The sequence below is a fragment of the Anoplopoma fimbria genome, chromosome 2 (assembly GCF_027596085.1).
Source record: "Anoplopoma fimbria isolate UVic2021 breed Golden Eagle Sablefish chromosome 2, Afim_UVic_2022, whole genome shotgun sequence".
NCBI lineage: Eukaryota > Metazoa > Chordata > Actinopteri > Perciformes > Anoplopomatidae > Anoplopoma > Anoplopoma fimbria.
The window spans coordinates 20,598,124-20,720,019 of NC_072450.1; the positions used below are offsets into that span (position 1 = coordinate 20,598,124).

The following is a 121,896-nucleotide window of genomic DNA, read 5'->3' on the forward strand; positions in this document are numbered from 1 at the left end:
TAATAAAAAAAAAGTCATAGTATAGTATGTCGAAATAAATGAAAAAAGTCATAGTATAGTATGTCGAAAAAAACAAAAAAAAAATAAAAAAATAAATGAAAAAAAAAAAGTCATAGTATAGTATGTTGAAATAAATGAAAAAAAGTCATAGTATAGTATGTGAAAAATAAAAAGTCATAGTATAGTATGTCGAAATAAAAAAAAAAAAGTCATAGTATAGTATGTCGAAATAAATGAAAAAAGTCATAGTATAGTATGTCGAAATAAATGAAAAAAGTCATAGTATAGTATGTCGAAATGAATGAAAAAGTCATAGTATAGTATGTTGAAAAAAAAAAGTCATAGTATAGTATGTCGAAATAAATTAAAGAAGTCATAGTATAGTATGTTGAAAAAATAAAAAAAAAGTCATAGTATAGTATGTTGAAAAATAAAAAGTCATAGTATAGTATGTCGAAAGAAATTTAAAAAGTCATAGTATAGTATGTCGAAATAAATGAAAAAAGTCATAGTATAGTATGTCAATTAAATTAAAAAAGTCATAGTATAGTATGTCGAAAAAAATTAAAAAAAATCATAGTATAGTATGTCGAAATAAATAAAAAAGTCATAGTATAGTATGTGAAATAAAAAAAAAATTCATAGTATAGTATGTCGAAATAAATTCAAAAAGTCATAGTATAGTATGTCGAAAAATAAAAAGTCATAGTATAGTATGTCGAAATAAATGAAAAAAGTCATAGTATAGTATGTCGAAATAAATAAAAAAGTCATAGTATAGTATGTCAATTAAATAAAAAAGTCATAGTATAGTATCAAAATAAATTTAAAAAGTGTAGTATAGTAAAAAATAAAAAAGTCATAGTATAGTATGTCGAAAAAATGAAAAAAGTCATAGTATAGTATGTCGAAATAAATGAAAAAAGTCATAGTATAGTATGTTGAAAAATAAAAAGTCATGCTATAGTATGTCGAAATAAATAAAAAAAAGTCATAGTATAGTATGTATGAAAAAAATGAAAAAAGTCATAGTATAGTATGTAAATAAATGAAAAAAAAAAGTCATAGTATAGTATGTCGAAATAAATAAAAAAGTCATAGTATAGTATGTGAAAAAAAAAAAAGTCATAGTATAGTATGTCAAAATAAATGAAAAAAAGTCATAGTATAGTATGTCGAAAAATAAAAAGTCATAGTATAGTATGTCAAAATAAATAAAAAGTCATAGTATAGTATGTCGAAATAAATAAAAAAAGTCATAGTATAGTATGTCGAAATAAATGAAAAAAGTCATAGTATAGTATGTCGAAATAAATAAAAAAGTCATAGTATAGTATGTGAAATAAATTAAAAAAAGTCATAGTATAGTATGTGAAATAAATTAAAAAAAAAAAGTCATAGTATAGTATGTCGAAATAAATTAAAAAAGTAATAGTATAGTATGTTGAAAAATAAAAAGTCATAGTATAGTATGTCGAAATAAATGAAAAAAGTCATAGTATAGTATGTCAATTAAATGAAAAAAGTCATAGTATAGTATGTCGAAATAAATTAAAAAAGTCATAGTATAGTATGTCAATTAAATTAAAAAAGTCATAGTATAGTATGTCAAAATAAATTTAAAAAGTCATAGTATAGTATGTTGAAAAATAAAAAGTCATAGTATAGTTTGTCGAAATAAATTAAAGAAGTCATAGTATAGTATGTCGAAAAAAAAAAGTCATAGCATATTATGTTAAAAAATAAAAAGTCATAGTATAGTATGTCGAAATAAATTTAAAAAGTCATATTATAGTATGTCGAAAAAAGAAAATCATAGTATAGTTTGTCGAAATAAATGGAAAAAAGTCATAGCATAGTATGTCGAAATGAATGATAAAAGTCATATTATATAATGTCAAAATAAATGAAAAAAAGTCATAGTATAGTAGGTCGAAATACACTTATAAAAGTCATAGTATAGTATGTCGAAATAAATGAAAACAATTCATATTGTAATATGTCGAAAAAATTCATGGTATAATATGTCCAAACATTTTTTATAGAAACTGGATGTCGAAAAATAAATAAAAAGTCATAGTATAGTATGTTGAAATGTTTGAAAAGTATACTGTAAGATAGCACTTCTTCTTCGAAAATGGTTTCTTCAACAAAAAAAAATGAATCTTGAAATGATTGTGGTTGCCAAAGCATCAACATTGAGTGTTTTCACATGTGGAGGATACCTGCCAATGACGTTAACAGGCGAGGCAGACTGCCTTCTTTCATGATAATGAATATGTAGTTTTTTTCTTCTCAATTTTTCTATGCAGAAACAAACAGAACAAACAGAACAAAAACTGAAATAAAGCAACATCCTGACCTGACACGCCATAAATTACCGAGCTGGAGTCGATCCCAGGAGAGAGGTTGTAAATCCAGAAACAGTGTTTAAACAAGAATAAACAACGCTAAACTACAACCACCACAAGATATAATTACACCAACTCACGTCTGTTGGAGCCAAAAGTGAGAAAAGGTCACAAGAGCACAGTTTACCAAGATAACTGCAAGAGTTTCAGGATTTTTGTTAAATTCTTTAATCTGCCATAAATGAAATACATGATGCAAGCAATTAGTGGTTGATAGTAACTAACTAAATCTAGTGCTGTTTTTAAATACAATTTTGAGGTACTTGTAGTATTTCCATTCCAGGTGACTCCATACCTCAACTAAAGATCAAAGGAAAATATTGAACATTTTACTGCACTACATTTATTAACTGTAACTGTAATAAACGGATAAAATGATTTACATAGTACTGCAAACAGGCCATTCTGCCTAATGAGTACTTTTACTTTTGGTACTTTAAGTATAATTTGATGACATTACTTTTGTTGTTTTACTTGAGTTAAACCTTGAATGCATGACTTTTAACTTAACTTTTAGTACTTCTACTCTATGGATATTTTTTCTTTTACTTTAGCAAAAGATCCAAGTACTTCTTCCACCACTGCATTCAAGTGAAGATTAACAGTATCTAAGTGTTGATAGGTTTAGATCTGACAGTGATAGTTTACTGTACTGAGTGAAGCTCTCTTAGCTATCTCAGTCAAATCTTAAAAACAATCTGAAGGCGCTGGGATGCAGCTCTTGAGATTTTTTCTCATGGGGTTCTCTGTGTTCCAAACCAATTTCATCCTCAATGAGAAAAAACCCTCTCCTGGTAATAGCAGTGGTCCCTTTTCATCAGCAATGCAATACTTGTACAATGAAAATTGATGTCCTTGCCTAAAAGTCAAACGTGTGGACTTTTAAATGTCTTGGCAATATACTAAAATCTGACTGTTTTTTCCCCCCCTGAAGTTACCTAAAGGAAGTGGAGTGGACTCTCTCTCCCTCTGTGTGAGGCCGGGCCCCTAATGACAGAAGCAGAAGTTGCTCTGCATACTTTCACTGGTAGAGTCATTAAAGGACCAACACAACCCCCCAGTGCTCTCTGCCTAACCTCTGTCTCCTCTCTGTCCTGTTTCTCCATCTCAGATACAAGAGTCCTTTCTGTTTAACCAGCAGTATACTGACACACTGTTTGACTACAGGTTAAAGGATAGGTTCACATTTTCTTTCAAATCTATCTTAAAACGATACTCACATTGCCATTTGTGTATTGAAAAGTTATTAGTGGCACAAAGTCCACAGTCCTCGTTGTGTGTAAAAGTTAGGGACAAATCGAGAGTTGGACAAATCAAGTGATCATCTTCCAAAGTCTAGTATCTTTTTTTCCTATTCAAAAAATATTGGCCTCAACTTAACCTTGTAAAAATATTTTTTCAAACAATGACGACTGTGGATTGTGTCTCCGATCCCTTTATGGGAAGGGATCACTTCACTGCTAGAGAGCAGGAACAATTAAAGCAACCAAAAAGACTTTCAATTTACTTGGGACTATAATACACAGAGAGAATTAAAAGAATGCATGGCAGCAACTCATGATTATTTACATTATTGATTAATGCAGCAATTATATTAACTGACTAATTGTTTAATCTAGAAAATGTTAGATAATGGTGAAAAATTCCAAGTATAATTTCCCAGAGCCCAGGGTGACATCATAAAATGTTGTGTTATGATCTGACAGATGGTCAAAAAAACAAATATATAAATATGTTACTCAAAATGATTCAGAGAAAAGCAGCAAATCATCACAAAGGAGAAGCAGGATGTTTTGTGTTTTGCTTGCTGAATAACTTAAAAGATTACTCCATTAGAAAATGGTTGTCTGTTAATTTCTGCTGATTGACTAATTGATTTATCAGCTAATCATTTCAAATCTAAAGTCCTTTAATTTATAGAGATTCAACATTTTTCACTTCACAACAGCTAAATTTCTGTCTTTTCTGTTAGATATTCCATGTTTTAAGCATAATAAAACATAAAACTTTTATCATCTGCTTTGTGCGTGTCCAGTGTGCTCTGAATCAAAGTAACACTTATGTTTCAGAACATAGCCAAACAAACAAGGCTGTATTTAAGCATCTTATAATTATACTGGGACGTATTACTCACAGTCAACGTGTCTCAACGGAGGAAATGTATCGGAGTTTCAATATGTGACACTTTGTGTCTGGAAGAAAAGTGCTACTTTAAAGTATAAGTAGATACATCACAGAGGAAGTCTGGAACACAAACAGGCTGGAGGTTGACAGACTGTTCTTCGACATCTGATTATTAAAATGTTTCAGGTTAAACACTGTTTTTGACTGTAGGGTTGAACAACAGTTGTAGCTAAACATGTTAACCTGAAGGCTGTAGGGATTTTACTTGTACACAAACATTCAACATGTATTCATAGTAATTTGTTACGCGTTATCTTTGACTAGTAAGTGCATTACAACTCATTTTAGGTTGAGGGTAAAAGTAAAGGCATAAGAACAGCATTTACTGAGCAACATTGCTTCATACAATCATGTACAGTTGAGTTTGTGTCACCTTGCGTGTGTAAGTCGCACAGATGCTATGTCTATTAACTTTCCTATAGCTCTGTTTTGGTTGCTACCAACTCCGGAGGGAAATATGTGGCTTTTTAGCTGCTAAATTCTCCATTATGTTCAAGAGCAAGTCACTAACTGTATTAAGTTATTTGTGCATGAGATGATAATGATGATAAATCACAATAAGATGATCATGAAATCTCCACTAATGACACAATTATGATAATAATCTGGGCTGGTTTTATCATGTTCACCTTACACATAACTGATTAGGCATTTATGCCAAAACCTGTGCATATATAACAGATCTATGGTGATCAACTAGAAGATTCACAGTCACAAAGACAAGCAGGAGAGAGTAAAAATCTGCTTGATGTAAGACCAAACCTATTGTCATTACGCCAAACCTGTCCAAAGTGCAAACCTATTGTCACTTACTACTCACTGTATACTACTACAAATATACCGTACGTTAACATGGCTACAAGCAGAGGAAGAGTAAATGTGTTTTCCCACTGGCACATTACAGAGAGCATGTGTAAAGGTTATAGCACCTCCTTTATGTTCCCAGCTCAGTAAAGCATGAAGACATGCAGAATTAAGGGCTAGATTAGAAACATGTGGGGCTGACCTGGAAGACGGATGATATGTGTTCAACAAGGTCGTCCATTTTCCTCTTGGACCGTTGTTTAGAGACCTCTGGAGACCCCAGTTCTAAAGGTCTGGAGGAGCATGAAATTTGATTCTGTGGAGGTAAAGCAGAACATTTTCCCTCAGAATCTTTTGTCTTCACTTAATTTTAACCCTTAATTTGATCATTGCAGCTTTAAAAAGGACTTAAATCACAACTCTGTTTCATGTCTGCAAAAAAAAGACAAATTTTCTGTAAAATTTTTAAGCTGAAAACTGATCTGTTGAACAGTCTCACAAATCCCACTCTCATCCCACTGCCACAGCTCTAAAACTAACACAGGGATGTTGTAGCTGCTAGTTTTATGCTTTTGACATTGTAATGTTTCAGTTCCAGGTGATGTTTGAATTCAAGACTTTAAACTTAAGGTTTACTTGATTCAAGGTAGAAGTCAACAACATTGCAAGCAGTTAATAGAGGCAAACAAATCCAAAAAGTGAGCAGGCAGGAACAAAAGACTACACAACAGACTGACAGTGAAAGTGAAGGTGTTGGTGGGCAGGTTTATATATGCTGATAATGGGGAATGAGAGACAGGTGTGCTGGCAGGTAGAGATCAGGTGACTGAGGACTACAGCTGAACAGGCACGTAATGACATTAAGTCATGAAGTATTGATTGGTTTTGGTCTTCACTTTGGAATCGTTGACATTAACACTAATAAATAATATGATTTAGATTAATCCCTTAAATATATTTTCCTGTTTTCTTTATTGTTTCATATGCTTAATGCAAAATCTTCTCGAAATACCTTTGGCATGAATGAACTGAAATGTTCAAGAACACTGGATTTCCGTTCTTTACAGAGAATAAAATTCATGTGGAATAACAATAGGAAGAATTACAGACTTTGATCCAGAACATGAAGGAGATTTATGTGAAGATAATCAGTTATTCCTGCTTTTGGTCCCATGATAAAATACAGGAAACTCGACAGCTGGAAGAAACGCACAAGATAATGAGTTTTCATGAGTCATTTAAAACCTGGCTTGATTCAGCTGTAGCTTTACAGGAGAAGAGTGGAAGATATGTTGCAAAAGGAACTGTTCCCCAATCAGATGACTCACTCGTAGACAGAACATAAAGTTATTGTGAGAGTCAGACAAGAAAGACAGGAAAGTGCTTTGAGAAAATATAAAAAACCTGACTCACAAAACTCTGTACACGATCAATCTGTGCAGCTTTATGTCCATCAAAGTGTCTCTCTGTCTGGCTTACCTCCTGTCTTAATTGTCATCTCTCTTTTGATATATCAATAAACAATTATATACTGAGTCACTGTTAGTGAAATAAAATATTTGAGCTTTTATGCTGATCTGAAAAAAAGCCTTTCTTGGTCAGATGATATTTGATCTATGTGTTGTTTGTGGACAGATATAATCTTCGCCACATTAAACATTTATGATGTTTTTAGCCATGTAGGGCAGTTAGTCTGTCAGCTGTTGGATGGATTGCAATGAGACTTTGGCAGGACATCCATGTTTCCCAGACAATGAATCCAAAAGATTTTTGGCAACCCCCTTCTTTTTCATCTAGAGCCATAAACACATAAAAAGTTTTAACTTATTTTCTGAAATATTCAACATCTAATAGATGAATTTCCCTGAAACTTTGTATTGACAGAAAGAGGAAGAAGTCCTTTGACTGTTGTGGTCACCTGACCTTTTCCTCTAGAGCCACCATCAGGTCACATTTTCAACTTGTCCAAATATTTGGTTTAACCAAATAACTGCTAAACTAGCAGCCAAAGCAACAGCTCTTTGTTTGTGATGATTGGCGATATTAGTATGGTAGCAATATAGCAAGATAGTAAACGTTACATATGTTTTAAAGCAGCATGCTAACACTGTCATTTTGAGGGAATTGGCATACCGGTGTTAGTATTCAGCCCAAAGCTTCATCCAGATAATTAAAAAGTAAAAAATGTTCATTCCCTTTGTTCACCTACTTCTTTATTTATATAACTGTGCTGAACCCAGTCACCAAGTTACACAGCTCATTATCATTGCATGAAAGAACAGTAATTATACTATAGAGGAATTCAGCGTTGCATAATGAGGAAAATGGTTGCAGGTTGTAAAACAGAGTAAAAACCTGAACCAGCCAAGAACAACAGAAGACAGAGCTCTGTACGTACAGAGTAACCCAGAGAACCTTCACTGAAACTTAATATTGCTTCTCCAATGTACATCTGCCCTTTGTGCTAATCAAACCTCCCCATCAACGCCATGTCAAAATGTTATCTAAAGTGGAAACCACAATATAAAAGGGAAAGTGTGGAGTTGGGTAGAATTTTTTAGAGACAACACAAAACAAATGCTGTAGTGCTTCACAATAATCACTTAAAAAAGCAACTAAATGAGACATGTTTTTATGTGATTACTTGATGGATTAGAAACATGTTTGGAACCTTAAACAACAAAAAAACAATGTTGCAATATTTATGTTGAATTAAATATGAGTTGAGATAAAAAAAAGAAATCTTAATTATCTGGATTAATTACATGAAAAGATCTTAGTAGATGAACATGTAATATATTAATACAACATCATTGATAACAAGAAGCCATTTTCATTACTGTATTGAAAACTCCCTTCACAACTAAACCTCTTTGGTAAAATAACTGGAGAGTGCAACACAAAAGCTCTCAGCGACCTCAGAGGGAAAGAGATTGTGCAATCCCCTCTGGTTCATGTTTTTCTGAGATGTATGACATCACTTTCTAGGAGCTCATTACATTACATTACAGTCATTTAGCAGACACTTTTATCCAAAGCGACTTACAATCAGGAGTATATTACATATCATTCAACCATTCACACACTGATGACAGGCTACCATGCAAGGTGCCACTATCAGACTCTAACTAACATTCATGCAACATCCAGTCCACACCGATGGCAAGCCTTCGGGAGCAACTTGGGGTTAAGTGTCTTGCCCAAGGACACATCGACTGCTGAAGCCGGGTATCAAACCACCGACCTTCTGATTGGAGAACTACCTTGCTCTCCACTACGCCATAGCCGCCCTCAGCTCCTTAACACACTCAATACTTATCAAACCAGCCATAATCAGAGTGGAAAACTCATACTCCCTGTGACAGTGATTATTATTCACTCTCACAACACAAACAAGAACTTAATCTCAAGTGCTCAGGTTTCCAAAAAGTAATTTGATATGTTTTGGAAACCTGGTAATGTTTAACTCTGGTGCTTGGCTTTCATCTGTTGACGTGCGACATATTTTTTCTATGATAAGATGTCACACAATTTTCTGCTTGTGATTACTGTGTAAAACCTGCTTTGAATTAGTGATCTTTTGGAAAATTGTAGACCATAATATTGGCTTGTTGATCTGCGTGAGTGTTACATACTGGCTGCAGAGATTACGTTTATAGTTTGTCCTCTTTGAATCAACATCTGCTTGCAATCTGAGAAACAATGTTGGCTACTGGATGGAGACAGTGTGTGTTTTTTAGATTCAGACAAAAAAAAGTTCTAACAAAAGCTGATCTACTGGGAAATTAACACAGTTTTATCATTTTATGTATGTCATGTATGTGGTTTTATGGAAGAAAAGGTAATTTGAGGGAAACATTTTTCATGCAGACAAAAAAACTTTAAACCCAAGTAAATGTAATAATACATAATACTTTCAGTTGAAGTACTTTAGTTTGGCATGCGAGAAAGTTATAAACTCTGACATGAGAGGATGTGGCCTCCTTCCCGTCTCTTTTATTCCCACCTCTTTCACATAATCTATCTTCCAACTAAGAGTTTGAGCCAAAACATGCAGTCATCCTGTAGTTATTGAGCCATTTTAGTTGTTCATTCATTTAGCCATAACTTTTTTTCTGAATAACATTACATTAAGTCTGCCATAGTGTTTATTATATATTATTTGTAATTCATCCAACTCATTCTGTGTTTTTCATTTTCAAAAGATCGTTAAAACAGAGTCACTATTGTTTGGATAATTGTCAGTGTGTAATGAGGATTGATCTGTGTCTGCTGTATGGTCATTATAAAAACAAATTAATCCATGTCTCTTTGTTTATAATTTGAACAGTCCATAATTCATTCAAAAGTCCAAGGCCTTTCTGAGTAAAGCCAAACACTAAAGACTTTCCTTTGCAGCCATTTATACTCCGCAAGCAGGAAACCCTGAGACTGGGAAAACCATCAGGGCCAAATGCTCCAACAAGCACACACACATTCTTGTCTATCCACATCAGCAACTTCAGATACCATGTGTGAACAACCAATACTTCTGATCCTCATTAACCAATGAGAAGAAGGTATGGTCAAACTTTAAAACGCTCTGTTCAGATGTGTTCATGCCGCTTCTTTGCACCAGAAAGCCAAAATCATTTAGCTAATCTTGCTGTATTTTTTCCTTTTTCTGTCTTTATGCAGGTCGTAATCTGCAACACAAGATCTGTAAGTGAATTTATAGATTGTTTTCATATAATTAATATAATTCAATGTTTTGTAAGAGTCTAAACTCCAGCTTCCATCGAGGTCACAAATAGCACTGCTGCTCTCTGGTGGCCGCTTTGTTTTGATCTCCTCACACCAAAGAGATCTGAAAAATATTACATAACATGTCAGGTTGTGATTATTTTATTGTCAGTACTTGTCTTCAATGCTGGTGTGTTTAATTCAGCATCATACTTTATTAACATAATTATTATTTTCTATTATAATCTAGATAGAGAGAGTCAGTATGTAGTGCTCTCTGTTTTGCTGTTGATCTCAACAACTGACATTTTGTGCAGTAAGAAAAGTTTTAGCGTCTTCTTTATTCACTGGTAAAAGTAAATCAATTAAATTTAATCTTTCTGCAACAGGGTGAATTTAGGTAGGGTTCCTATCAAAATCTACTCCTTCATTTGGCCAGTAGGTGTCACTGTTCAGTTGTAGATGTCCATCAACACCACTGACACCATCTCACCAACACCTAATAAATGACAAATGAGAGTTCATATGAGATTCACCAGTCAAGAAAAAAGATCTCTCCCAGCAGAGCTCAAACAAAGAGCTGTGGTGAAAAAACAAAAAGTCGCAGCGAGTGAATCCTCACAGCCAGCCAGCTGTTCTGTCAAGAGACCGGATCCACATTAAAACGTGATGGCTTTTAAAGGTTAGTACGCCCAACTTTAAAGGTCAAAACTGGCATAACCTATGAGTGCAAATGTTTCCAGAGGAAGAGATGTCTTTGTTGCTTTAAACATTCAACAAAACCCTTTCACTCTGTCAGTTAATGGAATCAATCTTTCTTTTCTAAAAATGGCTGCAATAATCAGTCTAATAAGCAGCTCTGGGTAAATAAGAAACGACTGTGAACGGTCACTTCCTGGAGTAAAACACATGTAGAGTTACTCCTTCATGTGTGCGTTCTTGTGAGAACAAATGTTACCGTATATTATCCGTGTGTGTGTGTGTGTGTGTGTGTTTCTCCAGGTGTGAACTTGCCATCCACTCCTGGTAATGGATGTAATTAACTAGTCACTGTAGCATAAAGTCTTTACATACTATAAGTAATAGTCATGTTCGAGAAAATCACTGGGTAATGGGCAATTCTCCTCCCAGCAGGGACACTTAATGCCCCATCTAGCTTTTCTTAATTACCCACTTAAAGCTTATGCCGCAGATTTCTTTTTCCTTATTGTCTTCTGCTTTAGCTTGTCGGTATGAGGTCCATTCAGCAGTCATATCCTGTAATGTTTACGGCACAGAAAAATGATCAGAGAGAAAGAGCAGCACAATGTGCAAACCACATGCCAACAAATAAAGCTTTTTCTACGGTGTTGAAATGAACTGTAGCTGTATATAAAAGTGTGTTAGCACTTCACTGGGCCTAAGAAGTGAGAATTTATGTCAGATAAAAAATTGCAAACCAACATTTTAGCAATATTAAATGACCAGGACATTAATATTTTGATGGGGACAAGTGTATAGCATAGACATTTCTAATAAAATGCAGCCTGGAATTTTAGTTGTTTTCCACCGAAAAGAGCAACCCATGGTGGCCAAAAACAACCAGAGAGCGGTGAGAAGGAACCAAAACAGTAGAGTTGTGGGCTGGACAGTTCTTGTGCTTACGTATCTAACATAGAATCTACTTCACTTTACAAAGGGAAAAAAATGTGTCCAATCTGCTAAATACATTAAACACATCATCATATCACAAATGCTCCTCTTTTCGTTCCAGCAATCCAATACTCAACATCCAAACAAAATGTGGACTTCAATAAGAACATCAGACACCACTGAACCAATATATTGGAAACGACAGCATAGTTCATTCGGATTCATATACAGCAATATCGTCTACATTCATCTGAAAACCTGTGTGACAACCGACAAGTCTACCAAATCAAACAACAACATACGTTGTTTGTCAATGCCCTCTGAACATAGACGCGTTTTCTGATTTGAGATCAGCAGGACGACATAATGTGTCTGTGCTTCCAAAACCATCACAAACCACTTGAAATATGTGCTTTATGATGTGACAAGACTATAGTTAAGGTTTGGGGAAAGGTTCTTTGACAGGTTGTGGTTTGGGTTAAAATAACTACAGCTTTTCAGTTAAAGACCTTAATTGTGATGGTAACAATAGGTTAGGATAGGTTATGAAATGATAGTGATCATGCTTAAAAACAAACAACAGCAGTTGGAAACAGGAAATAAACGTTCCTCTTCAGTGTAAGCATCTGATGTTTTGTTGTTCCATCTATACTGTAACAATAGTGGGCCAAGGTCAGAACCCTGTGGAGTCCCTGATTTACTCTTTAAGAAATATTATTTCATTGTAAGATTATAGATTATTATTCTCGTTATATACATATTTAATGATTACAATATTAGATATGCAACATGTGAAGTATTCCACATAAAACCTCAGCATACCATAGTTATTTCAGCCGAGAGAAGACGTGGATGAGCTATATATATATATCATTTGTCTGGTGAAATTGAAATCTGTGGTGAAGCGAGGCCAATAAAGGTAATAACAGAGCACAGGAGTGTCTGAGGGACTGAGGAGATCCCACATGTTGTTGGCAGCTTGTTACCAGCTGTGAAGCGAAGTGTGGTCCCTGTCTGTCAATGATAATAGATGAGCTGGGACTTCCTGGGCAGGAGCTGGTCTGCAGAAGGGCCGAGGTGTTCAGGGGTTAGATAGACTGGACGGATGCACCTGTGTAGCTGATTGAAGTGGGAGGAGAGGAGCAGCTGGCAGACAAGGGTTCACGGTCAGATGGTCAGAGGCTGTAATGATGAAGCTCTACATGTCAGCTTGAGCATTTCAAGCTTGACAAGATGTGGGTGGCACTCCTTCAAACAACTGGGAAGACAGATGTACAGTAACTAAAGGTGGGTGCAGTACAGTAAGTGTTACAGTAAGCCACTGTAGTTTCAGTGCTGTTTTAAAATCTACTTAGATGATTAACAACATTTTCTGATTATCAAACTATTCATTCATCAAAACCTTGTGCCCTGTGTGGGAGCATTGGTGTTTCTCTACTCAGAAATTCAAGTTTTGTCTTTATTTTGTCACCTATCTGTTTGTGTTTTGAAGAGGATTCTTTTGGTTCCCAAACTTTACACTTTGCTTCCTTTCATTTCTAGAGAGTAATTTAGTTGGGAGTAAGTTCCACAAATTCTACCTTTGGCTTCAACTACTTGCTTCTGATTTGTCCTTCACTTTTGTGACATATTGTAATCTCTTTGTCACATGTTTGAATTCACACACCTAAGTGTTTAAATATTTAGTAGTTGATACAGTCTTTTTTTCTTTCTTTCCACAGCAATAATACAAACCCAACATAACATTCATGTTGTTGTTGTTGTTATTTCACTGACCACTAACTTGTAGGTAGGTAATGCTTTTTTTGGGGGGGTGGGGATTTATTTGGTGCTTCATAGCAAAGAGAGTTAGAGAAAGAGAGAGAGAGATGGGAAGAAGTGTTGAACACCCCAAAAGTATGAAACTATATGAAGATAAAGGTGTTCAGTACAAGTTCAAACCAAACCCAACCAAATTTCAAACTGAGCGACAATACTGAATCACCAGTGTCTAAACAAATCATTCGTTTTTAGCATCCTTTTTATGGTGTAAATTTGGTTAAAAGTTTACTGAAAAAAACGACTGAAATGACTGAACCTCCTGAGTGAAAGACAGAATCAGTACCAAACACTGTGGCAGTATGAGCAGTGATGTACAGACTGAAGTGCATTTTAATGGTGATGTGACTTTGAAGTACCCTAAATGACAACATGCATTTGTTAAGTTTGTCCTTACATTTATTTAGGTTTTCCCTCTAATCCATCATCCATCCTCGTCTGTAAATGTGTCAGTTTCTACTTGTTGGTTTGAAACACCTCTTGCCTGTCTGTCTGTCTGTCTGTCTGTCTGTCTGTCTGTCTGTCTGTCTGTCTGTCTGTCTGTCTGTCTTTCTATCCTCCCTGTGGGCCGTTAGCTATGCTGTGCGTCTGTCACAGTCCCAGCAGTGTGTTGCAGACACAGAAGAGAGAGAGAGAAGAGGCCATCTGGACTGGGTCACACTGTATCAGCGACCACACGAGACGCAGCCAGAACTCCTCTCCAAACCATAATAACCGTCCGGGTGGGAAGAAAATAACGGCAGCGTCTATGGGAACGTTTCTCCTCTCTACTTACAGTGGCGCTCTTTCTTTCTGTACAACCCCTCCTCCCTCTCTCCCACCTCTCTCTGGATCTCCCTCTTTCTTCACACCTCTTGAGATAGCTATGCTTACATGAGTTGATAAATCCTTTTTTGTGTCTCCCCCCCACAATTTATTCACGCTTTGTCTTTGCACTACTGGCTTTGCTTCATTCAAGAGGAAAGCAGTGTATCTGGAGAGAGCGAACATTTGGGAAAGAGCCTTTTGTTGCTGATTTGAAAGAGCCAGCTTCCAGGCTGACAATTGGCAGCATACCGATAGGGGACAAACAGCAGTCTGTGCACATTCACCAACACACAATTTCCTAGCAGATACACATGCTGTAACCCTCATCACACACACACACACACACACACACACACACACACACACACACACACACACACACACACACACACACACACACACACACACACACACACACACACACACACACACACACATACAGGGACAGATCAACTTTGCTCCTGCTTAGTTTAAGTGTCTGTCATGGAGGACAACAAAACTTCACCAGTGGCGACACAAAACCTACAATTCACCTTTTTAAATGAGCATTTCCATAACAGTGGAACAGTTGCCGGTACAATAGAGTACACTTCTTTTCCCACTCTGGCATTGTGGCGGTGTCTGCCTGCTATGAATGCTGTGTTGTGTTTTGCGTCTGACACTCTTGACCTGCATTTTTTTGGACCAGCATCCCTTCTGCCCCTCTTTCAGTTCATGGAGTAAATCCCCACAGTGAACACCTCGCTGTGTCCCTTCCTCCCTCAGTGTGTACGATAATGAACTCTCATAACAGAGTAAGTGGCCCTCTTTTAGACACTTTCCATCCATCCTTGCCATGCAACCCAGAGACACAGCGTGCGGTAGAGAGAGAGAGAGAGAGAGAGAGAGAGAGAGAGAGAGAGAGAGAGAGGATGAAGTAGAGACTCCCAGTAATATCATGGGGACAGAGATTGAAGCCGTAGGACTGGAATGTGCTGCCCTGCTTTTCGTCTTGATAATGGACGAGGTAAAGACACAACTGGCCCCATCTCTAGCAGATGAAGAAGGAAAATGTCTCTCTTCTGGCCTGCCCTGACCAGCCTGACATTGAGCCACCTCTGGATAGAGCAAGAGTCTATTATCTTGGAGATTACTTCCAAAGCTTTTTCATTTTGTCCTTGTGCCTGTGGATCAGCCATGCACTATAAGGCCTGATTGAGTGCCCTGCAGCAATGCTACCACAAGTCTGACCTGAATGCAGTGTCGACATCGGCCTAAACCATCCACAGCCTCTTATTCTCACTCACTCTGACCTCTCTGACCTCCATTCTCTCCTCTATTTTATCTCCTTCACAGAAGCTCCTTCATCCCCACTCTCACCCCCTCACACTGCCAATGCCCTTTAGCCTCTTAGTCTCGTTTTTTCTACACCTGAACACACCTCTTTTCATTGAAGCAGATCTCCACATCATCAGATACGTTTGTCTTTTTGATCAAATGGCTTCCAGAAGAGACCAAAGGCTCTAAAAAAACCTAAAAATCAAAATAAATGTTTTCAATAAGCCAGTTAATTATGCACTGTTTAGAGTTGTTTTCATATTTGCCATTGTGGTTGAAAACAGTTTATTTTATGTTTTTCATATTTGTAAATTGTAACGTAGAGTATATTAAGTTGCCTATAATGACATATGCACTGCTCTGAATAAATTAACTGTTTTATTACCTATCTCAACCTCACCTTGAGGAAGGTATTTTGACTGTCACCCATCAGCGTTAACAAACACAGTTTTTCTTCATGAAACTGTTCGTCAACAGCAGGGAATGTTTTGACTTTGTGTTTGCTGCAAAATCTATGTAATTTACAGTTTTCTCTATTTCTGACACAACTCATATCATTCAATATACTTATTTACCCTTCTTGTCCTTAATTTTATTTTTCTTTCTTTTCTCTCATTTCCTTCCTTTTCCCTTCATTGTCTCTTCTTTCTTTTCACCTTTCTTTAAAGCGTCTCATTTCCTTTTCTCTTACATTTCCTTCTAATTATTTTCTATCAGACCCTTTATCGTTTCCTTTCCTTCTCATTTCATTTCCTTGCATTTCACTACATTTCCTTTTCCAGAATTCTCTCTTCCACTCTGTTGGCCCAGTTTTTCAGGCCACTTCAGGTTCATGTGTCAGGTAATCAAATACCACGACTACTTAACAAGGATCCTGACTGCCCTGTCATTACAGACAAGTATGAAAACTGAGACAATAATTAATCTGTATGGCTTCTTGGCTTTTGTTTTGTTGGCTTTTCATTTTTCTAATTGATTTTAAGAGGGTTTTACAACTCAGCAGTCAAAGGAGCCAAAATTAGTTTGGTCATTTCTTCTCAGTCTGTGGTCAGGGCCAATTGATTCTACTACAAGGTTATATTCCCTGGACCATATTGATCAATTAATCATGATTGATTTCCAATTGTCAGAGGCCACAGTTTGTAAGGATCTCCTTTATTACCTTAGAGACTGATAGAATGACCTTTGCTGGCCTTGAATATACCATCAGGAATAAAGATTTGTTACACTATACACACTCACACACACATATAAGTACATACATATTTATGTAATATTGGATAATAAATGTTTCATCAGTTTTATGACTGAGAAAATCTTGTTTTAAAATGAATGAGCTTGTAAATTGACACTGATGGCCATTTTTATCAAGATCCTCTGAGAGTAAGATTGAATTTGATGTGGCTGAAAAAAGATGAGTGAATGATGGGCTGTGACAGTGACAGTGTAATTGGTCCCTGGCGCGCCGTTAAAGCAGCATACATTGAATTGAATATCCCTGACACCTCATTAAAAGAGAGACGTCAATGTATTTGTATTTCATATTCTGAGAAGTCAAACGAAATTCTCCAATGTTTTTATTTGATAAATGGCACTTGGGGGTCTGAGCACCTCGTAAAATATACCAGACTCTGTGCAGCGCTTGACGACGAGGCTCCTCCTCTTCTTTGATTAGTTCCTGAGTGGTTCAGATGAAGGGCAGAAGGTGAATTGATCTTAGCGGTGTACTGTTCATAGGCAGCAGCTAAGCCATTTGATGGAAGTCAGGAGGGGACAGCCAGTCCGTCGGCAGAGACGCATGAGACTGAATGACATTACTCTAAAGTGGGGGAGGGGAGAGAAGGGAGAGAGAAAGGGGAGAACAGATCCATTGCTCAGCCATGGTTTGACCTTCAGCAGTCCTTCTACAGACAATAACAACGTGACGGCCACGCCTCCCTCTGCTCCTTCAACGCTGTGCTCTCTCCTTACATCTTCTTTACACACAAGCTCTTATCATTTTCAATTATGGTGCTTATGACCATGTGCGAGCGAAGCCCACAACTAAATCAGTTTTTCTCCATTTGAAAGCCTTGTATGGCAAGCCGTCTCCCTAGCAATAACAGTTATATTATACTAAACTGCAAAAGCAAATAAGTTCAAGGAAATTCATTTTTTTATCAACATTATTATTCTGTTTTTAAGGAAAAGTTTGACTTATAAGGGAATATGCTCGTTTATTTTACTTTTAACTCTTTTTATTTTTTGCAGAGAGTTAAAAGAAGAATTCAACCCAACTCTCATGTCTGTGTGGTACATGTGAAGCTCAGCTGCAAATTAGCTTAGCTTTACTTAACATGCTTTGATATCAAGTAATCTTACTGTAAAGTAAAGATGCTCCGTCCTTCTGTCTGTTGGTTCTTCGCATATCTTGAGAACCGCTTATCTGATCTATTTCACAATGGGCAGGTGAAGTGCTGGGGTTCCAAGGATGTGCAGTCTTGAATTTGATGCAATTTGGACATGCGACATGTTTGATAATAATAAACTTTGAATAACCATGCACACAGCATTCTGTGTAGTAGCTGTAGCTTAACTTCAGGGCTCTGCAGACTGAATCCAGAATGTCTACATCGGCTCACTGACTGTTGTTCACTTTGGCTTCTGGATATAGCCTGCTAACGTTACATAAATACAGCATTACATTACAACCAAGCTTTTCCTAACTTCCTTTTATCAAACCAGCGCGCACGGATGCCTTCAGACTCAATTTTTGTCTTACTAGTTTATAACACTATGTTACCATCCAAATAACTCTGCTCAACTGGGCTCGGGATGGTGCCAAGGCATCTCCCCTCTGCTTTGTTAGAAATCAAAGAACAAAATGAACGACCAAGTATCATTTTAACAGTAGAATGCTCACATCATGGATTCACTGAAGTATGCTCAAACAACAGCCGGGTAGGATCAAGGCCCCCTGTAGCAGCTCTCACATCTCCAAGGACGATCTCAGCAAATTTACAGAGAGAGGTTATTTGGGTAAACAGACCACATATTGGGAATCTAATCGGTTACTTTCACTTATGAAAATATATTGAAACTTAATCAAGTGACATATAAACAGCTTTTGTTAACAGTACTCAAAACCTTCTTTATTTAAACCTTTTTACTTTTACTATAAAAAGTGAAACTATTGAAACTGTAATGACGCAGTAATTCCTGCATTCCAATTATTATTTCAGGTGAAAAGTGAAAGAGAGGCATTATAATAATAATAATTAATCATATTGTAATTATTATATATTTTTGAGTAAAATACTGAATCTGCAATGTGACCAGTAACATTTCTTTGTCAATATTTAGTTTCTTCTGAAATAGAAGTATGCAGTAAGTTATACTGTACATTTTTTATTTTTATTATTATTTTTATTCTTATTTCTGTTCTATCTTTGTTTTGTTGTGTAGTATGTGTATTTATTGTCTGTGTCTGTGTAGTTGAGCTGCTGCAACACTCGAATTTCCCCCATGGGGATCAATAAAGGAATATAATAATTTCATTTGGGGGCCTTTTGGAAGTTATTTTGGGTACAATGACTTAGAAAAGTAACATGATTCAATAATTTTAATGTCTAAACATCAAACAATAAAGTAAAGAATCTCCATCTGTCTGTCTTTTCTTTTATACATCTCGAAGAACTGCTCATCTGATCTACTTCACACTAGTTGGGTGCACAAATGGAGACCCAAGGATATGTAGCATCGAAGTTGATGCAATATGGAAACATAACACATCCAATTTTAGTAAACTAACTAATAAATAAGCGATTGCGATCTATGCAGACACGTGGGCGGGGCTTCTGGGTTCTGTGGATATAACATGGATTTTGTCAAAAACACTGCAAGCAGCTCTTACACTTATCGGTCTAATGACAGATTAACCTTATAGGGCTGTATTTCTGAGGTTCCGGTCCATCAGCAGATATCAAGGCTAAGACATACTCTTCCATGAGCTTCTCATTTATCTCAATAAGCAACTTGAGATGCAAAACTGCAACTGGAATTGAGATACAACAAGTACAACTGAATTGTTTTACAAGTAGCCATGTTACAGGGTAATTTAAATCAATAAAAATCGTATTCATCGTCAGACTATAGCCGGTGGGATATTACATGTTGGCAAATCATTTCTTCCTCTTTTTCCGACTGTTCATCTGCATTGAACCAAATACTGCTCAAACTTGATTGGTCGATACTATTTGGATAACAAACGGAAACCAGAACGCTTCCGATGCAAAAAACTTGTCCCGTTTGCCTACAGATTCCACATGTTAATGCAAAATCTGTTTGTAGAGATTACCGAGGGCCAAGCAATCGGCCTGCTCCAAACAGGTATATACTGTATGTTTCAAACAGCTACATGCTTTTCGTTGGTCCAACATGTCCACACATAGGGCTCAGAATGCAAACTTTGATCACATTCTTACATGCAAGTGGTAAAAAGAGGTATCACTTCCTGTACCAAAAAAAATAAAAAAAATCTGAGCATCAACCTGGCAGCATTTCCCAAATGGTAAAGCAAAGTTGTGGTGTTGAAACTTGATGGAGATGATTAGGACAGAGGGATGAAACAATATAAAATTGGAATTTGGAGATTGAATAAAACACAGAGAGAGAGAGAGAGAAGAGAGAGAGAGAGAGAGAGAGAGAGAGAGAGAGAGAGAGAGAGAGAGAGAGAGAGACACACACACACACACACACAAACACTTGTTTCATTCCTTAAGTATATTCAAATCAATGCACAGCTCGACGGTGAAGCAATGGAGACTAATTGAAGACTAGGTAATTATGAATGCTCATACATCCTGAACAGCAGCAGACAATCCCTGGATGCGTCTCCAGCCGTGGAATTGACTCTGGAAGTTAAGTGTCTCCATTCAGAACCTGAGTGAAAAGCCAGAAGAGGAAAGACTCCCTCATTCAGCCTTATTGCCATGTGCTTGACAGGCATTATCTCTCCGGAAACTACATATGGCACCTTCAGCTATTGATATGCTAATTTGAAAAACACTACAGGGGTGGCAAACATTAGTATATTTCTCATATTGAAGCTGGGAGGCTGGAGGATTGTGTGATATGGTAGTTAGAAAACTGTGCCTAGGCCTGAGGAATAGTGATGTGATCTAAATCAGCGGACAACAAACTCACCTCTCCAGTACGTCAAATTCAATTTCACCAAAGCGGTCCACGTATTTCCATAATTGCATTGTCTGACAAGGAAAGAGAGGGACGGAGAAACAAGAAGCAGCAGTACATGATGAGAAGGAGAGGAAGGGTGAGCTCAAAGGGAGAGTTTGAGATTTGAGGGACACACGGTCCTTCAGAGATGAATTCATCTCTTCTTAAATTGTGTGACAGCATTTCAACACAGTGCTAAATGAGAACACAATAATCACCTGTACAGTTTGCTGTCACATTATTTGTACTCAAATTACTTTAATCATTCTGCATTTTTGTGGGAAATATAATTGCTTCGGGCATTTGAATGTGGATGCAGGACCTGCTGCTCTTTGTTCTGCGTTGTGGAAGCATATGCAATTATGCACGCTGAGAATTAACAAGTAGAGTCGAGTGAGGAAGCTTTGAATTACCATCTCCATATGAACAGTTCTGCCAGTGTTATGCATCATGAATTATTCAAAGTTATTTGATTTGAATGAAGGTGGAGGTCTTCAATATGATTGTAACTGATGTGAGGGGAGGGAAAATTGCTCTATGTAGCACAACTCAACATATTCACAATACTCATTATTGAGAATCGCTCCACTTTTTTGAATGCACCCATGACCACTCCTGAACACACACATACACCCACCCACACAAAGACAGCTGTAATGTACTGTATGTGTGATTTATTGCATTCATGCTTACAGGTCTGTATATGCCATCATGTAATTACTCACAACAGCTGAGGTTTCAGTGCAGTAAAGGAACTGAGAGGGTACCTTGTGTGTTTGTGTTGCCAAACAGATGCGTGTGACAGAGAAGGAGGGAGAGCAGACAAATAGGTGCAGTGGCCCTATGCTTCAAACTACGACTACTAAGTACCAATCCAGATTTAGTTTAGGATGTGACAGGGACGACGTTTCAGTTTCCAAGTGTCTGTTCAAATGAAACATCAGTCTTCACAAGAAGTTAGGTTTAGGCAACAAAACCACTGAGTTGAGATTAGGAGAGTGTGGTCGTTGTTAGCTTAACTGACTAACGATTCACGTGACTAATAACTTAGGTGACACAATGTCAACGTTTACTATTAGTTTCGTAAAGCGCACAAACAACGGTTTCTTGTACGACAGTCCTGTGTTTGTTCGAACATTATGGACGTCATTGGTGTGCATGCTAATATAAATTAAAAGAATGATTCCTAATTTTTGTTTTTACAATAGAGTTGCAAAGTAAGAGAAGTTATTTCAGGCACCTTTGATTCCATAAATAAAAGTGCCATTTATTTTTTTCGGAAATACATTGTTACTGAACAACTTAGAAAATGTCTGCTTCTTTGATAAAAAAAAACTGAAGGTACAAACCTGCGTCCATACAATCTATGGCTCCCATGTTGCATTTCAGAAAGAAACATCAAAGCCTAAAATTCAGTTAAACGCTCCACTACCACATGACGTCGAATTATTCTCATCAAATCAAATGTTTTGAATTTGTTATCGCTCTCATTCCTTTGACTGGCTTCTTATCTCTGGTAATGGTGCCACTAGCTGAGGCTCTTGGGTATTGAAGTAATTAGACGTGTCCAGCTCGCTAAAAGAAAGAAAAAAGAGGGAAAATGCAATTCAATGCAAAACAAAAGCCCATATAGGAATTACCAGATTAATGGAAAAAAAGCAGGCCTTGGCTTGATGGCTTGCTCAATCTTTATGGACCTCCACTCACACTGATTTCCCTGTTGTCTTCAGTTGGTCATGGTACCACCATAAAAAGGAGTTAAATGCTTTTGCCTCCTCAAACAATTGTCTTCGACTTTGTTCCTCGGGCCACAACTGACCAGCGTCAAGTTAAAGCAGGGATGAGAGGGACCAATGAAACAGATGTTTAACCTTGCAAGGCTTTTTTTTACCATTACACTATCTTTAGCTAAAGGGACATTGTGGTGGCAGATTGCAGCCAGCTGAGTACCCCTGCGCTCTTTCCAAGACTGTGACAATGTGAGCCGATGAGTGCAAAACAGTGCTAACGCCGTTAGCCTTGCTACGAGGCCATCCTTACCATCATATCACTATTTTAGGAGCAATGGAAGTCAGACGTCGGCTGGTGGTACCAGGGTTCGCAGTCTGTTGCTCTCGCTAGAGCTAGTGTTTGGTTTAGAAAAAGGAAATAAAGAGAACAAAAAAAGGGTGTACTCTGTCATTTTCTCCTCAGTTTCCATCACTTCACATTAGGATGCGATATAAAACATCAGCAGCAGCTGCTCAAATGCAACAAATAGGATCATATAACACGGTGATGAACCCTAAATTCCAATCTCTGATGCTGAAGTTTTAGCCGCTCCACTATCAGGAGACCACTGCTGTGTCGGACCAAACCAATGTCACAGTATTGGTCTAAACCACATTAGCACCAAATCGATAACAACACAGGGTCGGTTTATGTTGCAGCTCTGAAGAGCCGTCTACAGGTTACAGGTATAGAAGGTTAAGTCAGCGGATGCAGGATGGGGGCAGGGGGACGCCGAGGATTTTCCCCAAGGGATGTTGACAAATCCACAGATATTGATTGGATGCAGGAGCATCTGGACACATACGTCCCAACTGATCCCCTCAAAGCTTGTTGAGACAGTGTAACCTGCTGAAGAAGAAGCTGGAGGGGGGTTATGACAAAGACATATGTACTGCAAAGAGAGCGAGTGTCTCTCTGACAGCCCTGTTGCTACTTGGTTTACTGTACACAGCAGTATGCAGCATTGGATGACTGATTGTCTGTGAGGGTTTATGGTTGTTGCAACAGTCTATGGTTGCAACTGAGCCCCCTATGTGTGTGTGTGTGTGTGTGTCCATCTAGTCAGTACAGGTCTACTTGTATTGACATGGTAAAGAAACTGCAACCTCGTCAGCAATACTGGGCAAGATAGTCAATCACCGTCCACACAACTTGTATACTCACATCCTCTGGGGTCCAGTACACACACACACGCACACACACACACACACACACACACACACACACACACACACACACACACACACACACACACACACACACACACACACACACACACACACACACACTGTACACTACAGTACCTGCTCAGCATCAAACAGCAGACGGACACAGTTAGAGACATTGAGCATTTAGCAGTTAAAGAGCACGTATTTCCCTCAGGAGTTAAAAAAAGGGTGAAAATTTGACTTGCCTTCAACTCCAAATTAATGATAATGTTGCTCCGTACCTGCTAGATTTGTAAATAAGCAACTGATTGCTAACACGTTCATAGCATCAACTTAAAAGGTGATGGTATGTCAATGATGTGTTCACAACTTGTTTCTGCTGCCTTCAAGTGGTCAAAAAATCAGTTACAGCAGGTAAAAACGTTATTTATTTTCTTCTGACTTCATTGAAAAACATTTTGTAGAAAACAATTGAAATGGTTAACTACTAATGAATATAGATGAATGGGCATAAAGCATTGTTGTTGCACCAAATATTGAAAAAAAAGGTTGAAATTGTATCGGTATGGACAATATGTTCTCCTACATATAACGTTACTTATGTGTCTGAAAGAGAACAGAAATAATGCAACATTTTAAGTATCTTCTGAAATATATCAACAGTCCTCAATCATGTCTATAAATAAATATCTTACAATTAGGAAAAGGCTATGGACACTTGACTAAGAGCATTTTTCATTTGTTTTGTTTTTATTATTTGTATGTACCTTTTATAAAGCTTCAAAATAATATGAAAAATGTGTAGGCTGTATTGTTGGTGTCTTGTAAACCCATGAGGGTTGGGCACGTTTTGCGCATGACACGAAAATAAAAAAATATCTATCTATCTATCTATGGTAGAATTGAGGTGAACTTTTGCTGCAGTGACTACAAATGACCATCGGGTGGCAATGCTTTTCTTTCCTGTGGACTGAGATAATCTTGGTGTTTCCCAGCGTGCGTGTGCATGTGTGTCATCCTCCATACATTACCAAGCATGCAGACCAACAGCACCGAGCCTTTAGGCTGAGACAACAAAGGAAAAGGCCATCGTAAAGAGTCCCCGTAATGTCTGCAAAAAATGGACAAAGGCCAGTCAGGTGCAAAGATTCATAACAAGATGGAGTCGTAAAAAATATTTTTATGCAAAAAATATTTTTACGCAAAAAATACAATAATAAATTTGTTCAATTTCATATAAAAATGACCATAAAGTAAACAGCATATAAACCTAGAGGTGTGTGTTATTCTTGTACTCTCTTATTATCGTTATGAGCTGTGATCCAGTTAGTGTTACACTCTTTATACTAATAGATCCCTCTGGTGAGCTCATGGTATTTTATGGTCACCTATTGATCGTGCGATTAGCAGCCCAGCGGGGTCCACCCACTTCATGTCCAGTTGAGAGTAATGGTTATTGAGTGAGCTGTCAATGGTTAAGAAGGACCAGAGGAACATGGTGGAGGTGGGTGAGGGTAGCAGCAGTGACCACCTTGACCTTCACCTCGCCTCCACACCAGCCCACTGATTTGATAAGACAAACCAACAACCATGGTGACCTCCACCTGTGACCCCACCACCCACCCATCCCTCCGCGCTCTTGACTCTTCATCACATGACATTTGGAAATTGGCCCTGTGTTTCAGCACAGAAGTAGGTCCATCCATTAAGACGACTATCCTTCATCCTGCGGGTGATGATGCAATTTGAGAGCAATGCAATCATTCCACATGATCCAATCTTGGAGTACATCAACAGGATTAAAGTGGACCCTCAGGCCAGTCCTCATTTTTATATATTTCTGTTGTCAATAAAACAAGCTCAGCAGCTTCATATTTGTATGTTTGCGGTCATAAAGCTTAAATCAAAGACCTTGTATACATGACATTATTTATTTCTTCTTTAGTTTCAGGTCTAAGACTTGACCTGAGAGGGTTAAAAACTATGAGTTCTAATGCTATACCTCACTTCCATAGCAGATACCTTACAAAAAGATCTGAAAAATAGGAATTTAAAGTAATCAATAGAGAGCTTCCACTGTTTGCTCAATCGACTAAAAATATCTAAATATAAACCTAGCAAATCTAATACATGTGGTCACATTTGATAGAGGATTAAGGATCTGTATGTTGGATGCTTGTTTCACAGGATTTCGCAGATGAACTCTCCCGGGACTCCTGAGAGGGCAGGAGATTAATGGAGGGTAACTTTGAGAGGATTATAGTGACCGCAGAGGTTTGGAGCAAGAAGAATATCAGAGCAGTGAACATTAGTGACCACATATTGAGCCAAGAAATAAAACAACGCTGGCTCCTTCAGATTGTGTTACCACAAGCTAAAACTGTTGATACACACACATCCAGACAATTAATCTCACTACAGTACATAAATTGAAGCTTTTAGTTGAACCAGAGGCAACAGAGTTAAAATGAGACAAACTACAGACAACAGATAATGTTCATACAAAAATAGCTTAAGTTTAACCTATCAATCGTTAATTTATTTTGTATGTATTTAAAAGCATTTTAATCTTGTTGCTTAATGCGTTGGGGCTAATTTTAATTTGAAATAACACAATAATGTAAGCTCAAAGGCCCACTTATTAGCTTTTGGAGCTTTCAAACATATCTAATGGTCTTCATTCAGAGCTTTCAGGAAACATAGCTATACTACAAGTGAATTAAATCACTTCCTGGCTGTGTTCAGACACCTTTGGACACAATTAGGACACTTCATGAATAGGATCATCACACCCACCTCCACCCACCAATCATCTCTATCCAGTATCTTCCTTTTCAACTGCCCAGGGGACAGCTGGGCAAACACTGACCCGTATCTGGCCCTTTCTCTGTGACCCCTTAAGCTGACCTCACCCCCAACAGTTCCCCATTTAGGCCCCCCTGCTCCCTGCGCTGGCCCCTTAGTTCAAGCGACCAACCTCACCAGCCGAGCAACTGGACCTGATGCCCACCCAGGTCTGCGGCCCCTCAGCGGGTGAGACGTGTGAGACTCAGGAATTCACAACACTTAAGAGTTTTGGCAAATACAGAAGGTTGCTTCCACACAAGGAGCAGGGTCAGCTAACCAGACATCGCTGCCAATGTCTTTCTTTTTTTCTTTCTTTACAACATGCACATATCTGAATATGTAAACTTTTATTCCTTTGTTTTCTTGTTAGCACCGTTTTCTGCAGTGGTCCGATGAGAGATGGATAGATAAAGCACAACTGAACATAGGCATCTTTTCTTTCTCTTGTTCTCTGTTTTAAACTCTCTCTCTTTCGTTCTCTCTCTCTCTCTCTCTCTCTCTCTCTCTCTCTCTCACACACACACACACACACACACACACACACACACACACACACACACACACACACACACACACACACACACACACACACAAAACGCCCTCGCCTCATCTATCCCCCAGTGACTGCACTCCATAACCCTTCCGAGGCTCAGGCAGCCAGGTTTATATAATCTGCAAAGTACAATGTTAAATTCCTACAGTAATAAACTGAATTCTCATTCACATGACAAAAACAAAAATCTCTACACTTCAGGAACTGTTTCTTTGTTCAGCATTATTGATGTGCTTGGAAAAACATCCTTTAAGTAGTAAAGGCAGATCAGTTAAATTTGGCTGAAAACACCTGTTGTCTCTGTGTCATTGTGCGAACTGATGGAGAATAAAAAGCTCACAGTGCTCTGGCTTTGTTTACACAAAGGTGTCAGCTTTGCTAAATGTGAATGCTAATGATAAATATAATTCATGATGTTACATTTTAACAACACTAACAAAAAGACAATAACTTCAAGGCTGATGGTCCCACTGGGTGATGCATTCAGGTCTACAGCAACAGGCAGCCTCTAAATTTAGTCTCTTGTTTGTTGGAGAGCTTGTACATCCTTGCATGTAACAAGTAACAACTGAACAGAAAGTGTTTTTCCCTGGTTATCTGACCTGTCTTGAAATGACTCAATAGCAATTACATCGGTAAAGGAAAGTTACTTTAACAATTAACCATAATTAATTCAAAGCGTTCAAATTGAAAGCTCTCTCAATTATCTCCTAATTATTTCTGAAAGATTCCTGTAAAGGAGGCCTAAGAGTTTTTCCAATAGCTTTTATTTAAGTGTCTTTCAAGGAAATTATTAGGAAACTATGGACCCATAAAACCGATTATAAGTGCAACTGATTATTTGACTTATTTAACTACAAATCTTTTAGAGAGGTGCATGTGGAATTCATGATTCAACAACAGTTGCTATCCAAAAACAACAAGCATTACATTACATTACATTACAGTCATTTAGCAGACGCTTTTATCCAAAGCGACTTACAATAAGTCAAGCAAATCAAAACAAAACATGTTCTCACAATCAATAAAACAGTCTTGTAGTCTTGCAATCTTGTAGCCAGAGAAACAAATGATAACACAATAAAAATAGAATATTTGCAATGAGACTCATTTGATAATTTGAACGTGATATATTCATTTTAGTGGGCAAACATCCAACTGTAGAGTAAAAACGAATTGATCTGGACTAAATTTGGTTAACTTTCCTAATTTATCAATTTACATATTCAGTTCGTCGACTTGATTTCCATCCAAGTGATATTCCTCATGACTACCTTGAATCGTTTAACAATCAGTTCAACATAAGTTTCATTCCTCCCTTGTGAGACTTTCTGCTCTGATGCTCTGCCAGCAGTCAGCCACAACCAGCATGCCAACAACCAGCTGCTCTGAGGCCAGATCTGTTGCTCTAAACAAACACAAGTCTCTATTGTAGCAGCGGTAGTACTAGAGAAATATTTTTTTTGCATGTGACCCATCTTCAGCTCACCTTCTGTATCTCCATCATTCCTCCCAGTTTATGCTGGGAGGTAGATTTCTGCTCCCAGCATAGCAACTGCTAGAGTCACTCCTCCAGTCCCCGGTGTGTGGCCACGCCCTGGGGTCTAATTAATACAACACACTGTGCATCCATATGGCTCTGTGTGATTAAACAGATAGAGAGAGGAGGGGAGATAAAGGGAGAGAAAGACAGCACAGGATGGGGGGTGGGGGGTGCAGGAGGGGTCCACTATAACATGTTTCCTTCATTGATGGATAAGAATATATTGCTGCATTAGCTGTTTACCCTCTGCCTGCAACAACTGTACTCCGTTCAGGGCAATGAAACAGGAAGCCGACCTTGGCACAAAGCAGCGTGATTAAACCCTGAAAAATCAATACGTAAAATGTTGGAGTCAATCAAAGAGACAACGAATACCATCTTTTTTTCATGTCATTCGCCATGAAGCAACGCTTACTCAAGGCCAGATACAAGTGTTGGAACAAAGCCCTGACCCTTCTTGTTGGAACAAAGCCCTGTTTGCAGACCACAATCCCCCAGTGGGTTTCCTCCTGAGTAAGGATTAGAGATAGGTGAGGGCTGGGGGTAAGGGAGAGGGACAGGCCTGGGGCAACAATCAGCAGGATAAAGTGTAGACCAGCAGAGGAAGAAAAAGCAGAACGAGTGACTGATCTCTTAAGTCGGGACCAGTAACTTAAACCGTTCTCTGCCTCACCTTCCACCATCCTTTCCTTTTTTCTCTCAAAAAATCACATCATAAATCATATTTTCTCTCTCACCTCAGCAGTTATGCTTTTATTTAATCTCCTTATTCTGCTTCCACCACAGTATGTATTATTAGCTAATTAGCTCTAAATACGGACCGCTGAGGCTGATGGGAATGTAGTTTTCGGGTATCTGGTGATGGACCAAAAATATTTGTATATTTTGACCCAATGTTTGCCAAAGTTTTTACAATTCATCCTCTGAGGATCATGAATGTTTGAACCAAATGTCATAGCAATCAATCTAATAATAGTTGGGACATTTAATTAAAAATCAAGTGGTCACAGATCATTTTTCATGGGTACTTTCTACAAAGACATAGTCTCTCGCTAAACTGTTGACAGAATGTTCTTGGCTGTCCCGATGTGAAATCAAAAAGTAACTGAGGGCCCTCTCGTGGCTTTCTTTAATTGATACTGCAATTCAGCACTTTGTTGAGGGAATATCCCACAATTCATGGTGCTCCAATGTTAAAAAATGCTGGCAAGGGAAATGAAAATAACGTCAGTCCTGCGAGCACCGAAAATAAAATTCCATTCACCTCAGCAGGAATCTCTATGCATGTATCTGCACGGCTAGATGCCACTAGAGGTGAGAAAATGTATTTTTTTTTTAAACTTCAAAGCAGCACGCATCATATTCCCCCTTTTTTTTGTTTTTTCATCCTCACACCTATTGCCATTTGTTGCTACTTTCAGAATCCTTCAATCCTTTCTTTCCACCAAAGACACTCAACATCTCCATCCCTCGCTCTCTTTGTCCCACCCTCCATTCTTTCTTTGTCCTGCTCCACACACCACTGCCGTCGTGCGCACAGGGGATTCATGTCTCTGCCGCTCCTCCTTCCCCCATGCTCTAACCCCCCCACATTTCTTTCTTGAGGGCGTGTGGGTGCACTGTATGTGTTAACCGGCGGTGTTTGAGTGGCAAATGAAGAGAAACTTGTTGTGTGGGGGGGTCTGTCTCATGGATGATGACTGCATATCTCTTCATGTGAGTGTGAGCCGTACACTACTGCCATCGAAAGGGCCACCCAATTTATCTCTCAAATACATATAAATGTGTTTTAAGGGCAGCTACACAGCATGCATGGTCGGCTCCTGCAGAACGATTCCCCGGGCACCCATTGCAATCACATCAGCCCTCCTTTTTTCAGAAACAGTCACTCCATTAATGCTTTCAGTGCCACGTCTCCTGTGGCCTCAGCATGTTAATGCCCACATTCTCCATCAGTCACCCTCCAACACATGACACTCCATCTTAAACCGGAGCCATGGGGAAGAGAGAAGTGGCAGAAATGATACTGTATTTTTAAACAACGCCAATCGCACAAGTGGTTATAACCACATACCAACGCCATGAACCAATAAGATTGCTTGATATTAGCATTCCCGTTTTCAAATCTCTCTCTTTCTCATGAATCAAACAAAATACACATGTAATGTAAAAGCTTGTAGTGACAAACCCGCAGAGAATTATCACAAGACTTTGCTGTTTCCCTCACCTCTACAGAGAATTTCAGTATCTCTCAGCTGATTGTTAAGTGTTTTACAGCGGACAACTTTTCTGTTTTGGTTCATTCTCACCATTCTCATCAGCATCGTTTTCAGGAAGACTCGCCCTTACTCTGCCTCTAATGAGTTACAGGCTACTAAACGGTAATGTTAGCCTAACTATGATGCTAATCAGCATTTCGCATGAAACAGACCCGAGAGGAGAGACTCAGCAGCTCACGTCTTTGTTCCCGTAGTCCAAAGGAAGAAAAGCAGAGTCCAAAGAGAGAGGATATTTGGACTTACAAATGGTAGGTGGCCAGAAACACGACCACAAATGATCATAATGCTCAGTAACAGCTGGACGTGCTTAAAAGCAACTGTTAACAAGTTTTTCATATTAACCTAAACAAATTATAATAGGTCAGTGTTGTGTTCACAACTTGTTTCTGCTGCCTCCAAGTGGCCAACAAAAATCAGTTAATGCAGGTTTAATTTCAGACCTGATTGATTGCACCTGTTGAAGACTAGAAGATTTTAATAATACAGTTCTCAAAGTATACTTGTAGCAACCACTGGGGTCAGAAATCACACACTGAGTGAATACTCTGCCTCGCCAGCAACAACACACTATATGGATCGCCAATTATAGAATGTAAATAAATGAAGAGCAATTTCTAAAAGAAATTCTGATCATAGACCATATTTAAAGTAAGTTAGATACAATTAACAAGATTATAATTTCAAGTTGATTTCAATGATACGACTTTAACCTAAATTTACTTTTTTTTGTATCTTTTGTAAAACTTTTAAATGTAAGTGAATAATTGAATATTTTAGGAAAGACTGCCCACACATACATATCTAATAGTCACACACACACACACACACACACACACACACACACGCACACACACACACACACACACACACACACACACACACACACACACACACACACACACACACACACACAGAGGATAGCACTTCAAAAAGAAACAGGAGCTGACAAGACGGTTTTGATTATTTGCGACGTGAGAGCAGAGATGTCACCTGGGAAGTGTGTTACGGCTGGGAAATCTGGAAACAGTAAAAACGGAGAGGAAAAAAAAACAGAGAACATCAGAGGTAGGCGGGTATGAAAGTTGGCTGGTGTGACCTCTGGCCTCCCTCCCTCTTAGCTACTCCCTTAGAGCTGCTAAAAGGCGTGCGGTGTGAGAAGCCAGGAGACAGCTGCAGCCCCCCTTCTCCTCCTCTGGGCTCTCTCTGGGAAACTGGGGTCCCCCCTTCTCAACTCACTTTAAACGCTGTGGGGTCAGGAGGAGCCGGGGCCCAGTTGAGGTGGTCCAGCCGGGGATTGAGTTTCACTGCTTTACACGGCCAGTCTGGACTGTTTTGTGTGTCTGTGAGTGGGGAAGAAAGGGGAGCTGCTGTTGTCTCTTTAATAAAACCACAAATAAAGAAAGCTGTAATGATCACACACACCTTCCCTCTGCCACTGCAATCTTCCACACACCTTTCATCCCACACAAATGCACATATTTACACATCAAAGCATGGTCATATACAAACATGGTCAATGTTACACAGCAGCAACAGTTGCTATATTGGAAAGGAGAGAAAACCTTAACATGCAGCGCTGAAGTCTGTCGAGAATAATACAGTAAACCCAGTGAAATATAACAAAAAGCAGTTTTTTTAATCAGATTTTTTAAGAAACAGCTTTCTTCATTACCCCTAAAAAGAAACACAGTCCTAAACTGAAACAGAGGTCAGCTTTGAAATGTGGGTGTCTTAGGAGTTGTGGAGATGCTACAGATCCATAGCTTTGGCCATCGTTTCTATTGATTATGATAACAGAGCACTCTGCAAGTTAATTGCTGAGATCTGTGATCCGTGAATGCAGCCACATCTGCAAAGGCATCCCGTAAGTCAAATTACTTGGAAACTGGGAAATAAGATGTGATGGATGATGGATGTTTATTCTGAAAAAATGGGCAATCATTTAACGAAGATTAAGAAAAAACGTTCAATCTTAATTTTAAGTGCTCAGAATTTTATTTACACATCGGTGAAACGTCTGATCCGAAGCTTCAGAATAGGTACTAAATGGACCTTGTAGTGAGTTTGTTTTGTCAAATAATTTTACCCTTCATCTCCTCTTCCTAATACATTTGGCCAACCTGTAGGTTTGTTTAAACCCTGTATGATCATCTGACTCTCATGTTTCATTATTCACTGGACTTCTTTATAGGGAGGTAGCTGTATTCCTAGATCATTACCAAAAGGAACGATGGCCAAAAATGAAAAAAAATAAACGGGTATTATCCTCAAATGCCTCAACCAAAAGAGAGACAACCAGAGAGGGGAGGTTGATCCGTATTGGACTCCCCCTTTGTCTTGAAGTTCAATCATGCATTGGGATTCACAGTGATTAGAAGTCCGGCACCAACCTTCATCGACCCGGAGCTCTGGGCTTCAAACTCAATACTCATTGTCTGTCCAGCAGGCCATGAGTTAACGTGCTGAACAGAAGAACAGGACGCTAAAGTCGGGAGGGAGAGGAGAAGCCCGCGTCAGATTGATCGACTGCATCTCAGCGGACTGCAGGAAGCGAGCAAACACATCTGTGCTGTAAATAACGCTTCTTTATTCCCCAATGCTCAGGAACACCCTCCCTCCCACACACACACACACACACACACACACACACACACACACACACACACACACACACACACACACACACACACACAATAAAGACAGTCTCTGGATTTATTATGTCTAGAGCTAGTTTATTATCACTGTTATTGTTTTTTTTCTTCAGTTTTGCACAATGAAAACCTAAAACAATACAAACCACTAAAATGGTCTATTTTGCCTTTTTACACACACACACACACACACATACACACACACATACAGTACACACTGTATATGTGGATATGTATACAGATTTATAAGTTCAACACCTTGGTCTAGAGAGTGTAAAAACACAACTTTGTGGAAACATACAGTAGTGATCCCTGACAATACTCTGAGATAAATGTTGACCTGAATTAAACTGTGGGAGAAACAGTAACAGCAGACAGAGGCAGTGACCTCAGCAGACGGACCCTTAAAGACAGACAGACAGACAGGTAGACAGACAGACACAGTGACTGACAGGCGGATGTGTGATCATGGGCTTGCTGTACAGATTTGTGCTCCCTTTGTTCCATCCAACTGGTCGATCAGCGAATCGAACGCAGGTTACAATACAAATGAGGCTTGTTTTGTCATTAACAAGTATATACACGGCTGATAATGCATATGGTTTTTGGTTTCAGGTTGGCACCACATTTGAACCCTGTAGGAGTTAAAAATGATAATAAAACTGCATAGATAGAAGTTTGACATAAATGAACTGTAGTACCAGTAAAAGCAACTCTACTGAGAATAAAATGGCTGACATCCTTTCCCTTCTCTTGCCCGTTGTTGCGGTCACAAATTCTACTGGAAAATAAGACAGCGATTCTTAAAGTATAAAATCAAGTGAATGTGTCTCAGGAACAGAGAAGACTTACAAAGAGTAACAGGGTCCTTCAATGAGACACAGTTTTTTTTGCCAAAGATAGATTCACATTGGAGATTTTTGCAGTTTTGCTTTGGCTATCCTCATTGGTTTGAAGTCGGCAGCTGTAGATTAAAAAAAAAGATATACACGGCCTTGTACAACATTTCTAATCACCTCCTACAAACTGTAAATGTTGGAAGGTTTCAATCAGCTTCTTTCTGATTAAAACTGATCTGACATTTCTTTCTGTTTAATGCATGAGTCAAATTCTTGATGAAAGTCGGCAACACTGGGCAAGAGACGGTAAGATATTCTTACTCCTACATGCTTTCAAATAGCAACAATATATTGGTATCATTTTCCCTTTAAGACTAAATACTCTTGTCTGCAGTGCTGCAGGAGTGAAGCTAAGACTGTGAATCACAAACATAAATGTGGTGCTCTTTATAGGAAGATTTTACAATGCGTGTTTGCTTAAACGAAGATGTTTTTACTGACAAGCTGTTATTGACTTTTGTGTTTGACGCTAACATCCAAAGACAGGTGTTGGGGGGTCGATCACCTGCGGAGTCGAATCCACTCAGGAGCTTTTTTTTCTTATTTCAGTGGCCAAATTACGTATGACCGAACGGCTTCAGAGCGCGTTGGCAACATCAATACAGATCAGACATTCTCCTCAGGCAAAGATGGTTTGTGGAGGAAAATGAAAACAACTTGTCACTTCTAAAAGGTAACAGGACTGACAGGACCTCACCCCGAGTCACTCATGTGAGGATGACTGGTGGGAACAGGATGAGGATGAAGGTGATCATCAGGCATCAGCGAGGGAAAGACAGATTTGTCAATGGAAAAAGGTCACAGCCTATTTCCATCAATACACACCATCAAAACAGATTGACCGACAATGTGAAACGGGACCATCAATAGCACCATATTGAGATCACAACATTATTTTGCCATTATTTGGCTAAATATCACAGTGCTACCATCACAAGTCCATTAAGGATTAACTAACACTTAAATAATACGTTAGCTTTTTGTTTCTCATGCAGATCTACTGTAGGTTTCTCTCTGCCTACTACCTTTGAACACATCGGGTTCAGTCTGCTTTCTCGACAGAGATATATAAAATATAATACTGATCTCAAACATTAAAGTACATTTACATTAAATCACCATTTGACAAGAGTATAAATCACCTGGAAAATCTTAAACTCAGCATTATTTGACATGTACAGTCGTCGGGGTCTCAGGGCAGAACACCGTAGAGATAAATGCATTGGAAATGTAATCAATTTAATTCGATTTAATCATATCGAATGATCCCAAAGATCGACACCATATAATGTCAGGATATTTCAGGCAGAGGCTAGTAGCATCTGGCTTTGGATTTTTGGAGAAACCAGAGTGAGAATATTCCAGGTTACCCAAAACATCCTTCCCATTGAGATCAATCGTTGACTTACAGCATTGTACTGACATCCATAACAGACACTATACAGAGAGACAATGTCAATCTAGCCAGTCCAATCTTGTCCTTCAGACCTTTTCTGGTTACCTGTGTTCAGTTAATGCATAAGACAGAACTGCACGGACACATGTAGTCTTTACAGTGAGAGCCATATACTGTCAATGTAAAATATATCCTGCACATGCCCAGTCAAGGACGCCTTCTTTGTAAGAACCTGAGGAGAATGAATAGATTACATTACAGCTGCAACCAATGATTATTTACATTTGTTATCAATGTAAATAATTATTATTTTCTCAGTGAATCGATTATTAGTTTGGCCTATTAAATGTCAGAAAAATGTGAGAAATCACCGTTTCTAAAGCAACACATAACTTTTGTTGTTTGTTTTTTGGGTCTGAAATCCCTTAAACTTTAAAATTTAGAAGTGTGAAATAGGTAATTCTTGGCATTTGTGCTTGAAAAATGACTTAAATATTTAATTGATTTTTCTACCGATTGGTTGAATAATTGTTTTAGCACTAGAATGAACAGAACCACCGAAGGTTTTTAGTTATCACGAGACACATAACCATAGAAGTCGATCACTTCTAAGGTAATCCAGGTGGATTTATGAAGGATTAAAGGATTTAACAATAATCTTCCACTGAGAAAAAACTAAAAGTTTCCTTGTGAATGTGATTTCCCTGAAGTTGTCACAGATTATTTTCCCACAGTAGTTATAACCACGTTAATGCATAATCTCTACGTCCTTGTTTTCATCACCTTTTAGGACACAAAAAAAGATGTTGAACTATTTTCTGAGTAATTGCCCCTTTATGTTTCTAGCACAGTGGCCAAACAGGGGACACAATCTGCCAACAGTTTCTCTTATTTACTTAAATGGCCAACAAAGAAGGCATCCTTTACAGCAAATGTGTCTGAACTGGGCACAAACCGGATTTTAAAGATAGGCCAAGTACGGCCTCCTGATGCACATTTAAGAGGATCAGAGAGTCCCTGAGCACACACTCTCCCTGTCCAAAGGTCAGGATTCTAGACCAAAAGAAAAAAAGGAGGCTGGCTAACTGACAGGAGCAGAGTTTGGTGATATAGCACATCCCAAAGCTGCAAAATATATCAGACAAAGGCCCCTTTTTTTCACTAACTGTGTTAGCTAAGGGATCATCTGGTCCCTTCAGCTGATGGAGTTACAGCACCAGTCAGCGAGAAGAGCTTTGAGGGCTCTGTTATATCACACAGATTCTTATATTATACAACAAAACGACAACCTGACCTATCAAAGTCTAATCACGTAAACATGATTATCACTGCACCACATCACCAGTGAATCAGGTTAAACAGCATGGCACTAAAACCTGTCACATCCACGGGTGAGATGTGGGCAATTTTCTGCAGGAGATTAACCCTAAATTACACCGATGGACAGATGAAGGAAGAGAAGAAGGAAGGAAGGAAGGAAGGAAGGAAGGAAGGAAGGAAGGAAGGAAGGAAGGAAGGAAGGAAGGAAGGAAGGAAGGAAGGAAGGAAGGAAGGGAAAATCACCACTTGTTTCCTCAGTGAAATTACTCTCTACAATACACTATTTGAGGCTGTAGCAGCCCGGAGAGAAAATATCACATTGGTAGTTGATAAATATACAAGCAGGACACATTTAGGTTCAAGCATTTGTTCTGCTATTTTGACAAGTACCATTATTGTAACATGATATTGACACCAAAGCGTACAATTAAATATAACAAATGGATGCAAGGAGAAAATTTGCAACTAAATAAGCATAAACAAATACATTTAAAAGGCGTAAAATGACAGTACCTAAGATGATCACTAGAATGGAAACTGTGTATAAAGCAGGTCTGCAGAACACACAAAGATGGCAGGTGATTCTCTGCTGTGGGGACAGAAACAACTCTCACATGGACTTTTGTGGACAATCAGAAGATACAATACTGTGAATAGAGCCGAAATAATTGAAATATGCATTTTGAAAACAATTTTCCAATATCCTACATTTTCACTGGTCCTTATGCTGCATTCAAGCAATGTCAGCACAATGGGAAAAACTAGAAAACCTGCAGTTATTCCGACTTCCGCAGTGTTCATGTGTAAGCCCTGACTCATTACATGCTCTGCTGCATCTCAGTAAACTAGAGAATTGTTATCTGTGCTAACCCAAAGTGGAGAAAGCTGGCAAGCGTGCCTAACAAACATACCAAACTATCTGAGAGTTTGTCTTGCATAACCAGACCTTATCCAATACCACACATTATCATTTTCTTTTACAGGGGGAAAAAAGACGATCTGACTTGTTTGTATTTCTTTAAGTTAAGCACACGATGCAGCGTCGTTTCCCTCGCAAAATATAAAGAGCAGATATAAATGAGACTTATACCCACAGTCTACATCCGAACGGATGGAACAAAGTAAACTATAAAACCTTTTGAATAAATAACTCACTAGTTCAAATTTATTTAAAGTTGATTTTCTGAAAAAGTGACAATTAACGCTCAGGTTTGGGAGCTAGAAAGGCAAATCAATAAATTGTATGCATGTTAGAGTTGTTACTGCCACCCACTTGCAGTTTTCTCAGTTGACTTTTTCATGGATAATCTTTCAACAGAGTACATAAAGTCAAACACCAGTGAGAAAAAAATAAAGTTAAAAGCTTGTGATATGAAAAAATAATAATAATCTGATAACCAAAGTTACCCATTCACATCCACTAAAAATAAGTATGAACTTAAACCGTTTTAATAGATAAAGGTCCTAAAAAGTTCTCCCTCCATGTTTGTGTACTGTCCCTTTCTGTCCGTCCAGCATGTAGCGACAATTGCAATATATACATTTATATCTGTGTGTGTATCCCTCGACTCCATTGTTCGTACTCTGTATGTTTCCTTTAATAAGACCTGAGATCAAGGCCAAAAACAGGGTTGAGGTAGGTAACCATAATGCATCAGAGCAAGTCCTGATCAGTATGTGACAACACAGAGCAGAGAGCCAGAGAGAGAAGCCCTGTGATAGTAGAGGCACCCAACAACATTTATCTCCCTCAGATAGCTCTCTATCTGATGTTGTCAACATCCAGCAATATAATAAACATGGTGTTCCTGAAGCACTTTAACTAGTCAGTGTTGACAGGAGGGAGAAGGCTGAGCAGCAGTTGTGGTTTTTGGAAGAGAGTAACAATAGCCAAACATGATCAGCAACTATAATGTCTCCTGGGCACCGTAAGTCTGAAAGGCTACTACTTTGTTTTATAAAGGAGGCAGATAATGTGGCATGGAAATAAAATCACTAAGAGCACTGCAGCAAAAAAAATAAATCCAGAATGAGGTTAGAAATACACTGCAGCCAATTTAAATCAAAGGAATAGATGAACATTTTGGGAAACACTGTTTTGCATTTTGAGAAGATCAACACCACCCAGTTTCCATGCTATGCTAGGCTCACTGTGTGCTAACTGTAGCTTCATATTCCCCGTAAAGACATGAGAATGAATTCAATCTTCTTATCTAACCAAGAAAATATACACATTTCCCAACATGTCAAACAAAGTATGAGGATGGAGCTGGGAGGCTATTAACTTAGCTTAACACAGATAGAGAAACAGCTTGTCAAAGTTCACAATACCGGCACCTCTATAGCGCACTAGTTATGTATGTAACGTCTCATTTGTTTTATTTGTCATCAAACAGTAATGTGAATACAGCACTTTGTGATTTTAGTGGAAGTAATGTGCTGTAATGGACATGCTAAGCTAGGCTAGCTATAATGTAGCTTAATAGATAACACAGATACACAACAGTGGTATCATCTATCTCTCAGCTAAATAGTCAAAAAGCGTCCATCCCAAAATTTCAAACTATTCCTTTCAGTCATTGCACTTGGGATATTTTAATAAGATTTGTGCTTAATTTTCTTCTTGTTTAACAAACATCAAATACGTATGAAAACATTCATTCAATCAATAAAACAAATCTGCACACACACAAATACATACACACAGAATTCAATCAAAGCTAATTTTAGACACGTATATGATTTTCCTCTTGTCCAATTGAACATTATGTGTCACGTCTTGTTGAGCGGTAAATAGTCCTGAAAATATAATTAGAAATGCAGTGTAACTCTAACGCTCTATTCATTCAACTGAAAAAAAAAAAGAAGATCTTCTGTATTTAAACAAAATACTTAAAATGGACCAGCATAATTCATCGTCCTAACAAACTGTAATTCATACAACGTGTTATCAGTCTGTCAATTTGCATGAGGTACTGACATTGTATCTACAAACACCATATTCATCAACAAAGGGAAGCCAGGATTTCACAGAGGGGGGGGGGGAAGAGGGTTTTTCATTATGCAATAAACAGACAAACAACAACAACAACAGCGACAACATTAACATTGTTATCTTGAGGTAGAACATTAACATCAGCATTTGGAAGTGCTTTATGTTGGATACTCATTTTTTGTTCGTTTTGCTTCGACAAGAAGAAGAAGAGAGACGATTCCTGACATCTGAGGTAGTGCGGCACCTGATCCTGTAATTTTCAAACCAATCAGTTCCTCCGCATGTAGTTGTGAGAGTAGGGGAAGCTAAAGTCCCTAAAAGCTTCCCGCAAGACATTCATTCCGGCTGAGGTAGGTTTTTGTTGAATCGTAACGTTCAAACAGCCAAGTCTAGTGCCTGTATGAAGGCCGAGAACTCATAAAAAATTTCGATATCACTGAAATAAAGTCCTGAGACAGAACACATCGAATCCCTGGACGAAGGCTGAGGTCTTCTGTGAGCGAGGAGGTGGAATCATTGGTAGGTGAGAGCAGGCAGCAAGAGTCTTTGACATCCACAGAAAAGTAGAGATAAGACCAATAACTTATAACCACTTTGACTTATAACTGATATATATATTTATAAACTTAAAAAATAAAATCCTCATTGTATTAGAAGGACATTCTGGGGACTCTATTCTGTGTGCTGCCCAACACCAGAACATTAACAAAAGACCAAATTGTAAAAAAAAAAAAAAAAAAAGAACATTTAACTGGCCTGCCTGGTTAGAGACAGCCGTCCGTCAGAAGAGAGCTCTCCCAAACCTCCAGCCAAAAATACTCCGATAAACAGTCCTAGATTCTCCAGAACTTCTTAACTTACCAATAAAAAAATCTTTGCACAAAAGGAAAAACTACTTTGAAAGGAAAGACTTGTCAACCTGAGTGAGAGAAGAGTCTAAGTTGACACTGTGGACGTGTGAATTGGCCTTCATACACGTTTAGCCTTGGTCCTACCGACCCGCTCCGGCTGCAGGAGGCTCCTGGAACTGCGTCTCTCTCTCCACAGAAAACTCATCCAGCGGTATCGTAGACAGCTGGGTGTCGCTCAGCACGTAGGAGTCGGTCTGAAAGCACATGCATAATTAAACGGGGTTACATAGAGTGTGCATTTAAATCATTCATTGGACATTTTGGCCTTGAGATAGAGGCAGATAGAAGAGATAGACAGGAAACATATGACATACACAGAGGTCCCTGGACAGAAATCTGCAGTTATACATGGCAGGTTCCCAAGCCACTAGGATTTGGTTTAGGTTAGGTTTTTGTGTAAAGAACAATGTTGCAGTTGGGGCTTTAGTTTATTCTCTAAAGTTACCACTTTTCCTCAATGTAGTTTCTTCATGTCTTCATCAGACTATTATGTAGGCATCATAAACTGTAGCTGCAGCTCACACCTTTACATTATGTAGAACATCTTTAATCATGTTCTTGTGTTGTTGTTTTCTACTTTACTGATATGTTGTGAATTATTTCCTTTCTTCTTTTTTGCCATATTATTTGGGTAATTATAAATAAAAGAAGGAGACACATTTAAAAGCTACATTTAAAAAAAAGAAAGCCATGAAAAACAAATATATCAACTATTGCTGAAAAAGTGACTCAAATGTATTAAAATCTTAATATATAATGCTTGATATTTTAAATGCTCTGCAAAGCTGCAAAACACAGTTTCCAGCTTCTCATTTACACTGTTAGTTTTTCTGATGGAATAAATAAGTCTGTGGAGCTGTTTTTTATGCTTATTAAAAATAAATTGGGTATAATTGAGAATTAAGTATTAAATACATTTTTATTACAGCAAGAGTATGATTTTTGCAGGTTCCGGCATCAACTAATTTTTTTTCAAAAAGACGGACTAGCTAGCACTTTATTTGGAGTCAAATTATAAGTGAGCTCACCTGTGATGTTGTTAATAATCTCTGAACAGTAAACCTTCTCGTATCTCTAAAATATCATTATCTACGTATAACCATTTGTTTAAATACATGTCACAGTTAACACATAATGGCTTCCTGTTCACTTCATTTTTTATAACCAGGACTCACCAGGCATGTATTTTGTGTCGGTTGAGTGAAAAGTCTCTCCAGCTCGTTGCTGTTGGCCACTTTCTTCCCCGCTGCGCTGCCATTGACCTCCATCTCTCTCCTGGCAGCACCGTTCAACCCAGAGGCCCCCTGGGAAGAGGAAGAGGATTCCAACACTGCGCTGTGCCCCGCCTGGGGGTTGGCCTGAACCGTCTTACACATCATTAACCTGGGGATTACATGAACACACTCGCACATAAAACTCCTGTCAGCTGCACACACACGATAACCACATGACAATTACCTTCAACAACGATTATTGGCAAGTTATTCCATCGGGATCCTTTTGTTGCTGTTGAGCGTTTACACATCTTGTTGGTACTGACCTACTGCGGTAGCTGAAGACGAGGAAGAGCACACAAAAGATGATGCAAGTGACTCCGATGTGAATACCGATTATGATGCCTGTCGTGGATGTTTTGCTCTGTTCGTCTGTCACACAGTCGCATGGGGCGTCCAACACTGAGAAGATACAGAGAAACTCTCAGTCAAACAAGAAAAGTTTACGCAAACAAGGCTACTGTTGGAAAGCTGAAGCTCAGGCTGGGACAGTTGATGAAGTCTAAACTACGGCTCCAACACTTTGAATGGTTTTCGGTAAGTCCCAAACGTTCCAGGCATGTTTACCTGATACCAATATTTCAGGGGTTTTCAAATTGTATTTTTAAAAAGCTTTAATTGTACAATGGGTCAAGCAGGTTATTTGTTAAATCATTTAAATCATACTATATTACCACTAGTTCTAACATGTGGATTTCATAGATGGTTTTGTCAGATAATCACCAGATTTCTCCACCACCTCCCGAAGTGAAACAAATCGCAGGGTGGCGTTGCCTTCTCCGTGTTGGTTGTATGCGAGAAGCTTTATCTCATAGACCAGTATTGGATCTGGAGAAAAAGACAGAGAAAGATGTTCAGATAATGAATGAAGCCTACCCCTCTTGAGGTAGGATTGATTTTTAGTCCTATTTCAATCTTCAGCACAGTTCCACAGAGAGATTGATAGATGCATGTTTACAAGCCCAAATCACATCATCAATTTGGCTTTATTGAGGAAGATTACAACGACAATCAATATTATAGAAACAGCTCCGTCAGTTAAAAAAGTGAATCATTTTTGCTTTGACACAATAAGTTGTAGTCCTAAGAAACTACATGTCTCACCCAGCTGAACGATGTTGTACTGGGTGACGTTGCGAGGGAATGTGATGGGACCAGTGAACAGCGGTGTGTGGGCTCTTCTGTAAAACAGTCTGAAGCCTTGATGTTGGCCCATCTTGGAAGAAGGTTCCCACGTTGCTTGTATAACACTGCTGTTCACCACCTTGGTGTAGAGGGAAGGAGGTGCTGGCACTGCAACATAAAATAGAGACTGTCAACCAAAGTGGTATAACAATATGATAGTAGCCGCACTTACAGCTTTTATTCTGCAGTTTGAGTAATGACACATTATATGCAGCAATGTTTACAGTAAAATCATAATTTCTGCAATTTAAAAACAACAATTCTTGCATGTTTTCACTCTCAGCAAGCACTGGAAAGCTCCACTGCAAACCTCCATAGGTGTCTATTATCGGTGTAAGAGATGCTTTGTGGGTGAGTGTGTTTGTGGATGAGTTCTGCTTCCAGCTCACCCTCCCCATGAGTGCTCTCAGTGACACTGTCCGATGGTTTGCTGGCCCCGTGGGATGTGTAGGCCTTGACGTAGAAGGTGTAACGGGTGGAGGGCTCCAGGTCCCTGATGATTTGCTGCAGCGTCATCTTACTGACGGCCTCCTCATACTCCATCTCTTCTGGGTCTGAATAAGGAAACATGGAGGCGGTAAAGGAGGATGTACAATGAAATTACCGGAAAGATAAGCAGGAGCAGACATTAAAGTGATGGAATATGGGATCAAGAGAGGAAACAATAAAAACAAACTGTTTCTGCCATTATTTTATGATTATTGCCCATTTCAGTTGTTTTATTAGAGCTGCTCTGTTAGGTTATAGCTAATCTAGTTTGAACTGAATGGTGATGGTTGGCTGAATTGCAGGGGTGGAGTGAGGAGATGGAGGTGGTAAAAGGAGGAGTTGCAAAGGACGTGTTAAAGCCTTTTTATCACCCTCAATCCGGAGACAACCAACCATAACCAATATCCACCTCCAGCCCTCAACCAATTGGGACATACCATCTTGGAAGGGTAATTACAGCAGATCCTATTGGTTGGCCCCTGAGGCCCTTAATTATCCATCTGATAAAAACTGCAGAGGAGTAAAGCAGCTGGCTCTACGAGACCCTCGCCACACAGAAAAACGAAAATCACACACACACACACACACACCAATACTTACCCAAAGCCGTAAACAAACACACTGCATGCGCGTAAACAAGGAAGCACATGTACATGTATGGACACACACATGGAGCATCCTACCAACAGTATTCACATATGGATCCCAAGGTAAAATTTTGTTTTTTGGTAATCCTTATTTTATCCATCTGTATAGTGGAGTGTGGGGACTTGTACTGTATCACTGAACACACTTTTAGTGGTTTGTTGGGAGGGATGCATTACCCTTCTGCTTTTTTTTTTCTAATACTGTATGCAGCTTTAGACAAAAGCATCTGCCAAATAAAAGTATTGGAAATGTGATGGGGAAACACTAAAAACGGTGCATTTATCACAGATTCCATAATCTGCAACCGACACTGTTAATAGGTGTGTGTATATTTGTTTGTGGCACGTTTAACCAAATTTCCAAGATGCAAACTGCAGCTTTTTTGACATGCTCAAATTTTATGGTGGCATATTTTTATGTAATCTATTTCATATAACTACTAAAATCTTGAGAGCACACCAACCTGAAGTCCTGCGGATGTGGAGCACATAACCGATGATGTCCTGGGTATTTTGATCGGGCTCCCTCCAGGACACCTGGATGTTGGTGGGTGAGAGGGCCTCGGCCTGCACATGGGTGGGCTCCCCTGGCAGCCCATCAGCCCCAAGCACAGTGAGTCGAGCACTGGCCTGTGTGGAGCCAGCGCTGTTCTCAGCGATGCACTGGTAGATAGCCTCATCATCCAGGGTAATACCATATATCGTCAGTGTGCTGGGAGATGAGCAGGACAGGAGAGACACAACAGGAAGGAAAGAAAGAAAGAAAGAAAGAAAGAAAGAAAGAAAGAAAGAAAGAAAGAAAGAAAAAAGGAAATTATGAATTAGTTTCTCTGACAAATGTATATACTGTATACTGTATATGGAGAATACGATTTGACCGGATATGACTGTATGTGAGAAATCTAAAGTGCAAATCCAAAAGGTCAATTGTACTGTTTAAAAGTTCTTTATTTAAAGTACTCGTCATGCAATTTGTATAAACAACAGCTTGTGTAAAAGTTTTAATGGTACATTGCACCAAAGTAGCAGTGAGAAGTTCTCATTGTGTCACAGTGTTACATTACTGTCGCAGTTAAATTATTATAATTGTTGTCAAAACAGATTTTGACCAGCACCTAATGCTTACCAGAACCAAGGTAAAACATGTTATTTATAATTATATGTCTTATAGTATTGTTTTATTGTGTTTTGTATATAGTATTACAGTACACATTTGTGTAAATTTTGTTTTGTACTTTTGTTTTTTATCTTGTGCATCTGACTGCAGAGTGTCATGGATGTAAGGAAATGCCATCTTGAATCACTCAAGGTTAAGTACGTGTTTTGGTAGTTTATGTCAAATAGGCCACTCACCAGAATTTTGCAACCGATTATAGAAAAAAGAATACAATAATTATAATGAGTAACTGATTTGAGACTCATTAAAATATGTTATGTACCTATTCTAGTGTATATAAGTTGAAATGTGAAGGTAAACTTTTGAAAAACGGTTATATGCAAAATGGAAACATGCAAAACAGTGGAAATATGTGGGTAGTAATACCCTATACCATTAGATTTCACAAAAATTCTGGATAATTAAAATTATAAGCCTCAAGTTTCAGGAGATACGAGTTTTGTGTGCTTTATAAATGATCACATAATGACACTATTCTCAAATTAGTCAAAATCATTTTTACTAGTTTTTGAAATATTCTGCTGACAAACATCAAAAATAATTCCTCTTTATTACAAGTAACTGCTTTATCTACTGCTAGTAGAGCATCAAATTGTATAAGCAACTTGTGACTTGGCACCCATAAATGAATTACCTGCACTGCATTCAGCAAATATGATAAATGTGACAGTATGTCGAGAGCACATGCTTCTGAGTTTGGTTGTGTGTGTTTGAGTGAGTTAAAGATAGAGCCACACATCACACACTACAGACAGCACCAGTACGTACTAAAGATAATCACTCATGCAGTGCGTACTTTCACATTGAATAGTCTTCTGCTGGAGCTCTTTTTGGAGGACACATCTATTTCATTATTTTAAAAAGATGTAATTTGCCTGCATCAGTGGAACCTTTCTGTCCCTTGCTCCATCCATCCATATATACTCACCTCATCACTATACCTATAGACACACACAAAAACACTCACAGACACACATACAACCTCCCACACTCAATGCCTTCACTCTATATTCGTTCTTTCATCCGTCGCTCCTCACTATCGTACCTCCACCACTCTGCTCTTTGTCTATCTGCTGTATCTCTGCTTCTTCTTCCCTCCCACCTGACCTGTCTTCTGCTATAGATTAAATATAAGAATTGTCTGTATGTGTGTTCATGTTGAGTAGGTGTTATGGTAGAGAATACATTATCCACTCTTATTTGTCCTAAGGCAAAAATAAAAATAAAACATTTAACATGCTATAGAAATGAGACCCTGTGGTGCAAAACAGTTCTCCATGACATTTTCATACCAAGGCCATTTTTGCTGTATTGAGGTATTTAAAGAATAATATGTGTTTGAGAAACACTAAAAAAACATGCATATTATGAAATCCTTGGGAATAGGTAAGGGCTTGAGTCGTAGCTTTGTCTTTACTTCAAGCCCTTGGTCATGGCATTTTAACAGATCAGAGGCATATTTCAAATAAAGGGGAGAAACCCCTCTGGCTTCTGGTTCTCTTGCTTTGAATGCCACAGTAGTTCCAAATATCCTACAGCATCCTGCCTAATCTGTCACTTGCAGTTTGTAAAAACCTGTAGAACAGATTCTCATCTTTCCTTGATTGACAGGTTGGATCCTCTGTGTATTAAATCTAAATTAACGGCGAAATGTCGGCACCATCCCGTAAGGAAAACCATGCCATTCATAGAAAGGACAACATGTCAGCGGTGTGCGGTGTACGTGGTCTGTCACCAGCGGGCTTCTGGATCTGTGTAATGGGACATGAGGAAAGTGGCCTTTCAGCTCTGGACAGACAGCGCTGAAGTCATACCGGCCTCAGAGTGGTTTGTGAGGATGGATTTTTAAGAATAGAGGGGTTGCTCTTCTGGGTCAGCAGGCAGTATGGAGAAGTAAATCATTCCATTTCCTTTTCGAAATTGATGTACTGGGATACAACTACTGTACTTCTTTAATCTGGGTCAGAATAGGCTGCGAGGTGGAAGACTCTCCGGTCCTCCAGGTGGATTCAATCTGGATAATTATCAGGTCAAAGAGGCCCTCTCCGAGCCAATCTCACCTCTGACCCCGGAGGTGGCAGCAGTCGCCAGCCCTCAGCTCGCTACTCAACCATCACATTTCTGACAGCCTTTCATATCAGCGATGGATGGAGTGTATGCAGACAGGCAGCCCTGACCAGACGCCACAGACGCAGCAAAGAGGCCCCCAGGGACGCACACTGCCCCGATGCCACCGGGCCTGGATGGGCCTCCTGAGTGTGTGAGGGGAATGCAGGGAAATTTCACAAGACTTTGCTTGTTTCGGAAGGTACAGTAGCATCCGACCGCATGTATTCTTACCCACATACACATGCATGAGCACACACACGTATACATGTCTAGCCGCCTACACACAGACTGATCTTGCTGAACTTATGAAATTCCACACCTGCTGTCAAAACTTCCTTTCCAAATTCCAGGATGAAAGCTTTAGTGGTAGAGTATCAGAATATATCAAATATTTTGAGATTGATAGTGTTTTCTTTTTGGCTATGACTTAATCTAAAATTGTTCTCCACAAGATTCTGTGTTTTGGTTTCACTTTGGTGTCTTTTGGTGAGAAGATACTTTGGTGTTTTTTGGACATTTTCTAGAAATAATTAGTCAAATAAGGATTAGAGTGTCTCTGTTTGAAGTAGGTGTTACTTTGTCAATACTTTTTATTAAATGAAAAAAATGGAAGAATTCTGCAAAAATATGGTACTTATAAAATGATTTGTCTGGACAACCATTGCATTTACTAGAGAGATCAAAAAATGACCCGCAGTTCAACAGACCTCTCTTTTAACCTACCTTAAAATACTTTTTTGAATAAATAGTTTCGACATTTAGTTTTAGAACACATTAACATTCAACAGCAGAGCTGAGCCATCAAAGACTCATACAATGCGTGAGGAAAAAAGAAGGATGGAAAGTCTGAGTCAGAGAGAAAGAGGAAGTATTTGTCCTGATTTTGGGCTGTTGCTTGTCTTACATGAGCTCCAAAGCCAAGCTGTCTTGTCCTGACAGGTTGACACCATCATTTACTCATCAGTTCAAGGTCATTGCACAGATTGATAGATAAGGTCGTGGGCCAGGGGAGTGGTTGACAGTGGGGCTTTGGGTCTGTTGTTTGGCTGTGTTTGCTCTCCGTTGTCTCTGAGCAGCACCCCATCAGATACCAGCGTGGCCATTCTAGATCCATCAAGAGGGAAAGGGGGGAAAAAATATGGGGACAAAGCGAGAACAGGAGGAAGAGGTGGGGATGGTGGAGGGGAGGAGCAATGAGCTGTCTGTGGCCTGAGAGGAGGGAAGGGCCAAGGGATATGACTGATTACAGGCTGGGTCAGAGTTCAAGGCCAATGCCCAGGCCCAGCTCTGTAATGGGAGAAGAAGGGGGATGTGGGGCACAGAGAGGGGCCGCAAACAAGAAAGGCAGGTCTGGCTGAAAGAAAGAGAAGAAAAAAAGAAAAAAAAAGCAAACCCTTTGAAAGGATTCTGCAACGAGATGTCCAGGTTTGTGTGGTTGCCTGTTCCTTCAGATGTCGGCCATTAATTATAACACACCACGGCGCTCACACTCTCACGCACACACTCTCACGCACACACTTGAAGAATGTTCGTTTCTTTACTATACAACTTTAATTCTCTCTACACCAATGTAAAAAAGGATCCTTGTTGTCTAAATTATTTAGAGAAAGAGAGTAAACTACAAAAAATTCTCATGGGATTTTTCTCTCCTATCTTCATTCGCCACAAGGCAGAATTAAATTTTTTCGTCATCATCAGTTACAGTATCAATTTTAAAATAACACGGGTTGGATTTGAACTTCACGTTAATTAGTCTGCCTGCTGTGAGATCACAGGTTGTACGTGTCAGCTTTAGAGACTTAAGAGTCAGGCCAGTCTTTATACATAATTACAACAACTCTCACAGAGGCTTCAAATAGCTAAATAGCATGCTTTACAGGAGCCTTGTCAGCAAAGGCCAATAATGAACGGGGTAGCAACAATGTGTGTGTTTTTGTTCGAGCATGTGTGCAGGTGTGTGTATGAAGGCCAGTTGAGACACACAGATTCACCCTGAGTATCAACGTCTGTTTACAGAAGCAGCTAATCAGCTCCTCTCTAACGTCACTGCATCTCATGCAGCACTTCACGACGCTGTGTCTTCCTCGTGTGTGTTTGTGTGTAACATGGGCGTGCAGACGAGGTGTAGAGAGAGCGCAACACGTTTTTGAATTTTCATGTTTGATTATGCATGTGCACAAAATGAATGATGGCATGCACCGTGGGGGTACTTGTGCACATACGGGGCTCAGTTGCTTTTTGATTAATGTGTGTGCATGCGTGTGTGTGAATGAAATGTACAATCGATTCCCCTTCCTCTCTTGTCCGATTTGCTTTTGAAGGTCAGCGTCATGAGGGATGGCTGAGGGGAGAAACCTCAGCGTGTGTATATTTATACGCAAATATACACACAGTCTTTCCCACCACAAACACGAATTTAAATATCTTTGCTATGCTGCACTGTACATACAAGCTTCCTGAATCTGACCATGATCATGTATGTGTGTGTGTGTGTATATATATATATATAACAAAATTGTTGTGCAGCCCAGAGCTGTTGAATATCATTTGCATATCATTATTTTGTTTTGGCTTGTTTCAGGAGGTAAATTGTGCCCTATGTCACTTCATTTTCCCTCTAATCGGGACTGCCACTTCACTAGAAAACCCGCAACATGGTTTTTTTCAGACTCAGGTCAAACTATGAATTCTTCAAACATTCCTCTGCTAAAATGTATATACAGCTGAAGTTCATGGATTGGGTATAGCTCGGTGGGAGAACATGTTGGCCTTTAATCATAGGGCGTCTACCCCCACCTCCTCCAATGTATGTGCATGAGATGTAAGTCAGGTAATGGACAATCAGACAGAAGTGTCAGCTATGTCAACATACTCTGTTGTAATCTGAATAGCAGTACGAAATTTGTATTTTGTGGAAAATGCAATTCCACCAAATTATGTTTTTAAAGAGGAAATGTTTAAATGTAAAACCAATATCCACCAAGTCTCAGACCTTAGTATGTGCAGGGAGTTGAACCGGCAACCCTCAGGCTCCCTAGCCAAGTCCCCACTGCCTGAGCCACTGCCAGCCACTTTAAAACAAAATAATCTGTTCACTGGCCGTGCAAATTGTGAACATATTTAGTTTCTTCTGATGCTGGCAACTAGAAAAGTATAATTTTTTTTAGGTTATGTTTAGTAAACTGAAATCACTTGTTTCAGCTTAGTGAAAAGATTGTGGTTTTGGTTCAATATTGATAACATTAATGCATCTCGTGCTGTAAATTGACCTTTTCAATATCAAAACCTGTGTCAAGTCAAGTCCTGTGGCCGACTTCGCTCATCTCCTTGTAACTCATCACATTTCCAGGATTGGAAAAAAAACGTGTGAGTAGAGGTGAGATGATAATTTGATAATAAATTGTGATTTTTTTCAATCAAAAATTCCAAACTGATTGGCTGGTACTGGCTTTGCAAATGTAAATATTAGTTTTCACTGTACTTTGATTACAGTAAACAATCAATTCAGGTTTTGGACTGCTAGTTGGACAAAAAAAACTTGTTAGCACTTGTTACAAGTGAAAACAATCCAGAGAGCAGTATCTGGCAGAACTAATACGTTGTATATACATCTTTTGTAAGACAAAGGGTTATATAATATTAAAGCAATATTAAATAAGAGACTGTGATAACATACTATACTGTAATATGTTCTTACTCACCTCACAGTTAATCTACACAGTGTAATAAGAGGCACATCAAGCTGCTCTGTTCTATAAATGGCTGACTGCATTTCCTGGTCAACTAGCTGAGTTTATGAGATAATTAGCTAATGGGAGATCTCAAGCTGCGGCCTGCCTCCTTAACCAATCACAGAGCAGGATTTGTGATGCATGATATCCACATTATAGCAGGTCTACAGCATACGCTTATGGTCGTAAATGAAAAATGCTGTGATTCTCTGACTCCCGCTCTATCTTTCGCCCTCTCTCTCCTCATTTGCTCTTCCTGCAGACTCATCATTTCTCTTTTGAACACCCATTCATTTTTCTCCTTTTTTTTCTACGTCCAAGAGCGGCCTCTCATTTATTTCTTCCCTCTCCTCTTTCCTCCTTTGTTAGTCCCTCGCTCCATCTCTCTGACAAACATAGACTGGTGGAGGCAAGTGGGAGTGGAGAAGTGTGTGCGACCGATGGAGGGGTCTGCTCCCTTCACTCACTGCTACGGAGTGCAAGTATTGATTTGGGTGCAAATTTAACATATTTACTTCATATTTCTCTTTTTATGAAATATTAGAACATGCACGCATTGTTGGCTGCCAGGGTCAACTGGAAAAACCTAACTTTCCGTGCGCAGAAGTATTTAACAGAATATACTCGAAAACACATTTGCTGGATGGACAGAGTATAGCGGTTCACAATCACACACCCAGCAGTACTAACTGCAGGTTGGACAACTATGATTGATCCTTTTTAAGTAATGCCTTGAAACCATGTGATGGAAAACTGTTGATCGTGACATGATACAAGCCATCATTGTGTAAAACTCCTATGCAACTTCTCAGAGCAGAGCAGCAAATGAGGTCCAATGTGTAATTACTCCTTTATATTATGTCTAAGATAGCACTCCACTGACAGAAACAGTTCTATAACAAAGAAATCAGGCACTGCAACCTGCAGCCTTTACACTGTGAGGTGCTGAGAACGGTAACTAACAGAGCTGGTTGCTGTGTCCTCCTCCTCATGACATTCCTGGAGACTGCCATGGGAAAGCCTCCAACATCCAGTCAATGCGCTGCTTGCATATAAAGGCACAAATAAATTGAGGCTCATGTCTTGGCAGGCGTTAGTTCCAGCAGCTGCCGAGTTAGAAGCAACAGAAACGCAGCGAAATTGAACATTTGATGATGCCAATGATCAGATCAAGGCTGTCGTTTAATACTGAAATCCATATTTCTCCTGTGCGCTGGGTCCAACATTGTTAGCTCACAGTGAGTGCCTGGGAGTCAGGGTTGGGAGGGGATGTGTTCATCACAGTTTGCATTATGTGACGCTCACACATGGCTCTTTTTCAGATTATTTGGGTAATAATAAATCACTGGACCACTTTCTGTTGAATCTCCCTTTTTAAAATTGTGTATAAGGCTATCACAGCAGGTTTACAAATGCTTTATAGTTCAGCTATAAAACTATTAATAAGAGAAACTTGTAGACAGGCAGTGTTTATCCTATGTGTTTGATCCTATTTTAAATGTTGATAATCCTTTAATTAATACTTGTGGGTTTCACACTTTTTAGTAAGCCATCAAGTGTACAGTGGCACATGTTAATACGCTCTTAAAACAGATTCTGATCCAGATAAATTGGTCGATTAGAGTGTCTTGCTATTGAAATTAAGAACTAAAAAGACGAGTGTCTTGTTAGAGGATAGAATCCAGCCACAAGAAATCTTTCAGACCCTTGCAGCCCAAAAGCTAATCTTATTGATGGCTTATAAATGATCTATTAAGTATAAATACATTATTTATTATCCATTAATAAATACTTACAAAGCTTTTATATAAAGTGTGGCTCATTAGAAAGTTGTACCAAACTCCCTCTGGGTAGGAAGTCTCCATCTTGTTGCATGTGTACATGTAGAATATTTACATGGACAATAGATTGGAGCATCAGAAATAAGTACTGCAAGTCTCAAAAAATGATGCTAAGAAAATTGGAAAGAAAAAAGCAGACGTCTCCTTATCTAAACAACACTACGGATTAGGGTGTTATCAGGAAAAGTTATTTTTTACCTGTTGTTGTTCCTGAGTTTGACGTGTCCCCAGGGCTCCAGGATCTGCCCGTTCTTCAGCCAGGTGAGCTGGGGCTCGGGATCACCCTGAGCCTGGCAGGTGAAGACCGCGTCGGTGCCGATGGGCCGAGCGATGGACTGCGGAGATTGAACAAACTTTGCTGGAGCTGAAAGAGGAGGGAGATAGCGTGTCAGATAACATGGCCTCGGTTTACGACCAAAATGACGGTGTCAGAAAAATCAATGCCGGATAAAAAAACTGGAAGATTTGAGCAGAATCCAGAGGCGCAAAGTGCAAAAATTTTTTTTACAGAAGGTACAAAAAAAAAGAAGCAATGTACTGCATCATAGGTGTATTGTATAATTACTGTTGAAAATCTATAAATCAGGGTCAATTAGTGGAATTTAAAGAGACACCAGATCAATGCATACACAGGGAAATAAAAAGAGAGAGGAGCAGAAAAATGGAAGGAAGAGAGCAAGACAATCAACAACAGCATTACTTTGGGACTAATGTGCTTTAAAACAAACAACACATTTACATGAAAATAAAGTGATGCAGTTTATAGTTTCATTATATCCTGTCTCGTCCCATGCTACAGGCTTCCAGCTATGGTCAATTAGTGGTAATAACTTATTCATATGAAATGATTATTTCAAAGAAGGTGCTTTCTTTAAATTACAGAGTAATTACAGTTGCATCTGCTGGAGTTTAATTTCTTTAATCAACGTCTGGAGGACCCTCCTAGCTTGCTGCCCCCGCGACCCGGCCCCGGATAAGCGGAAGGAAATGGATGGATGGATGGATGTTTTTATTTGAGCTGACAGACAGAGAGGTATTGCACCATCTCCTCTGCACTCATTATTGTCCCAGTGGTTATCGGTGATTTGATAACCTGAATTATTTATGCCCATATTAACTAAGACATTTTTTATGGTAATTATAATATCTTAGAGACATCACTAGAGGGTAGAAAGCTGGAATACTAGGTGTATCGTATTGCGTGTTATAAAAAAAACCCTCAGCTTTCCTACATTAATTTAACTCATCATTACCTGGTGGGTCTTAGCAACTGGAGTCAAGTTGTAAAAAGACACCTTTAAAACAGAGACTGGTTGGAACCTGTATCAGTGAGAGACTCTTGTTCACAAAGAACCTAAAACAATCCTTGAGTGTTTCTCAGCTTCAAGCCCATTCATTCCTGCAAAGACTTGAATCTTTAAACCAGGTCAGAAATATGAAGTGTAAGGACATTATTGATACTTGATCAATAATGTCTGCTGGGCACTGTAGTTGTTAGCAAAAGTTATTAAATCAAGACAAAATAGTGCATTTGTTAGGGACTATTTTCAGCTGCGAATTTGGGGCATTAGTGAGTATTTACTGTATTATCTTTACTGTTTGTTTGACTAAAAACAAACAAGGGTGTCCATGTACACGGAAATGAAGGAACATTTTTACTAACAATAGTTTTTGGACAACAATGAAGATCTATGGTCCAGAGGAAGAAGTTTGATCAGAATTTGGATACACAGACAATACTTTTCAAGGGATTTAGAAACAATGAGAAAACGACTGAATTGAAATGCAATGGCCACATGTCTAGCACTTCAAATACCCCCCCCCAGGCACCCATAGGCACTTGAATGGAGGCTGCTGACAGCGTGCAATGGTCCTTTCATTTTTACCTCCCTCTTTCAGCTTCATTCTCTCTTTCACTCTCACTCAATGTGTTCTTTGAGGGCTTTCTTAAAGGTGAAGGTCGGAGGGAGCTCGGGAAGATATTGATTTGCACCTGTAAGGATGTGAGTTAGAGCATCAGCACCATCCATCCATCTTGCTCTTGTTTGCCCCTTTGGGCTGTCACACTTTGACTCCTCCTCAAGTCTTTGTTTCTCTTGTCTGTCTTTTTGTACCCCGAAGGAGCCAAATTGAACCCTAATTGATTTACTGTATCAGTGCATTTGTTTGATGTGTGACAGCTTCATTCATTTAGGGCTGAAATTCTTGACCTCTGTACTCCTTTTCTGAATTAATAGCCACTGACATCCTCTCATGAGGACATACAGGGAATTTAGTTTTTTTCTTACAGTGAAATCGGTGTAAACTGAATTATTTTGAGTTAAATGTACACCTTTGTTTCCACAAATCACTGACCAAACCCAAAGACATTGACACATAATTAACACCCATATATTTTCCTCTGTTCCTGCAAGGGTAGGGGCTTGTCTCAGACTTGACAGGCAGATAAAATGAAATATTGATCAGGATCAATACTGCTATGGGCTGAAGCAAAGTGTGGTCTATCTGATCAATATGTGAGTGAGGCAGAAGCTGGATGTTTCCTGCGACAATTAATGCACTGGGAGCCACCCACACCTGGCTGCATCCCATTGGTCAAAACCATGCATCTCTGAGCTTCCATCAAACGCTTTCATGTACTGGATAACACTCGTGTGATGAAAAATGGAAAAAGAGAATAATATAACAAAACAAAATAACTGATTAAAAAAACACTTTCAAAGGACAACTTTAAAGGAAAATACCAGTTGAGCATGTTACAGCCCATTGACTATAACTATATATGTAATAAATATAAATTACTAAACATTACAGCATTTACTGACATTTTATATAATTATGTTCTAGTATTAAAATATCCTACATTCTTATATTAAAGTCTCTCTAGACTGCAGTTTTGCCTTGTTGTGACATTGAGAGCCACAAAGCGATCAGCATGTTATATAGAGTTAATCTGATTTTGAAATTGGGCTTTGAAAAAATTAAAAGTACCTGTGGGATTTACATTTGCATCATAAATGCAAATACAGTTGACTGTCTGCTTGTTACATTTTATTGAGGAAATTGTATTTTTTGCCCAGTGAAAATTTACTCAAAAGTGCTATTGAGATCAGAGCCTGCCATTTAATGTTAAGTTTGAAGCAACAACCAGCTTTTCTTTTCTTTTTTTATTAGATGTGCCTGTACAGAGATACAAGAAAACACCACCAAACTAAAAGATGCAAACACAAATAGCCAACTGTGTATAATTTGTCACGCTGTGGCAGATTTGGATTTTAGAAAGGTGTGGGAATGTAAAAGGAAGTGTCCCTGTGGACGCTGTGCTCAGTGTCTCCAAACTAAACACATTATTTGTTCACCCTATCTCTAAAAAGCAGTTTGCCATCAAAGATGTAATCACTTGTTCCACCACAAATATACTATACTGTACATGACTTCTTGTCCGTGTGGATGGGCCAACATTGCTTGTGCTTTTCTTAACCAATATTAATGGCACACGGCACTGGATTAATTATTACATTTTATCATTTATATTTTCATCTCCGCCTGGTTGCCATAGTTGAGGGTTTGAATGATTCTGTGATTGGTTAGTTGGATGAGCTGTCCTCACTATGAAGGGATCACTCACTCTTTCTCCTTTGCTAGTACTGTTTTTTAACGCATGGTGGGCAGGCGGTGAAATTATCATATGCTAGTCAGGGTGCCTGCACAGATGTCCACCCACAGAATTCACAAGCTTTACCTTATCACCTGAGCACAGCTGTATTATTGTGCTTTGAGTTTCCCTCCACCACTCCCACGTAACCTTTTGAAAATAGCACATTCCTTTTATCTAGAACTCACCTTGGACCACCAGACGTCCCTGAGCAGTCCTACGAACACGGGTGCCTGGTTTGTTAGCAGCACACACGTAGACCCCTGAGTGCTGCACACCCACATCTGAGATCATCAGGTTCCCTGTGCCGAGGACCTGGATTCCCTCCACACCGATGGGACGGCCATCTACTCGGAGAAAAGTGAGAGAGTTAAGAAGGAATGGGAAAGAATTCATGGAGGGCAGCTCCACCGGTCGTGCACATGTGCAGTATGTGTTCATGTAAAGTGGGGATGAATGTGGCGAATGTTCTAGAGTTAAGGTCAGCGCCGGTTTGAAAGACTAATTAAATGTATTGCACATTTACAGACACAATTTGACAGTGCTATTTCTGTGGACCACATTTAGTATAAAAGTGCTATTTCTGGACCTGCCGGAGGTCAAGGATGCAGCTCTCACAGTGAAGTATGTGATGTCTTATGACGAAGCTGCCAGTGCAACAGACACAAGGGTAATAAAGAGAAGAAGGTCACTAGTTTGTGATTGCTGCGTGTGCAGTGTTCATGCTGAAATTAGTTGTCTTAAATGGGAGCTCGTTGTCAGAGTGACATCCTAAAGAGTACATTCATCATCAGTTTGCAATTAATGTTTTTACTGTAAGTGCAGCTCCTCTAATGGATGTTCGGTTAATTAAAGCTTTAACACTTTTCTTCATGCTTTTGTCCAACAAAGCCTTGGAGAACATTTGCTTTTAAACCGTTACAAAGGAGATGTTCCAGCCTATAACTGCAACTCCTAATCTCCTATCTGCTTACACAATCCATAGCTGCCTAGTCTCTGCTCTTGCTGTACTTACATGATAAGGTCACACTTTCCTCTGCTCCCTATCTGCAGTCTCTACCCCAACAATGACTCCAGTCTGCTTCTGATATTAGCTATGGGGCAAAGGGGGCATTTCAGTCCCATCCATGACTTATATCTGTAGCCTGTAAGCCTGTTTGGTCCAGATTTGAAGTTTTAAAACCAAAAAGGCAGCCAGGGAGGCAGGAGATGGGCACCATGATGGACACATTCAGAGAAAGGAGCTCCAGCCAGAGATATAAACCATAGGGTCACTAGTCAGAAGTGTTTTCTTAGGTGTACTTTCATATCTTTAATGCAAGTTATTAAGGCAAGTTTAAACTATCTTTCTTTCAACAGCTTGTACTACTGCCTGTGTCAAAATGATCCAAACGTAGCAACATAAAAGAAAAATATAAAGGGATTAACAAATAAAAAAATAAATCTGACAAATTAACAACAAAGATAATACAGTATTGCTATAAAATCTGTGTAAAGCTAATGTGAGAATATGAGTTTTGGTCTTTGTTGAGATACTGTATGTTTACTTGTCCTACACTTCAAAAGGCAATCACCACAGCAAACACACAGTCCCTTCTGGATTTTACCAACCAGATGATTAAAAAAGCCTTTGTCTGAAGGCCTAATCTTTCTCACAGCTTTCCGGGTGAAGTCACCAATTCACAAACCGGCCATTAAAAGCATTACAAGTAATCAGATGTAAAATGTAATCTGGTGGTGATGGATTATGAAGAGGACAATATTTGTAATTAATCATGACAAATTATTGAGATGAAATAAATCACTCCAACTTGCCTGTCAAGTGGTTTTGCTCTGTGTCTGTCATTGTGATGCGTTTTATTGCTTTTCTGCATTTTTCCATTATCATTAACTAACTTCTCAGTCCAGCGAGCTTTAGTCTCAACAAAAGCAGTCTTGTTCTTTTCTTGCCTTTTTCTACTATATTTTGTTCTCTCTCTCTTGCCCCCCTGCGCCCATCAGTTTCTCTCCATCAGGCACTAATTAACTTAGTGTCAGAAAAGAAAGAGCACAGCAGCTAGCAGGCTGTGGTGCTGTTGAATGAATTGCAGTAAACAAACTCTGGAATTAAGGAGTGACTGATGTGAAACTATCAGATTAATTATGCATTTTAGCCTCCCTACTGTAATCTAATACACACAAATCCTATCATGTTAGCATTTCATTCTAGCGACATTGTGTAAGGCAATACCCTCAATTAGATTATGCCCAACTGCTTGGGAGGGGCTGCAATTTACATTTAGAACAGCAAATCAGATTGAATAATACGTAAAGAAAACAGATACCTGATTGAAGAAATGGTTACGACAGACTTTGAGTGATAGTCAAGAAAAAATACACAATCAGGGCGGGAAGGGGGAAATTAATCGTATCTGTTTCAGCACCTCAGAGCAAATACTCAGAGGCTCGCCGATGCTTCAACGGAGGTTCAACTTTATGAGGAGATGAAGCATGCATTTATCAACACAGAGTCGAACATCATGTTTAGCCTCAAGGCCTAATGTTGAATCCCACTGCCTCATGCATACACAATAGATGCTCCACTGTATTCTGTTCACACATGTACATTACACAATGTGTGACGGATCAAAGCTGTGCTGCAAAGAACATGCAAGCACACCATGACAAAAAGCACACAAAACACTCAGATTTCAAATGCGTGGATGCATACTGCGATCGTACTTCGGCTCAGTGACACCTAATTCCTCAAATGCGCAGAATAAAAATTCCAACTACATACATGTACCTTCTGGGCCTTTTTATTTTTTATATGAACAGGAATTGTTCTCACCTAGTCTGCTCCAAGACACAATGGGCCGAGGGTATCCGGTAGCAATACACTCCAAGATGGCGGTTTGGTGAACCGTGAGGGTGAGGTTTTCTGGACCGACCACTATCATAGGCTCTTTGTAAACAGATGACTGAGAGCCTGGGGGGAAAAAGCAGGGGAGAGGGGAGAATAAGATGGGAACGAGCATGATGGATGGCATCCTTTAATTGGATTTCTCCAGATTGCATTAGCTCAATATGCTGCTATCCCTTGAATCGGGCAGAGGAAAAATAGGTTTCAATCTTGGAGATATGCTGGTCTAGATAGCCTGCTCATGGTATGTACAGTACAAGTCAAAAGTTTGGACACACCTTCTCATTCAATGGTTTTTCTTTATTTTTATTTGTTTCTACATTGTAGATTAATATTGAAGACATCCAAACTATGAAGGGACACATTTGGAATTATGTGGTAAACAAACAAATGCTCAACAAACCAGAATATGTTTTATATTTTAGATTCTTCGTAGTAGTTGAATGAGAAGGTGTGTCCAAACTTTTGACTGGTACTGTAGATGTGTAATGGATTAAATATATAACAACCTGAAACAGTGAGGAGTGCTTCAGTGCTGTGTTTCACTCCTGCACTGTTATGGGCCACACAGCAGAACTTTCCACTGTCCTCCTCACGCACTCCTGTAATCTGTAGAACACCTGTAGGCAGAAGAGTGTACCTGCCAGAGACAAAAAAAAGACATTAGACAGAAGGAGACGAATACGATGAGACCTGGTAAATGACCGATAAAGTGCTGCCATCTCTAATAAGTGTAATGGCGCGATGTGGTTTGGTCCAACCTGTCGTCCTGGGTGTCCACCGGACGTCTGTCTTTTTCCCAGCTGATGACAGGCTCTGGCAGACCGTGGATCTGGCACTGGAATCTAGCAACACCGGTCTCCTCAGCGTGCACAGACTCTGGTTGGACATGGAAGTCTGCCATGGCTGTAGAGGGAGGGAGGGAGGGAGAGGGGGATATTAGGTCATATCATCACAACACAGCTGCAGAACAACAAGCCTGGCTGCTTACAGGAAAGAAGTATTTATGTAAGATCCATACATCCTCACAATTTTATTTCATAAAAACAATCTATCTATGAAATTAACAACGGAGAATAGAGAATACCCCTGACACATTCATGTTGTCCTTTACCATCTAATTATTATGTCTGCAAGGGTAAAAGTAAAATAGATACACACGATGTGTAAAGTGCCAATGTCACCTACATGCATTCATTAACACATATTTAAAAAAAACCTCAAGATCAGAGATGATGAGTCATATGGTGTGAATACGGACTTGCTGAAAATTACTAAAATGAATGTAGAATTGCTGTAACAGTGCTGGAAATAAAGTGCAGATTGGTCTCTTTACTCATCAAAGCATTAGACAGATTTCTATACAGGGAAAAGAAGATGAGAGGGAACAATACTGTCGACTGAGAAGTTCACCTCTCTTTTTCTCTGGAGAGAAATAGTTTCTGACATCAATGCCAATGGTGTTCAATTAACAAGCTACCCTGGAACTACAGGAGCTGAGATTTGAAGGTCATAACATTAAAATACCTTTTATTTTTAATTTAAGAAAGTTACTTGGAGATGGCAGGAAACAGGAAGAGATGTAGAGTATATTTATTACAAATAAAACAATATAACTACTTTCAATTGGATAATTAGATTAATGCTGTTTGGATCCAAACATCCTATATTTCTTAGAAAGCTTTCTTAAAACCTTCCCTACAAATGTCATCATGAAGAAAAACAGTCAAGTTACAGGAGCATGTCTGCCATTTCACATATAGATACATATACTGTATCTGAGTCATCCACTGCTGAAGGTGATCTCTACATATATAAGGAACAGACTATGTATGTAAATATGGATTTTTCTGCTCAATGTTGACATTTAGTATAAAGGCCAGGATTTTTTTTAAATGAATGCTTACACAGACACACACACACACACACACACACACACACACACACACACACACACACACACACACACACACACACACACACACACACACACACACACACACACACACACACACACACACACACGTCGTTATATACCAAAACCAGTATCAATAACCCTACAGAGAGCCTCACTCGGCTGCATTCACATATCTACTGCCGGTGCCAGCAGAACAAAAGCGGCATCGAAGGTGGAGCCAGCAACAAACTCAATTAGAGAGAGGCCCTCTTCTTCCACAGTTCTCCCACCTTCTTCAACACAAGTGTACTCATTTAAATGTCAGCCATAATTAACTTGGACACAGGAGGACTTATCTGAACACTGTTAGCATAACAAGAGGGACAGACCCCTTATTATTTCATAACCTTCCCAGCCTGTAGCCTGCATTAATTCATTACTGAGAGGAAGAGCAGGAATAAAGCGGCAACTACTCAGGAGGCTTGTTTATGACTGAGACAGGCTTGGTTGTTGTCTGCTTGTCTTTCCCCCAATTTCTTTTTATCCACCTGTTTGTGTCCCCTTGTCTCTATTTTGCAAAGCAGAGTGATTTCAGTCTGTTTACAGGCTTATCTACTGTTTCTGCATGTAATCTTTTCTATCATGCCATTCTTATTTGGAAAGGGTTGATGGTACGGTTTAAAAGGTCTACATTTTAATACATATATTACATATATTTTTGTTAATGGACAAGACACAGAGAGAGAGAAAGGAGGGGATACTTTATATGTGGCGGTACTTAAGACCAATGTGGCTGCGTCAGTGGTCCAGATTATTCCATTTCAAAGCTTAATGAGAAGCGTGGCATTCTCCAACACGACTTGACCTTCGATCTCTAATTGGATGTATGAAGCTCTGATGAAAATTTAAACATGCTAATTTAGTATTCTCCCAGTAGTGACAGCTCACTCTTCCTACACTTTGAGTTTTCTGTAAGAAGAGATAGCAAGTTTACTGTTTACATTGTTTTCTCTCAAGATAATTAACACTCAAAAACTCTGACTGTTTACTGTCCACAGATTTCTTGGGATTATATTTTTCTTTGTCTCTCTACTATGAGGCCACACTTAAACAGCTGTATATCTTACTGGGGTAAGTCGGCCTAAGTCAGGGGCCCAACTGCAATTTCTTTCACGTGGGACCCACAACCTTCTAGCCATTAAAACATTTTAGTCCGACCTCAAGGAGAAGCATAGATGGCTTAAATGTCACGGAGAACATCAGCATTATTTTACCACTAAACCACAAATACAACTCTTTGCATTTTCTTTAAATAACAACTCTTACATCTATTATTGTATATTTCTGATGAAACGTGTCAGAATATTGGCCCATAAGAACATTTTCATGGGTCATCAATCTGCAATACTTTCTGTTTTGGCCTGCTGTAATGCGGAGCCTGGTGCAGAGACTGGCAGAGTGTATAGCACATAATTAAAGCCTTAAAAGCCCCGTCACTGCGAAAAGGTTAGGAGTGGTGAAACAGCTAGGAATCCCTAAGAACTTAATACACAGAAAACAAGCAGCTCAGTGACTGGTGCGATCAAAAGACACTTGCTGGCTTAGAATACAGTCTCAAATTAAGATACATACATGCAGGAACATGCTGTTTGTGCTGTCCATGTGTACTGGGAACACTGGGGACATGGAGAGGGAAACAAAATTGCACTTGAATGGAGAGGAACAAAGGAGTTTAACAGGAGGACCAGAGCCTATAGGAGCTTTCTTATGCATCTTTGCCAAGTAGTCATGGTGTCCGCTGATGTGGCGATCTGTGTGTCCGCCCACTCAAACCCCATAACGGGCCCCACCCTTGGCCCTCATGCATAAAACATGGTTCCTCTAAGAGGCCCACACCCCTGCAACCATCGACACACTCGTAGGATCAGACACAATCGGAGAAATCACAATAGGGTTAGATACGCAGATAAACACATACAGATGCAGATAAACTTGTTAACCGTCTCTGCTGGATGTAAAGGAAAACAGACGTTCTTAATCTGCATTGTGCGATTGCCTTTTATTGTGTGAGAGGTTGCGGAGTCAATCTAAAGTGATGTAGCTCAGCCACAGCACATAAATATAAACAAATGCAAAGAGCTACTTCAACAGAAACAGGCAACAAAATCAATCACTCCTCGATGCTGCAGGAAAAGACAGACACACATGTGTCACTCTCACTTATCCCAGCACCCAGCCCTAACAGACATGTTCCTCTATTGTTTTTCACTCTTCCTTTGCTAAGTGTTGACAGTCACTCACACATGATTAAAGACTGTCCACTACCAGCATGACGCTGTTGGCTTAAATGGAGCAGGTCTAATTACTGCAATAAGGCAGACAAAGGTTGGGGTGCATACTAAAAAGAAATCCATACACAAGTGCACAGGGAGGACATTGCTCCTTGAACATATGTCTGACGGCTCCTCTGTGACAACCATAGAAGAAGAGTGAGTGAGGGAGTAATATGAGGGAAGGTCATAGACAGGAAATGTGAAGCTAGGTGAAAAGGGTAGCTGTGCTGTAAATCAGGTCTTGTCAAAACTCTGGTCATCTAATAATAGCCATCAAGTGAGTGGCACTGCCGGAATGTTTCTTTCACAATTTATGACCAAATAGTTCCATAAGGGGCCATAAAAATAAAGTACAAACAAACAATTTGTTTAGGGGTATAAATAACATACCTATATTATATTTTGTTTCTTTCTTTATTTTTTTGTGTATAACTTTAATGAGAATCGTACCAAATCATTTCAGTGAAAATGGTGTGTGTAATAAGCCCCGACTTCAGTCTACACATTTTTGGGTCTGTATAAACTTGCTTTAGTTTGTCACTATTTCCAAAATAACGTATTATTGTTTTATTTATTTTTTATGTGTATTTGTGTTAAAAATGACCGCAGTAAACTAAACTAATACTTATACAACAGATATTTAAGATTGTGGATTTTTTGTGTTTTCCTTGATCAACTCAGATCTATCTACTGAAGAAATGGAGATTAAATGGTGATTACTTGAATGACCCCTAGCTGCCTTATTTTTTTGCCAAATAGCCCTAAAGTAATGATCCATTTCTTTACTGCTCATTTAAACACACACACACTGACACAAACACACACACGCATGCACACAAATGGGCATAAGAGACTAATCAACAAGGTGATTATAAGCCCAAACTGCTGTTTTCTGTGACGACTCCTGCTGCAGTGACCAAACCTGATGAGACTTTTCCATTACAGACATGTGGTCACATGTGAAGTTCTTTCCCCTGTGCTGTGGATGATTCATTGATATGACAGAGGTAATGATGCTATGGACATGCATCCTACAGCGCCATTCAAACCTACAGCTATGGCTTAAAGTGTCAGTGATGTTATAATGTCATCTCCCTCCCTCACATATCCCCGTGCCTCCAGGCGGACCCCTACTCTACCTTTCATTTCTACTGTTTGCCCGGCTCTTCATCGCACCCCTCGCCCCATCCCCATGAGCCCTCTCAGGCCTGTGACATCATTAAGCACATGTTGTTCAAGCTGCGGTGATGACGGCCGTACCCACCCCACCCCCAACTCGGTAAACCAGTAAAATAGAGATGAGGCCCATAAATAATGGAGGTGGTGTACGGTGCTATTCCAGCGTGGAGAGCCCACACTTCAACAGCCTTTAAATAGGCATCCCTGAAATAGCAGGTCCCTGTGCTGGGACCCTAAAGATGGCATTTTAATGCAGATGTGATATTTTATTGGCTCCCTACCCCACTAGACCCTCCTCCACCCCCACGATGCACCCAAGCTTGGGCACTCGTGTGATCAATCTGCTGGTTCGTGGTGCATGATGCTTATCACCTACGAAAGGAAGGCTGCACGTGTATGGGTTGTACTCTGTCTTCCTCTGACACACATTAATTCCTCTTCTATTAATGCTTTGGCACATCAACACCTTCCTGTGTCAGTACCTGCATGAGCCAAAGCGTCAGTTAAGCTGCATATCTGCCATCATATTCAGCTGGGAGATGTAAGGATGTACATGAGGACAGTAAGACTCAGGAAATAGACCTATTGATCTTTTAGATTAAAAGCCCTCCAGCTAATATACATGTAATATGACTTATATAGTAAGATGATTACAAGCATGCTTTATTGCAATTTTTTCTAGCAATTCAGCTGTCATACCTTGGGTTTTCTGCTTTATGTGGCATTTGATCAGTCTGTACTCAACAGTCACATGTGGTGGTTCAGTGCAAACTTTGCCTTTACATGTTGTAGACATGGATCGTCTATGTTTAAGTTTTAAGGCGCTAGATGAAATGTCAGGTGATCATCAAAGTTATCACAACCTCCTGATGAGGCCAGGAATCTGTATACCAAATGGACTACCATCCGATTACTTTTGATATACTTCACTAAAAAATTGAAATGTCTATCTCATGGTGGTGCAAGGGGAAAGGTCAGGGGATTAACAAAGTCATCAAGATTCATCCTCTGGGGAACATGAGTTTATGTACAAAATCTAATTTTAAAACCAATCACAGTGACCAGCCAATCCAACAGTTGTTAAAATATTGCATTTTGGACCAGAGTGGTGGACCAAATGACCAAGTGATCTAAAGACTCACATTTCTGTCTCCAGAGTCACAGCACTAGTGTGACTAAAGACTACCTGCATGATCATCTATAGGGTTTTAAAAATAATATTGCATGTTGTGCCCTTGATCCAAATGTAGAGAGCCGATGTTGATAGAATATGACAGCACAGCATGAATCAAAGTCATACAATGCAATCAAACACATATCAGAACACACAGGTCAGCTAAATGTCAACCAAAGAACTCATATATCTTGTCCACTTCAAACACTAACCTAGTTTTTCTTTTCATTATTTTTCTGCCTTTCCTTCACTTGCCTTTGGTAATTTCCTCCTCTTTGATTTCCTGAACTCACAACTGAACATGACAGACTCCCTTGCTTTCCCCTCTCACATTACAAAACAGTTTGGAATGGAATTAAATTGCCTTTTTCTGCTCGTGTTGTAAGCTTGTCTGCATTAGGCTTTCCTGTGGTGTGATTGTACTCAGTCTGTTGTGTTGATCAATACTGTGGAGCTTGTGTGCAATAAGTTAAATATAGTAAGATTGATGGCAGCTATTTAGGCTCCCTGTAGATGGTAGAGGGAGCAGCATTGCTACAACGGTTACCACTCACAATAATACTTAAACATTTTTCTCTGTTTAACCAAGGAAGTTAATGCGAGGCAATGATATGTTAAAAATAGAAACCCCTGTTCATTGTAATGCAAATCAACATAAGAGTTCTGTTCATTATACTACCTTTTAAAAGATGAGAGGTCCTTAAAGTGCTCAAAATCATGAACGTTTGAAGATCATGATAGCCAAGTTAAGTCAATCTGCTGCTGATGACGGAAGCTTCAGAACGAGTAAGTTAAAACAGTTTTGCCAATTACATTTGTAAAATTTAATCCGTAAGTAAATGTTTGGGGTTGTAGTCATTAGGTTGTACTGATTAAGACCTGAATTAATTAGGTAATTAAATATTTATTAATTCATTCATTAATCATTCAGCAACTATTTTGATAATCAATTAATCACCTGATGTTAATGGCGACTAATGGCTTCACAATGCTGGTTTCTCATCAGCCTTCTAGCATACTAGGCTTTGTTTTGTTTTTTTTACTGTTGGTTGGAATGAAAAAAAAGCTATTTCATTATAGTAAATTGGACTTTTGAGAAATTGTGATGGGTGCAGGATGGAGAGCGATAACGAATATAATCAAGAATTTCAGTCCTATTCTGGATTGTGCAACATTATGAGGGTTTTCATACGTTTAGCTCCTCCATAAATTAAATATAGCAATCTTGTTTTTAATATCTTTTTTCATCTGGTAAGCATTAATTACAAATTGCAGTATTTTTTATTGCTATAGTTAACCCTTTGGTGGCTTAATAACATTATAGGATTGTCTACATTCATAGAAGCCAAAGCAAACATTATTTTACTGCTTGCCAAGATGGCAAATGTTGAACCAGAACAGCATAATTAGACAGTTTAAACAGTTTCAATGCAAATACAAAGTTAGCTATCACTTGCTCCGCATAAGCTATTAGCAGCAAAGTAATTAAGAGGGAGAAGATAACAGCTTTTGTTGTCAAACAAAGAGAGAACGATGGGAAAGCACATTTCTCACTGTCTAGTTGTCCCCCCTGTCTCTCCTAACCTCTCCACTCCAGGGACAAAGCTGGGACTCCCCTGTTGCCCTGCTCTGTGCCTGTGCCTCCATCACACCCCATACTCCTGCGCCACCTCAAGCCCACACCCCCACCCTCCACACCCCATCGTCCCTCAGGCCTCTGCTCCTCCCACTCCAGCACCCCTCCGCCCCTGCACTCCTGCTCTGCCCCTGTGGCCCCAAATCACCACAGTAAGCCTCCTACAGTCACTTCAGCGCGCAGGCCCTAATTAAAGAGACCCATTAAAGCACAACAGATGCTGAAAATTAAGGGATTATTTAAATGATTCCCAGTTGCAGCTTGGGTAAGATTAAAAACAAGTGAGAGAGTGAGAGAGCTGGGACATCAGAAAAAAGAGGGTTAAAATAACAGCCAAACCAGTGGATTGACCAGTTTGATTTGAAACTGCCAGCGTTTCTCCTTGATGGTGTCAACCTTGTTTGTGTTGTCTCCGTTTTAATAAAAATATTATAATAAGTGTTTGTTCATGCAGAGATTCATAAGCAACAAAGAAGGGATTTGAAGTATGAGAACAAAAAGAGCCGTCCCTTTGTAACATTTAAGGTCTAACTGGGCGTAAAACTGCATACTCATTAAAAAGCTTCAAACAGATACTCATGATAATCAGAGATATGGCTCTAAAGTGCATCTTTTCTACTTTCTGAAGACCTCACTACTCTGATGGCGCATTTTCCACACTGTCTATCACAATCTTCCTTTTTCACATGCAGGTTCGCCCAGGCCATCCAGTCTAAAAACCATCCAGCATCTCAATGGGATTCATCCAGTGTGTACTATGCATCCTCTCAGAAAGAAACCCACTGACATCTCTAAAAAGGTGATGCAGAAGAGAGACCCGACTGGCCTGTGGAAGATGAGGGCTGAGGACCGGCGTGAACTGTGAGTGTTTTTATCTGTATATGCTGTCTAGCTATCAACCGGATTTAACTTAACGGGTTTTAAAAGAGATGTAATTAACATTCTGAACATTAATGCATCACCAAAGAACTTTTTCTATGTAAAGCTACAGTGGAGTAATGTCTAACTGAGTAGCGAATTAAGTCATTCTCCCTCTGTTTTTGCTGTTATCAGAGATCCTCCTTGCTTTGTTGACATAGCCAGGCTGACCGCGCTTTGCATGCGAGCGTGGCCCAATGGCTAGCTCACGGCCGCCACTCTGCACTGGTCTCATACGACCGTTGCAGCTGATAACACCACCAGGACCGACAGCGACGTCACTAAGTGTAGCATCCACTCTCAGGTAGACACTGTAAACTGTGTCAGCACTTTTGCCGCACTGTAAGCGCTGTTTGCACCATTAGCTGTGAGCCGACGGCTCGCCATCGACACGAGAGCCATTGAGAGCCATCGAAAAGCTCCCAATCTTGGATCTTGCACCTTTCAGAGTACCTCTCTTAAAACCAGATATAGCCTAATAGTTTTCCATTTCGGTTTCCTGATTGTAAACTGGAGGCACAATTCTGCTTCTGCTTTAGTAGAGCAGAAAGATAAAGAGGGTCTGAGGACAGACAGCTCAGTGAATGACCGTACCCTCCCATTACTGCAGTCTGGAATCCTCTACTCAAATTAATTCAATCTCCCCTTAACTTGCCCTCTCTTTAGTTTGTCCTTCTGTCAAATTACCACCTCATTGAGGACATTGCATGTGTGATAGCTCCGAGAGCTGAAGTCCCAGCAGCCAGAAAATATTTTTGTTTTGAAGAGGGTTTAAAAAGCTGCATAATGATACTGGAGATCTATTATGGCCTGTAAAATCTGAAACCCGTCTTCCTCTACTTATTTTGCTAGTACACTGTGTGGCTCATGGAATCTGAGAAAAAAGGTATAAGAGTATAAGAAAGGCTCTATTGAAAAATACAACAAGAACTGAAAGCTCAGTTTACCAGAAGCCAATCTGTAAGTGGGTTGGGAATTGGGCTCTCTCTAGACTGCTGATTTCCTACCTTTTCTGTCCTCTTGCTAGGTAAACTTGCTAGGTAGTAGAGAATAAATCTTCTAAGTTAATGCAATTCTTTTCTCTTGAGCATTTCAGGGAGCATTAAGCTTTCCTTAAGGGTCTTGTGCTCAAAATCAATTGGTAGTAGAAGAACAAATTCACCTACTTTACTAGCACATGCACTCTCAGACACACTCACTCATACTATTTTTTCACAACAGCCTAACCACAACAAGTCAGGACAACAAAAGTCAGGTACCTCACCAATTTTGGGGTAAATTTTGAAATCAGGCTTTAATAAAGAACAAAGAGTAATGCTTCTTAATTTTTTTAACGTCACTCTTCGTTCTCACACCTGATTGTTGCAGGAAAGAGGCTAAGCTTTCACACCGCCATTCTCTTCTTGCCCAGAGGCCACATATCTAATTAATATCAGCAATAGCTCAGCATGCAACTGCCTGCTTTAGAATTCAAATGAGATGCCTCTCCCGTCACCCAACGAGTATATATGAGCTCATATCCACATGAATTATGTGCTGTCTTTCTTTCAGCTCATTTACTGTATGCCTTCTGCACAAAAGAAAAACCCTGCAACTGCTTTATCCCTGTCTTGTATTGTCGCTTCTTGGTGTTGGAGAGTTTGAAATATTTAGAAACGTTTTAGAGACATCTGGGGTAAGGTAACATTTATATTCAAATGGAAATGCCATTTAATTCTTCTTTGGCTCGTCTCCGCCTCTTGTTTTGTGAAGCCAGAAATAAGTGAGGCCTGCAGACAGCAGTGGCTCTGAATAACAACCTGGATGGACATTTGGCATCACAATTCTCCTCAGTCCGACACTCATTACTTCCCCCTCATTAGAGAACAACTGTTGGGTAGTTAGGCCAGTCTGAGGAGGCCAAGATGAATCTCCCTAGAAAAGTCTTCCTTTGTGCTGTTCCTTAAACATATATTGCTGGTGGAAAGAAAATAAATCTAGAGACATTTCTAAGATGAATTTACCGCAATGTGTGTTGCTTTCTGAGTGCGTAGTATGCAGTGTTAACTATGCATCTGACAGTGATTTTGAGGGGGACTCGCCTGCACCGGGGGTAGATGGATGACCCCACATCTGGCACTCCCACGGGACATCTGAAAGACGCAGGGCGGGACCGGCCCATGCGCTCCACTGCATCTCACAGCACCCTGAAAACTGGGCTCCCCAAATGGCTGAAAACAGCTTTGTAGATCTCCCCCTCACCCCCTCCACCCCCACACACAGCTCAAGAGAAGCCTCTGGCAGTTGTAAGATACACTGTGCCTCAGCTGCGTGGTCCCCATTGGGTATTTATCTGGGTCTCAGTGTCCCTGTTGGTTTTCAAATAATCAAATCAGTTTGACAGTTTCCAAAAATGCAATCCTGTCAAAGTTACCACAAACAAATCCATCAACAGATTGAAAACTGCATGTCCGAAATCTCAAGTTGTCCATTTAATATAAATCTCCCGATTGGGGCTTGGCAGTATGGCCCAAATTTTCGTTTATTCCAACTTTCAAACATTGAAAGCAAATACAAGATGACCTCATCTTCCCCCGATTTGTATGTTTTTTTTGTTTCTTTGCTGAGATTTGACCCCCTCAAATGTCTTTCTACTTATTATATAGCTGATAGTGGATATGATAAGACACGTTTCCACTTAACCACTGAGGAAAAACTCAGTGGTGAAGTTGCTGTTAAAGGCTAGCTAATTAAATGCTATGATGAGATGACAATGGCTGTTTTGTATCAACAACAATCATTAGCTAACTTACTCATTTGGATCCATATGTTCAATCCCAGGTAGTCTCGGTTCCATCAAATTCTTAAGACTATTTATTTTGAAACATCCATGCTTGTGTGAGTTTCTGAACCAACTACCTGCTTCCTCAACCTACAATGCTTAATATTGTTAACTTATCACTTGAGACTGGCGCTGTCCCTACTTGTTTAGAGACTGGTGTGTTAAACCTCAAATTAAGAAACCACACCGTGATCCAGGGTCTCAGTTGCGTCTCAGCAACTTTTGGTTCTCATATTTTCATCCTTTTAAATCTTTCAGGGCTATTCACTCACTCCACTGACACTGCACTTAATAAAGTGGTAAATTATCTTCTGCTTCTTATTGATTAAAATTCCACCTACGTGCTTATATTACTGGATCTCAATGTGGCTTTCTACATCATAGATCCCTGTTTACTCCAAGACAAACTGGAAAATCAATATGGCATTTCCATAATTTTCACTGATACGCTGATGATACTCAGCTGTATTTGCCTGATAAAAGCGACATAGCTAAAATTAGGTATTTTCTGTCCATCGCTGATGAGACCCTAATTTACACTATGCCTCATCCAGACTTTATTGTTGTAATTTTTGTTTTCAGCCTGTTGTTTTAGCATCTCTTGATTGGCTCCCCACCCATGTCTGTTCAGACTTCAACGTGCCTCTGATCACTTGTAAAATTGTAAAAATGCATGCCCCTTCATACCTGTATGATCTCTTTAAACCTTATATTTCATCCCATGCTCTCAGCGCTCAGAATAGAGGGCTCCTGGCTTAACCCAGAGTAAAAAAAGAGTTAAGCAGGCTAAAGGACCATTTCTTATCTTGCCCCCTATTCCTCTGGAATAAACTCCTTGTTGACACCAGGCAGTCCGACTGTGTTGAGGCCGTTAAATCCAAGCTTAGAACTCATAACTGTCCATACTTTAATATTACAATGTTGGTCTATTCTGTAAATATGATATGTCAGCATGTCTGTCTGTCCAAGAAGAGGGCTTCCTCCTGTGTTGCTCTTACTTATGTTTCTTCCATATATTTTACTGTTAAAGTTTGCTTAAGTTCCTTATCTGAATCAAGTGGTTAGGGACAGAGGGTGTCGTATGCTGTACAGATTGTAAACCCTCAAGTCAATTTGTCATATTGGGCTTTATAAATAGAATCAAGTTGACTACAGACATTATACAAAATGTTGAATTAACCAATATCCATATATTTATCTCCCAGCCCTGGTCTATTCTCTTCAAACCAAGCAGCATAGCAAAGAGCCTGAGCCACATATGGCGCTAATTGTCCCCTCGCTAGGCCCTGCCCTTGCTGCTACACCGTCAAGCTGTCAGAGCTACCATAGGGCCTAAGCTGTCACTAAAGCCAAGTTCACCCTACACGACTACACAACCTGCCGTCTTGTAATCAGGAGTCTTCACATTACATGATTGGCAGGCGTCAGGGGGTCACATATTACAAGTTATTTCTCCAGGAAGAATCCTCGATGTGTATGTCGGGTCTCCGAACCACGTTATGTCAAGAAAAAACAGTGACGAAAGAAAATCATGAATTACAATGTGCGGGACGGGATATTTTCATTCTAAAATTGATGTGTACCAGAAACAAACGCTCCAAATTGTTTGTTGGCTTGGGTCCAAGCAATCCATGTAACTTTCCTTGTAGTCATGCTTGTAAATGTTGTCATTAGCTCACCTGTTCACAAAATAACCTGTTTCCATTTGTTTATACTATGTATTCCATTTGTCTAGGTTCAACAACAACTTTGGTCCATGTTGCAACTGCAACACATACAACAAAGTACCTATCCCTTCAACCTGCGTCTCGTGCTCTCATTTGGCTGTAGCTCCCTAGCAGACTTCCTGACAGTTCCAGATATTATGCTAGATATCTGGAATGCGTCTGGGAGGAACCAGCGAGAGAATGGTGTCTTTGGGACGATTTACAATAATCGCTGATGTGCGAGCAGAGGGCCAACAAGGATTCGACTCTGATCTGGGGATTTTGTGGGCATAACTGCACTCCCTGAATAAATATTATAGCTTTGTGGATATACAGAAAAGCAATGTCAGAGAGAAGCAGACAGAAGGGTCAACAACATGCGTTTGTTAGACTTTCCAGGATATAAAAACTGAGTCAGCAGCAAACACAGGTTAAAATAATAAAGATAGAAGCTAAAGGCTAAGTTTACTGATGAGTGTAAAAGGGAACCAGTGTGCCAGATCAACAATGCTCCTGTAAAGCCAGCTAGGTCTTTATTTACTGTTAGAATCATTAAGCAAAAGCAGCATGTTTATGCATTCAGTATACATTAGCTGGCATAGCATAGATGTGCTAACACTTGTTAATGATGTGCAAATGTGCTCTGCTAATGGTATATCCACAGGGTTTTACGTAAAAAATTGACTTTTTAGAAAGATATGTATCTTTTAAACCTCTTAAGGTAACAAGAAAATGAAGAAAATGTGAAACGATATCACAAGGATCTAAGGAGCAGAGCTGGATAGTTGGACCTTGGATAAAGTTGTCCGATGCTAACTTATGATTGGCTGGTCTGCGTTTAAGGGCGGGACATAATGAAGGGTTAATACCCATATGTGCAATGTATATGCATATCCTCAAATCTTCATGTTGGCACTGTTCTCAGGTGCCAGTTAATAAAGATACCAATCCCTCTGTAAGTTCAACACACTGCTTCTCCATATTAAGCAAGCTTTCCCTTATTTTAGATCGTTTTCTCTTCTGCCTTTTCTATTTTTATACTGTGTTTAAAACGAAAACCTTTCCAATCATTAAATAATAATTAGCTTAAACATAGGACCATCTTCCATATTTACCATACCACAGATAAAAGTGTATCTGTGAGTGGAGGATGGGAATGTGTAGAAATGGACCAAAAAAATCCATATGTTCCAAACATATGTAACCTGCTGTAGAGGGGAATGACTGCGGTCAAACACCAGCATGGTTCCCACAAGTTATCCATTTAAAACCTTAAGTTGGAGTGTTTGTGTGTGCAGGGTGCTGATGATATCAGGCTCATTTCTAAGAAGGCATCCCTTGTTACTTGGATACCGGCCCTGGGACACACTGTCACCTTTACGCTCAGCTTCAAACACGTGGATACACTTATTCATGCATGATGGCTCATACATGGCAAAGGTGGAAAGACATGCATGCACTTACTGACATGCACAAAAATTGTTTCCCTCTCTCAGTCTTATGCTCACACATACACACACACACACACACACACACACATACACACATACAATCACTCACACCCCTCCCTGCTCGGTCAGCTCAACTGACAGCAGTAATGAGTTTCTTCTCTGCGTAAGCCAACTGGCACCCACTCAAGGGAATTTTTCAGGCTGAATTGCGGCCATTAATCACAATCCCGGGCAACACAGTGCCATCACGTGTGTGGCAAACAGAGATGCATGGGGGGCGATGGGACAAAAACATAGGAAAGGAGGAGCTTATAACTGTGACAAAGACAAGGGTGGACTGATGACGAAGGAATGAGAAAGACCATAAAACACAATAGTGCTTCATAAACAAATCATTTAGTTTGGTAAATGGTCTTGCTGAGAGCAAGTCTGTGCCTTGGCTCATACTGGGCTAAATGGAGGATAAAGACAGGAAGTATAAAAAGCCCAGATGCTCTATTCTGTTGATATTGGGAGGTGGGATATCAATCATGATAAACAAGATAGGGACAGCCTTCTGCCAACGGCTGCATGCCTTAAGCAACTTGTAGCAACACAGACACACATTCATGTACATGAGAAATGTTGTGCGTGCCGCAGACTCAAACCTAAATGCATAACATGGAGCAAAGAGAGAGACTCTGGCATAAAACCTGAACCAGGGTGGCTGCAGTGACAGCGGCCCTTTAAGAGCATGAAGCATTTAGGATAATGACAAAGAGAGCAGCAGCCGTTAATGTAATGGAGAATTGCCATCGCCTGGCTTTGTGACGTCAAGATTTTGTCACAACTACATCCTCTAGTTGAGACAGCTGGACCTGAAAGTCTGCCCACTATTCTTGTGTTTTCACTGTCTATTCCCTCCCTCTGTCCCTCCATTCAGGCTGCCAGCTGACTGCGGTCACCAGGGATATTACTGCCCCTCGCTGATCTGAGGAACCCACCACCCCCACTCCAAACTGGATAATCCCGATGAATTAATTCTAATATGCAGTCAGTAACCCCTAGTTCCATTTGCAGGCACATGTGCGACACCGCTGCCACGCCCACTGCACAGGACCTCATTCACATCAATTCAGCATGAAAAATAACCACAGAGGAAGAGGAGCAGATGAGGAGAAAGAGGAAAGGCAAGTGCAGGCCCTGTCATAACCACTTAGTGTTACAAGACAGTGGGTGAGAAATGAAAGCCCTTTGTCTCTGCCTCTGCCTCTACCTACAGCGTGTGTGCAAACAAAGACTGTGCAGATACTGTATTTGTAACGAGGGCATATCTGTTCTATCAGATAATGAAATACCATTTTCAGGACTTGAGTAAACAAAGAGCTGCTACAGATTTACATAATTGAGAGACATTTTTTTTCTAGAGAAAAATAAATCCCAAAGCTAGGGTTTATAAACAATGGAATACAATGCAGGTTTTGTCTTTGTAATATTTGTATTTCTACTGTAAATAAAATTCATGTCAATTAATCAGGATTATTAATTAGTGCTAGATTAAACAGACTAATTGTGGTTCCAAGCAGCTTGAAACATGCATTTGTGGTTACTTAATTTTTCTTTTATTAGGTGTGGTGTTTGCATAGACGACCTTAGGGCTGCAACAATTAATTGGTCTCTTTGCCAATTATTTTCTTGATGAAAATGTTTGTCTAAGGCATGTATTAGTGGTATTTGGCAAAGAGAGGTAGCAAATCCTCAGATGGAACCAGAAAAATTACTCAAACAATTAATTGACTATCAAAATGGTTACCCAATAATTTTCTGCTAAACAACTTTTTTACTTCAGATTATCAGATAAAACATCAGTTAATGTTATATTTTACACCAACATTACATAATCTTTTCGGCATTTCCCTAACTGAAATAAAAACCTGGGATATTTCTAGGCTGTCCCTCACTCACATATCAATATGTCTTTATTCTGCAATCAGATATGATGTAAAATAACGTCCTGAAAACACAGAGGTTGACAAAGAACACACAAGCAGCATGCAGAGGTGGCTCTCTGACTGCCATGCTCTCCTCTTGTCTATTCCCTGCAGTGGATGGGAGGAGCACTAACATAAGCTGTCACATATCACCGGGCTCTTCCAACCTGCCATCAGCCAGCTAACCCTCTAAAACTGTCTTCCCACTCACAAATAATGCCTGTGCTGGAAAATGGAGAGGGCTATTACACTACTAGCATCATGTTTCATCTTTTCACACCGAGGCAATGAAATGATCCACCTTACGACTTACTAACACATGACATGAAACCACTTCTTTAAAAGGAAATAAAAAACTGAGATACATTCATAAATAAGATTTAAGACTGCAGTTCGACAGATGATACAAATTCTTTATGTAATTATAAAATAAACACATCTCATCCTCTCAGCTGCTACTGAGAGAGTTGAACCATCTCTTACGATGGAGTCTACAATTGCTACTACATCACTAGAGGGGGGAATTAAATAAAATGTATCATGGTGCATTCAGGGAGAAATATGGGCCTCAGTAACATGTCTATGTGTTGAGGGAATGCACGCTTCACATTAGTTACACTTTTTTACTAGCAGCAGGTATGGTATGTACAGTCACTGACCATGAGCCCATGCAAGAGTGTGCACATGTCAGTGCATTTATTTGATGTTAAGCGTAGGTAATGTGCATGTTACAGTGAGGAATTACGAGTGTGGGGTCAGGGGAGCAGCTTTCCAGAATGTTTTAACGGCAGAGGCGTGCTTCTTCAAGCTAAGCAAGCCCGCCGTTGTTGCTTTGCATCTTGCTGCCTGTCGAAAGCTGCCCTAGAAACAAAGCTACCTGGGTCAGGAGGTCACAGCACAGCATCAGAATGGAATGTTCCTTCCTGGTTCAAGGTCCAGCCTCCAGAGCCAGAGGGGCCCAGAGATCATTTGAGACCACCGACACATGCTCCATCTATTTTACTCCCCACCTCTCTCCGCTTTCATCTCCCCCTACATGGTTTACTGATGGAAGCCTATTTTGCAGTGGCCTTTACTTGCTCTGCCGCTCCAATCACTCAAATCAGTCACCTACACTACATCGTGATTGAATTAACTCGACCAATATAGAAAACTCAAATTAAGCGATTACAGGAGTAAATATATGTGGTATCATGTTGTATCACAAAGTACTTTTGAATCAATGCACATGGTTTTTCATGCTGCAATTATATTGATCTATTATCAATTAATCTGGTGATTATGTTCTTGATTAATAAATTACCCTTTTGCTTTATAAAATATGGATTACAATTTGCTAGAGCCCAAGATGATGTCTTTAAATGTCTTGTTTTGTCGAAACAGTCCAAAACTTTCAGACAGTCAGTTTACTATAACAAAAGACAAGTTGAGAAGCTGGAATAAGGGATTGTTTAGACATGTTGCTCTTGGTGACTATTGAAATAATTGACTGTCACTGCAGGCTTTCTTCATAAAAATGGGTTGCTGGGCAACATGTAGTTGTTCTTTTAGTATTGTAAAGCACTGCTTTAGACTATTTATATGCTGATGAGAAACTACTCTTTACATCATTCTTATTTCACAAAAATCCTATATTTACAGCACTAAATGTTCTATTAATTTGTAATAAAAGATAGAAATGTAAGCCTCTTCATCATTAGATTCCCAAAAGTGACACATGCTAACAGCAAAACTACAGCCATGGCAAACAGGTTGTCAGGATGAAATTGGCCATCCTAGAAATCTTTCATTCTCTGCCAGCAGCAACCACTTCTAATTGGTTCCTGTGGAATTAATTTCATCCCTGTTGACGGACTCCACACACACACTGGACAGGCTTTTAACCCCAAACACTTCAGGTGCTTCGTTCGTATGTGACAACTATAGAGAAACAAGATTGAAGATTGCTTTTTACTTTCCGCGTCCATCCCAATGAGTTTATATTATTACAAAAAATCCCCTTTTTCAGAATTTGTTTGTTAAGATGATTACAAAGCATGCACACAAACATATAGATCCTTAAATCCATTCAATAATTTCTCAGACAATCTCTCACAGTAATCATACTCGCCCTTCCTCATTAGTTTTCCTCCACTTTGCAAATACCAGTTAGCCTGCAGTTAAAGTAAAAAACAAGTCTTCCAACACAATGCTGCTAAAACAATAGCTTTAAGGCCAACATCAATCAGTCACTTTGTGATATTTTGAATGAAACACGTTTGAAAATAACAGCAGTAATAGAGGAAAATAATTGAATTGTTTCATGGTGTTGACTTTTATTCACAGCGACTAACTGATAAGCCTTTGCGGGAAAACACATGACAGAGACAAATAACTGTCCTTTCTGAGTGAGTGAAAATGTGCTTATTTTGCTCTTGTTCTTGTGTTGCTTGTTTGGTAAAGGGCCGTGATGCTGTGGCAGGTTTGGGCCACCTTATTTCACTGCCAAAGCCAAGGTCACTGCCACTGCCCCGGGGCCAGCAGACAGGGGGATGGGTCCCCACTGGGGAATGAGCAGGAGGCTGAGCTGTGGAGGAGGGGAAACGTACTCGGAGGGAAAAAAAAGAAAAAGGGGAGGGGTATTCTGCCTTAGTGCACACAAAAAGGTCACCGTTTCCCAGATAAACCCCCCCTCCCTGTTGTCCAGCCCCTCATGACCTCTGACCCCTCTATTTCTGAGTCAATGCTGAAACAGAGGGAGAAGAAGGAGGGAGGGAGGGCGCAAGGGGAAACACACCCACCCAGAGTCAGCAGTGACAAAAGGGGGCCTCAGCCACAGCTAGCTGAGTCGGTTAGGAGAACAAACGCCCAGGCCACCAACACAAAGCGGAGCCACCAGAGGCTGCACATCTCCACAGCCTCTGCCTGTTCCCAGCCACTCCACTGGTCCGCATTTCACAACTAACAATACGCTCAGAGAGGTACCCCAACACACACAAACACACACACACAGCCAGGCTAGAGAGAGGAGAGGTGGCCGAGGCCCAAAGGAGAGCTGCTGCCTGCCCATCACTGACTGGCCTTTGTCTCCGACTCTTCTGCTTATTGGCCACCACAGAAAGATTTCCTGATCCCTGCTTAAACAAAGTGGAAAACTGGACTGAGGGGCCCTATGTGTGTGTGTGTGTGTGTGTGTGTGTGTGTGTGTGTGTGTGTGTGTGTGTGTGTGTGTGTGTGTGTGTGTGTGTGTGTGTGAACAACTGAGGAAGAAATAACATGATATTATATCACTATTTTGTTTACTATTATCACTACTACTAATACATCCACCTCCTGTCTGTCTTTGCCCTATTACACATTTCACACATGCTGAACAAAAATGTCTACCAAAGGAGAAGACAGGAAGAGGGAGTTTTGGTGTTTTTATTGGTAGATGGTGCAGACCCTGTAAAGGCTTTTAACTGCCCAATCTGGCCATAAAAACGTTGTTAAGTGTAGTGAAGCGCGGTGACGGGGCAGTAGGGAGAGCTAGCCAGGCCCCTGGTGAAGGAAGGAACACCAACAAACACTCAATACACAGCAACATATCCTTGTGCTTCCCTCTTTAGGAGAACATTTGATTCTCTGGTGTTGCCTAACCTAAACCTAAACCACATCCTCATTTTGATCAAGACTATATGACAGTTCAAACTATAAAATAGGACCTTAAATAAATTGGGGACAAAAAACCCCACCATTTTTGTCTTCATACTGGAGGACAGATATCCAAACACACTCTTCCAAAGGGGCCAGTTAACCTAAAGATAACGAAACTTACACATGCTGGCATGAAAACACAGGAAACATCACTAACACCTACTTGTACAGACAAAACATCATACTGGATATTTATCCAACGGAACACAGGTCAATGCAAGATCGCTGAGTATAGATTGTAAAGCCAGACTCCAGCGTTCAGAGACTGGCCCTACCCGTCCAACCTTTGGCCCAGCCTCAGCTCTCGCTTTCACCTTTCCCCTCTATTACTGAGGAATTCCTCCCATGAGCCTTAAAAGCCAGCAGAAGGAACTTTCGGCCCCCTTTTGATTTGTTTGTTTGAGTAAAGCTAGGGTGGTCTACAGACATCCGGAGACCAGCACAGACTGCATTACTTTGCCCAACACACAAGCACAGATGCAGTCACATCCACACATCCATTGACAGAGACAATACAAAAAAAACATGCTACACAAACTTCAAAAAAGGCTGAGATCCCAACATTGAACTTTAATTTAAACTGAGATCTGAACTTAGTTGAAGCTGATCCATGTGTAGTGAAATGGTAAAGATGTTCTGTTTATTTTGATTTTATCACACTGGCAAAAAACACATCTGCTAATCAGCTTTAATTTGATGACTTGTTAGCATTGAAGGAATCTGTCTCAAAGTTAACACTATTAAGTATGACAATGAAATATATAAAAAGGCATGAATGGGTATTATCTGGATGATCAGCTACAGTGTACACAGCTGATGAGAGCAGCTGCTGGAGGGAGCAGCCTAATGGCATTTTAAGTTTTTCTGGATAAGAGCTAAATGTGTCTGCTAAATATGTAAAAAGCACCATGAAAAAGACCAATCAAATGTTGGAAAATTAAAAAAATTAATTAAACCAATTATAAAATGACAGCAATTCAGGATGTTGATGATTAAAGGATGATTATCACGTATGCTAACTCAATTTCTGTCTTTTTCTCAGTGATAACATGTTTATTTTAATTTTTTCTTCTTTTATTTTTTGGTTTAATTCACAAATGTGTAGTTGGTTTTTAGGCTACATTTAGGTTTACATCTAAAGGATTACACCTAAATGTAGCCCATTATCTTATTTTATATGCCCTAACTTGTATGTGTTGCTGTTTCTGTGCATGCATTTGGTACATAGATGTGTGTTTTCCCTTTCACTGTGTAAAAAGCCCTTTGCCAACAATCCGTTTGTTTTTTTAAATCGCTCAATAAACAAACATATAACATGATTACAGTTGCTATTATATCACTCTGAGAAAGACATGAACAGGATTAAAGCCATGTCAAACACGAAGACAGTGCACCTAGAGGAATAAGCAAAATGCTATTTTGAGCAGTTCAATATTTACACTACCCAGTTGTTTCACCACTCTCAGTGTTCCTTCCCCTGTTTAATGTCTTTATTTGTCTTTATTTTTTACAGAGGTAGATATTTTTAGTGCTTAAGGGTGCCCTCTTCACACAGCAGCTCATCCCCTCATATTATGAGGCAGCTCCCTCTAACAGAAGATGGTTATAGCTCTACGTGCATGTCTGTGCTCTGTGCGTCGCTGGAGTCCTGTCAAAATGTAAGCACACTAGCAACCCTTGTGCTCTTGATTTTGTTGTATTAGCTGTTCATTCCTGACATTAAGAGATGGAGGAGGATTAAGTAAATACAATTTTGCAAAGCAGGTGAAGGTGCATGCGCTTATAGTTTCCAACCATGCAGCATTATTAATATTGTTATACAATTTAAATAGTTGTTAATGTATTGTATACAAAATAGTTTGGTATTAAATTTGAAAAGTGACTACAACTGGTTTGGAAATCTAATAAGAATTTCACATCGCATCTCACTGTTCCCAACTGTAACAGGACATACAGTAAACTAAGACAATAAGGCATACTATGAGCAGTATGGGATCCCTTTGGTGATTTTCCACTGCTTCAAGGTCAATGATGTGTCATCTTCAGATATAATAGTGAGGGTTGTACAGTTTAAGCATTTATCAATGCAAATATCCAGAGTTGGCATCAGGGACGTTCTGTATTGCTGTGCTTATACAAACCCATAGAGGACAAACAGAATCTTTATAGGCATGGGAGACAAAGGGGAGAGAGAGAGAGAGAGAGATATAGGGAGACAATGACGCTGGCAGTTGTTTACCCTAAACATAGTATAGGAAAGGGACTCGCTTCGATCCACTTCTGAAAGGCTGGTTGCAGTAATAAAATCTCTCATTCACCGTAGCCAATTCTTAATCAACTCAAATAGAGCATGCATAATCAGGCAATGAGATCTGAGTATTTAGTCTGCAGGTGTACAGTAATAAACCGATTTTGTGTGTAACTACACAGCAGAGGTCAGAGCTCTCATCCCTTCTGCCCGCCTAATCTGTGCTGTAAAAAAAAGAAGAGAAGATCAATCCTTCTGACACATCGGCGGACAGATGGAGGGGTGCTGACCACACAGCAGGAGGGAACATTCTGGTTTAACATCAGCCCGCATACCTGCCCAAAGACAGGAACAGGGCAGTCATAGGCCATGTCCTTATGCACTGCTACTACTAACATGGGATGATTTTTAAGACTTTAGGGGAATGATATCAGTGAGAGGAATACAATGATTACTATTCTATATTTGCTTTCTGGCAATGCTATTTGACTTTTCCTCCAAAATCAGGGGAAATTAAGTTAGTAATGCTGCAATGTCAATATTGAATTAGGTCTGCTGCATGAACTAATATTGATTTTGCAAGGATTAAAAGAAAAAAGCTTCATGTTTAAATGTCAAAACAAGCGTACATGGCATTTAGTTGGCTAATATATATGACAGAGAGATGACTCGCTTCGTGGCAAGCGAGCAGAGAAGAGCAAGGGTGGGGGGGGCATATCGAGGGCGGGGTTTGGCAGACAAAGGGAGCTACAAGGAGATGTGGGGATAGCGCTTCAGCATTCACCCAGGCAGGAGGCCATGAAAGGGGTGGGGACGGGAAGGTCGGAGGGTGATGGAGAGCCACCGTCGACCCTCCAAACATATGCACACGTACAAACACTCTGACATACACCAACAGGAGCTGCCCGTAAATCACTCTCACTAACTGGGGTCTGATTCTGAGTAGCTTCTAGTGGCAATCCATCCACTCGGCTTTTAAATGTAGCATATTGCAACTTCTCATCTTCTGCCACAGCTACAAATGTAGTTTCTATTGGACTCTGCCCGGTCGACATCCACTTTATATATGTATGTATAAATTAACATTTATACCACTGAAAGGAGTTAAATTTACACAAGTGAGAGGCATGGATATAAACTGAGACACTTTTACAGGCATCCTGTGTCTCCTCCTATTTCATCCTTTACAGCCCCTGGGTTCTTCGTTTTTTTATTAAAGTCTCATTCAAGAGCCTTACCATTATAACGGCAGTTAAATTCACCATGGCCATTTCAGAATTAAACAAGGTGGAAATTATCATCTAGCAGCCAAGGGCTCTATATCTATTACTGAAGTAGTCAATAAAATAAATAACACATATAATGCCCATATATTGCATTATTTTTTTGTATTTGCGTTTTCAGCCTCCTCAAGTTGACAATGACTTTGCCTTTTCCAAGCACACTTCATATATTTTCGAATGGTCCCTGAGGTCAATTGCAATCTCCACATATGAATAGGACTGGGGCGGAAAAAAATTCCAAACAAAGCTTCAACAATTTCCAATTAATTCCAGACAAACAGACAAAAGCAAGTCATTTCAATTGATCCTAAAAGCTATTTTGTAACAGGGGGGCTTTTGTGGTGTGTTGCCTGGTGATGCGGGTGTGCTGTGGGGGAGGGGCAGGAACCCCGTCCAGGCCCACTGTACCGGGCTTGTCATTCATCCAAATGATGAAAAGCTTCCTGAACGTAAGCTAATGAGGAAGTCCTAGAGAAAGTGAGGAGAGAGAGAGAGAGAGAGAGAGAGAGAGAGAGAGAGAGAGAGAGAGAGAGAGAGAGAGAAACCGACCATCAAAGAGATAACATTTAGGAGAAAAAAAGGGTTTCCTGGACCGACCGACGATTTAGAGGGGCAACGGGGAGTCCGTCCTATACCAGCCCCCGACAGTGAGCTCACACAAATGGTTGTCAAGCAAATAAAAAGTGAAATTTATGGAGGGAGGTAGTGTGGCGGGTAAGATGGCAGCTTTATCCACTGGGAGGGCTATAAAAAGGCTTCAGTAATCACACCACCCATTGCATCACAGTGGTACAAGTCAGAGCTGTTGTGAGAGGGACTATAACACAGCAAATTACCTCAAAAACACAAAGAAAGCATCAACATTAACAAACACTTGGAACAGAAAAAGAAACACACACTAGTCAAGGATCTTTGTAAGGACTGCATTAACTAGTTTTGGGCCATTTCTCTTCATAAACTAAATGAAAACACTATTTCAAAAATGATTTATGCCCAGTAAAGAAATCTGGTGGGCCAGGAGAGGATGACACAGACCGGCTATTGCCCAAATCCCTGTAGAATATACTTCGCACTAAAGATTAAGCTCCTTTAAGACCTTATATTAAACACCAAAAACACAATAGTGTGATAAATTGAGGCTTGATCAACAGGGGAACACTTAAGTACTGAACCATCGCCTGCAGGAACCTAGAGGCTGAGGTGGTGGGGTGTGAAAGAAGCTGGACAATGAAGGACGATGACCATTTTTTTTCTGAATGAATGGTTGAAATATGTGAAAGTACAAGATCACAAGGTCAGACTGGCAGTCACCTACCATGACTGATGGTGCAAAGAAAGCCTCATCCATATGGCTTAAAAGAAAGTGGGGCATTTTTCATAAACCTCAATGCGATGAAAACAAACATACATTGTCAAATCCACAGAGAAATACCAACATTACTGTTTTGAGGCATATCTTTCAGAATACAGAAAGGTATTAGTGAGTAGTCATGGGTAACAGAAGCTCGTATCCTGCGAGTCCCTTTGAAGGTTCCCGCGAGGATTATTTTCACAGTGATGGCTGTTTGCTTCCTTGATAGAAGTGAGACTCCATTAAGGAGGAAAAGACTATCATTACAGCATAGCCTCTACTCATTCAATGCCTCGCCCTCAAAGACTGCTCAATACAACCCAAAAGGTCAGGGGTCAGAATATGACTTTCAGTAATCCTTCAGTGCCTTCCCAATCGATACAAGACAACAGGAACAGCTGAATAGGACCTGCGGAAGAGCAAAGCCCCACCAAAACAGAATACTTGAATGATTTTGAACTTGAGCCAGCACGTCCGAGGTGTGCTCCAGGTCAGGTTCATTCAACAAGATTAAATCTGTATCCACATCACAGACTTTCAGAAACAGATGAGTGACGCAGGATTGCTCTACGCTTGCATAGCTCTTAATTTTTCATGCTCATGTAAATAATAAGGAGGGGACAGTGTTGCATGGTTTGTCGTTGGCCAAGTGAAGAGAGGACTAGAGTGCAGGACGACTCAACAATATCACATGTCTGTACTTCACAAAGTTTCACTTTTAGCAATGCAAGCAATAAATTCATTTTCAAAACTCAAAGCATGACATACTCGAATCACAATATTCTCAAGGGAATGTGCAACCCCGTTTCCTTATTGTATTGAAGAGACACATCATAAGCTTACTATGAGGCTAGTGTATACAACTTAACTTTTTTACAAAAACTTGAGAGTACACCAACTTAAATTTGCACCTCAAGGCACATGTTGATTTATTGGGCAATCTTACTGATTCTCGCTCTGATTCAAAAATTTTCATTGAACATTTCAAGGAAATAGAAGCCAAACCAAGCGAGTGCTATCCGATTTTGAAGTGGTAAATAATACACTGTACATTGCTGCAGTATAAATCATAAGGATAAGTTGATTGTTTTCTCTGCATATGGATTTTCATTTATCTCCTGCTTTCTTACCACTATTTCACAGCAATTCTGTGAAATTAAAATTAGGGGGACCATACTGAAGCAAGATTTAAAAAAAATGCAATAAAATAGCTGCTAAAATGTGACCTTTGCAAATGAAGGGGAGGCCTTAAAAGGTTGCATGTGTTTGACAGCGCCAGCCACTGAGCTGAAGTGACTTTTCCCTTTGGCCAGTGAGACATCCATGCTAACCTCTCTATCCTGCTGAGTGGAAAAGCTGTATTGACCACAACAGCACAGCAGTGTGCTGTCTACACACAGCCCGGGTATCAACAGGCTTCTGCAAGCCTTTGTCCATCTCTGTTTTACAGAGTATATATAACACAGCCTTCAAAAAGTCTTAACTCAACACAGTTTCTAACAGTACAGTATCACTAAAGCTGCTGCTTCAACATCTCAGCATGTCCACAGAGGAATGTGCATATCCTCGATGCCTTTGATTTAAAGTAAGTTGAGACACGCATTGTATTTGTCTGAGAGCAAAGAGGAGAGAGGAGTACAGACAGTCAGATTGACTATGAAATGAGGAAAATGTGAATGAACCATGGTAACAATGCTGAGAACTTAATGTTGAACTCCAGTGACTTCAAATAAGGGATTTGGTGGTCAAGCCAGAGAAGATTTATCTTGATGCCTCCACCAGTGAGTGGGCTGCTGAGTTGCTTCAAGCTTGTTGCACTCTTACAAAGCAGCTTGGAGACTCTCAGCGTGAGCGCTTGTTAATGCTAAACTCAAAAGCTTGAATTTCTAAGCAGCACTGTAGATGAGCATCAGAAAGTTCATTACACCCAAAGAATGATATTCAAATATTCAAATGACTCCACGTTCGTGAAAATTAAGAACATTTACAGCACAGCAATACCGGGATGACTGGTACTGGACGGAAATGTGATTATTTAAGGTTTGAACTACATTGTTTACATTTGTAGGGAACACAGATCATAACTTAATCAAAGATATGTAAGTGGTTGCAGGGTCTGCTTGTGTCATATCTGCATTGCAGATACATAATTAAGTAGATAACAACTAACACAGGTTCAAAAACAGAATAAAATTAAAACCCATTTGTGATATTTCCTTTAGGGAGAGCCGGATGAAAGATGGTTACCAATTTAATATGCGCATGTTAAATCTGAAATTAGAGCCTATCTCATTTGATTAATAAGTACAAAAAACAAAGTAAATTTTTTTACGTTTTACAGGGTGTTATGCGTTGGGACTATTTCCAGGCAACCATTGGAGAATTCAGATGAATATTGTTTCCTTTTGACGCAGCCAGGCTAGCTGTTTTACCCTGTTTACATTATTTATGCTAAGCTAAAGCTAAGCTCACCGGGTGCACATTGCACGGACAGATGTGATGATGGAATTGATCTTTTCATCTCCTGTAACACTCCAAAACATAGCAAAAAACAGGTTTTCCCAAAAATGTCTTACAATTCCTTTGATAAGGTTTAGTGTGATGCATGCAATCATAGTAAAGTGTCATACATCTTACGTCACTAAAAAACAAAAGAATAGACTTACTGGCTGCCTGAATACGAGCCTTGCGGCTCACCACCAGCCCAAATGAATTCTGGGCCATACACTCGTAGTCGCCCTCGTCAGATGAGCCATGGGATTTGGTCTTCTGAAAGTGAGCGATCAGGAGTGAGCCATTGATGAAGGTGGTGTGATGCTGATCCTGAGTTAAAAGCAGACCGTTGTGCCTCCACTGTGTCGTAATTGGGGGGATGCCATCCACCTGGCAGTGGAGCATGAGGGGCTGCTCCTGTACAGCGATGATGTCACTGGGCTCGAGCGTGAAGGAGAGCTCCGCTTCGCACATCACACCTGAAAAGACACACACACACACACATATATATGATAACTATACAGTTGAGCGTGAAGGTTCATTCTTGACCATGTAAGAGGGGAAAAACAAGGTCTTTTTCATCTAATAGTTTTCCTCAGTTGTCATGATAAAACTCCATTAAAGCTTGAGAAAAAGTAATTTAGTGGACACTGAGTTAATATTTAGCGGTGCCGACCATGAACCACAACACTGAAAATGTTTTACTCAGCCATTCAATCCTTTTCCATTCCTCACTTCCATATCATATCTACTCACTATCCAGGGTCACAAACTGCAACAGTTGTGGCTTAAACATTTATTTTCACATCAACCCTCACACCTAAACAAACAAGAAGAATGTTCTTTATGTCATATCAGCGATAGCGGCTCACAAGGCCTTACTGCTCATGAATAAAAAACCCCGACTGAGCTACCTTCAGGCTACAGTCCCAAGGGAATTCATAGGATTGCATTCAACATATGAGCATGTGTACTCTGTTACTATATACACACACACACACACACACACACACATGCATGGCCTTGTATGTGCTGTAGCAGTCAACCGATGGCAACAGATTTGTCACCGTGACAGCTCTGTTCTTTTTCACTACTCAACACAATATAATATGTGACTATCCTTTTCCTGTAGTGATGCTTCCCACTTTATATTGACGTGAGGGGACCTGATTTTTCCGTATTTGCAGTTTCTGAGGGTAAAAAGGGGGGGAGCAGGAGAACAATAAATAAAGGATGTAAACAGCCTGACCTGACTTGGTACTATAAAAGAGGAGCTTAGCAGGCCCTCTTGGTATCATGTTTCAGCCGCTGACGGACTAAGCACTACCAGTCTCTGCCCCAGGCCCTGGAATCTGGTGGGAGGGGGCTAGGGGAGGGCAGTAGAGGGGGGGCAAAGCACAAGGGTCAAAACAGAGGACCTCCGGCTTCATCCGTCAAATTCCAGCCGAGAAATACTTCCCCTTAGGTGCAGACAAGGAATTCATTGACACACTCCTCCATGAAGATCACATATAGAGTATAATGCAAAGAAACATTTCCTCTTCCTCTCTTCTTGCTCTCCTCTCTTTATGTGACCCCTCTCCCCTCTTCTTTTTTTTTCACTCAACACGCACAAAAGTAAATGGCCATGGGACCAGAGAGACATCAGTGCTACCACTTGTGAAAAACAAGGGGGTAGTGGTGGAGAAATATTTAACCCTTAGCTGGCAGGCAGTGATCCCACAGCCTGGGCTGCTGCTTTCCAAAACCTGATGCTGGCCACATGAGCTCTATCTCTTTTGGTCAAACAAAGATCAAATGTTCTCACATGGGAAGCAGCCAGCAGAGAAGAAAATAGCATACAACAATCTGCAGCCACACATCCAGTCAGTCACACTTCATGGTTTGATCAAAATATGGATAATTCTCAAATGAAGTATTATACACTGAGCAAAAGGCTTCTGGACAAAGTTGAGGATGTTACACACATGAGAGTGTTTTACATCAGATCACATTGACAGATATATTGGAGGCTTTGTATTTACAGCTTTCAAAGCTGTCAAATGGCATTAGTCAATGTTATCACGCCTCGCAGCTAACAGGATGATAACAGTTGAGTGCTCAGTGGGTTACAAAGGCATTGATTTGGAGTTGATTAAACAACTTTATTGATCTTGTATATACTTCCTCGTTATTTCAATTAGGCTAATCAGTTTCTCCCATTAGCTGGAACAAAGTAAAATTTCTTGGGCTCTGGCTTTCCTAATGAATAAAGTATGTAGCTAGAGTGACTGGCTAATGAAATGCTGAGCTCCGGGTGGGTAGAAGGTTACAAACAACACAACAGTTTTTTGGTGGCAGTGCATCAATCATCTGACAGACCCAAGGAGACAAAGGAGATAAGATAAGAAACATGGGGTAGGCGGATTGTGCTCTTAGTGTGGTGTAGGTTAAAGCCACCTGTGACTGCTGAGCATCCAGAGGGGGAGCAGAGAGGAGGGCACAGCTGTGGAAACTGGTGGCAAGAAAACGGCCTAGCCACAGAAACACATGTTCACAGACATTAGTCTATACAGGCGTGGATTTTCATGGTTAGATAAGGAGATATACAGACACACACATCCTAATGCAGAGGAAAGATACACTAGCATGTCGGATTACTGGGGGAGACCAGAGACAAGTGTTGGCTAAGTGTGGCTCATGCTCTGGCTTACTATTGACAGATAAGTGTGGCTGGCTGGCACAAAGGTTTACTGCTGCAACAGTAAAGTGAGGATCACACACCGGCTACTGGCAGACAGATGGAGTTAGCACACAAGAGAGCTAAGAGATAGAGCTAAGAGAGCTCAGGACACAGCCTTCTTGCAAGAAAACTGAATGGCGGCATCATATCATAGGATGCCCCCATGGAAAAAAAGGTTTTGAAATGGATTAGATTTAGTAAACCTTTCTTATAAATGCTACACTACATATCAGAATAGTATATTGTTATACAAGCAGGTAGTTTGTATGGCTAACTGACTTGCTTTCTCCCCTTGCTCTCTCAGCATCCATCTGTTGCAGCTCTCTCCTAAATATTCACCATAACATTAAATGCAACATATTTCTAAAAAAAACAACTATTTAATTTGCTATGACAGACAGCTGCAGATTGCATCATGTTAGGTTTGTTTGAAATGTGGAAAAATGTATTCTACACTCGACAACAATTGTCAATTTATCCTCCATTAATCTCACTGAACTGTAGATGGAAAGCTGAGGTTGCATTGCCACTTAGATAAAATGATTCATGCCAAATATATTTCACGAGTGGTGAGTATTAAACAGAAATAGACTTACAAATGTATTAAATATCACTATGAAAGTAGCCTTCAAGCATGCACAGCAAAAGCATTTAAATCAAGTATATGTGCACGGATGAAACAGCAGAGTATATAGATCATGCATGCAGCATTGATTGTATTCTCATCTATAGGCTTCTGCATGATAAATTATTAATCAATACACTTATTTTCTAGCTTCCTTAATACTCACGAGCATGTAGTTTCAAGTAGGCTGGCATTCACTTGTTATAATAACAGCAGCTCAGCCACGATTACACAGAAATGACATATGTCATATAGGTAGTAAAACGCAACACAAGAATGCTGAGAAATAGTCCATGTGTTGACGAGGTAGTAGATGTAGTGCAGCTGTTGCACAATTCACCTCTCAATGTACTGTACACACTCGTCTCACAGTTTCCATCTGTGGTATCTTTCTATAGGTGAATGAACAAAATACATACAGGTAGCTTTGGATTATAATAATGAGTTTATAGATTCTTCAATGAGCAGGAACATAAACAGTTATGAAGTGAAAGTTCTCAGTATTTTTCTCTTACGTGCCTTGATTTTAACATTGATGTGGTCTTTTTTTCTGAAGCTTGAAAGACACAAGCTATCTCAGTCCGTCCATTCAAAGCAAACACTTGCCCTTTGATAAACTCAAATTTTCATATCATGACATCTTCTGAATGATTGCATTTTGCCTAAGAGTTTCAGCTCTTCTTGTCATGAGAGATCTAATGCAAATATTCCTCTTATTACTTCTTATCAACCCTGCTTTCAATGTCATAAAAGGTGCCTTCATCTCAACTGGATCTCATCTCTGAGGCAGACTCAAAAAGAGCTCCATCTCTTTAATGGGATGGTTGGATTGGAACCACATCTATCACAGAGCTGTGTTTCTGAAGTTTTTGTTGCCAGTCCTCTGAACATGTTATGAACCACTGTATACTAGCCTTTATGATTCCAGTTGGGCCATTGTGGGTCCCTGTGTGGTATGCTTTGCAAAAACTCAATGGTCTCTCCTGCCTTTGAATTAAGGGGCCTCACAAAGAGAGAGAAACTGTCTATCATAGTGAACAAAGAGGCAAAAAAAGAAAATTTGAAAAGGAGGAGAGGGACAGTCTTGACATTTAATCTGTACAAATATTCTCCCCAGCAGGCAATAACCACAGTCTTTGAATCTATCCTCAGAGAAATAACCACTGTCAGTTCACCCAGCCACAGGGTGGTGTGATGTAAGGACTCACCAAGCAAGAACGCCATCTACTTTTTAATTATATCCCTTTTAAAAGTTATGTTTTGTTTTTTTTTAATTTAAGGGGAAATGTTAAATTGCAAAAGCCTACAAGCATAACATTTAAATATGATTAACAATGTGAATAAAAATAACACTGAAAGTGTCTCAATGTGAATAAAAATAACACTGAAAATGGCTCTAATTATGCAGGCATGCCATTACATAATGGGACACCTGATTTATGTGGACAACTGCATCCGAAAAGAAAGCTCTTTCTGCAGAAATCACAGCTATTGTGTCTCAAAAATGTGACTTTTTCAATGCTACCAATTGGAATTATTTCAGTAGAAGATTCTTCACATGCTTTTGCTGATCATGCTTTCATCCACATGACTATGAAAACAATCTAAAAAAAAAAAACTACCGACGACACTGCACGTGGCTACCATGTATTATTATGGTGCTCAAAAAGCCAACCTAGTATTGTTATATTGCGCGCATGAAGTGATGGCCAAGCAACACCCACAGCCTGCTCGAACATTTAAAGTTACGCAGCGTGCACACAACACATGTTAACTTTGAATACACAACCAAGTATCTGTGTGTAACTCAGTTAACCTGCAGGTACACATCCCGCAGTGCACACGGCTCCAGCAGCAGTGTGCAGTCCGCATTGGCATCTACAGCCCGGATACTAGCGGACAGCGGAGAGTGGCCAAGTTCAGGGTGACTGGTCAGCCTCTTGCAGCCTGCTGCACCAGGCTCCGCAGAGCAGCCCCACTGCCGGCGGTTCTCCTCCACACCGCTATCTCACCCTGCAGCACCATGCTCTCCACTCCGGTGGCCAGATAATGCCCCACTTACCGATTAAAGCGTTCAGGAGTATTCCCCAAAAGCAAGGAACGAGGCGGCGGCGCCTTGTGGATGCCATTTACGCACTTATAGAAAATATTCCAGCACTTGCAGAAGACAACGTGCAGGTGAAAAAAAGATGGGAGGGTAGAAAAAAAACACGCAGATATATCCAGCTTCAGATACTACATGTTCCGACCTACGGGGCTACAGTCTGGTGGCTCGCTGGGGTCGAACACGCTTTCGCCATTTTAGCCATCTATCAGGAATCTGTCAGCATCCCGCTCTCTCTCCTCCTCCTCACTCACTCTGCTGTATCCCAAAGACAGCCTGCCTCTCTCTCTCCTCTCTCTCTCTCTCTCTCTCTCTCACACACACACACACACACACACACACACACACACACACACACACACACTCGCTGAATCTGCTCTCGGAACAAAAGAGCCGACTGCTGACTGCTTTGCTGCAAAACGCATGAGAAACCTGCAAAAACTGCATGATTTCTGCATGTCAATAGAACAGGTACGACTAGGAGAGTACTATTCCTACACACAGGTTAGACATTACAATACTAGTAGCAATAGGTATAATGAATCATACTAATAAATAATGATGTGTTATTCATGATGACCATAAAGACAGAAATGTATGTAATATTAGGGTACTGATAATGTTTCTAATAATAAACCGGATAAGTGTTCAGACTATGGCCGCAACTATCTTTCTTCTGTTATTGGTTGCACTTATGTAGACAAGATATATGATGAAACAAATTGTTAAACCATTTTGACCACAGTGAACACATGCCAGCTGTTTTTTTTTTTTTTTTTTTTTTTTTTTTTTTTGAGAAGCAGGCTTAGGTTTTATAATGATAATAAAAACAATACAATAAAGCTCTGTGAAGTGGACGTGTTTTTATTTTTATGGTTCGACACGTGAATCTGATATGATAAATAAACAAGGGGGACCTCGAGCACCCAGCTGCAACAAAGCAGTGGTTGTTAAGCTGGACTCGATCTCCCCCTTCTGGCCGAATCGGGTATTTTGAATCTAAACTAAAAAATACAAGCGCGTAAGCTTTGGATCCATACTTGGAGTGTCTATTTGCACCCGGGTGAGAAAAAGTAAGGTTTGAGCACAAAGCTTGGTTAGGTTTAAGAAGAAGATACGAATATACAGAGCCTACAGTGGGATACATATATGTGTGGCAGGGTGCAAATAGCATTGTTGGCCAGGGACACCTGGGTGCTTGTCTCTGCCATGCTATAGACACCCGGGTATAAATAGACACATTGGCAGTATCCCATATATGATGTAATGTATGGTAAACCAATCCAACATCCTAGTGGATTTTCTAGTGCGCCTGTGTGGTGTGACCTATGGATCACACATGTATACTAACACAATATATGATACCATAGCCTACTATAAATGTTTAACTTCTTCTCTATGATTGGGTTTATTTATAGACTTTTGCAATGAGGTCTGCTACTGACGATTTTTTTCATCATCAACTAATCCCTTGATTGTTTTTTGAACTATTGATTCAGCGTTTAAGTTTCCAAAACATCAGAAATTGCTGAAAAAATGTCCATCCCAGTTCCACTGAGTCTGAGGTTATGTCCTCAAATGTCTTGTTTTGTCCAGTCCAAACCCTCGATATTTGTTTTAACTGTTTAAATTGGACAACATTAACAACATCAATATGGGATTATAATAGTGGTGCTTTAATTTAAAGGCGATGGTTGAGTATAATAAATAAATAAAGAAGATTAACTTTTGACACTAAGCTGTGCCTGTTTAGTTGCGCTCGAGCCCTCCTAGTGGACTAAAAGTGAACTTCCGGTTTGAAAACATAAACAAAATCAGTCTGTCAGTGCTATCAATATCCAGTATAATATGTAAGATCATTTAGACGAACTAGCGTTTATCTATAGGTGCCTTATCACAATAGAAGGACTCCTATTTCCTTTCCCTAATGTAACGTTATCATTACCTGTATGATACCATGCAACCTATGTGGTTCACTGCTGTTATATTGAAAACAAACAACTCAACTGACTGGACGACTAAACTCAAAACATTTAAAAAGTTTAAATTAATTACACGTGCAGTCACTTTAATTCACTATCAATTGATCCTGGTACCAATCTAGAGTGTCCATTGAACCAGATATTATTTACAATTATCCGATGAAAGTTCAGTCTCTCCTCTGGAACCCCCACATCACGTGGTTCCTTTACAATAACTTACGCATTAAGGCTGTCATTGTAACCTATGTGTACAAATCGGCTAAGAAGCTAGCACTGTACAAGTCGTATAACACTAACCGCTCAAACCATTATCTAACGTGTTAGCTTGTACAGTTAGCGGGAGTGTAGTTTTGACCTGTTAGTGGCGCTGCTGAAGTCAGAGGATCACCCTGGTTCATCCTCTGAGGGACATGTTGTCGAGTTGTCTCACTCTGTGTCAAAGTGTTGGACCAGAGCTACACACCGACGGCAGGTGCAAAGGGGCATTTTTCAAAGCTTTCAACCACACTTAACTGTTTCTAAAGATCAGTGCTATCTGACAGAAGTGTAGAGTATTTAAGTACCCTGCACTTAGGGTACTTAAATACTGCCCACTGTTTTGAGGCCCCTTTACTTCAGTGTTTTCATGTCATGCTACTTCATAACTCTAGGCCTACTCCACTACATTTCAGATCTAAATTGTACACCTACTTTTTTACTTTGCTACATTAATCTGACAGCTTTAACATAAAACACAGTAAAAGCTTTTACGCACAGTTGTGAAAATTAACCTATATTTAACCAAAAATAAACCCAAGAAAGTTACTTGTTTGGCTGCCAACTGGACTACACTGCATAAATGCATATTAATAAGTAAAAATAAACTCCATCTCAACCATCTACAACAGTGAAAGAATGCTTTGTAATGGAAAATTATATTAGTGTATGTTGGAAGTATATAGTGTAAAGGTTTTTGAATGAAATGTACTATGATGTGTACTCTAAAGGTTGAGAACCTCGTCTCTCTGTATGTTAAGTTACACTGTGTGGAGATGTTAACCCCCCCTCTGCTCCTTATGTCCCTTCACCTTTGTCACATTACTCAGAACTGAGTAATGTGTCATGAGTGCTCCCATATATAGAGGGGTGAGCAGCCTGACTCGGGAGTTAAGATAAGATAAGATAAGATAAGATAAGATAAGATAAGATAAGATAAGATAAGATAAGATAATCCTTTATTAGTCCCGCAGCGGGGAAATTTGCAGGCTTACAACAGCGTAGAGTAAAGTGCACACAAGAGACATAGTAGAAGAAGACAAGCTAAAAAAAAAAAAAATGAAAAAAAATAATAAAATAAAACAAGTATTATAAATAACCAATTAAATAACCAATTAAAAAAAAAAAAAAAAAAAAAAGTTCAGTACTTTGCAGGCTCCCGGTGACCCGGTAAACTTCTGGCTCTTTCATGCAAAGAAATAAAATACCGCAAGGACATTTCATTTGTCATTTGATCATTATTTCAACGCTCATTGGGACTCATCTCAGGACATAGATAGTACTAGTACAAATTGGGTATTAGTATAATAAATTGTATTGGAAAACTTCCACCACAGTTTACACACAAGTTTCTTCAATCTAATAGTGTCTAGGGTCATGTAATAATTTAACACAGAGGGGCCAGTTTCTATATGATGAGAATCTTTACTTATTATATTTTGCTAATAATACATCGATATGTTAACTTAAGGGTTTTAAAATGTGAAGACTGTGTATGTATTGGTACATTTAGTTAAGGATTTGAGTTATTCTTCCACGACTGACAGTGAGGCTATAGAAAATAAAGGGAATTTACATGTTAACATTTTTGCAATTTTTGCAATAGTCTTCACTACTAGTCTGGGATTGCCAGGGCCTTCATTAAGTCATAAAGAAGCTCCAGTATCAGCTGAAAAACAGCCGCTGGGATTTTAGTTGAAGACAGTGTACACCAATTAAGGCCATCATTGGTATTTGTTTAATCTGCTGAATGAGGCATTTCAAACCAGAAAGGCCAAACATCCCATTAACCTCTGGTTATTGGTACAGTGTGGTTTGTGAGTGGTTGAGCTGGTCTGTGCAAATCCCAAAGCTGTTCAGAGAGAAAGCTTATGCTGAGGGTGATAATGGTGATTTTTAAAAGGAAAAAAACTTTAAATTGCAGTGTAACAAACATGAAATAGAAATAATAAGATGAACAATTTGGAATCAAACACAATAACGCTATACCATGATATATAAGTTAATTGATCCATTTTTGAGACTGCAGGTGGTGAAGTGGTTGTATTTGGCTGTCACATACTCTAAGGCTCATGCACACATCACCATTCATTTTAGGAGACACAAAAATATTCCCACACCTTTTTACCTAGGTGCAGTGAACACTTGGATAGGTGTGCAATTTCTCAGATGGCCAAGATTATTTAAGGAGTTTGTAACTATTGTCTTTATTGGTTGATACATCATAGATGCTTTTTTGATCACTTATGCCTATCAGCCACTGATATGGGGACAATTTGTGTTGCCAGGTAGTCTCTTGCTGATTAGTGTCTGATAGTTAAGTCATTAATGCTCATCAGCCTCTCACTTTTCAATAGGTCTTCATGTCTGCAGGTATACATATTAACACGTCAGCATAAAAATAAATAAACTATTGATTTTCTTTTGCGGTTTTACCTGTGGTCATTTATCTTTACTAACTTATTTGCTTACTGAGCCAAATTGACAAAAGCTAGAGGAGGAAAAGTTAACACCAGCCAGAGAGACTTTTCACAACCTGACAACCCAATTATAACCAATAAGGTATCACTTATTTAAGGGGTAGCATTTTTCTCAGTGTGAAAATGATGAAATTATATATAGTTTACTTTCCTGTCAGACAGTAGGCTATTTAACTATTGTATTAAGTACATGTGTGCAATATTGGAAATAGCCACAAGATGTCCTCGTGCTACTTAATACTCACTGTCAGCTCCTCGTGTTTGAGTTTTCCTCTTTTTATTTAAAGATCTCAGGTGACCTGCTCCTGACGTATTTTAATCCTATTTACCACATCAACATGGCTCATAACTCACAAGTTTTTCTTTCTATACATGCTAAATAGGTTTAAACATTCTCCCCTCTCTCTCTTTTGCCCTCTCCTTCCCCCCTCTATCTTTCTCACACACACACACACACACACACACACACACACACACACACACACACACACACACACCATTTTGCCGACGGAAAAATAAAAAATAAACCCTGCCACTCCCCTTTATGAGCGCCTGGTCTTCTCGGATAGCGCCAGGGAGCCCAACAGGGTACAGTTTCTGTGAGGATCGGTCATAATGTAAATATGATCCATTTTCTATCCCATAATCTGAACCGGACTCATTGATTCCAGTGCGTGTGATCAGCAGATGACTTCATCGACGCTCGTCCTCTCTCTCACTGCCTTTCCCTGCTCTGGGAAGGTGAAGCCTTTAGAATAACACCGCTGGCCGCAATGAGACGAATAACGGGAAAGGGGAAGGATGAAACTTTGATCGAGCTGCAGAGCGCCACGGATTCACAGACAGGAGGTAATTAAATAAACACGCACTGTTTAAGCTTCATCAGGGGGTCACGATGAGGTTTCTATACTTTGCCACATGTTTAATATGTGTCATTCTAATGCTTGTGCTGTAGTACCTGGGCTACACTCTGGCAAAGAAACACACTAGCCCATATGGTGTTTGAAGAAATCCTCCTTACCCCAACATAATCCTTGTGTGGGATGATCCTTATCCTAACTAACTGATAATGTAATTAAAAAAAAACCCTTGACGAATACAGGCTAACCACGTGTCATTTAGTGGCACTTCATTACATATAATTGTGTTACTTGGTATGGGTGTGCTCTGGCAACAGCTCAATTAAATTACTTTTTTAAGGTAAGCTATTTATATGTCTTAAAGTTGTGTATTTGGTGTCAGTTTGGCAGCCCTTCTCACCACCGAGGCTGTGTGCAATTGCATCATGCGTGAATAGAAAGAGGGAGAGTTTGGGAAGGATTTGGATTAATTAGAGCATCTCAGTCAGGAGGTCCATACTATCAAATCCCAGTTTTTTTTACAGCAAGTTAACAGCAATCACATGACAAGCCCGGAGGATAACAGATCAAAATAGACATGCTGCATATTTGTGTGGGGGGTATTTAGTCTTTTTATGCTTTGCATCGCAGGAATCTACCCTAAAGCTGGTAGGTCTTTCTCAAAGTCAGATTTCAGGCAATATCCCAGCCCAAGAAGCATCTTCATCTCCATGTTTTTTCATTGTAAATTAATATGAGTTGACAAACGGGCAAAAGGGTCAGAAGTGAAAAAGCATGTGAGTAAACAAATCCATTTTTCCTCATCTCTGCTGTCTGTGTGTTTCTATATCTAATTGGATTGCCTCCTCTGAGATACTCAGACTTAGCTGTCTCTTTTCTAAACAGCAAGGCACTTCCAGTTTGAGGTTTCAGACAGCGTGGTCACTAGAGTCCATCTGTAGGTTAACACTGTTTACATGTACTTTGGCCATAAGTGTGATGGAATAAGCCATTAGTTGTTGTACAGTAATCTCTGAGGACAGTTTCCACTTCCATGGAGCTCCATTTGTCCTGGTAGTGGAGGGCTGTGGGGTTTTAGGGGCTGCATTATGTCTCCCATAGCTCCCACAGCATGACAGTTTGTGAAAATGACTTTGCCATAGTGGCGTACTTAAGCAACAATTCTGTCAAAACAAGGGAAACCCAGAGTTTGCACTTACATTCGACCTGTAAGATATAGGACTATTCAGTCTGAAAAAAAAAGCGGTTACTCTTAAGATACTTGCATGGCATTTATTGACAAACCATATCTTATGACCCTGCTTGACCCCTTGTTTGGAAAAGTCAGGTGCTCTTGTGATAAGAGGAGAACTGCATTTTACTGAAGATGGCTCAGAGGATGAGACATTAAAGTTTTTTATTTTGAATAATTGCTTGTCTTAATGGTCGGTCAATTATAGAAAGTCCAAATGCCCATTTAAGCATTAGTAAAAGTGCACCTTAGAACACTAATAGCATGTGATACATTAAGATATAGTAAAAGCACTGTCATAAAAGTGATCAGAATATATTGATTGTCTGCAATATAGGGAAATAATTCTAGTAATGTCAAGCTCCTTACATGTTTCAATATCAGCTTTGAGTGTACTGGTTACTGTAAGAAAGGCACAAAAACAACCACGTGAAACTATTATTCTGTACACCCGATGACGAAATGAAACTCAGTATTAATTTCACAGTTATTTTAAAAATATTTGACGTGATAAAAAGGTTATTAAAGGAAAAAAAACCTGTATCGCACTTGAATGATAAACGTCTACCTTACAGCTGGAAAAAATCAGTAGGCTTTGAAACGCTGCATCACTGAAAGATCATATAGGGAATTGAAAAATTAAAGATAATTTATTCCCCCATTCACATTGAATCAACGTGTTTTAAAGGGATATGATGATAACCCACTCAGACCTTTTCCATTTATCAATCCCACGCTCTTTATTGTGTTAATCAGCAAGTTGTTAATGAAGACACGTGCCTGTTTATAGGGTTAGCAGTGGGTTAATAGACTGCTCTAGCTCTGCAAAGGCTTTGTTCAGGCTCTTATCAGGGCAGACCTTCAGCCACATGTGAAAGAAGAAGGGGTCTGTCCTCACCTCGGTATATATATATACATGTGTGTTTGGAGTGCATTACCTTGTGCCCAGCTGCCCAAACACATAGACATCATGACTGACATCCTACCACTGAACACTACTGGATCATGAACTCTCACAATATGTACAATGACACAGCAGGTACTTGGTGTAATCTTCATTCAGTTAATTATTTGAATGGGACTCAAAGCTTATTTGTAACCGTTTGTCATTTATTTGTCATCTATCAGGGAAAGTTTGCCAATATTTCATAACAAAGTGCTCCTCATAGAAATTACTCATATTAAAAGATGCTCATTAAGGGGATTTCACTCTGCTCACTGCAGCCAGATGAAGTCATCTTCCAGTCAGAGGTGAATCAGAGCCAAAGAGTTGCTATGGAAACAGGCCTTGTAATTGCATTACCCCCTTTGATGGATACACAATGCTAAATAAGATAAGGAAAGCAACCAAGATTTCCTTTCAACAAACTAGAGGACAACTAGAGTAGAATTGTTTTGGCTATTTTTTGTTTTTTGATCACAATGATCGTTTTCAAGCTTTTTTGATTAAAGGGGAAAAGAGGGAAAATAAACACTCCCGTGGGCCGTATGTTTAATGAGCTGTTAATAGAACCGCTGCGACTGTTGAAACTATATTTGTAATTTGAACAATATTTCTTAATAAAAGTCAATGATAGTACAGAAACAACCATACTTACTTGCCCTGTTGCCATCTCACACATCATCCTCATCAATCAGGCCAAAAGTTCAGTTGTCATGCAAGCAGGTGATCAATTTTGGCAAGTACTCCTTGCCATTTTTTCCACAAATATGCTTTCAAAAACATGTTTATGTTTTGTTGTGCCTTGTGAAGATCATACGTTATCCCCTCGACCCTGAACATGACCTCTTGTAAAAGCGTTTGTGGTCTTGTGCACTTCTCAAGCTTTCCGGGGATTGTCAGGAAACCTTCCCTTTGGTACGACAGTATCCTGAAGATAAGAAAGGCAGTTTGTGTTTCTCATAACAAACACAAAGACAGAACTCACACTTCAAACACACTGTACTAAAATAGAAAAGAGGATATTTTTGTTACTTTGTCAATGTTTTTCACTCCTTACTGCCAAGATTCATAGGGTTTATATGTGCCGTTAGTTGGTATTGTTTGGTCTTAATCTGACATCTAACTACAAAATTCACGTGTGACTGGAGTAGTTTAGGGATCGGTCTTTTTGTATATTAGCTGACTCGACAGGAAATGTGGAGAAAAAGATAGAGAGGATGTCTTGTCAGAGCAGACCTAGACCCGGTTTGAGCTCAGGATGTTGTGGTTTGACTGTATCTTGGTACACACCACGCCTGCCAAACTATCAGGACTCATTTCACTAACATGTTTTGGTATAAAATGATATATTTCAGTCTAGTGTTTTACTGTTGCCTAATCACTAATCATCAAGACAGGCACTCAGCTAGTCTGAGTCTGTGTAGTGGATGACTTTGACTGTGGCCCATAGACCACAGTACTAACCTGCATCACATCAATATTTCATATAGATCCACACGCCATCCACCTTGCACTAACAAAACTTTGAAGTTGTAGGGCAATCTGTGACATGTTTGTATCACTTCCCCTGAGAAAAGGTTCAAGACGTCAAAATACAGAGTTGTGGTTAGTGAGTCTGCACTGGTTGAAGTGCAAAACAATGATCTGAGGTGTATCTGTTTGAAAAGAGTAAGCAGGGCGGTCTAGCTGAGTGCCAGCCTCGTGGGAGAGATACAGAACAGCTGTGAATGGTGTTTTTTTCAGAGAGGAGACACCCACACAGCCGGTTGAATCATACAAAAAAAACAAATGTTTTGTTATTGATTAAAACTTAAATTACCCAATGCTTCATTTTCAGGTTATCATCACTGTGTTCAGATACTTTGCCACAGATGGAAGCCCCGGTCTGTTCACCACAAGAGATTAAATGTTTCACTGAGATTTGATGTTGTTTATTGTCTCTGCAGTGCTTAGAGTAATTAGCAATTTGATTCATCTGCAGTCAATCAGACCATCTCAGCACTCTGCAAGCATGCATATTAACCCCTCCCGAGTTTAACACTAACCTGTGTCTATCTGTCCTTTAAAGATGGTCCGGCAGTCTTGACAGCATTCAGGATAAACCTGCACTCAGGTACGGGCAGATCAGAGGCTTTATGTGACGCCTGTCTGTCCGTCCTCTCATCATCACCTCTGCTATCTCTCTTTTGATCAAATCGCTCTTTCATCGTGCCAAACTTTTCCTCAATAATGGACCATCTTTGTGTTTCTGCTTTGTTAATTCTGCGCTGCTTTCTGGTTTATCTGCTAATCAGACCCAGATGTCTGTGTGTCTGTCTGCTTTTTCAGTCTCCATCTCAGCTTCTGACTGTATCTGCAGAGCCTGGCTCCTGGTAGCTGAGTTTGCTGTGTCCTGTGATCATAAATGTTCCCTATATATATATATATACAGTCCTGTCTGGATATTTTAACTATAAACAGTTACTTACAGTAATTGACTTCCAAGAAGAAGAACATTATATTTTCTATATCACAATAAATGGTTACCTACACCGTTAAAGAGAATTGTATCCACAAAGCCCACTCCTACTGTCAGTCATACAGGTGCCAAACTGGAAGAGTTTTTGATTTTCTTTAAATTAATTATAGATGGCATTACCACACAATATACATACTATAATTTTACTTATAGTATGTATATAGTATAGCTGAGCTTACAAAAGTATTTGCAAAAAATGTACTTTAAGTATTATTGGTATAAGTACTCAATAGTCAACAGATTGGCCCCTATCAGAGTGCTTTATCAGCCCATATTGTTTGTTTTGTATTACTGATACAGTAATGTGTAGTTTAATATATAACTAGCATTATATTTTGTAAGTGGGACATATTTTTTAAATGTACAACTTTGATCTTCAAAGTAAATAATAACTATACATGCCATATAAAACTACTGAAGTGTAGTGGAGTAGAAGTATAAAGTATAGAACATTTGGAAATACTCATGTAAAGTAGAAGTACCTCAGCAACATCCTAGAGTACTTCAGTAAACTACTTTATTATCTTCCAACACTGCTGGTGTACATGTGCTTTTACCCCACAAATGTCGGAATTTGTAAGTTCATGATAGTTTCTTGATATCGTCTAATATGCATTATGTATCGTGCTTATGTGTGTGTGTGTGTGTGTGTGTGTGTGTGTGTGTGTGTGTGTGTGTGTGTGTGTGTGTGTGTGTGTGTGTGTGTGTGTGTGTGTGTGTGTGTGTTGGTGGCTGAGATATCTCACAGTCGTCAGACAAATACTAGACCCTGGATGTCAGTTCACATTGAGATATGCAGGTTCCCTTTCATAACATTTGTTTTGATGACTCACTTTGGGATTCACTGAAGGCAGGCCGCTCTCTCTTCCCAGTTACACATGCTGCCATGTAAAATGAAACCGTGGAACACTAAATGTGAATCTCTTGGGTGCTCCGCGTGAGAGGCAGATTTTTCTGTTTCCTCTTAGTCAGTGGATAAAAGTGTCACTTTATTTAGAGATTTAGAGCTCACAAGAGGTTAGTGGCATATATTTTCACTAAATTGGCATTCTGTTGATGGGCATGTTTATAGAAGACTATCTCAGCTACTGTAAATATACATCAGCTGAAGGGTAATTGGGTTGCATGGAAAGTGTGTCAAGAAACAGTGCATGAGCTTTACTTTCAAGTTGTAATTTAGTTCATTTGTACCCTCGAAAGCCACGATTACCAAGGTAATTTTCCTCGAATGAATGAATATACAGTAGTTATTTGAACCTTTATGCTCATTTGTGCATTCAAGTCTGATGCTGTTGCTCAGTTCTACAAAAGGCAGGCTACTCTGTATTACCCCTTTCTCCATTTATTTGTCTCTCGGGTGGAGTATATAACACACTGCTGGCCCTTTGCTTCTGTTTGCTCAAGTCAGACTCTGATAACTAGCTGTGCACAGTTGGAGTGAGACCAAAAAATGGAAAGAGTAAAAAAGCAGCTGCTAAAATTAAATAGCGGCTGCACAGTCAACGATGCTTCCCACGAGCCCACTGGGAGACACCACACTGTGTCATTTGCCCTTTGTGCTCCTCAGGGATTCTGATGTCATATTTTCATTCCTTCCTACGACTCTCCGGCCTTATCATTGAGCTTTCACATGGAGCCACCAAAGTCCATCTCTCATTGGCTCTCACCGCTGTCTCTCACATTGTCTAATCAGAGAAAGCTCCTTTGTGTGCTGAATGTGTTTCATTTAAGGGGAGGTAAGACTTCTGGCACGGCAGCAACGCAAACCTCGGGCCCCTCCCCCCTCTCTGATGTCTTCATGCATGATCCAGCCTCCCCCACAGGAAGTGCCTCTTTCCCACCATCCAGGGATAATAGGGGAGTAGGCAGCGATCAGAGCAGTGTTACATGAGCACATTCCCTCTGCCAGCGTGGAGGGAGAGGGAGGCACTGCAGGAATGTTGTGTGTCATTGTATGAGAGAGGAAGAGGTGTGTGTGTGTGTGTGTGTGTGTGTGTGTGTGTGTGTGTGTGTGTGTGTGTGTGTGTGTGTGTGTGTGTGTGTGTGTGTGTGTGTGTGCTGCTGCCTTTGTGCTTCTCATCCCTCTCTGAGCCCCTCTGCTGATGTTGCCAAGAGATTGTAGGATTTTTATTTGGCCCTTGTTAAATTGAGTTTTTCTGAGATGCTTGCGCCGCCATAATCATTATTGGTCGGCTCATTTATCTTAAAGGGAGAGTTTGGTTTTGAGTGAACCTTAGTATTATCCTCCATACCACGTATCCTGTATGGATATAAACAGAGCTTTGACCTAGCTTAGCTAAATTACTGGATGTTGGTGTGATAGTAGAGAAGATTACTCTCTCCATAGCTAAAGGGTTGATACTTGTCAAGCTAGCGTGGACATTTTTTCTGAACAGTTTAAACAAGCACATGATGAAATTCTAACAATGATGTTATTTTTGGAGCAATTATTTTCCCTTGTTGGATGTGGGCACATGTAAGTAGGAAGGTACAATGGATGACTGAAAAGTCAACTATTTCTCCAGAAGGAAAACACATTGCTACATGTAGTTTAGTTTGACCAGCCAATAGTCTCTGGATCTCTGACATTTTCTTCTGTATGAGTTTAGATGCTACATTGATATAACCCATCCACACACCTTCAAACTGAAGGCAAAGATGTATATATATATATGCAACAAAACTTGAACTGTCCCTTAATAAGATTATATAATGACTAACATAAACACAACTACAAACTGACAAAAATATGTTTTCTTTCTGCTGGAAAGGGGGTTGAATCCATATTATTCTGGCCACAAGCTCATTTGTCTAACCTTCAGGCCACTACTATCCATTTAACTTTGAAATATATATATATATATATATATATATATATATATATATATATATATATATATATATATATATATATATATATATAAAAGATATCTTCTCTCTTTTGCAGATGAAAACAGTGCAAATGGGGTCGATTCACTATCTGAAAGAACACCACTGCCTGGACATACAGAGGTAAATTTCATCGTTTCTGTGGTTGTTTCAAGTTGCCTGGCAACTTTGTGTCAATTACAAGAGCTCAACCTGTTTCCATTCTTTGTGCTAAGCTAAGATATTTGGTTGCTAGCTGTATCTTCAAATTCACTGTACCAACATACGACTGGTATTAAACTCTTAACTCTCACAAAGAAGTGAATATATATTACCTAATTTGTTGAATCATTTTTTTGATAGTTACATTTTTAAATTAAAAATTCTATCTCGATTTGATCTGTTACAAAATCAACTGTCGTTCATAAGATTTGATTAATACATTTTTTTGTTATGGAGGTGGTGGTGGCTTTTGTTATATCACCATTTACTTTTTTATTTTATTTCAATGTTGTTTATGTCAATGTTTATGTTTGTGTAATTTCAGAGGCTTAGATAAATGACCCTCTGTCAACTCACCACTCACATCGCTGAGTCACAAGACCTCTGTGTCTCTAAAAGCTTTCATTTCTTCTCGGCGAGAGAAATAAACTGTCGCTGCTCAAACAGAGTCAGTGTTGTGTTTTCAGAGATACAATGAGGACTACAAGCAGATGGTTTATCCATCCTAATTCATAACACAGATTATCTTATATTTCTGTGATTTATGACTCTAGGGTTCAGTGCATGATTGGAACAGTGGTAAATCTATCAAACGCTTCTATTTTCCATGTTCTCATTAGGTCAGAGCATAATTAAATAACAGCATAACGAGCAGCGTTCACGCCCCTGTAGATCTGTCAGTGGATGTGAGGGTCTGATAAACAAGATGGGTGGGGTTCAGTAAACTACTGAACACACTGGTACGTCACGCCGTAGTTAATCCTTTAACAAATGTCATTCATTTGTTAACAAGACAGACTATGTTTTCTCAAAAAGTTGTTTTCTGTTTTTCTTTTCTCGGCTGCAACGGTAACGGTTATGAAATACATATTAACAGCACTACAAATATAGACACATACTGTATATTGTAGACACTGATTAAAGTATACCATATACCGTAGATCACTTCATCTTTTATCCATTTTCATAATTTGATATTTTCCAGAAGAATGCTGTTAAAGAATGACCATTAATGTTTCCAGTGTCAAAAAAACCTAATTTGTAGTAAGACAATGAGAAATACTAAAGTTGATGAAGAACACGCAGAGCATGTTTCTCCTCCAACATCTTTAGTATAATTATAGACTTTGATTCGACTGTGTCCAAAATGTCCTGCTTTATGTGGTTTTTCTGCAGTCATTGTGGCCTTCCTCTGAACTTTTCTCCAAAGGAAACAACATTCTCTTTAAATACTTTTCAATACAACTACTCCCTGAAGTCAGTAGCCTATAACCTAAATTTGGGACACAATGTGCTTCTCTATAAAATACTGTACATCTATCAGATTTAAAGGCTGAACTCTTCATGTCTGTCTTCAAGATTCTGATTTAATTTCTTGCTGTGTCAGTATCTGTTGCTCAAGTATTGCAAGTCTGTTAGCTTTCGCTTCCTACTCTGTTAGAAAACTGAACGTTCCACTTTGTTTCCTTTGTTTCTCCTTCAGACCGACAAGCTACAACCAAACAAAGACACCGTGTTCTTCAGGGACGGGGTTCGGAGGATAGATTTTGTGTTGTCCTATGTAGATGACAAAGATGGAGAAAAGAAACAGGTCAGTGTAACAGAAGAGTCACAAGTTGTCATCAGTTGACTAAGCATTTAACAGTGTGACCTGTGACTCACTGTGATGCTGATGACGTTACGCAATTTATATGTCCAGAACAGGAATACGTGGAACCGCTAAGAGGAAGTGGGATCCTGGTTATACATATTGAACAGACACACAACATTTGTGGCATTCAGTATTTGGTTAAATTAGCTTGTGAAAAGTAAGGTGGGCCTACACCTGTTATTTCAAAATGTCCTGTACTTATTAAATCAACATTTAGTTAAATATAATTATGGTATTAGTATTTGCAGATACCCATTATTAAAGGACTTGGATCATGGCCAAAAGGACTTGATTGGGACATCCCCGATTTTAAGAAAGTATTGCTAGAAATACTCTCTGACCAACTGTTTACTCTCATAGACTTATGGTCATGTTTACTAGATTATTTACTGTATTGTACTTCTTCTTTTGTAGATGATATCTTGTTTATTCCTAGCATTGACATTTGACAGTTAGCTAGTCTATACATCTGTGAATTAAGTGTATTTACATAGTTTTAACAGTTACTTCCAGTAAAGGGCAACTCCTTGTGTTTTGCTCTCTGCATAGATACCCACCTGCCTGCATGTAAGGCAGAGGACTATTTCAGTTCTTCATATTTTGAAGCATGTCATGGCTACATCACCATCATCATCATCAAACAGCATTCTGAATCCTTGAAAGACTGATGTTTCTCTCCCGGTCCTCCTTAATCTAAGCGCCACATTTTCAACCTTCATATTTTTCCAGGGAGATTTCACACAGAGCAACACTCTCTTTTTAAGTAAAGCTGTTTTCACATTCACACCTGAAAGCTGCACAGAACAACCAGAGTGCCAAAGATTACACTGAGCTCATAGGTTGAATCATTTAGTTTGTATCTCTGAAAAGGTAGCACTTTGTTTACATGGATCAAAACTAAGGAATAGCTTAAATATCTGACATGCAACTTCTAAAAGTTGCTTTAAGAAGAAAGAAAGAAACATTTTAGGCTCACCTTTTTAACCTCAAGGATACAGACCGACCTCAAGTAGTCTGTTGTATTGCTTTTCATCATTTCACTGGAAAGTTATTTATTTATTTGATATTTTCCACCCGTTAAATTGTAGTTTAATGTCTGCATTTGCCATATTTTTATTAAGTCTTTTATGCACATGTTATTTGAATACGTAAATGTTTTTATGTGTAACCCATAGTATTTAATTTAAATTGTTTCCTCCCCCAGTGTCCATTGATAGAGCCATTTAATTATCCCCAGAATCCATTTGGAAGTTATAACAGTATCTTTATAACCGCATGTTTTTGCAGAAATTTCGTATGTACGAATGGAGACAATGTGAAAAGACTGTAATTGTGCGTTTGACACTCATGCCTGTAGTGTGATTGTTTATCAACAGGATAGGAGGAGGGAGTTTGAGGCCAACCTTGAGAAGGAAGGTCTGGAGCTGGAGACGGAGGACAAATCGGTAAGAAATTCAACCACGGAGTAGCTGCACCACCTAGTGGATAGTTTACGGAGGCACACCACATTCTCCAAGGAAGAGTCTTAAAGGGATTGCTCACATTATACTGCCATCAATCCAAGTACTTGAAGGAAAATAATGTATAAAATAATAAGTATGTTTTCCTCTCCTCCATCTCTCCTTGTATCAGGACTCCAAAGACAAAAAGACATATTTCTTGAAGATCCATGCTCCGTGGAATGTACTGACCACCTATGCAGATGTCTTAAAGGTCAAAGTTCCCTTCAAAACCAGTGATGTCCCCCACGGTCAGGAGGTCCCACTGGAGTGGCTCTCACATCCTTTCCGCCTGCCAGAACACATCATGCGTCCACAACCTGACTACTTCACCTACCCCTTCGACAAGACCAAGACCAACTTCTTCCTCATCACTGACAAAGATACTTTCTTCCCGCCTTCCACAAGAAACAGAATTGTGAGTATTTCTTAACTAAAAGCCGAATACAGTTCTTACACCGTAAATATCTAAGATTTAAATATTTTTGAATGACAAATCAGTTTAACTGTACAGGCTGACCCTTGGAGACTTATGTTATCATTTACTCTACAGTGTTAGAACATGCTTGCGCAACAATGTAGCAAAATTAATTTAGCTAAAAAGTTCCTACAAATACTTTAATCTCTTGGTAAATCCTGTCCTTGTTGTAAGGTGCTCTACATCCTGGCTCGTTGTCCGTACTACAAAGATGATCAGAAAGACAGAGACAAGACGGGAATCAAGCGACTGCTCAGCAATGGGACGTACACAGCATCCTTTCCACTACATGATGTAAGACAAATTGAAGACAAGACATAAACATGCAGAGGTCAAACATATCCATGGTCATCTACTTTAGCGCTTCCATTTCATCGGCTGTTTTACTTCTACTTCATTACACAGAGAGAAAACTGTGTCCAGCTCCTATATTAATCTAGGTCAACACTCAACATACAAGATTCATGATGTGATGCATATAAGTATACGTAACCTAATTCCATATTAAGTACTTAGAAGTAAAGCTTCCTGGACCACTAACAACATTAAATTGCTGCATATATTTAACACATGGTAGTTAAACACACAGACAGGAACAGTTCTGTAGAAGGAGTAATGCTACTTTTACTAGTACGAACACTACCACTCCTACTGTTACTGTAACTTTTATATAAAAAAATGTAGTTCTGTAGTAGAAAGTTGGTTTGCAAAACATGAATGCAGGACTTTATTTCAAGAATATTTGCATCTATATCATGTATATGTTTGTTTATTTCCCAGTTTCAGAGCAATAATATTCAAATCAGCATGTTCTCAGCATAATGTGATATATACAGCGGGTAAAATAAGTATTGAACACGTCACCATTTTTCTCAGTAAATATATTTCTAAAGGTGCTATTGACATGAAATGTTAACCAGATGTCGGTAACAACCCAAGTAATCCATACATACAAAGAAAACCAAACAAATAAGTTCAGAAATTAAGTTACGTGTAATAAAATGGAATGACACGGAAAAAGTATTGAACACATGAAGAAAGGGAGGTGCAAAAAGGCATGGAAAGCCAAGACACCAGCTGAAATCTATCAGTAATTAGAAAGCAATCCTGCCCCTTGTCAGTGCAAATTAATATCAGCTGGTTCAGTCCCAACTGATGGCCTATAAAAAGGTGTCTCATTACCAAGGTGTCACACAAGAAACATCTCATGATGGGAAAAGCAAAGAGCTCTCTCAAGACCTTCGCAACCTGAATATTCCAGTGAGCACTGTTGGGGCCATAATCTGGAAGTGGAAAGAACATAATTTCACCATAAACCGGCCACGACCAGGTGCTCTTGAAAGATTTCTGACAGAGGAGTGAAAATAATTATCAGAAGAGCCAAGGACCACTTGTGGAGAGCTTCAGAAAGACCTGGAATTAGCAGGTACAATTGTTTCAAAGAAAACAATAAGTAATGCACTCAACCGCTGTGGCCTGTATACACGCTCACCACGCAAGACTCCATTGCTGGAGAAAAAGCATGTTGAAGCTCGTTTAAAGTTTGCTGCACAACATTTAGACAAGCCTGTGAAATACTGGGAGAATATAGTCTGGTCAGATGAGACTAAAATTGAACTCTTTGGATGCCATAATACACACCATGTTTGGAGGTCAAATGGCACTGCACATCACCCCACAAACACCATACCAACAGTGAAGTTTGGAGGTGGGAACATCATGGTGTGGGGCTGTTTTTCAGCATACGGCACTGGCAAACTTCATATAATTGAAGGAAGGATGAATGGAAAAAATGTACCAAGACTTGATTCTTGCCATCTACCAGGATGATGAAGATGAAACAAGGGGGGACATTTCAGCAAGACAATGATCCCAAACACACAGCAAGGGAACTCTCAATTGTTTTCAGAGAAAGAAAATAAAGCTGCTAGAATGGCCCAGCCAATCACCTGACTTGAATCCAATAGGAAATCTATGGAAAGAACTAAAGATCAGAGTTCATAGAGGAGGCCCACGGAACCTTCAAGATTTGAAGACTGTTTTTGTGGAAGAATGGGCCAAAAATCACACCTGAGCAATGCATGCGACTAGTTTCTCCATACAGGAGGTGTCTTGAAGCTGTCATTACCAACAAAGGCTTTTGTACAAAGTATTAAATCATTTTCAGTAAGCGTGTTCAATACTTTTTCCCTGTGTCATTCCATTTTATTACACATTACTTAATTTCTGAACTTATTTGCTTTGTTTTCTTTGTATGTATGGATTACTTGGGTTGTTACCGACATCTGGTGAACATTTCATGTCAATAGCACCTTTAGAAATATATTTACCCAAAATTTTCTGTATATATTCCAAAAATGTTTTTGCAGATAAATTTAATTTAAGATTTTTTAGATATTCCAAAGATCTTTTTCTTTAATTTCCAAAGATATTTTGCTCAACAGCCCCATATTGCTTTGTTTATTTTCCTTTCAGTGTCGGTACTGGAAACGGGCAAGAAACGCTGAGTGCGAGAGCGAGCGCTACAACTTGTACCAGCACTGGGCCAGGTTTCTCTGCTTTTACAAAGAGCAGCCGCTCAACCTCATCAGGTAAACAAGCCACATCTGAATGCTGTCACCCTTAGCTTTCAATAAAACTGAAGCTTGTCTAGTGAAAACCTTCTTTAAATTAGAAAGTTAAACGTACTGTTTTTGGTTGTAGGAAGTACTATGGGGAGAAGATTGGGATCTACTTTGCCTGGCTGGGCTTCTACACTGAGATGCTGTTCTTTGCAGCCGTCATGGGCCTTATATGTTTCACCTATGGAGTGCTGAGTTATGATGACAACATGTCAAGGTTTGTACCACCAGAGGGCGTCAGCTGCCCAAAATATATGGACATCCACATACACCCGTGGAACCTGGCTGCATAGATCTTTGCCCCCATTCAGCCACAAAAGCTTTAATGAGGTCCACTGAGGTTAGATGATAAGGCCTGACCCACCGTCTGCATTCTAGTTCATCCCAAAGGTGCTTGACGAAGTTAAAGTCTGGGCTCTGTGCAGGCACATCAAGTTCTATCACATCAAACTTAGGAAAACCATGTGTTTGTGGACCTTCTGAGTTATCTTGAATTTGTGAAGAAAACTTTGTTTGGTAGTCGAAGAATCAAAAATCAAAATTTTAATGAATTGAAGTAAATGCAAATTGAACTACAGCTTAAGTATATCAAGACTTATGCAGTATAATCCAAGTCTCATAAAGTGTTTTAGATAGTAAGGTTTAAGCAGAGATGATTGTGTTTAGGAAATACTGAGCATTCAACTGGATAAATAAGACTTGGATTAACGGCTGTTTTGATATAGTTTTGCTTTTGTTAAACACAGATCCAACACACTTCATTATTTCATCAAGACTTTTCTCAGTTTTTCCATTCTCTGTTTCTCATGGAGGTATGCAAGAAAAACAAAGTTTTCTTTAAGAATACAAGGCAACTTGGGGTGGGTAATCGATATACAAATGGTCATTCAGGGGAGTGAAGTATTCCTTTGAATAATATTGTATGCTGTTGCATTAAGATTTAATGAAACTAAAGCGTCCAGCACCAACTTGAAAAAAGTACACAAAAAGTACGTGGACAGAGGTATCCACTTACTTTTGGCCATATCATATATAAACTCTTAAGCCTTAAAGATTGATAGATAGATTATTATTTTACAATAAAACTATGATATGTTCAAAATTGGATGCTAGATGTTGGTTATTGTTACAAAAGCCAGCTCTGTATGTATATTTTTTTGTTCAAGTCTCTTTGTTTTCTCCTTTTAGCAAAGAAATATGTGACGCCAACATTGGGGGAAGTATTGTGATGTGTCCACTTTGTGATAAAAAGTGCTCTTTCTGGAAGCTCAACTCTACGTGCCTCTCCTCCTGGGTAAAACATCACACTTCATATGTTCATGAGACGCCATTGTAAAACCTAAAAGCACATATTACAAACTATAATTTGACTACATAAGTGTGTGAAACTTCTTCAAATATCTGCAGTTAATTGTATCCTACTGAGTCAGCAGTATGTCACAGTCTTTGTGCCCAGCAATTCATTTGTCCATAACCTCTCTTCCAGCAATCCCATCTGTTTGACAACGAGGGAACGGTATTCTTCGCCATATTTATGGGGATTTGGGGTAAGTGTCAGTCGATGCTGCTCTTACTACGTTTAATCTGTGTAACCAGTTTACTCCCTCCTGTGAGACAGATTTTCCCAATTAAAGTATTTTCACCCCAAAGCATCAACCTTAATCTGTACTGCTTGAGCCCAAAAACAAAATGCCAGCACACTTATGTTGTTATGTACGGAGCAGTCAGAGAGCTTGTCCGGCCAATGAAGGCCAAAAGTGCCAAAAAGAACTGGAGCAGTAAGCCAAGAAATGTTGTAGCACAGCTGAAAAACATTACTCTCCTAAAACTCAACACAGGAATTCTCTGTTTTCAGTCAGTGCAACATGATTCAGGTAATAGAAAATATGCCCAAAAAACTAAGCATCAGACTTCTCATTGTACAACATCTTTTTGTTAGAGGAGACTCCTCACTCAACTTTTTGCTTCCTTTCCTTAAATCTACTTTGCAGTAACTCTGTTTCTGGAGTTCTGGAAACGACGTCAAGCCCGACTGGAGTATGAGTGGGACTTGGTGGACTTTGAGGAGGAACAGCAGCAGCTTCAAATCCGGCCCGAGTTTGAGATCCAATGCACTAACAAGAGACTCAACAAGATCACACAGGTGCCTCAAAACATGGAATTAACACAACAAATATTATTTGCTTTGTGATTTGCAAAAAATGCATTATAGCAATACTTCTTAAAGAATAATTCATAATAATGTTTCAGGAATTGGAGCCATATCTCCCTGTCACCAGCAAGTGTGCTCGCTTCTGCCTCTCAGCTGCCACTGTTATATTCTGGGTAACTGAATATTTATCTGAGTCCTGTGTATTTGTGTATGCACATGTGTGCTATTTACAACCATACATTGTGAGTATTTTTCCCAGTTTAGCCACATACTTAGCTTTACATGTGTGTGCTCCCACAGATTTCTCTGATATTGGCCTGTGTCATTGGGGTCATAGCATACAGGCTGGCTGTGTATGCTGCCTTTGCAAGTATCATTAAAGACCCCCTGAGGAAGATCCAGGTGGTGGGCAGATTCATCACTCCGCAGCTAGCGACGTCTGTCACCGCCTCCTGCATCAACTTTGTCATCATCATGATCCTCAACTTCTTCTATGAGAGGGTGGCCATTTGGATCACTGATATGGGTAAAGAGATTTAATCTGATATTTACTGAATCAACAAAAGACAGAGTCTAAACACAAATGACAGGAGTGTATAATAGTCATCTTTGAGAATATAAACATTTTACACTGGTGTACTATCTGGTGTTTGCTTCCTGCAGAAATCCCAAAGACCCACCTTGAATATGAGAACAGGCTGACCATGAAGATGTTCCTCTTCCAGTTTGTCAACTACTACTCATCGTGCTTCTACGTGGCCTTCTTCAAGGGGAAATTTGTTGGTTCTCCTGGCGACTACACATATATGTTTGGCAAACTGAGGAATGAGGAAGTGAGTTTTATGCCCTTTATACAATAATGATTGAAGTAATGTATTTATTTTTAGTAAACATCCTCATAGAAGAGTGAAGGTTCATGCCGTAACATAATCTGGTGTTGCCAACAGGAAGTGCATCAAATGAAAGTGTGTTATGTGAACTAAAAACGTCTTGCTGTCGTAGTGTGACCCTGGAGGCTGTCTGATTGAGCTGACCACACAGCTGGTGATTGTCATGGCAGGAAAACAACTCTGGGGGAACATTCAGGAAGCTCTGCTGCCGTGAGTCCACCCTGTCGTTCACCTCTTACTTATTTACCTCAATAAGCCACAATAACAAGTTCATCATTTTCAGTTACGGTTTTCAATTGCAATTTGCATTTTGGTGATTTCTAGTACATTTTATTCATTCTTTTTAAAAGATCAATATGTTGTGTGCACAAGTTATCATCAAGTAGTTTTACCCTCAATAAATATATTTCCTACTCTTTAGCTTGTTTCAGAAGCTCACACCGTCTTCAAAACAGAGAGAACTCAGTTGATAACGTTACATTTTCTACCTCTGAATGTCACACAATAAAAGTTTGGCTTTTCCACCCCATAAACACAAAAATTAGAACAAATAAGAACAGTCTTAGATAAGGAGAGTTAAGCAAATCAGTTACATGGTCACGGGGAAGATTTACATTTACGTATTGACACGAAAAAACTTCAAAGTTTAGAAGAAGACATTATTAGCTAAACTCGGTCCAGAGTGTAAAACACAGGTAGTACTTGTCAAAAGCAACAAATAACAGTATATCAGGTACATGTATGGCAATTTGTAATATTTTGGTGTGTATTGTTGAGTGTATTGTTAGCTTCAGGTAAAAATCAATTGGCCAAATGCCTAAAACAAGCGGTAACCCCAAAGTTAATAGTAGTCGTGGCAAACTTTTATGCATGCTTTTAATGAACGTCTTCAAATCACATACGTGCCTTCAGACTATAGGAGCTATAAACAAAAAATAAATCTTGACGGCAGTTTGACATCTGTTTCTTCTTCTTGACAGGTTGATGCGTAACTGGTGGAGTAGCAGAAAGGGACGACACCATCCTGAGAACCATTCCAGCCGTTGGGAGCAGGACCACGTCCTGCAGAACTTCGGCCAGCTGGGATTGTTTTATGAGTACCTGGAGATGGGTGAGATACCTCTATAAATACAGAGATCCTATCTGTACAATATATGGAGGCTGTCTTGTCTTCAATCCCTTTATTACATTTATTGTTTCCCACTAGCTATCACTAACTCTCTCTGTCTGCTCTCCCTGTGTTTTCAGTGATCCAGTTTGGTTTCATCACATTGTTTGTGGCCTCTTTCCCCTTGGCTCCGCTGCTGGCTCTGTTCAACAACATCCTGGAGATCAGGGTGGATGCCTGGAAGTTCACCACCCAGTTCAAGAGACCAGTGGCGTCCAAGGCCCGAAACATCGGAGCGTGGCAGGAAATCCTCAACGCAGTGGCCATTTTGTCTGTTGTTACCAACGTGAGTGTTATATGTGTAGTGCAGGAACATGTTTATTTGTCTAATCTGTGCTTGTTTCTGTGATTTCCTATTTGATAAACGTTTAACAGGCTGTCAGCATGACACTGTGCATCAAAATAATATTTATTTGCAGCAATTTCACTGCAAACTCAAACACTTCAGTGAAAGCCTTTTGTGCTCTCTTCTGTCTCAGGCTTTTATAATGGCATTCACCTCCGACATGATCCCCCGTATGGTCTTCCTGTATGCCTACGGTGAAGATGCCAGCATGAGGGGATACGTTAACAACAGCCTGTCAATATACAACATCTCTCAGATACTTGAGCACAACATGCCCGAGGTCCGAGACAACTGGTTTGATAACTCCACCACCACCTGCAGGTATCACAGTTTAAAGAGCTTATTGTGCCTCTGGATTCAGCTTGTTTTAACATTTTTGAAGAACTTTAAAGCTGAAATAATCATTTATTTTCATATAAACAACTTAAAAAAATCTAATAGCATTGTTTCCAGCTGCAACAGGCAGCTGTTTCCAGCAAAGATGTGATAAACCCTCTGTACACTTTGGTGAACAAACAGACAGATAAAGTTAAGAGAATAGCTGGTGAATATATCAGAGCATTTACCAGCTAAAGAGCCAGATATTCGCCTCAGAAGTTAGAAAGGAAATAGTTAGCCATACATGTTTAACTTTATAGGGTTATGATATGTCATTGTTGTGTTTACAGCTTGTTGTACTGTCCCTGGGAAAATAAAAATTTGTGATATGACAGTGTGTCAGCCATTGTTGAAGAATTATCATCTGAATAATTACATTTTGCTTTAATTCAAGAATAATTGTTTATGTTGTATGAGCTATCTGGAATGTTTCTATAGCATTAACTGATGTGAATTGGTATTAGCGCATTTTGTTTCATGGTTACATTGATGAAACATTACTGACTGTATGACGTTGTTTTTGTACAGATACCGTGACTACCGTTACCCTCCAGGCCACCAGAAGGAGTACATGCACAACATGCAGTTCTGGCACATCCTGGCAGCCAAAATGGCCTTCATTATAATCATGGAGGTAAGACAACACCGCTTTCCTCTCCTTGTTCCAAGAATAAAAGCTCAGAATTAAAGGATTATATCTTGACCGTGTGATTATTCTCCCTCTGCAGCATGTCGTGTTTGTGGTGAAGTTCTTCGTGGCGTGGATGATCCCCGACGTCCCTTCAGACGTGAAGGCTCGGTTTAAACGAGAACGCTACTTGATTCAAGAATACCTGCATAACTACGAGGTGGAAAGGCTCAAACTCCAGCTGAGTGCCAGTTTCATAACGGAGCCGCAGTCAGAAACGTCCTTGATGACGGACAAGCATGAAGTGTTGTCTGAGTGTCTGTAGCCTCAAACTTCAAGCCACCAACGGTCTGAGAGCATTCATATAGAAGGGCCCCTGTTTTTGGGTTAAAAAACACTATTATCTTTTTTTGCTGAATGGACTCCTATATTAGGATGCAACATTTCGCTTAAACTTTGCTTAAAATCTGCTTTTTGAGCCGAAGAAACATTCCTGTGCCAATACAAGATAGTGGGAAGATAACAGCAAAGAGCAAAAGATTTTAAGTGCAGCTTATATCATTCTCCATGTAATGTCTTCTGACTGAAAAAAATCATAATCTCTGTATGTGCCGATAGAGTTAAAGTTTGTGGTGTTGAACATGTGACATTAGGTGTAATTAGCCTTTAAATAGTTGGCTATGATATCATTAATTAAATGTTCTGCATGTGATTCTTCTGATTAGAATACAAGATGAAGGCCTGGAAAATATGTGTATGATTTAAAAACGTTTGTGGTTAAGATATTCATATCATTATAGAGATATATCTTATACATTACATAGCCTTTTTCTGTCATTTAACTGTTACTGTAGGCTTACATTACTTTTTTGAATTGGTAGCTACAGAATGTTTACATCCACTGATCTATAGCTGGGCTATGAGATTGTCAGTTTTGTTTTGAGTGTGTCATTTTTAGGGAAAGTTTGAAAACCAAGTATTTCCTTCATATTGCAGTGATAGTCTAAAAATCACAAGTGTGTGTATCAGTCCAGCCTGTGTTAGTAACATGGTGAGACATCAGCTTCAGGCTCGTGCATCTCATCTTCCAAAGATATTGCCAACTTGCTGTGGGACCAATTAGAAGATTTCTACCAAGAGAAAAGACTACAAAAAGGAAATATTATTAAAGATTTTATGTTTGAATACAATCAGTTTATGTGCATGAGTTAAGGTCAATCAAGTGTCAGCCCTTCTCCTCCTTGTGCTACATACGGATAATAAATGGCCTATATTTCTGTTTACAGATTTCCCATTATTGGTGTCTCCACATACTGTAGGCATAAACAATTGTAACCTTCATTACAGAGATAAACAGAAAGGAGAAGAACTTATTGTGCCTTGGTTGGGATACATGTGAGTGATGATTTCAGTGAGGGGCTTTCAGTAACCAATTCATACTCTCTGGTTTCTAAGTGTTGCTCTAAATATAAATAATATATCATCTATTTAAATAGGTTGCAGTGCAATTAACTTACTGATCTGCTTCTGTTCTGTAGCTCGAAGCTTTTGTATTTTGAGTTACTTATCAATTTATTTGCAACACCTGATTTCTTATTTTGTACTATTCACTGCCTTGTAACGACCGTCGAGCAGTGTTAGATCAAACAGTTCTTCAGGTGCAAATATTTATATATTTGTACTTTGTCAAGGGACCAGATTGTTAAATTTCTTTTTGATTATATTTCTTAACAGTAGATAAGTGATTTATGAGATACAGGATCACTTTGTATCCTCTTTGGCCTAATGTGTTTTTCTGTTTATATTGAAACCTCCTCGCAATTCACTGTAACTGATGCAGTGGCGATTTCCATATATATTAGCAAATTATATTTGACAGTCAAAAGCTAAACCTGAACAACTCACGTCAGGATTAAACACCTGCTGATGTTTGTTGAGCATCATTTGTTGATAAAGTATGCAGATGTCAGACGTGTGCAGAGTGTGTTCCTGCAACATGCATGATGTATTTCCAACAAACAATTGCCTTAAACCTCTGTGCATTCTTGTTTTTGAATAGTTTTGTAATGACAAAGTTTCCGATCTGAATTCAAAACATCTTTCATAAAACATGTTCTGTTGCTCGTCATTGCAAAGCTGCTGTCTGGTTTGAATTGCATGAATTGCTTTACATATTTCTGTCAGTTATATTCTAAGTACACTATAGCTGATTGTACAGAAATGCATGAAAGCTGTTAATATTCACAATAAATAAAGATATAACTAGTTATAGTTTGAGTGGATTTTTTTGTTGCACACAACATAAAAGCTGTTAAAAGATTATATAAGACTTTTGTGACCGACGAGGTCAAGAAAAAAGGCTTATCCTGTGGAGCTTTAAGATGTATAAAAACACAACTACTTTGAATAATAGCTAGTGTCTCATGATGTTTTTTTCCACAAAAAAAGTCCTCCATAACCTCATTGACAAATTCAGATCTATGTATCAGTAAATATTGTTAATTTCACTACTGGACACAAGATGTCTCCATCGTCACTGTAAAGTCCACTCTCAGTATTTCCAAAACCACACTTGTGTAAGTTGCATCTTGGACCACGATTGGTTTCCAAACTAGTTGTGATGTCACAAAATCACCTCATAATTACAAGTGTTTCACTGAGATTTAAGGTGATCACAAACAAACTTCCCCCCCTTCAGCAGGTGAACATGAAAACAGCCTTCCAGTCAAACTGCTTCGCACACGTCATTCTGCACAGTGAAGCTGAAACAACCAAGAGAAGCAACAAGGAGAGTGACCTTATGAAAAACAAAATAATTATGTATAAAATATGATTTAGCAAAGTACATAATGTGCGAGAGTAAGAGAGCAAGATGTAGTGTCATGTGT

The 121,896-nt window shown here is 39.4% G+C and overlaps 2 protein-coding genes across 3 annotated transcripts; one reads left to right on the plus strand and one right to left on the minus strand.

Moving 5' to 3' along the window:
* Nucleotides 1-41,322: 41,322 nt before the first annotated feature.
* igdcc3 (immunoglobulin superfamily, DCC subclass, member 3) lies at nt 41,323-93,863 on the minus strand. Its single transcript, XM_054619993.1, has 14 exons — nt 93,797-93,863; nt 88,561-88,866; nt 61,014-61,158; nt 60,762-60,892; nt 60,181-60,318; nt 57,539-57,697; nt 53,894-54,059; nt 45,302-45,549; nt 44,091-44,255; nt 43,621-43,809; nt 43,240-43,344; nt 42,783-42,918; nt 42,418-42,625; nt 41,323-41,436 (listed from the first exon to the last, which is right to left on the minus strand). The coding sequence occupies exons 1-14, from the start codon at nt 93,861-93,863 to the stop codon at nt 41,323-41,325; spliced, it is 2,277 nt and encodes a 758-aa protein (XP_054475968.1).
* Nucleotides 93,864-99,130: 5,267 nt separating this feature from the next.
* ano5b (anoctamin 5b) lies at nt 99,131-121,273 on the plus strand. Of its 2 annotated transcripts, XM_054609594.1 has the most exons (21): nt 99,131-99,404; nt 103,658-103,702; nt 107,055-107,119; nt 108,681-108,788; nt 110,225-110,293; nt 110,481-110,765; nt 111,000-111,119; nt 113,301-113,416; nt 113,529-113,663; nt 114,635-114,740; nt 114,933-114,993; nt 115,438-115,589; nt 115,697-115,771; nt 115,899-116,124; nt 116,262-116,431; nt 116,601-116,698; nt 117,469-117,599; nt 117,737-117,942; nt 118,136-118,323; nt 118,909-119,014; nt 119,109-121,273. In XM_054609594.1, the coding sequence occupies exons 1-21, from the start codon at nt 99,329-99,331 to the stop codon at nt 119,331-119,333; spliced, it is 2,763 nt and encodes a 920-aa protein (XP_054465569.1). In that variant the 5' UTR covers nt 99,131-99,328; the 3' UTR covers nt 119,334-121,273. The 2 variants fall into 2 exon arrangements, with proteins under 2 accessions (XP_054465569.1, XP_054465578.1); XM_054609603.1 differs by lacking the exon at nt 103,658-103,702.
* The last annotated feature ends 623 nt before the right edge of the window (nt 121,274-121,896 follow it).

Excerpts from the sequence above, each read along its gene's own strand:
- igdcc3 (XM_054619993.1), bottom strand. The coding sequence starts at position 93,863 with ATGGCATCCACAAGGCGCCGCCGCCTCGTTCCTTGCTTTTGGGGAATA. Across the intron at positions 43,810-44,090 it reads TGAGAGCACTCATGGGGAGG|TGCCAGCACCTCCTTCCCTC; the intron begins GTGAGCTGGAAG and ends TTTATGTTGCAG. Across the intron at positions 42,626-42,782 it reads GTCTTCAGCTACCGCAGTAG|GTTAATGATGTGTAAGACGG; the intron begins GTCAGTACCAAC and ends TGTAATCCCCAG.
- ano5b (XM_054609594.1), top strand. The coding sequence starts at position 99,329 with ATGAGACGAATAACGGGAAAGGGGAAGGATGAAACTTTGATCGAGCTG. Across the intron at positions 99,405-103,657 it reads CACGGATTCACAGACAGGAG|ATGGTCCGGCAGTCTTGACA; the intron begins GTAATTAAATAA and ends TGTCCTTTAAAG. Across the intron at positions 103,703-107,054 it reads CAGGATAAACCTGCACTCAG|ATGAAAACAGTGCAAATGGG; the intron begins GTACGGGCAGAT and ends TCTCTTTTGCAG.